At 41.8% G+C, this 144179-nt stretch overlaps 9 protein-coding genes, 2 long non-coding RNA genes and 2 pseudogenes across 21 annotated transcripts in view; 11 read left to right on the top strand and 2 right to left on the bottom strand.

Annotated features, from left to right (window-relative positions):
- Positions 1 to 7654, top strand: part of mtus1b (microtubule associated tumor suppressor 1b) — a 31254-nt gene extending 23600 nt beyond the window's left edge. For all 4 annotated transcript variants that reach the window (XM_081714229.1, XM_081714230.1, XM_035529540.2 and 1 more), the window contains 8 exons: positions 1898 to 1964; positions 3711 to 3925; positions 4318 to 4423; positions 4605 to 4678; positions 4776 to 4871; positions 4982 to 5098; positions 5967 to 6064; positions 6239 to 7654. In XM_081714229.1, the coding sequence (XP_081570355.1) occupies positions 1898 to 1964; positions 3711 to 3925; positions 4318 to 4423; positions 4605 to 4678; positions 4776 to 4871; positions 4982 to 5098; positions 5967 to 6064; positions 6239 to 6446 (981 nt within the window). In that variant the 3' untranslated portion in view covers positions 6447 to 7654. The remainder of the gene's footprint in view (positions 1 to 1897; positions 1965 to 3710; positions 3926 to 4317; positions 4424 to 4604; positions 4679 to 4775; positions 4872 to 4981; positions 5099 to 5966; positions 6065 to 6238) is intronic.
- A 2851-nt stretch (positions 7655 to 10505) lies between these two features.
- pcm1 (pericentriolar material 1) lies at positions 10506 to 38134 on the top strand. Of its 7 annotated transcripts, none has more exons than XM_035529696.2 (40): positions 10506 to 10686; positions 12001 to 12119; positions 12311 to 12556; positions 12901 to 13209; positions 13958 to 14128; positions 20211 to 20336; positions 22353 to 22506; positions 22794 to 22903; positions 23085 to 23316; positions 23473 to 23593; positions 23704 to 23895; positions 24128 to 24291; positions 24526 to 24758; positions 26647 to 26765; positions 26980 to 27109; positions 27216 to 27380; positions 27505 to 27668; positions 27848 to 28051; positions 28164 to 28428; positions 29303 to 29448; positions 29609 to 29805; positions 29968 to 30133; positions 31184 to 31476; positions 31690 to 31860; positions 32368 to 32424; positions 33006 to 33178; positions 33293 to 33424; positions 33805 to 33937; positions 34186 to 34329; positions 34467 to 34564; positions 34742 to 34876; positions 34982 to 35167; positions 35417 to 35476; positions 35807 to 35948; positions 36056 to 36198; positions 36294 to 36351; positions 36467 to 36672; positions 36904 to 36996; positions 37081 to 37207; positions 37386 to 38134. In XM_035529696.2, exons 2-40 carry the CDS (start codon positions 12018 to 12020, stop codon positions 37409 to 37411), a joined length of 6093 nt encoding a protein of 2030 aa, XP_035385589.2. In that variant the 5' UTR covers positions 10506 to 10686; positions 12001 to 12017; the 3' UTR covers positions 37412 to 38134. The 7 variants fall into 7 exon arrangements, with proteins under 7 accessions (XP_035385589.2, XP_035385591.2, XP_035385592.2 ...); XM_035529698.2 differs by having other exon boundaries at positions 31208 to 31476; XM_035529699.2 differs by having other exon boundaries at positions 30007 to 30133.
- Positions 38135 to 38806: 672 nt separating this feature from the next.
- LOC113582838 (CD209 antigen-like protein 2) lies at positions 38807 to 44149 on the top strand. The gene is made up of 6 exons (XM_027018845.3): positions 38807 to 39054; positions 41320 to 41415; positions 41523 to 41732; positions 42212 to 42354; positions 43258 to 43352; positions 43881 to 44149. The coding sequence occupies exons 1-6, from the start codon at positions 38976 to 38978 to the stop codon at positions 44023 to 44025; spliced, it is 768 nt and encodes a 255-aa protein (XP_026874646.2). The 5' UTR covers positions 38807 to 38975; the 3' UTR covers positions 44026 to 44149.
- Positions 44150 to 55072: 10923 nt separating this feature from the next.
- On the top strand, positions 55073 to 56026 carry LOC113582837 (aerolysin-like protein). The gene has a single exon (XM_027018844.3). It carries the CDS (start codon positions 55073 to 55075, stop codon positions 56024 to 56026), a length of 954 nt encoding a protein of 317 aa, XP_026874645.3.
- Positions 56027 to 61207: 5181 nt separating this feature from the next.
- LOC118242021 (aerolysin-like protein) lies at positions 61208 to 63048 on the top strand. Its single transcript, XM_035530158.2, has 2 exons — positions 61208 to 61421; positions 61639 to 63048. Exon 2 carries the CDS (start codon positions 61660 to 61662, stop codon positions 62599 to 62601), a length of 942 nt encoding a protein of 313 aa, XP_035386051.2. The 5' UTR covers positions 61208 to 61421; positions 61639 to 61659; the 3' UTR covers positions 62602 to 63048.
- A 1271-nt stretch (positions 63049 to 64319) lies between these two features.
- Positions 64320 to 68448, top strand: LOC145657942 (uncharacterized). Of its 2 annotated transcripts, XR_014123894.1 has the most exons (3): positions 64320 to 67191; positions 67292 to 68078; positions 68218 to 68448. It is a non-coding gene; the product is annotated as an uncharacterized LOC145657942 (long non-coding RNA). The 2 variants fall into 2 exon arrangements; XR_014123893.1 differs by having other exon boundaries at positions 64320 to 68078.
- Positions 68449 to 69944: 1496 nt separating this feature from the next.
- Positions 69945 to 70898, top strand: LOC118242006 (aerolysin-like protein; annotated as a pseudogene).
- Positions 70899 to 74470: 3572 nt separating this feature from the next.
- Positions 74471 to 76643, top strand: LOC118242004 (aerolysin-like protein). Its single transcript, XM_035530056.2, has 3 exons — positions 74471 to 74507; positions 74988 to 75089; positions 75307 to 76643. Exon 3 carries the CDS (start codon positions 75328 to 75330, stop codon positions 76267 to 76269), a length of 942 nt encoding a protein of 313 aa, XP_035385949.2. The 5' UTR covers positions 74471 to 74507; positions 74988 to 75089; positions 75307 to 75327; the 3' UTR covers positions 76270 to 76643.
- A 3987-nt stretch (positions 76644 to 80630) lies between these two features.
- On the top strand, positions 80631 to 85484 carry LOC145657867 (aerolysin-like protein; annotated as a pseudogene).
- Positions 85056 to 87359, top strand: LOC113582863 (aerolysin-like protein). Its single transcript, XM_027018878.3, has 3 exons — positions 85056 to 85193; positions 85704 to 85805; positions 86023 to 87359. The coding sequence occupies exon 3, from the start codon at positions 86044 to 86046 to the stop codon at positions 86983 to 86985; it is 942 nt and encodes a 313-aa protein (XP_026874679.3). The 5' UTR covers positions 85056 to 85193; positions 85704 to 85805; positions 86023 to 86043; the 3' UTR covers positions 86986 to 87359.
- Positions 87360 to 90983: 3624 nt separating this feature from the next.
- LOC113569163 (aerolysin-like protein) lies at positions 90984 to 94759 on the top strand. Its single transcript, XM_035530088.2, has 2 exons — positions 90984 to 91058; positions 91287 to 94759. Exon 2 carries the CDS (start codon positions 91308 to 91310, stop codon positions 92259 to 92261), a length of 954 nt encoding a protein of 317 aa, XP_035385981.1. The 5' UTR covers positions 90984 to 91058; positions 91287 to 91307; the 3' UTR covers positions 92262 to 94759.
- A 7460-nt stretch (positions 94760 to 102219) lies between these two features.
- On the bottom strand, positions 102220 to 104354 carry LOC145657940 (uncharacterized). Its single transcript, XM_081714821.1, has 5 exons — positions 104301 to 104354; positions 103840 to 104220; positions 103538 to 103669; positions 102521 to 102570; positions 102220 to 102354 (listed from the first exon to the last, which is right to left on the bottom strand). Exons 1-5 carry the CDS (start codon positions 104335 to 104337, stop codon positions 102229 to 102231), a joined length of 726 nt encoding a protein of 241 aa, XP_081570947.1. The 5' UTR covers positions 104338 to 104354; the 3' UTR covers positions 102220 to 102228.
- Positions 104355 to 109208: 4854 nt separating this feature from the next.
- Positions 109209 to 111262, bottom strand: LOC145658003 (uncharacterized). Its single transcript, XR_014123928.1, has 3 exons — positions 110783 to 111262; positions 109987 to 110065; positions 109209 to 109450 (listed from the first exon to the last, which is right to left on the bottom strand). It is a non-coding gene; the product is annotated as an uncharacterized LOC145658003 (long non-coding RNA).
- Positions 111263 to 144179: the final 32917 nt, after the last annotated feature.

The following is a 144179-nucleotide window of genomic DNA, read 5'->3' on the forward strand; positions in this document are numbered from 1 at the left end:
CCTTTTACCCCTCCCTCTCTCTTCCTCCCCCTTTCTCTCTCTCCCTCTCCTTCTCCTTTTCTCTCGCGCTCTCTCACTCTCGTGTCTCTCTACTCATCTTCCTGTTTTCCGTCACTCTCCCTTTCCTAATCTTAAGGCGTGCTCTATTTTGGCTGGGGGCTTTGGCCGCTGTCAGGAGCCCCGTGGGGAGAGAGAGAGAGAGGGAGGGAGGGAGAGAGAGAATGAGAGAGGGGGGGGAGCTTTAATCTGTGTCTCCCCCATGCTGGTCCCACCTTCACTCACCCCTGAGAGATCCAGAACCTTCTGTAGCGGTGTTCCAAGGCTCTGTCACAGCTCACCAAGGCAGACAAAATACATGGTTCTGCTGGTTAGCAGAACCATCTCTCTCTCTCTCTATCTCTCTCGTTTTCCTCCTGCCTCTATTCAGGAGGAATGCGGCTCCTGGGCGGAGTGGGAGGGGCGTGTACTCCAGAGCAGCACGCTTATAGACAGATGCCAACAGACCAGTTTTCAGAGAGCATGTGTGAGGGTGCAGGAGTGTGTGTGTGTGTGGGGGGGTGAGAGAGAGAGAGAGAGCGAGAGAGCGAGCATGGGGACGTCAGAGAGCAAACCCAGCCAGAGGCGTCCACCCTCCGTGAAGAAGGAGAAGAAGGTGCTGTGTCCTTTTTATTCACTTTTTTCTTTCTGTGCGCTTCTCGTTTGTAAGTTGTGGAAAGAATACCTCAGTATACTGATATCATAATCGCACTATCAGCTCTCTCTCTCTCTCTCTCTCTTCCGTCTGTGTTAAGGTAACACGTTTTAGCTGGCTGGGGTGTAAATAACCCATCACTCAGTCAGCATCCTTAATGGAATGTTTAACATCACCGCAGAAAATCTGCTGAAATCTCTGCGTGCGTGCATGCGTGTGTGGTGATGCCTGCCATCTCTTTGTGGTTGATGATATATGACAAATCACCTGGAATTCCTCCATCTTCATTCTCTGAAACTTTATTCAGGAGTTACAAGTTATGCCAGTAAGCTTTGTTTGTGTGTGTATATGTGTGTGTGCGTGTGTCTGTCTCTGTCTGTGCGTGTGTGTGTGTGTGTGTGTGTGTGTGTGTATGTGTGTGTGCGTGTGTGTGTGTGTGCGTGTGCGCGTGCTGCCTGTCTTTGGTTAGTTCCGCGCTGTAAATTCCAGCAGTCTAATATGGGGTCATGACTAGTAAACTTTTATGACTGGGCATGTGTGAGATTGCAGAAACAAATGGGTGTGTGTGTGTTTGTGCGCTTGTGTTTACGCACACATGTCTGTGTGCGTGTGCGCGCATTATGAGAAATTCTACAACAGTGTTTAAGTGCACGCAGTACAATTTGTTTACTGTGAAACGGTGAGACTTTTTCCTGCTTCAGAGTACATTTGGTGATGGACATGAGGTGAGGACGTTTGGTGAGGGACATGAATTGAGGACATTTGGAGGTCCTTCGCCTGTCTGAAGTCCTGTGTGCTGTTACAGAGATCTTTCCCAACAAACTGACTCACGGGTTCAGGCAGTGTAGAGGTTACCGCGAAAATTGTTCAACTACACACACACACAGTCTGACAGTCTGTACTGTCTATGATACCACTCACTGTTGATGGCTTAGTAGGTCAGACCGAACTGGACCATCCATGCCTGAGACTACAGGACCTACAGGATATATAGGACGTGTGTGTGTGTGTGTGTGTTGTGCTGTTTGACACCTTACATCTCTCTTATCTTAAGAGTTTGTTTCTCTGGTTACAAGCACATCTATATGCTGGATTACTCTGCCGATGTTCTGAAAGAGTACATGAATCGCTGTTTCTAAACACACACAACACATACTCCTCTCATTCATCAGTGTAACTAAATGTTATTTCCTTGTTTTCTTCCAGCGAGAAGAAGCAGGAAGACAGAGGAAGGAATTTTCCCTCCAGCTGAAAAACCTGCAAGAAGAACTTAGTAAGAACACATTCATACACACACACACACACACACACACACACACACACACCTGCACGTGTACTCCCATGCATGCCCGCATTCTCTTACGCTAAGTTATTTTCTGACAGTACACTCTGAGCATCAGGATGTGTGTCCTATGTGGTTTAGCCTTTGCCTGCTGTAACACACTGCAGAGTCACTAGCTGGGGGTCCCGCCCTTCCTGAGTGCAGGACGTCTGGGTTAGACGGGTGCAGGATGTCTGGGCTACATCTTCTCTGGATCTGTTACTTATCTAGAGCAAGATCGAGGCTGACTAAATGTGTGTGAGGTGAAGGACTCGGGATTGCGTGTGGATGTGTGTGTGTGTGGGTGTGTGCCTTGCTTAGTTAGCTTTTGAGTTTGTTCTGCCAATGATGTCATGTACGACACTCTTCTCCAATCCGTCTCCAGAACCTTCCACAGAACCCCCCCGACACACACACACACACCCACAAACACATTCTGGAGCTCGTTGGCTTCTGCTTATGAGCAGGACCGTAGGAACGTTACTGGTCTGAAGGCGGCGGCGTTGAGCCTGTGGGTACGTCACCCCCGACTCTGCCTCGCACTCCATAAAGATGGCTGCTCTGTCAGTCACGAAGGCTGCCATGGCAACCGCCCTCTCCTAACGCCCCTGGGACCGGTCACACGCCCCGCACGTGACGCATGCCACATGAGTGATGTCACCGTTACCGAGAGATCTGGGGTTGAAACGCACACCATGAACATGTTAAAAAACAGAAGATCCGTTCTGTATTCATCTTTCTCTCTCTCTCACAACACAAACAACATTCTCTCACCTCTCCCTTATGCCCCCTGTGTACACACACACACTCACTCACTCACGCGCTCTCTCTCTCTCTCTCTCTCTCTCTCTCTCTCTCTCTCTCTCTCTCACAGTTCAATTCAGTTCAACTCATTTTCAACAATGGTTTATTGGCATGGTTGTTATGTTATTTTATCGCCAAAGTAAACGAACATAACCATTAAAAGGGAAAAGGGTCAGAAAATAATAAAAGCTCCTTTACACTTCATTTAGAGTTGTGTGACATCCGAGCCACTTCCTCCTGTGGAACTCACTCTTATACCCAAATATGTGCATGTGTTGCTTAAATATTTGTGGTGTTATAAAATTTTATTTTATAATAAGAGTTTCCTTGATTTTTGGTCTTTTCTGGAATGTTTTTTTTTTTTCTGGAATATAAAGTTTTGTTGTCAATCCGTTCTTGAAGGCGATGATAAAAAATGTGAAAATTGTTCCTTTATATCTTATTCTGGTTTGCGTTTCCCTCTCTTTCTCCCTCCCCCTCCCTCTCTCTTTCCCTCTCTCTCCCTCTTTCTCTCTCTCTCCCTCTTTCTCTCCCTCTCCCTCTGTCTCTCTCTCCCTCCCTCTCCCTCCCTCTCTCCATCTCTCCCTCCTTCTCACTCTCTCTCATTCTCCCTGCCTCTCCCTCCCTTCCTCTCTCCTTTCCTCTCCCTCCATCCCTCCCTCCCTCCCTCTCTCTCCTTCCCTCTCTCTCTCTCTCTCTCTCTCTCCCCCTCTCTCCTTCCTTCTCTTTCTCTCCCTCTGTCTCTCTATCTATCTCTCTCCCTCCCTCTCTCCTTCCCTCCCTCTCTCCTTCCCTCTCTCTCTCCCCCCTCCCTCTCTCTTTCCCTCTCTCCTTCCTTCCCTCTCTCTCTCTCCCTCCCTCTTCCTCTTTCCTTTAACCCCCCCCGTTCTCCAGTAAACTCAGCGTCATGCTGCGAACGTCTGCGGCGGGAGAAGGCGCAGGCCAGCGCGGAGATGGAGGCGGCCATGCGGGACCTGCGGGCGCAGCACAGCGCGGAGCTGGCCCGGCTCCAGGAGGCGCTCGAGGGCTTCTACTCCGCTGAATGGGACAAGGCCCACCGGGCCTACCAGGAGGAGGCAGAGAAGTGTAGGGCCCTGGCGCTGCAGCAGGTAGCACACCAAACGCATGGATCCGGCTATGTTAACCACGTGGGTAATTAGGAAAACCAGGACTGGAACTGAAGACCACCGCTATGCAGTGTGTGTGGTTCCCTAGTGTGAGGTAGATATTATGCAACTAGATCAAGGTGGTGTGTGTGTGGTTCTTCTCTTGGCTGCACATTCTGCTATCATGAAAAGGTAGATGCTCCAGCAATCTCGGAGTTCATTGACACTGCCTCCTGCTGGCTGAGGCGTGAACTGCGTTCCTTTTTGCTGGTGTCTCCTTCTCCGACCAATCCAGGAGGCCACAGATATTCACAAACTCTGCAGACCTCTCACTCACTGGGGTGAAGCAGGCCATGGGGATGATGATACTGATCTCACGTCTTCTATTCTGCCAGGTGGAGGAGGTAAGGAGCAAACAGGAAGCTGTCAGGGGAGAACAGGAAGTGGCACACACTCAGCAGATGGAGGCACTGAAGCAGGAATATGAGATCTCACTGGCAGGTGAGTTTACAACACAGTGCTGTAAGGACCTGTTTCTCTCTCTCTCTCTCTCTCTCTCTCTCTCTCTCTTTCTTTCTTTCCATGTTTAATTTGTGGTGTTTGTGGCGTTTCACCTGCTCTAGTTAAATGGCTTTAGTTACTGAACCAGTGTCCGAATCAGAGGGTTTTTTTCTTTAACCAGAACTGAAGAAGGCACACGAGCAGGACCTGCGCAAGATGGACCACGCGCTCATACAATCAGAGGCCTCTCTGAATGTAACACACACACATGCGCACATAGAGCTAAAAACAGCAGTGAGTCTCATGGTGAAGAGTATTCAATAATAATTGTTCCTTTAATCTGGTTCTTCAGAAGACAATTGTGAGTTTGCAAGCAGAGAACACGGATCTGAACGCCAGACTAAGAGAGGAGGAGGACAGGAGAAAGGCTCTCGCAGACAAGAGCCAGGTAACCCACCACACACACACACACCTGCATCATCTGTCTATCTTTCTCTCTCCCTGTCGCTCTCTGCCTCATCTGTCTATCTCTATCTCTCTCTCCCTCTCTCTCTGCAGAAGGACTCTCGTGTGCTGTATCTTGAGCAGGAGTTGGAAAGTCTGAAGGTCGTGCTGGAGATTAAAACCAACCAGCTGCACCAGCAGGACAAGAAACTGATGCAGATGGACAGACTGGTGAGGCTGCACACACAGATTACGCAGAGATTATAATATGCACACTCACAGAGATTACGCAGAGATTATAATATGCACACTCACAGAGATTACGCAGAGATTAGAATATGCACACTCACAGAGATTATGCAGAGATTAGAATATGCACACTCACAGGGATTACGCAGAGATTAGAATATGCACATTCACAGAGATTACGCAGATTACACAGAGATTAGAATATGCACACTCGCAGAGATTACGCAGAGATTAGAATATGCACACTCACAGAGATTACAGAGATTAGAATATGCACACTCACAGAGATTACAGAGATTAGAATATGACACACTCACAGAAATTACACAGAGATTAGAATATGCACACTCACAGAGATTACACAGAGATTAGAATATGCACACTCACAGAGATTACAGAGATTAGAATATGACACACTCACAGAAATTACACAGAGATTAGAATATGCACACTCACAGAGATTACAGAGATTAGAATATGCACACTCACAGAGATTACAGAGATTAGAATATGCACACTCACAGAGATTACACAAGGATTAGAATATGACACACTCACAGAAATTACACAGAGATTAGAATATGCACACTCACAGAGATTACAGAGATTAGAATATGACACACTCACAGAAATTACACAGAGATTAGAATATGCACACTCACAGAGATTACACAGAGATTAGAATATGCACACTCACAGAGATTACACAGAGATTAGAATATGACACACAGTCACTGCCATGACTTCCCTCCACTGCTGGTCTCTTCATTTGCTCATCAGTGTGTTTGCTCATTTGGCCACTGCGCCGTTGTTTTCCTCGTTTGCTCATCGGTGAGTTCTCATTGGTCAGATCGAGAGCAATGTGAAACTGGAGGAGTGTCTGAATAAGCTGCAGCAGGAGAACGAAGACTACAAAGCCCGCATGGACAAGCACGCAGCGCTCTCCAAGTACGGAGTGTGTGTGCGCACTCGCGCGTGTGTGTGGGTGGGCACAGCCGCACGTATGTGTGTGAGAGAGACATAAATATTTGTGTTACAGGTGATATTCTGTTGCATTTCACATTTGAAAGCTCGACTTGTATCTGCAAGTGTTAAATCTATTCTCTCTCCCCCCCCCTGCAGGCAGCTGTCCTCAGAGCAGGCCATGCTACAGCAGACACTGCAGAACGAGTCAAAGGCCAACAAGAGGTTGTCCATGGAGAACGAGGAGTTGCTATGGAAACTGCACAATGGCGACCTCAGCAGCCCGCGCCGGCTCTCGCCCTCCTCCCCTTTCCACTCGCCCCGAAACTCCGCCTCCTTCCCTGGCACGCCTGTATCTCCCAGATGACCTCTCCAGTTGCCTCCTATATGCACCGCCCCAAACTCCAAATACCCCCCCCCCCACCAAATACACACACACACACACACACACGCCCTTGAGTTCATGGAACACGTCGCTCGTGTACAGTTTATACAGACCCTGTCACCTCGGTGGAAAGTCTGTGATGCACAGATGCACTTCTGGAGTGTGGACCCGCCTTGCTCTGCCATGCATTTATTTATTTCCTTTCTCACTCCCCTCCTGAAGGAGGAAGACACCTCAGGGTTTGTAAATAGACTCTCTCTCACCCACTTCGCCCCACCAGCACGGGTCGGTTCCTGCTTCTGGGAGGGTTTTTTTGTTTTTGTTTGAGGTTTTATTATCGCTATGTCTTTAGGGCAGCGTAAATCCCATCGTATTCCTGATCCGGAAGGAGGGAAGCTTGAACGGACACGGAACGTCTGCCTCGCTGCTTGAAACATAACCAGTATGATTTGAAGTGGGGACATTATCCCACTGATTGCTTCAAACATAACCAGTATGTTTTGAAGTGGGGAAAGTATCCCACTGTGATTGCTTCAAACATAACCAGTATGTTTTGAAGTGGGGAAAGTATCCCACTGTGATTGCTTCAAACATAACCAGTATGTTTTGAAGTGGGGAAAGTATCCCACTGTGATTGCTTCAAACATAACCAGTATGTTTTGAAGTGGGGACAGTATCCCACTGATTGGTTCAAGGATGATTAAAAAATAAAGGCTTGTTTAGTAAGAAAGCTGGTGGACATCCCATTAAAACATGGTATATTACACTTTTATTTTGAAATTCTGCTAATCAGTTCTCAGGTGCTTATCCATGTACCAAAGCATATAATTTGTCACAATAGCATAGAAATTCAAATAACTTTACTAACTGCTTCAGCAACGTCTAATACAGAAGGATTCATATCCGGACCTTGAGTCAAAGGATTTTGTAATCACCGAAAGTCAACCGAACAGTTCATGTGACTGACCACTTGGTCCTGGAACTTGGACAGAAGGAAATCTCTAAAACACGAAGGCTGAGATTAGTCCTCTGTTGTAGCATGTGTTCTACTAAGCCCTAAATCTTTTCCAAGAAGTCTGTGAGAGAACTGGAACAAATGCTTCCCTCATACCAAATACCCTGCCCTTTATTGTTTTTTTTGTTTTGTTTTTTCAATAATACATTAAAAATAATCTGACAGTTCTAGTTTATTTACTATATGCGTCACTCTACTTTGGCCTTTCTTTGCTCTGCAATTTTTCTGAGCAGACCTGACACCTAGTGGTTAAATTGTGTAGCACACCTGAGAAACGTGTTCTCCGTTTTCAAGTTCTAATTTACAGTATCGGGGTCGTTGGGAAAAACCTGCTGAATTAATAAAGTGATGGTGTGAAAGGTTGTTCTTAATATGAGAGCAGAAATGGAGCCATATACAAGCTCACCTGTAGGAGGTAGAATGGTTTCAGTCCAGCTGGGCTTGAGTTCACACAGGTGAGAGCGCAGCATGCATGACAAGTACATGCACTGCTGGCGATCTTAAAGGGACCGCAATACAAATAAAATTCACAGGCAGCACACCGGACCGACCAGCCTCGATGACGACAGTTCCCACGGAGCCGTACGCGGCGTGACGGGGCGTGATGGGGTGATCAAACCCCCTCGGGCTCAGTTCTCCCGTAGCCCAACCCTGCCGGTGTCGGAACTAACGCTAGCCAATTAACTACCTTCCCATATATAGGGCAAAATGAGGGGTAGGAAACACACACACACACACACACACACAGAGACGGTTGAGAGACGCGGGTTTATTGGATATCTCTGCAAATTTACTATGCAAACCTTATTTAAACAGCTGTTTGTAATCATGCATTGCACAAGCTCACTGACAGATATAGTACTGAGAAACCTCTTACCACGCTGCATAGTCCAACGGTCCTGTCACCCAGGACTTTATTATTCACACTGTATCGTAATAAATGTGTGGTAATAAATTATGAGATGTGTCTTAAGAAATTCCGGGTTCTAACAGTTCTTGGGTCTGAGCTAGGTTATGGACACAGAGCATGTTTGAGATGAGGCAAAGTAGTGGATAAATAAATCAAATCTCTTGCTTCAAATAAATTCTAAACTAATAACAGGTTGGATCACCGCACCAACCCAAATCGTTCATAAACGCTCACTTAAATCATTACATCGTGAAATCGTCACCCTCGGTTAACTGCCACCTCGGGTTGTTGTTGCTGCTTGGGGTGTGTTTCTGGGAGTGTGGGTTTGTGGCATTGTGTATATTTTGGGTGTGTGTCTCCCAGACTAAGTGCAGATTGTCAGAGAGCTGCAGATAAAACCATGATGCCACCTCCACAAACTGTACCACTACTCCTAGGGAATGGAGTGGGGGGGTGGAAGGCTTGCTGTCAGCTGTAGTAGGCATTTTGTTTCCAACTGAAGAAGACTACATTTTTTTTTATGGTCAAAACATTCCCAGCTGTTTCTAACTGATACTAAAAGGGGAGTGTATGATAGCTATACCCCACCTACTCAGCTAGCTAGCTGTATTCCTACCAAGACCACTTACAAATGAGGGGGAATACATTCTTACTTAGGATGGTCGGACACACACTCACACACATACACACACACACACACATACTCACTCACACACTCACACATACACACTCACTTCCAGAGAGAGAACTACCTACCTTCACTGCAAAGGGGACGATTCATGTTGTGATCCATCCGACTAGCTCACCTTGCAGGACACACACAGATCCCAAAGGTGTCATGAAGCTATGCCTGTCCTATGAAAAAACTTTATCGGTTATTTGGGCTGAGTTGTTTCTCTGATCTGATTATGGTTCACAGATCTGATTATGGTTTGGCAAGAGATGATAAGGAGATGAGAAATATTGGGTTCAGATAGTGTTCTTCCTTCTGGCTCATTCTCTGTTTGAAAACAATGGTAATAATGGTACAAAAAGGTATTGGTTTTTAATATGTTTATGTGACATTAAAGTGCTGTTCGATCCATCCCATCATAAATCTGTGACCGTAGAGCAGTCACAAGTCAAACATATCAGGTACATCTCTGTGATCTATCTACAGAACTGTACAGTGTCTACACTGTGACAATTTAAATGGCTCAGGGTGATCAGGGTGACCTAATTATATCAAAGAGCACTTTACATGTACAATACAGAAGAGAAATTTACTGATGAAATTTCATCATTGATGAATTTCATCATTGGAAATTCATTTTCATTCATTTAGACTTGGGTTTAACTGTGGTATGGGATACGTACCTTTTATCTTTAGGACAAGGAGAAATATTTCTGACAAAACAAAACCAAAAACAAAACAACAACAACAAAATGTAGGTAAGAGGTCACCATATTTATTTCAGCGGCATCAGGAAAACTGTCCGTATACGGTGGGCAAGAGACTGACGCCAGGAGCACACTTTTGCGTGGTCCTTATATAACCTATTTTTAAAAAGGTTAAAACTAGGTTTAGGTTAGTGAAGTACATTATTTCTTGTCCCACTGTACGCATGTTCTGCGAAGAGGTTCCTCCAAGCCCGTATCAAATGATTTATCAAACGACATTATCCCATTACCGCGTTATTATATTCGGTTGCAAGTCTTTATATCTTGCAGGTGCATTTCTAGTATAGATGGTACTGGGAAGATCATTTGAACACATGGGGGTGTTCTGTTTATTCTCCTTAGAAATATTAGCTAGCATATTCCAACATATATCACATTGTTATAGATGCGCCACGCCGTCATCTCAGACGCAAGATCGTAGTTTCAGTAGTTTCAGCAACTTTGTGCGTCTATTCCATACGGAACTTCACTAATGTAGTCATCTTTTATCCATTCGAGAAACGAACTAGTGCCAATTTCATTGTCCTCTACAAATATATTAGTTGAAATACGTCGTTGAAAACGCTTCATAACGCAACTGAATAAAATCAGTCTTTTTAATTATCAATGTTGATTTACGGTGTTTGCAAACTATTATACAAAGATTACTAATCGCGGCTCAGAATTCAATATTACTCCGCGTTCCCGTATGGATTTGTGGACAAAGATGGCTGCGTATTGAGAAGCGGTCACTCAGTAGATAAAGCCTGTTATTCCAACAGCAATCTGGAATATTATTATCTGAAGTTCTTGTGCAATTGCTCGGTAATGCGCCGTCGTTCACGACATTCAGCCGAAGCACGCACCGAGTATCGAAGGTACTAGCATATATTTCAACGTGTAGCCTGCTAGCTAGCTAACAAACTGTCACAATGACCACCTAAACAAGTAGGCTAGCAAGCTGTGGGATTTCTCCATACACAGAAATGCGTTATACAGTTTACAAAATGTGCTTTCTGGTGGGGAAGCCAGTTGGTTAGCTTGCTAGCTAGTGTTGTGTTATTTGGAGTGATCTGGTTCACAGCACGCTACGACAACTTGTTCATGTTAAAACAAGGAATTGACTCACTATGAAATAGCGAGTTAGCTAAGTAGCTAGCTTGACGCTAAGTTAATAGTCATTAGTTACAAGGCAACAATGTCTCGCTAGCATATCTAACAAATGTAGCTCACTGTGCTGCTTGTAGTGTTTGTGTTTTTATTTAGCCTACTACTTGTTAAGATAACAACCCAATTGGTAGAAAATGGAATAAACATTTGTTTTAACGTAAGTGTGTATGCTATCCACTTAGCATGTAGAGCGAATTGTGACCGTCCTGTATGTTTGCGTAGTCGCTGATGTTTTGGCTATCTTAGCTTAGCGGTAGCGTATCTAGTTAGCCTGCATTTTCCCGGGGAATGCGAGCCCCTTTCGCGCAGGCCACAGGTTACTATGGTGACGGGGTCTCGTACTCGCCTCCTCGAGGTCACCATTAGCTGGCTAGCTGATTAACTAACGTCGCGTTACGTCAAAGCAACAGAAAGTTGTATACGGTACAAAACAAAATATTTGTTTTGCCTTAATATCTACATCGACTAAACAATTTGCAACCCAGTTGAAATTCGATATCCCCTAACCCCTCTGTGGGCCAAGCCAAAACGCTATGCTTGACTGGCTGTAAAGCTAATAACTGTTAGCTTCTGAGCAAAACGAGCGTTGCGATTGTTGACGGTTTGCCGGGAAATCGAGCGGGTCAGGTTTAACAGACGCGGGTCCTCCGCGGTCCTCCCCTTGAACAAACAAAGCTTTGAAAGCGAACTGTGGTTCAGTCTGCTGCTGACTGTGTCGTAGCCATAACTCAAGTTAATTTTCTCAAAGAACACTTAGCTAGCTAGGGTCGCTTGTGGCTTGTGTGGTAAGTATCATTGACCTTGAAGCAAACGACTCTGTATTTCATAGTATAACGATTTTTGCTATTTTTGGAGTTTGACATTTACTTTCACTTTATTTCTTTTTCTTTCGTTTTTTTAAATTGAAGCTGTGGTGACATGCTTTGTTGTGTGTTTGGTGTTTTATGTGATGTTACTTGGCAGCTTAGTCTTTGTTTGCTCAGCGTAAACCCTGTGTGTATGATTGCTGTTGTCTCCTGCAGATACTGAGTGATTTGAGATGGCAACAGGTGGAGCTCCGTTTGATGACACTGCAGATGAGCAGGAATTGCAAAACTGGACCATCACTAACAGCAGCCTGGATGACAGGCTAAATAATATGGTATCTCGTGCGTGCACACACACACACAAAATCAACTTCTCAGCCTTACATGGTCTCTTAGTAATGCCTGTGATTGCTCAACTGTGATTGCAATTGGTTATTTGTGGGAATCAGTGCTATTTGTGCTCAGGCTATTTGTGCTATTGGTTATTTGTGGGTCTCTTGCGATCGTTTTCTGACTTTGTGCTCAGGACTGGGGCATGCAGCAGAAAAAACCCAACCGCTCGTCAGAGAAGAACCGGAAAAAGCTGTCAGCCATGTCAGAGAGCCGGCTGACCAATGACATTTCTCCAGAGTCGACTCCGGGGGCGGGTAGAAGGCGGGGCCGCACGCCCCACTCGTTCCCACACCTCAAGTACACTACGCAGATGTCCGTGCCTGACCAGGCTGAGCTTGACCGTCTGCGCCAGCGAATCAACTTCGCCGACCTGGATGAGGTGTGAGCTGCTGTGGGGGACCGCAGGGTTCACTTGGGGGCAGAGGGTGTGATCTCAGGACATATCGGGCCAGGCAGTGTGCACAACTCCAAACCTCAAAGCCAGTCCTGATCCTGGGCTTTAGTTACTGGTAGTTCATTGGACAGTTAATGTGAGTCACATGACTTCATGATGTCACTGTGGTCACATGACTCCTGGGTGTTGTGGGAGTGGGTCCTCTGTAGGACCTGGATGTTAATGAAGCCTAGTGATGCAGGTCTGGATGAAAACCGTGACCCACATAAACATGCTAAACTGTACATTTATTCAGACCTTAAAACTGAAATGTCACTTTTCTCTTATAGAGAAGCATAGGCAGCGATTCCCACGGCCGCGTCACTGCGGCCAACAACCAGCGACAGCTGTCGTCTGACGCCAAGAAACCCTTCAATCTCCTTCCCCTGCATGTGAACACTAACAAGAGCAAAGAGCCCTTTGGCCCTGCCTCCGCCGCTTCCACCCCTGGTACCAGGGAGACCAAGAAGCAGAGTCCAGCCAAGGATCTCTTCGTCCCGGTGCCAGCCGGTTCTGCCAAGGAGCTGTACGGGCTGGACCGGGCCTTTGGGCCCCCTGCGGACCAAGGGGGAGCAGAGGCCACCATCGATAGCAGTCAGGTGATGAGGCAGTAATTTGTTTCTCACTGTGTTTTTTATTTTAAATTAATAGGTGAATTGAATCACAGCTGCTTGGTTGCTAGACAAGCTCCTATATGCAGAAGTTGGTCAACTAGGATGCTCTGCTGCCTGAGGCGGCAGAGTATCAGTTAAAAAAAAAAAGTACCTAAAATCTAATCTAAAAATTAGATTTCAGTGCCGTTTAGTTTTAACCTCAGCAGTATCCTAAATTGTGGCTGATGAATGTGTGTCATGAAAATGCCCTGTTAGTGAGAGTGCAGTTTCTTGTGTGAGAGGGAGAGGGAGATGGAGGTTTGATCTGATCAGAAACTAGAGCACAGATGCGAGTGAGGTTGGCTATGCCTTTGCTCTGAATTTAGGCCAGTTTAAAAATACGCCACCGTCCATGTGGAGAGCAGGCACAGTTGCTTTCTCCTTCCCCAGCGTGCTCTCACGCTCTTTATCCTCCTGCCTGTCCTCCTCCTCTCACCTTCTCACTCTTCCTTTCACCCCTCTTTCACTCTCCCCATTTCTCATTGTTTCCCTTTCATCTTTGTCTTTGTCCTTTCCTCCCTCTGTTGTGTGTCTCTATTTCTTTCTTGCCCTCCCTCCCTCCCTCCCTCTCTCCCCCTTTCATGTGCTTGCTCTCTCCATTCCTCCTTCCTTCTCTCTCCCTCCCTCCTCTCTCCCGCCCATCAGTGCAGCATGTGTATGTAGGCTGCTCCAGTCTCTGTGTTTCTCCGTGCAGGTGGTGAGCAAACTGGTGCAGATTCGAGAATACATCAGCAAGGCCAGCTCCATGAGGGACGACCTGCTGGAGAAGAATGACGTACCTGCCAACGTTGAGCGTCTCTCCCACCTCATCGCCCACCTGAAGGAGCAGGAGAAATCTTACCTGCGCTTCCTGCAGAAGATGCTGGTGAGTGAACACACACCTTTCCTGTCTCACCTTTAATCTGAACGCGGCATGCTTACAGTTACATGTTTGTGCTTTCAGTACTGTAATGTATTGCCAGTGCACTACATGTTTGTATTGGTTTTTACCTGAAAGTGAGTGTATAGTGTTTTTGTATTGTATTATGAACAGTGGTTTATATTGCTGTTTTTATAGAATTTCCTGTCATTGCTGAATTCCTATTGGAACAAGTCAGTATTCCTCTGTTTAATGCTTTATTAGAATCTGAGGATTGAATCTGATGATAAGTTTGTTTTTTAAAAAACAAACTTATCAGTCATCCAGTAGCAGTTGGCTGATTAGTGATTCTGGTTGTGTGTCTGAAATATCAGTTCTTTTGCTCACTCAGTGTTAATCCTTTGATCTGCTCTATGGGCAGCCTTCATGGTCTGCTGAGAGTTTGCCATGTAATTCCACAGGTTTGTTTGGAAATGTTCTGAAGTAGGTGGTGTTTAGGTGGAGGTTGGTTTGAAGTATTCTGAAGTAGGCGATGTTTAGGTAAAGGTTTGTTCTGGTCTCATTAGCTGCACTTGACTAATGTGGTGGCTTTATCTAGGGCAACACTTTCTCTCGCGCGCTCTCTCTCTCTCGCGCTCTTGCGCTCTCTCTTGCTCTGCTTGTTTTTGGTCTTCACTTTAGTTTTCTTATCCAGAAACAGAGCATCTCCAGAAATGTTGGTCAATAGTTATAAGGTGTGAACTCACAACATATGCCACATTTTAATGTTGTTTCTGTAGGTTTAAGGTCTCAAGTAGGAACTGAAGAGCATTTTAATACTTAATTCACATTCTTGTGTGAATTTTGGATGATTTTGGCCTTTGGGTCCATTTTGCTGCTTCATACAGATTAGAATGGTGTGGTAGTGATTGACAGATCTCCAAATCATCATCGTTGTTGTCAATTGCTGGGTATATGCAGCAAGTCTTTTCAGTCTGCTCTCTTCATAACTCTAAAATCGCATCTCTTCCCCATCAGACATAGAAACGCACATTGGCTAATATAACCGTAATATTAACTGTCCAGCTAAGATATACACATTGCGTTAAACATTTTTAGAAACTACGTTAAGACTTATTTGTAATTAACACAATGTCAAAAAAAATTACATTTGAATATTCATCCAATTTAGAAGAACTCCATACATTCAAACATAAAAATGCACATCCATACATTTAAATACAGTGTGTGCCTGGGGTCGGTGTTGTAGTCTAGACTAGCATGTTTCACTATTCACTAACAGTAAAGCTATCAGATGCTGAAAAAGTATGCTGCCTGCTAACCCAGAAGGGTTTTCTTGAACTAGCTTAAAGCTCATTTTACAAGCCAGATGCTACAACACAAGTTCTTCCAGCTGCAAGATGGGAAGGTATCATTAAAAGTCTAACTTCCTGGAAATGGGTTTTGAAGGTTTGTGCAAGCTCTTATTCCACGGTGTGACATACCAATCTGGGGGACACTTGGAAAACATTTTAGTTTTACTTGAATTCAACGTATATGTTTATCGTTAGTGTACATTCATACTGAGATGGTAAGCGTTAGTAAACATGATTTATGATGACTGCACCACTTAAACTTTCATGTTCATGTTGAAAAGAAAAACCTTAATATGTTACTCTGAGAATGCAGACTTTTCGATTTATCACAGTCTTTGTCCAATCCAACACTCGTCTGGCGGATTCTCGTAATTCTGTATGTTTTATTAGCCAATGTGCTTCACAGAAGAACCACTCGTGTGCATGATTTTATTTAGGGTTTTCTCTTGAGCGTGAACCAAGTGTTTGAGTGGAACACACCTGCCCTGAACAGCTCTTTCCCAAAGAAAAAGACTGCAGGAACTGCATGGCCTGTATCTGTTTTAACTAGCCTTTCTGTTTCAGTAATTTCATTAGATAACCATGTTGCAATTATCCTGTTTGACATTATGTATTATCTTCATTCCCCTGTTGCAGTCTACACTGTAACAATTGCAAGTGTGAGTTTGTTTCCTGTTACTTGGCCTTGGCATCTTCTAATTTACATTCCACTACTGACGTTAAAATTTTAGATTTTGTTTACTCCTCTCTAAAAACAGCAAAACTACCCATGACCTGAGTTCCAGAATGAGGGGGTCAACACACAGCAATGTTTACAAGACAAACATTTTTTTCTTCGTCAGTAGTCCTTCCTTTAGAAAGCTGGAGTGTTGTGGAGAAACTGCTGCATTATTTTTCTTAAATGAAACAAACTATTTTGTCAGGGCCAGAATAAAAAGTTAATTTTAAGAATAAATTTAGTTTGACAATAAACTAAAATCATTTTTGAAATATTTTATAAACTAATCTGTTTTGGCATTAGAAATTCTGTTTGAGACGGAACCATTACTTCATATACCTGACAGGCAAATCAATGTTTTATTGTTATGTTATCAGTGTCATGAGAATCCATGAAAGGTCTCAGCACATTGGTACGCTATCTTACTAGCTAGGTATGTATCTAAATGCATCATCAGAGGTATGAGTGGATTAGATCCAAGAATAATTATTACTTTCATGAACAGTTCATGCTTTTCATCTTGTTAATTGTAGTATCATTGTAGTGAGGATTACTGTTATTAATCTAATGTGTTTCATATTTTCAGCTGTGGGGGACACAACTGATGGTCTATTAAAAAAAAAAAAGTATCTAATTTTATATATGTAAAAAAATTAATAAATATATATATATATATATATATATATATATATATATATATATATATATAATTTGTTTTAATTATATAAAATGTATTTAATTAGTGGTGTGAAAGTGTTTGCCCCCTTCCTGATATATTTTTTATTTATTTATTTTTTTTGCATGTCGCACTTAAATGTTTCAGATCCTCAAACAAATTGAAATATTAGACAAAGATAACAGAAGGAAACACAAAATGCAGTTTTTAAATGAAGGTTTTTATCACAGGGGAAAAATCCAAACCTACATGGCCCTCTGTGAAAGTGATTGACCCCCTCCGCCGGTTAAAACATAAACCACAGTTAATTTATCACATCTTTGAAAAGCTGAGTTCAATTTCTCTAGCCACACCCAGGCATGATTACTGCCACACCTGTTCTCAATCAAGAAATCATTTAAATAGGACCTGCCTGACAAAGTGAAGTAGACCAAAAGATCCTCAAAAGCTAGATGGCATGCTGCGATCCAAAGAAATTCAGGAACAAATGAGATACAAAGTAATTGATATCTATTAGTTTGGAAAAGGTTATAAAGCCATTGCTAAAGCTTTGGGACTCCAGCGACCCACAGTGAGAGCCATTATCCACAAATGGCGAAAACACGGAACAGTGGTGAACCTTCCCAGGAGTGGCCTGCTGACCAAATTTACCCCAAGAGCGCAGCGACGACTCATCCAAGAGATCACAAAAGACCCCACAACAACATCCAAGGAACTGCAGGCCTCAGTTGCCTCAGTTAAGGTCAATGTTCATGACTCCACCATAAGAAATAGACCTGGCAAAAATGACCTGCACGGCAGAGTTCCAAGATGAAAACCGCTACTGAGCAAAAAGAACATAAAGGCTCGTCTTAGTTTTGCCAGAAAACATCTTAATGATCCCAAGACTTTTGGGGAAATTACTCTGTGGAATGACGAGACAAAAGCTGAACTTTTTGGAAGGTGTATGAACCATTACATCTCGCGTAAAAGTAAAACAGCGTTTCAGAAAAGGAACCTCATACCAGCAGTAAAATATGGTGATAGTAGTGCGATTCCTGGGGCTGTTTTGCTGCTTCCGGACCTGGAAGACTTGCTGTGGTAACTGGAACCATGAATTCTGCTGTCTACCAAAAAATCCTGAAGGATTTGTCCAGCCATCTGTTCGTGACCTCAAGCTGAAGCGCACATGGGTTCTGCAGCAGGACAATGATCCAAAACACACCAGCAAGTCCACCTCTGAATGGCTTAAGAAAAACTAAATGAAGGCTGTGGAGTGGCCTAGTCAAAGTCCTGACCTGAATCAGATTGAGATGCTGTGGCATGACCTTAAAATGTGGCCAAATTACAACAATTTTGCAAAGATGAGTGGGCCAAAATTCTTCCACAGCGCTGTAAAAGACTGCCAGTTATTGCAAACGCTTGTTTGCAGTTGTTGCTGCTAAGGGTGGCCCAACCAGTTATTAGGTTTAGGGGGCAATCACTTTTTCACACAGGACCATGTAGGTTTGGATTTTTTTCCCCTTAATAAAAACCTTCATTTATAAACTGCATGTTTACTTATCTTTGTCCAATATCTAAATTTGTTTGATGATCTGAAACATTTAAGTGTGACACATGCAAAAAAAGAAGATATCAGGAAGGGGGCAAACACTTTTTCACACCTGTGTGTGTGTTTTTGATCACATCAATCAACAAATAACAGTCTTAACTTGGTTTGTTAATCTTATTTATGTTTAGTATGATGATGTAAAGCAACGCTTTGTGAAAACCTCGTTACTGTGCTAACATTAGCTCTATTCTTATCTAATGACTACTATTAGTAATGTACTAAACAGTAGCATTAACATAGCTGATGGCTTATTCTGTCAAATTGGCTGCCGACTCTGCTGCGTTAAATGTCCTTATGGATGTGAAGTTATCATGCTACTGCAGAATCTTTACAGTCGACACCTGGGCACTTCCTTTTGAGATGCTCAAACATGCATGTCATACTTCCCAGGAAAGCTGGTTTATTTTGAGCTGTTTTGCATGGAACTTGCTAGAAAAAAGCAAGGTCTGAGTATTTTCTTAAAAGAGGGCATTACAGTTAAGTTGTAAATTCACACTTGCTTTGACAACACTTATAAAGTACACAACAAAAAAATGATCAAAGAAATTTGTTGGTATTGTCGTTAATGGTGAAAAATTGTTTCGGCGTTGTTTGGGTCTGATTATACAACAGATTTGCTTCCCCATTGCTGAAACGCGCATAAACATGACATGAACCTCTGTTGTCTTGTGTGTTATCACATCATACATCATGTAAATCGTTATCATCAGTTGTCATTAATGGAATGTATGTGGAACACACCTGACAAGTATACAGTGTACTATTAACCAAATATTCTTCACAGCAGTTAACTTGGTACTCTCAAAGTTATTACAATATTATTAAATTACAGTCATTAGTTACTGGATTAAATGTTATGGATGGCATTCTGAGTCTGGTTTAACTAGGCTTGCCTAGTTGTCTTTTTTCAGTAACTGTACGTATATATTGTGGAGGATTGGGTAAATTCACATCTGTTTCATTTGCCTGGACATTGTGGGTGTTTTGGAATTGTAACCAGTATTGGATTGGAGAGAGGGAAATTGCCAAATACCAGTATATCTGGATATATGTAGATATTTTTACTAACAATTTTCTATTTCAGTTTTACATTTAATGTATTTTAAAGTCTCTTATGATTTTATTTTCATCAAAAGGGCAATTCTGAATGATGTACATGACGACACTGTGATCTGGACAATTTCTGTAGGAATACATGCACTCAAATTGTCTGTATAAAATGAGGTAATATAAAAATAAATTGTATTTAATAAGTGAACAGTCACTGTTGTCTAAATGGATTGGTCAGCTTCACCCAGTTGTTTATTTTGGAACAACTGATCAGATTCCCCCCCCCCCCCCCCCAAGCTTGATTCAGAGTCAGGCTTGTCATGTCTGATGGCTTGCTTTTTAGCTGTTAGGTAGCTGGAAATAAGCACTGGTGTCAAAATAAAGAATGAGATTTCTGTAAGGGGCTTAGTTTGCTTGGCTGAGTAAACAAAGTTCTGTTCACACATATTAGTCTATTACCAGTAACCTTGTACTGGGGATGGAGCTCCTCTCTGCTCTGCTAACCTAGCTGAAGTGCTGGTGCTGTTAGCGTTAGCCTGTAACCATCATCATGAGCGTCGTGTTTCTGAACTAGCATTCAGTGTTTGTTTACAAGACGGATTGAGCCTAGTGGCACGTCTTCACCTGTCAGGTGCTGGGACAGCCTTAGCTCTAGCCTCTGTCCTTCTGCCCTTCTTTGAACCCACTCCACTTCACAGGCTAGACAGGAAGAGGAGGAGGAGGAGGATGAAGGTGCCACGGTGGACTCGGCAGTGTGCTCTGGCTCCATGGCCGATAGCACGTCTCTGAACTTAGAGCTGCGTTCAGAAGCCTCCAATGCCACCGTGAGTACCCACCATGCCTTCCCCCAAGTAGCACCCATGATGCCCCTCCCTCCCGGCCTGGAGCACTCGCGATGCCCCTCCTGCCCTCCTGGCCTGTCCCGTGCAGCAGGGACCACGTCAGAGAGACTACCCCCTTCCGTGACGTTTACAGCGTGTTTCAGCTCTGCTCAGGGAAACGCTGTCTCCTCACGCCTTTTATTTTTCAGCCTGCCTTCCTGAACCGTCCTTTACAGGGACGCTCTCCTTGCTGTAATATGTGATGTTAGTAGTGCTTGTAGTCTGTGGAGTGACATCAGTTCTGAAGAACAGCCAGGCCTGCACGCGTAGATGGTTCAGATCAAGTGCTGATTTGCGGAGGCGTTTATTAGCTGGGAACTAGGTGTTCAGCAATACCCTGAAATTCGCAGGGGTTACATTCCTAGAACTCCCGGGAATTTTGAAAGTGCGCAGATTTTGGACGGATAACTAACAAAAGCCTATAAAGACCTATCTTCGTATGTTAAACCCTAAATATATCCCCAAAACACTTCAAGTCCATTTAAAAAGTTATAATTTACATCACCCTTTAAAATTGTACAGGTAAAAGTAGATGATTCTTTTGGCTCATCTTCTGGCTCTACTACAGGAGCCGTATCTTCTGGTGGGGTTTCTTTCTGGCTTTTTTTGGCCCTTGTGAGGAACATTGTGGTTCTGTGCTTTCTTCCGTTGGTACACCTAATGGCCGCTTCGTTCTTCTGAATGTAGTGTACCGTACTTTCATTGATGCTGTATTGGCGGGCTACATCCGTGAAGTTGTTCTTTTCACAAAGCATATCCAACAATTCCACCTTCTTCTGGACTGCCATAGTATCCTTTGGCCTCTTAACTTCCTTGCCAGAAGCTTTAGAATGTGCAGGGCATTTGGGAGGCATCTTATGGTTTCCAGAAAATGCAAATAAAATAGCTTTGTGTGTGTAACACGATACATTTGCGATAAACGGCAAATTTTTAATGTCAGGTTCCAAGGAAAAAATGCGCGAATTCATGAAGCCGCAGATTCCGAAGCGCGAATTTTCAGGGTATTGCTGTATGCTTTTCTCAGACACTCGATAAATAAATGTTTTAATATTCCTGAGTGAATATAATACAAGCATCTTGGTGATAACTAAAGGCCCTTCCAAATCATATTCATTTTTGCTCTCTATCAAGTGGCAATTTCCTTTTAAAACTGTTGGCTTGTTTTTGTTTAGCAGTTTTCCGTGTTATACAGCTCATTGCTAATTGAAAGCAGTGTTTGTGTGTCCTGACTCTGTCATGTAATCACACACACGGTGTGTGAGCTGTGATCTGTAGACTCCTCACCTTTTCGAAGTCTGGGTCTCCAGTGATGTCCCCTACATGACCGGCAGAGAATTATTTGACACGGTTTTGTAACACTTAGTTGTGTGGTCGGGGTGCGCGTCCTCTGCTGAGCACAGAGACGGGGGAGGAGCAGAAGCGATGAGCTTTAGGCGTTACGTGACGTTCTGTTAGAGCGCCACTTTGTGGTCAGCCAGCACTAATGTGGTTGAAATTTGGAAGTCTGGTGTGGAATAAATAAAAAAACATTTATGCACACCGACGCCGTAGAGAATGTCAATAAAACACGCCGATCTAAAATAAGTATATCTGTTTTGTGAGCTGCTTGAACACATGTAATAATAGAAATAAACTGACTGAGGGGGGATGAGGGAGGAGCATTTCCCCAGTATAAAGCTTATAATGGCTGTTTTCCATAAACCAGTTTAAGCCCAAGCTTGGACTGAAAGGGCAGTGCAGTTTATTCAAACACTGTGTGTACAACCATAGTCTCAACTATGCCTGTGTGCTGACTGCGTCTGTAAGAGGCGCAACTCCATGTTTGGTTGACATGCATGCTTTTTGTTTGAGCTATAGTAGGAATAGTAGTTTGCAGTCCCTCTTTCTCTCTTTTTTTATCCACCTGTTTCTGTTTGCTCTCTCTCTTTCTCTCTCTCTCTCTTTCTCTCTCTCTCTCAGGGCTGTGAGGTGCCAGTGGGGCAGAAGGAGGAGTTGGAGAACCTGCGGAAGCAGCACGACCTCCTGCAAAAGATGTTGCAGCAGCAAGAACAGCTGAGAGCACTGCAGGGCCGACAGGCTGCACTGCTGGCCATGGCTGCTGTAGATGACACAGGTCTCTCTCTCTCTCACACACACACACACACACACACACACTCTCTCACACACACACACACACACACACACACACACACACACACACACACACACAGAGCTTAGAGCACCGCAGGGCCGACAGGCTGCACTGCTGGCCATGACTGCTGTAGACGACACAGGTCTCACACACATACACTTAAATTTTCATTTATAGCAAGAATGGCCTGGTCTTAGTGATGCAACCCTCTACAACTTCAAACTGTGTGTGCGTGTTTTCATTTATATTTATACTTGTTTGTGTGTCAGTTGTGACAGAGACTACAGGAAGTGTATCAGGCATCAGTATTACTTCTGAACTCAATGACGAACTCAATGACCTAATCCGACGCTTCCACAATCAACTACATGACTCTCAGGTACACACTCATGCGTGCGCGCATATATATATATATATATATATATATATATATATATATATATATATATATATATATATATATATATATATATAAACATTAAAAAAAATGTATTTATTTATTTTTGTGTGTGTGTACACACGAATGCTACTTCCTCATTGTCATATGTCGTCTTGGTCAGTCACAGCCGGTTCCTGATAACAGACGTCAGGCAGAGAGCCTCTCTCTCTCCAGAGAGGTGAGCCGCTCTCGCACTACCCACAATCCCCGGGGGCTCTCTGCTGCTGCTGCTGCGTCCCCTGCTGGTGTCAAGCTCACCAAGCTCCAGGAGCTCCAGGACAAGAAGCAGACCATGGACAAGATCCTGCAGGAGCTGCAGTCACTGCGGGATCAGACCCTCAACAACAGCTCCTGTATGCTGCACGCACTTTAATCTGACTGTAGAGGGACCGCACGCATTTATGCCTAATTCCTGCTACAATGTGGAAAGTAACATTAGGTTTGTTTTTTCCAATTGGTTGTATTTCTTGTTTTCCTTAGATTGTTTGTTTGTGTGTGCGCGTGCACAGGTCGTGGTGCTTCTCGGCGCGGTGCGTGCGCCATGGTCCGTGAGGCGAGCGGTGCATGCGCTGCCAGGCCCGATCCCCCTTCCTCCTGCGACGACGCCGGTCACCCCGCAGACAAACTCAGGTGCTCCAACACGGGCGCGTCTAATGGAACAAAGACCGCCGGACCCGAAACGCCTTGTGCTGCTGTTTTTCCTTCTTTCATTATGTCTCTGTCTCTCCGTCCCCCTGTAGGAAGCTGAAGGAGGTGCACAAGCGTCTGAACGAGCTGAGGGAACTGGTCCAGTACTACGAGCAGACCTCGGACATGATGGTGGATGCCGTCAACGTGAACGAGCACGAGGACGAGGAGACGGAAGACGGCTCGCTCTTCGAGGCCATGTTTGACTCTGAGCAGGAGAACCGGGAACCTGTCAGGAACATCAGGTACAGCAGGAACAGGACATCTGGAGCGCTGTCGAGTAACGATTGCGTTAAAGCTTGTGCGTTCAGGGTTAGAGAGACTTGGTCTCTCCTGGGTCTTGCAAATGTTTTATTTTAATTAAATTTGAATGTCCTGATTTTCTATTTTTGGATAGTTTTTGTGAAATGTTCCTTAAAAGCAGGTAAACTATTGATTCCATGCGCAGATAAAATGACTGAATTGTGTGTGTTTCAGGAACCCGGCTCAGCCCCAGGCCGCGGGGAGTTGGATGGACATGAACACTCTGACCAACACTTGCAGTGGCTCGAACAACAGAGACGGGCGTCTGAACTCCGAGCGCGAGATCAACAACCGCTGTGTGGCCAACCTGCGGAGCCGCAATGCGTCCTCTGCCGTCGGTCAGCTCGCCTACCTTTTTAAGCTCACAGCGTCCTTCGCTCGCTCTCCTTTATTTCTCGTGTGTGTGTGTGTGTGTGTGTGTGTGTGTGTGTCGGTGTCGTGCGTACTGTATGTATTTGCTTGTTTACGTGCTGTGCCTGTGTTGTCATAATCGGTAAAAAAATACTCCTCATAACCATGTCACGTCATCTTGCCCACTGTGCTTCGGTCTCGGCTTTCCTGTCCTTTTACAGAGTGCCAGTATAACCGAGATGGGCCGTACCCCGTCGCCAAGGACGGGAATGACGATGATGAAGGTTTGGAGGAGGAAGAGGCTGGGCGGCGGGGCCGCGGGGACAGCTCGGTCTCGGGTTCCAGCCCCCGATGCAGCATTGCCGAGGACGCCGAGTTTGCCCAGAAAGTGCACCGGCTCCACACCGCCAAACAGAAGCTCCGGCAGCTCCAGGAGCTCGTCGCCATGGTGCAGGTCGGTGGCCGATTGGTTGACACGGCCGGTTGCTTAGCAGCCGCCCTTATTTAGGTGGGGTGAGCGTGGTGAGGGACACGCTGGTGTGTGTGGTCCTGACCTCAGATCAGATCTCGATTACAGTGCCAGTGTGTTTTGTCGAGGTTTTGACCACCGATGGTTTGCGATTTTTATTTAATACAAATGCTTAACGTAATCTCCACAAACACGTGTCCAATCCATACCCCCCCACTCCTCTTTTTTTTGTTTATCTTATCTTTCTTTTTTAATCCTTCCTCCAAATGATTGTTCTTAACTGAATAAATGGAGTGACTTAGCTTTCGTAAAGAAGCCGGTTAGTTTCATGGCCTGTAATTAAAAACCTTTCAAATCCCAGTATCATTTCAAACCAGTAAAAGCCTGCTTTCACAGAGAGGCCGGTCAGCTGGTCGGTAAAACGTCTGCTGAACGGTACTCTGAAATGATGGGTTGAAAATCAGATTTATTCCCTTCCTGGATTCACCCCAATGGGTCACATGTTGGCTGTTACTGTGTGTAATGGTGACATGAGATCACCTCATGCCCTGGTTTCTAACGTTTCTAATGTTGCTCTTCCTGTAATGTCATTTATGTGTGTTTAAATATTGTTCATGTCTGCTAGTTTTTGCCCATGGCAATAGTGATTTTTCATGCATGAGCACGTGCACCAGCACGGTTCGTCCCTGAGGACTGCACAGTGTGTCCCGCTGAGGACCGTACAGTGCGTGTCCCGCGTGACCTACATACATCCTGGAAAGTGGCCAGTGTCTGCAGTTTGCTTCAGGACATGAGAAATGAGAATTTTGAGGTGTCCCAAAACCAGAGGCTGAAGGTGACCTTCTGTTGCTAGCTGTGGTTCAGCTCTGCAGCACTCAGCCATGGTCACTCACACAGTAGATACAGGAGTTGCACTACTAACAGGACTAGCAGCAAATCAACATCCAAGTATACAAATATCGACACTCATAAAGGAGGTTATTAGCAGTGTTTTTCTTAGTAAAGTGAAATACAGATGAGACAGTATTTTAGATATAAAGATTAAAGTTACAAGCCACCATGAAACCAAAAGCACACTTTTTACATTTGAACACACTTAGAAGATCCTACCCCCTCTCCTGAGCAGCTCATTGGCTCAACTGAAATGATCAAGGGTACTTGCTCCTGTTGGAAAATAGTTTCTGTTGAGTGTTTTTGATGTGAGTTTTTGCACAAAGACTCATTACCCCAGCAGTGTGACACATCTCCCAGTGGTGCCGCAACAAACCACTGTGGGGGGTTTGGGCTCAGTGGAGCAAAAAATGTGTGCGAGGGTTAGAGTTAACCCCAAAACATGTTCACATGTCACTGCTGTGGGGGTATATTCATACTCTGAAGACAATATTCCGAAACCGGCTGCCTACGAGCAGTCTTTGGCTCCTTCTCCTCAAAGCCTGGTAGATTAGGACCCCAGGTGACGCTGGCTCTCCACTGCCATCTGGTGGCTGACATGTCATGGCTAGTAAATTTGAGGAACCCTATTGGTGAGCAGCTGGTCATCACATTATTCACTTTAATTTTACTCACACTTGTGTGACTGTTCAAGAATGCAAAACTGAAAAATTAAAAATAAAATTCACTCAGATTGTGCAATGTTGGCATCAGTCCTGAGATTTAAAGCGTCGATGTTGCTTTCCCAGTCATGCCTGGCATGGAGAATAAGGTTCTGGAAGGGTTAATAGGGTTCTGTGTGTGTGTGTGTGTGTGTGTGTGTGTGTGTGTGTGTATGCGCGCGCATGCACGTGCGCACACTGATCTACTGAATTATATACAATGATATTTGATGTTTTGTCATGTTTAATAGCTTTTAATGTGTGGGTGTGTCTTTCTGCAGAGTGATGACACGGATGCTACAGCAGCCAATGAGGATGAAGGATTGCAGCAGCCTCCCAACAACGCCAGAGAAACGGCACCAAAAGCCAAGAGAGAGCTCTCCCTCTCTGATAAGGCCAGGTGTGTGTGTGTGTGTCCTGCATTGTTCTTCCCTCAGTGTTCAGTGTGTGTTCTGCAGTCTCTGTTGCCCTCATTCTGCCTAATCTAAATTTTCTTTGGGAAAAGAACATCTACAGCTGTGGTGGTTCATTATGTTTTAAAGTCAGTCATACCTAGGACATGGGCTAGACTCCACCCTCTCAGCTGTGTGTGTGTGTGTGTGTGTGTGTAACAGGGAGAAGCTATATGAGGAGAGGTTGAGACAGCAACAGGAGGAGCTCAAACAGCTTCATGAGGAGAGACGCAGACTGATGGAGATCCAGGACAAAATACAAGACCTGCAGTGGGCCTGCCCTGACCTACAGGTATCTCTCTCACACTCTCACTCTCACACACACACACACACACACACACACACCTTCCCGATGAGCAGCAATATGACTGCGGCCTGTTGTCCTCCTCTCCCCTCAGTCTTCCGTCTCCAGCAGCGCCAGCGCCCAGGTGCTGAAGCAGCTCCCTGCTGCGGCCTCTACTCCAGCCCCTGCCCCTCTACCATCGTCTTCCTCGGCCAAGGCCGACAGTGCCCTACTCAAGCCCACCACGGAGCCCACGCCCATTGCAGTCACCGACAACGAGGTGCGTCGTGGCAGGTGTCTCTGTGGCTGCTCTCCTTAGGACCTGGAGACTCTGGCCCTCTTTCTCCATCTCTGCTGACCCCTGTATTTTTTTTCTTTTTTTGCTCTCTCTCTCTCTCTCTCAGCTGTGGTCTGAGATGCGGAGGCACCAGGTGTTGCGTGAGGAGCTGAGGCAACGGCGGAAGCACCTGGAGAGTCTCATGGCTGAGCAGCAGAGGAGGAGCACGCTCACCGACACCCCCTACAGGGCAGATATTCACACTGCATGCAGCTTTAACCGTGATGACAGGTACCATGTGCAAATGTACACACACAAGTGCACACATGTGGTTTGAGCAGTTCCTTCTTTTTAAAATCTATATAGAGCTTATGGTTACTGGTTTGACTGATTACTGATTTTCTCTTTTGTTTTTTTGTCATGAAGGTAAAGTGATTATTAATGGATATGTGATTTGTTGATTTCGTCAGAACCATGGCGACTTGGGGCGGATCCACCCAGTGCCCACTGGGGGGTGATGATGATGATGATGATGATGACTCCCCGTCTGAGCTTGGGGCAGAGGAAGAGGAGGAAGCTGAAGATGAGGGAGAAGAGACTACCTCTGGTGATGAGGTCCATGCCTACCCCACCAGGAAATACCCTGTGGCCAGCAACAGGAAAAACACAGACGGGTACTCGTGCCTATATGCGCGCACACACACACACACACACACACACACACACACACACACACACAAAAAAAATGTGAGGGAATCACATTCTTACTCCCCCAAACCCGCCCAGTGTGAAGACAGCAGGAGAGACGGCTGGACGTGCCCCACCCCACGGGGCAAGACCTCGCCCTCGTCCACAGCACCATCAGCCGGGTGAGAGGGAGAGGGTGCCACCTGGGGGTGGGGCCAGGCGGCAGGAGAACCTGCGCTGGCCGGCTGACCTCTCAGCCTCAGAGGGCCCTGCACACACCACCTGGCAGGAGCAGGTCACGCAGCTGCAAAAACAGCTGGACTTCAGCACGGCCATGTGCCAGACGCTGCTGCAGGACCAGCAGGTCAGTACTGAATACACCGTGGTTTTTTTGCTAAATTTCCACAACAATCGTGCCTGTCCTTTTAAAACGTGCTTCCGGTATAAGAGAACCAGATTTTGTCATAGAAAATTCAATTACCATCAAAGCAACTGCGCGACACATTTTAAAAATATATGGAAGCTAGTAAAGCTGTTTATTTGCTCATCTCTCTGCACAAAAACACGTTCCTAACGCACAATAAGCAGGCCTTTACTTATCACAAAATGGACGTTACTCACATAGCTGTCGACCCAGGAATACTTCTAACCTCTTTTAGATTCCGTCGTTTTGTTGGGCCCTAAAGAGCTTTTTTCATTGAGTGACGCTCGTTCACACCTATTAGATAAGAGAGTGCCATCATGGATATTGTGTTTTTAGTGAATAATTTGATCGCCAATACGTTTGGACATCATGGAAAGGAAGGGGCTTATTTTAGCTGACGTTTATGTAGGGTTGTTTGGGTACAGTTATGGGCTGGAAGCTGAGAGGTGGTTTAGTGGCTGCTAGTGTGGACTACTATGTTTGTATCGCAAATCACTGGATGATCACCAAAAATAAAAGCTGTTTTTTTGACATTTTCTTCTGTATTAGATGAGCTGAAATGGAACCTAAATGATGCACAAATAAGCCTGGATGTGAATGGATGTCTTGTTCCAAGTGTCTACTTCAGTCTGAATCCTGAATGATCATTGTGCTGTGTGTACAATTTTGGATAACTAGTGTTGGTGAACAAGTACAAATCCTTCAGAAATGAGCTTGAACCCCTCTGTGCACCTCCAGTTTGATTAAAATCTGAATTTGTCCTCTGATTTCTTAAAATGTTTGTTTTTGTGTGTGTGTGTGTGTGTGTCTGCAGACTCTGTCATGCATGCTACAGTCCGTGTTGACAGGCCCATACAACATGTTGCCGAGTAACCTGGGTGCCCCGCAGGTGCCCCTCATCATGTTCCAGCTCAACCAGTGCTACACACAGCTTGCCTGGCAACAGAACAATGTCCACAGGTACACACACACACACACACACACACACACACACACACACACACACACACACACACACATCCCAGCTCAACCAGCGCTACACACAGCTTGCCTGGCAACAGAACAACGTCCACAGGCACGCGCGCGTGCACACACACACTTTTGTTTTATTTGTGAGCAGGCTAAAGCAAGTCCTCAATGAGCTCCTACGACAGCAGCAGTTGGCAGGGCAGCAACAGCAGTCGTCCTCATCGTCGAGGCAACAGGAGCATCAGAAAGTGGCGGAAGATTCCGTGTCTTCCTCGCTGTTCCTGCCCTTCCCTGCCCTCAACACTCTCGGCATGCCTGGAATCACAAACTTCTCCCCACTCTCCGCTGGTGCGTGTGCGTGCGTGCGCGTGCGTGCGCGTGAGCGTCTCTCTCTCTCTCTCTCTCTCTCTCCCCAGACTCATTTATCTTCTTTTGCTTAAATATGAAATGTCAGGCAGTGTTTCTCTACTGCTTATAACGACAACTTTTTTATTCATTCTCTCTCTCTAGGTTTTAACTTTTCTCCTCTCTTCCCTCCGCTGGGTTCAGAGGTGCAGCAGTCCAGTCCGAATCCGCCTCAGCCTCCCCTGCACGACCCCAACATGTCCCTGAAAACTGAGTACATGAGTTTTCCCCCTCCTATCCAGAGAACGCCGCTCAACAACACCGACCAGCGGTAAAGAACACACACACTGACCAGTGGTAACAAACGCACACAGGCACACACTGCTGAGCCACTTTATCGTGCAGTCTGGAGTCTTGGACTCTCAAGGCTGTGATTTCGTGGCTGCGGTGGGGCAGTAAAGCCACCCAATGCCACTGAGTTTGTGAGGATCACCCGCGTTTATTGCCCTGCGGTAATCTGGGGGACAGAAGTAAACGTCCCCTGAGCAAAAGGCTGTCGTGGTTTTTAAACTCAGTCACTACAGTGGTGCTTTTGAACTCATTTTGGGTTAAACCAGCACATATCCTAGTCCCTCCTTCATTCTGCTGTCATCACACACACACAGACACACTACAGGATTTTGACCACAAACGTTGCCCCACTAAATTCTTTCCCAGTTACTGACTAAACACAAATTATTTCATTACTTATTTGAGAAAAACTGGTGACTAAATGTGAATCAGACAGTTGGTATTCCATTACACATGGGAAATTATGTAACTTAATTATTCCTATATTAATATGTAAACGTGTAACTTTATCATCACTGCCGTAACAGCAGCAGTGCTGTTTTGTTTTGTGAGTTTTGGTTTACGCTGCAGTTCCTGCCTGTCTGCTGCCACGGCGCTGTGTCTCTGGCTCGTACTCCGCATTTAAAGGGGAGTCACTCTGATTGGATATCGCAGCGGCACGCCTAACCCGGCATCTCTGTGTACCTGCTGTGCTCCACTTGCAGTGCCCCTGACGCTGCTCGTAAAAACGCGCCCGCGTCACGCTCTCGTTCCTCGGCCCTGCGCTCGCACTGCCTGACACTAGCTGCCGGTGTGACGCGTGCGGCCCGTCCTCAGGGTGTGTGATGTCGGGAGGCTGGCGGGTCCCTGCACTTGGCAGTAATGTCTCTGGCGTGCTCTCTTGCATGCTTTCCCTCCTTCTCCCTTTTTCTTTTGCTCCCTCTTTTTTCTTTTTTTTCCTTCCCCCTCCCCTGTTCTCTCATGCACACGCTCCCTCTCTCCTTTTCTCTTCGTTCTCTCTCTCATTACCTCCTTCTTCTCATGGCTTCAGCTGGTTGAACTCCTCTCTGAACAGGGCCTGCAACCAGCAGGTTGGTGGCGCCGAGTCTGATCGAGGCAGCGAGTCGCGGCCGGACTCTCCCACCTCGTCTCCGGCCTGCCGACCCCCGTCGTATGTCCCAGACTCCCATGACTCCCTGAGCAGCCTGCCGGACCGCAATGACCCCACCACCATCACCAAGGTCTTCAGACCCGGACAGAAGGCCTCCGCACAGGCCAGCCTGGCCGCCAGGGACAAGACCCCCAAGAGTCGCCGCAGGAGGGGCAGGGGGCACAAGAACACGGGTGAGAGGGCAAACTGCCCCAGACACTGATAAGCTTCACTGGCATGCCAGTTTTTAACTTTGTTTTTTGTTTTTTTTTTGTTGTTTTTTTTAGATTAGCATAACTAATAGAAACAAATACAGTTCAGATTTGTTTGACTGTCCATGTCCCAGGATACTTGATTATTTCAGTGGTGGTTCTGATGGATTTCTCTCCCCCCCCCCCCCCCCCCAGGCCTGGAGAGCGACAGCCTGTCAAGTGCCCCCGAGGTCGCTATGGAAAGAGGCAGGCAGAGGCCGTCCCAGGCCCGACACAGAGAGACAAACCAGAGTCTCCTGGACAAACTCACCCAGGAGAAACTGGACAGCAAAACCAAGAATAGTAACCTCAACGACATCTCTTCAGGTCTGTCTGTGGTCCCAGAACGTGGCGACTTGCCAGCACTTCCATACTGGGACCCTACTGCCTTCCTTATGCACATTAGTCAGCACTTCGTTAACAATCTGCAGTTTTAGAGCAGTGAGTTTTACACTTCACAACCTCACCAGCAGGAGGTGCTTTCCTTGAGACCTACCCTCTTTTTACGGTCACATCCAGTCTAACATGCCTAGAGCGTCTGAATATTAAAGGCAGATTCAGATGCGCCTGCTGAGGGTGGGTGGGTGGGTGGGTGTGGGTGTGTGTGTGTGTGTGGGTGTGTGTGTGTGTCCTACTTGTTGGCATGCTGACCTCACCTTGTACTAACATACATGGGCCACGTTTTGGCTACAGTGAACCAGCCTTGGGGTCCTAGAGCCCTCCTAGTTCCTCTCACGGTGTGGTTATCCATCCTGAGTCTGTGTTTATTTTTGGTCTCTCTTGTTCTGTCTGTCTTTGCCTCATTTGTGTTTTTGGTTTTTGGTCTCCTCACAGCTTATGCATGGAGAACCCCCTTCCTCTCTAACCGAATTGCATGCACAGAAGCGCCAGGTAATATTACACCCAATGACAGTCTGCTAACGGCTTACACACCCCGCCCCACCACTTCATAAACACTTCTTAAACTTATTTGAGTTTGTTTGTTTTGAAACCTGAACACCGTGTGTGTGTTTGGACTTCAAACCTGCCAGTCACCTCACCATGCATGTTGCACAACTAATACTTCCATTCCTGTCCTGTCCTTGGTGTTTTCAACCTACTTTTCAACAAACGCAAACAGTAGTGCATGCAAGAAAATGGTCATATTACGCATGGTGAAACATGCGTAATATGACCATTCGTCGTCTTGTATTCAGTCGTCTTGTACGGCATGCGTGTAAAGTCTGGTGTGAGGTGGAACTGCTTTAGTGTTGTGCTCTGGTGCAGTGTTTTGTTAGTTCACTGTGCTCTTCTGTTGGCCTGTCTCTGTGAAGGGAACACCGTCTCCCTGCCTCTGGGCCCCTAGGCAGGGTAGAGCGGGAAACCCTATGGGTCGTCTTCCTTTGAGGACTGCTCGCTGGTTGATCCTTCCTTCTATTGTAGAACAGCCTCCGTGAAACTGTGTGTGTGTGTGTGTGTGTGTGTATGTGTAGACGCCAGCAGCGACTTCTCCCTGTTCGAGGCTCTGCGGGAGACCATCTACTCGGAGGTGGCCACCCTGATCTCTCAGAACGAGTCTCGTCCGCACTTCCTCATTGAGCTATTCCATGAGCTCCAGTTGCTCAATACCGACTACCTGCGCCAGAGGGCACTCTACTCGCTGCAGGTAATGGCTCGCCAACTCCTGAGAAAACGCGCGTGCGCGTGTGTGTGATGGAGGGGTTGGTGGGTGTGTGATGGAGGGGTGCATGTGAGATTTGGATGATTTCGTGCTGTCCAGGATATCGTCACCAGGCACCTGACAGAGAAGAGTGTTGCCGAGGACCAGGGGTTGTCACTAGGGCCAGCAGTTTGGGCAGCAGGTTCACAGTCTGAACTCACTCCCAGTGAAAGTCTGGCCACTTCAGATAATGTGAGGAACACACACACTTTTTAAAAATATATATATATATATCACACACACACACACACACTTGTTTGTGTCTTTATTTTAAAATACTTGGTCAATAAATACAAGAATCAGAGGTTATGAACTAACACCATTTTATTAAAATGAGTGAAAAAATAGCCAAAGGAAGAAAAAGCTAAACATAAAACAGGAGAATGTGCTCTTTGTTCACTATTACTGTACAATGTGCCGTTTTTCAGTTTTGTTAATAAACCCATTCATATCACATTAATTCATTTCTTAATTTCTAGACCTCTCCTAAACCCCAAACACATTTCAGGCTCAGAAATTCTCCGTGATTGTCCTTCGCTCCTGTGTCTGAGGTCTGTGCTGTGGTTTTGTAGGACGTGTCTGAGAAGGACGTGAGAGTAAAAACGTCTTCGGGCCAGAAGAGAGCTGGAGACGGGGACTCAGTAGACGACGAGTCTCTGATGTCCACCTCCTCCAACCTGGAGCCATTCGCCAGCGACGACCTTGGTAGGTGCACACCCAAGAATTTACGTTCTAGACCTATAGGCCAGGGTGTGAGGGGCGGGGCTTCGGTGGCCAGGGTGTGAGGGGCGGGGCTCGACTGGCTTCAAGCCTGTCATGCTTGCTTGTTCTGGTCTGATGATCTGCAGGGTTTCGTTTGTGGCCTGTCGCTCCTCGGTGAAACGCGGTTCCTCTCATGACCCCTCCCTCCCCCTCTCTCTGCCCCGCCCCCTCACCTCTCCTTTGCTGTCTAGGTAACACTGTGATTCATTTAGATAAAGCCCTGGCCCGTATGCGGGAGTTTGAGCGCATGAAACTAAAGGCGGAGCACGCTGCTGGCCCCCCTGTCTGTAACGCTGAGCTTTCTACAGCTGCTGCTTCTCCAGCTCTCTCACAAGGTACCGCTGCGTTCAGCTTTCATAGGCCAGAGTGCACGCTGCTCCTCACACACTCTGCACACAGAGTCCTGCTGCAGTCACGGGGTGTGTTTGGACAGCTTAAATGTGTGTGTGTGTGTGTGTGTGTGTGTGTGTAGGCCAGTCATCCATGGACGTACGTTGTCCCCAGATTGACACACAGCAACTGGACAGGCAGATCAAATCCATCATGACTGAGGTCATCCCCTTCCTGAAGGTGAGGGGTCTGCCTGGGTGAAGTAACCCTCGCCCGTAACTGTACAGCCGGAAAATGACGCAGCACTGGTGTGCACTGGCTGAACTGGGGTCTGGTTTCTAGACCAGTGCTCACCAGGGGTGATGGGGGTGGTCGCTGAATTCAGAGGGTCTCGTCCTGTCTTGGTGTTTGTCTCAGGAGCACATGGGAGAGGTGTGTTCTCCACAGCTGCTGACAGCGGTTAGACGCATGGTCCTCACGCTGACTCAGCAAAATGACGACAGCAAAGAGTTCATGCGCTTCTTCCACAGACAGCTAGGGGGCATCTTACAGGTATCCTGTATATACTCTCAGGCACACACACACAATTAATGTCTGTGTCTGTATGTGTAAAATACGTGTGTGTGTGTGTGTGTGTGTGTGTGTGTGTGTGTGTAGGACTCTCTGAGTAAGTTTGCAGGCCGTACCCTGCAGGATTGCGGTGAGGACCTACTGGTGGAGATCTCTGAGATCCTCTTCAACGAACTGGCCTTTTTCAGACTCATGCAGGACATTGACCAGAACACACACCGTGCCAAGAAGCGTAGTGACATCACACTGGCTGCACATGTTCCAGCCACAGAGGTACCGCCTCATGGAGGTGGGGGGGCGGGGGGCGTTGTGTGGGTGTGGGTGGGGGTGGTGCATGCAGGGGGGTGGAGTTTAGAGCCTCCACATTTATCTATGAGTGTTAAGAGATTCTAATGCTTTTTCCCATAAAAGTTGCAAAAGTTAGTTTGTTTTCCATTTGGTTTCAAATGAAGAATAGTTAATGATGGTTAAAGTAAGCAGGCCTGTTGAACAGCTTTGTGACCAGAGCTGTTTTTCCATTAGGCGAATAAATCTGAAGATGCAGAAAAGACCTTCTCACCGTCATACTTTGAAGAGGATAAGGTAAGTCGTGTTCGTTTAACAGGTTTAAGTATTTGATGTGCGTCTGTGATCACACACGCCTTCACAGTCTGACCAAATGGGCTGCAGATTGGGTGCGTAAAGTTAGTGGTTACTTAGTAACGCATCAGCCTTGTGATGCAGTTTTGTTTGTGCTGTTATCATGAATATCACCACGGTTATCACACAATTCTTAACCAGTTGGATCAGAACTGTTGAGGTCAGAGCTAATTGTTGTATAAAATCCCCTAACGCACCCTGCTAATGTCACTATAGGAAACCAAAGTGCTGTGTGAATGAGTGCAATTTTGTGTGTGTGCGCGCATGCTGCAGCACTACAACGAGACTGAACAGGGAGGGCTCTCTGCCCGTGTCGAGGTGGAGATGGAGCCAACCGACGAGGAGGCACAGAGCAGCCACGCCTCAGAGGAGGAAGAAGAGGCAGAGGAAGCAGGAAGCCGGCCACTCTCCACAAGTGAGTGGAGCTGTTGTGGTGTATAACACTGAACACCCGTCTGCTGCTCACTCTGCCATACAGGCAGCGATCAACTTTGTGATCACTGACACAGCCGCCTGTCTCAGGTCTGTCCAAAGAGGAGATGCAGCCGTTGAACAATTACAGCAGTGGACAGGATGAGGATGAGGCAGACGAGGAATTTGATGCTGGACCCGTGGGGGTGCAGACTTCCGTGCTGGCTTCCGACTGCCCGGCAGAGCAGGCGCAGGTGAGCCACTCCCGTCTGTCTGAATGGAGAAACAAACGCACCCTCAGCGCTCTGTTCATGCTGTGCGAGTGTTGACATTGTGACTGTTTCTGCAGAGCAGTGTAGCGGACGGGGACCCCGGAACGGACCAGGAGCCCGGAGGGAGCAGTGAGGGTGTGTTGTTGTCGTCCTACAAACCCCCTGCCCATCCCCACATGTTTGCATTGCTTTGACTTCTCTTCACACTGTGTTCAACACACTCTCTCTCTTTCTTTCTCTGACCCTGTAGGCAGAAGCACAAAGTCCGAGTCCATAGAGGTGGTGGAGTCTCCGGAGGAGGAGCAGGAGGTGGCAGGGGCAGAAAAGGAGAATGCGGAGAATTCTACTGTCCCTGATGCCCTGCTGGGCCCAGATGCCCCTGCTACACAGGAGAGTCCTCAGGGTTCAGCTACGGCCAGCCCTCACACAGACTCTCCCGTCATGGTTAATGCTGATGTATGAACACACACACTTTTTTCATTTCTCTCTATCTACATCTCTTACAAATGATTGTTCTGATAATGAATTCCATGGACTGTAGGATTGGTTGTCTAGTGTAGGTGGCACTGACGTGTGTGTGTGTGTGTGTGTGTGTGTGTGTGTGTCTGTGTGTGTGTGTCTGTGTGTGTGTGTGTGTGTGTGTGTCTGTGTGTGTGTGTGTGTGTGTGTGTGTGTTCTGAAATCTAGGATGTTGGGTCTGGAAACACCAGTCAGAAGTCTGATGAGGAGGACTTTGTAAAGGTTGAAAACCTCCCTCTTCAGCTGTCAGTCATGTGTGAGGTCAGTCACACTGTTGCTGTGTGCCTAGTAGACAGTTAAGGTCAGTCAGCTGGAGAAACAGCTTCTCTGTGTGTGTTCCTTCAGGAAGAGCTGTGTAAGCAGATCTCTGCTGAACAGAGGAACAATAATCTAACTGTGGAGATCCTGAATAGAAATGTGGATGATGGACTGTCTGACCTCGTGGGTAGCGCACATGCTCTCAAAGAGCCCGGTAACTACACACCTTCACACAGCAGTCCAGAAACGCTGCACTCTCCTACAGAGAGTAGCTAGAACGCATAACTCTGCCATAACACGGTGTGAAGTGCTGAAACTTTAAAATTATTTGTAGAATGTTATTTTTCATTTACAGTGTATACATGAAATGTTTTCTTTGCATTTGTCTGCAGAAGCCATTGGAGCCCAGAGTGCATGAACGGTGTTGGTGACACTAAAGCTGCAGCACCTTTTGTGTTATGTTGAAACAATGTTATTTAATTCTTCCAGAGTTCACATTAGTCCTTGCTGATGCAGGATGTTTCCATGACGTTTTCTCGGCTTGTTCTAACCATTCACACGACATATACGCCTGAGTTGGGTTTTATGTTGATGTTTTAGAGTGGATACAGGATGCCATGTTTGAAAGAGGAATGGTTTTATCTCTTCTGGAGCCTCTGAACTCTTTGGCTCCACCCCCTCCCCAAGCCATGCCCTACATTGGAAACTACTTCAGACCGCCGCATCTGGTCTTAAACATGGTTTTGGTTTGCTGTAATTCTCTCTGGCCACTTCATTAATTTAGACCTATAAAAACAGACTAGACTCAAGGGTTATGGCCAGACCCCTCTCATCCCAAGTAATTCAGAACATTGATTCAACTAACAGTTAATTTGAAATAAGTGATCTGAAATGTCTGCTGCTCAGCCCTCACACTGGCTGAAGACTAGCTTCTGTGTCCTGTCTAGTCTTTCAGCCGTAATGCGCTGTTTTAAAGGCACGTCTTTACTCTTTTGTTTTTACTTTTCTTATAATTTAATATCAGCTTTTCAGTGATTTGGGTTCTCTCCCCTGGTTCGGTTTTCATGTAATGAATTCAATGTTTCTGCTGAGGGTTTAAGAATAACAAATAAAACACTGATTTTTACTTTTTCCCTCCAAAGCTAGCCCGACTGTTTTGTCTATGGATAGCTCGAGCTTGTCCTGACACTGGTGTTCATGCGCTGTTCATGCAAAGCCAAGTTTTCTGATCACTGTGGAAGGTGCATTGATAAGGACGTAAACCGCTGGCTGTGAGCGCGCCTTCCTCCGTGTCTGTAAATGCGAGTGCGCGTCATCAGCCCCACGAGTCGCAGCAGGACCTTCTGGAGCACGCGCCGCAGTACAAGCGCGCACGTGCAGCCCAAAGGCTTGCGCTTGGACAGTTTGGGAAAATAATGAGCAGAACTGAACGCAGTTTGCGCAGGTGTGTCTTCGCTGGGGATTTAAATTTGGCGCAAGCGAGACGTAGTTCCCGTTTAGAACTGTCAAAACTACATCACTCAAGATAATACTGTCGCGCCTACAAGTTAAATTTCTCAATAGACAAACTCGATTTAGGTGGATAGTAGCTAACCTGTTACCAGCAAGTATCTGTACGATGCACTCATTACGCTCACTTGTAGCTTTTCAGATATTAACTGATAATTTTTCTCCATTTTGCTGTGCAGCTGTTAACGAGAACGGAATGTATAGATACGGATACATGTAGACAGGAAGAGGTAACACGCACGCGGCAAAGGTTTTTGCACAACTTTTGCGGCAGTTTTTGCTGACTCTTAACGTGCACACGCTGCTGGTTAAGAGCGGTCATCGCAACAGCAGCGACAGTAACGACTCCAGCCAGCTCCGTCATCGAAGAGAGAAGTACAGAGTGTCGACGCCGCAAAGTCCTGTTTCCTGTTAAATGCTTAAAGTGTTTTTCCACACAGTCAGTCAATATTACCAGAGAACGGTAGGCGACCATGTATGCTTTACAATCTCCAACAAAGACAAGGAACGATGGAAACGACTCCCCAGAAGACACCGAAATCCGCAGCACAGGTAGGGCTGCAGAAGCGAATAATACAATGACACAAGTGGTGAGCGGAGACCACAGAATACCGAGTAAGAATTAAAATTCAATGGTGTCTCTTAAAATCTCACTCTGTGGTTTCTGTAGACGTGCAATAGTTTTATGTCGTCAAACATTTGGCATAAAAGTAAAACCGAACACGGCGTTATCGATCTAAGCACCGTCAAAAGCACGAAGACATGTTTGTTGCTGTAATGCAAAGGGTCCTAAATTCGGGCTTCCTCTTTCTAACGTGAACCGTGTGTGTGCGCATTCATCCCACCCTGCAAACACTCGTTTCAGTGCAGTAGCATGAAGACCTTGCGCTCCAACGCCCCCGCCCGGCGTCCCAGGCGCAGTTGCTATAGCAACAGTGGAACGGGGCAGGCAGGCGGTACAGCAGGGCTAATGTTTGAATATATGTTTCCAGCACGTGTTGTAAAGGGACTTTATGAACGAATGAACTGCTATTAAATGTAAAGTCATGAATGTAAGTATAGCATAACTGGCTCATTAGACAAGTACATAAATTTAGTAGCTATCTAGCTACTAAATGTACATATCTAGCTATTCATGTACATTTAATTTGCTAGTTAGCTGTGTAATAAGTTTGTTATTAACTAGGTTTAACTTGTTGTACAGCAGCGATAATTCCGTCTTGCTCATGAATATTGTGTAGGGAGCACAGAAAGGCTTAAATTCGCCAGCTCTGTCAGTAACTCCCCCAGTTATCACTCATTCTCTTCACCACACATTTGAACGCCTCAGCCATTCAGACACGGGAATTACGTAGGACGTCACAGTATGACTGTGGTGGACTGTATCATGACGCCACAGTAGACTGTACCATGGAGTGTACCATTACGTACGCCGTCATGTTAAGTGTGAGTCTTTGATGGACTCTACCATTGTGTGCCAGCTGCAGAGTAAGGGACCTCCACACATCGCTGCTGCTAAGGATGCGGCCTACCTAGCAGTGGATCTTTAACTGAGACGCACCCTGTGTGTGTGTCTGTGTCTTTCAGTCGTGCTCTATCTCGCTTGCTCTAAAAAAAAAATTAAAAATATGCCTATAATATGCAGGCGTCAGGGAGCCCCTATTAAAATGCGGGAGACTCTCAGAACTTACAGAAGAGGTGGGATGTCTGGTCTGTGTGTGTGTGTGTGTGTGTGTGTGTGTGTGTGTGTGTGTGTGTGTGTTTGAGACATGAAGATAAAAGGAAATGATGCAGGGAACTGAGAGCGCTATAACCGGTCGGCAAGTAACACTCGTTCCACAGTGCATTAGTATTCAGGGTTACTAGTTCCATAGTAACCAAATAAGTCACCAGATGCCACCAGTTAGAAGGTTGTAAGGCAAAATTCCCTATTTTCCTTAACCTGTACCACTGGTCCCACTAATATCCCACTGGCCAATAACAGAATAGTCACAGAGAAGGATAAGAAAATATAAAAAATGAAATTAATGCTCACTTCCAGGAGACTCTCACACTAGTGACACCCAAAAGGAGAAAATTCCCTATTTTTGGTTTTATTTACAACTGAAACATCACAATTATATGCCGGTGGGGGAGCCAAAGGGGTGGACCTGACACCGTTTTCTAAACTTTCATGTTCAAGTTTGCTTTAACATCCTTGTCCCATTCAAGTTTCGTCTTATGCCTTGTTGCTAGAGCTTTATTCATGTAATCATAATCCCAGCCTGGGTCTCCCTGACCGGCCCTTATACAGGTGGCAGCCAGCTTCGCGAGTTTCCTCAAAAAGACCTGTTTCATGGGTAGGTTCAGCCATAATAAGATCTGGACCCCTCGGACCACCCTGCCAAGTTATCTACCCATGGAACTGTGCATTCAGCTAAATCATTTCTGTCCATCCACGCCCTTGGACTCACTCCTTGGTTAGGTTTTGCAATTTTACTACCCATTTTATTTGTAGATCAACCAGGACGAGGTTAGGACCAGACCAGACCAAGAACGGTTAACCTGAATAAACTAGTATGTCTCCCCGAGACTGGGGGGGGGGACTGACGCTACTGTTTAAATGTGCATGCATGCTATCATCTGTGTTTGGTACTCTACCTTTTAAATGTGCATGCAAGCTAGCATCTGTGTTTGGTGCATGCATGCTGGGGTTGTTTGCTCAAAAGGTTTGGGAATCCCTAGCTTACACGCTACTATACTAAACATGTCCAGTGCATCGGTTTGTTCCCTCTCAGTGAAAAAGTACAGATATGGTTTGTCTGTTTGTGATGGCAGGGAGTGCTAGCTGTGGGTTTTACAGGATGGTGCTGCTGTGTTTGGGAGTGATGTGTTTTGTACAAGGCACCCAGAATGTTGTGCTGCGTCCCCTGTGTAAGTCAAATCTATTAGCAACATTTGACTTTGAGATATTACATGGCCATAATAATTCAGAGATGAAGCACATTTAATAAAAATGTTTACTCAATCCCATGTTTTAGCTAATGGTATAAAAGATAATAGCACTGTTGTGACAAAGAAAGAGGACCAACTCCAGGACTGCTTCAGAAACCTGACCACAGAGGAGGAGTGGTCCCAGACCAGATTCGACCAGCTGCAAAGAGAACTGGACCAGTTACAAACTAGATACAACCAACTCCTCATAGAACGGGACCAGTCCCAAGCACAGTTGAAAAGCTGTGAAGAGAAGGGTATTTACTATTTATTATAACTAAGATGTAATTTAGTGTGAAATGTATTTTTTAAAAAATTTTTTTTTACTCTGTCGTTATTCATTTACCTTTATGACCAGCTTTCCTTTAACCAATGATATGGTTATATTCTAATGAATATTCTAATGAGTATAAATATGAAGTGTACAGTTAGGGTTGGTGTGCTTGTCCTTGCAGTGGCTACAGTCTGTTGCCCTGGATCCTTCTGGTCCAGGAATATCTCAAACACACTGGCACACTCAGTACAGTCACTAACTTTTCTGTAATGTGAGGAAAGATGTGAAATCAGGCTTATGTCTTAGACAGGAAAGTGAGAGAGGTTTGGGAACTGTGTGACCTGCCATAGTATACAGTCAGTGTAAAGCGTATAATAGCTGGAGTATAAAGAGTATAACAGGTGGAAAATCCCACAGCTTCAAGAGTTGGTTATCTCAACAATGTTTGGATTCATGTACCAGACTCCACCTGTCCAGTTGGATGGACAGCGTTGGGCTCCAGTATCTACTACATTTCCAAGGCAACGAACGACTGGAGCCATAGCAGGAAGGACTGCCAAGAGAGAGGAGCAGACCTGGTGGTCATCAACAGCAGAGAGGAACAGGTGGGTGAGTGTGTGTGTGTGTGTGTGTGTGTGTGTGTGTGTGTGTGTGTGAAAGAGAGAGAACAGAGAACAGACCCCATGATTGAAAACATGAAAATTGTAGTACTACTAGCTGTTACTTAATTACAATATCTTTACCCAGACATTTGCATGTGCATGTGTGTCTTAAGTGCACATGTTACATGGGTTTGACACAGAAAAGTAAATATCATCATAAGTGCATTACAGAAATATGATTAGCAAATACTGTTGCCAGAGTTAAATTAAGGGATTTTGGTGAGCTATTCATTGAATTAGCAGATTTTGGTGTGCTACTCATTGGGATTACAGGATTTTGGTGTGCTGTTCATTGGATTAAGGGATTTTGGTGAGCTATTCATTGGATTACAAGATTTTGGTGTGCTGTTCATTGGATTAAGGGATTTTGGTGAGCTATTCATTGAATTACAGGATTTTGGTGTGCTGTTCATTGGATTATAGCATTTTGGTGTGCTATTCATTGGATTACAGCATTTTGGTGTGCTGTTCATTGGTTTAAGGGATTTTGATGTGCTGTTCATGGGTTTAAGGGACTCTGTGCTATTCATTGGATTAAGGCATTTTGTGTGCTATTCATTCTATTCATTGGGTTAAGGGTGTTTGTGTGCTGTTCATTGTGTTAAGGGAAAATCTGCTAATAGTTTCCTTCTTAACAAAACATTTGAGTGAAGTAGTAAATATGAATGAACCCTCATTATCCTCTTTTCTCTGGAATGCAAATTATCTTTTAAGATGATATTTTCTGGCCTTTACAAACTGCACAGACAACAAGCTGGCCCTCAGAGGCAAAAGGCTCATCAGTACGTAAAAATACAATAAATGAAAATGTGAAAATGCGTGTTTACTGTATGATCTGCATGTTAGGACTTTATACGAAGCTTGATGGTGCCCATCTGGATTGGACTGATTGAGACTGACTCGGTGTGGACATGGGTGGATGGAAGCTCCTTGTCCACTCGGTAAGACCTGCTGCTGTTTGTTAAATGCAGAATTTAGTTCAGCTATTGTTTGTTTTGGTTAAGACAAAGCCAACAATGCTCCAGCCATTATGTATATGCAGACTGGACAAGGCCTTCACCAGCTTTTGGGTGAATAATGGAGTTCAACATCCATTATATTGTCATGTCATGTGATTGGTCATGTGACTAAAACTAATCCAAATACAGTGGTGCTTGAAAGTTGGTTAACCCTTTAGAAGTTTCTAGATTTCTGCTTGTTAACTTTGCTACTCACAGATTTAATAGTGGCACCTTCTCCTCGGTAAATAAGTTAGTTTAATATTTTTATCTCATTTGTCTTCATTTGGTACTCTTTATCTACTTCTAGGACTTGTGTGACTTGTGTGGAAAAAAAGGTGAAATTTATGCAGAAATATAGAAATTTCTAACGGGTTCAGAAACATTCAAGCACTGCTGTATAAAGACTGTTCCTGAGGTGAATTATGGAATTAGATCTACAACTTTAATCTCTTTCTGTAACAACCTAAGGTTTTGGTTGGATGGAGAGCCTAACGAATATCGGTATGGAGAGGACTGTGCGCAGAGTAAGCCGAATCCAGAATCCGTCAAGAGCTGGAACGATGAGCGGTGCCAGAAATATCTGAACTGGGTCTGTGAGAGACGGGCCTGTTAATGTAACTGGGTCTGTGACAGATGGGTCTGTTAACGTAACCGGGTCTGTGACATTTATCCTAAACAATTTGAAACAAATGCTGTTAAATGTTGGACAAGTCAGACAAATATAATTTCTGATTTTACATTATTGTTTATTCATTCATTCATTTTATAATTTTTAATTAAGTTTACATTTTCTTTTGAAATCAATTGTGTCTTATACTTTTATTTGAAAAGCACAATCAGCAAACCTTCCTTACAAATAAGGGGAAGAGAGTTTTGAACCCATGATTCTTGGGTATCATGGAGCAGAGAGCTTTGAATTGAGTCTTGTGTGAGTGGTGCTGCTCAGAGCCAGCCTTGCGTTCAGGAAGTGTGTGAGTATAATCATAGTGGGGGGAGGGTGTGTTCTAAGGCCTCAAGGCCTGGGAATATAAAAACAAACAATCTCTGCTTGGGAAACCATCATACTAAACCAAATGAAGCAAGGACTAATTTACATTTACATTCACATTTTAGGAATTTAGCAGACAAATGATCTAGAATGCTGTAGAAATGCAGGCATCACTGCTGATGCTTAGAAGTACAAAATACATAAGTTCTCGCTTAAACAATGATAAATGTAATAAACAATAAGTGCTAGAGTTTGTTAAATAACATCAGTGTAACACCCTACAATAAGTACTTATTTAGTGAGTCAATATGGGAGCAAGGTCAGTTGTCATTTAAATATTCCACAAATAGATGGGTCTTTAATCTGTGATTGAAGACTGTCCGGACAGCAAGTGGGAGTTCATTCCACGATCTTGAAGCCAGGACAGAAAATAGTCTCGATGTTTCAAGCCGAGCCATACTTGAGGTTCTCGAGGTAAGGATTGGGCTTTGATCATTCACCTCATGTATGAAGGAGCTGGTCCATTTTTGGCAAGCATCAAGGTTTTAAATCTGATGTGTGCAGCTACTGGAAGCCAATGAAGGGAGCGCAGCAGCGGAGTAACGTGTGAACTTCTGAAGATTGAAGACCAGTTGTGCTGCTGTATTCTGGACAAGTTGTAGAGGTTTTATGACTCTTAGAGGAAGACCAGCAGGTAGCGAGTTGCAGTAGTCTAGTTTTGAGATCACAAGAGACTGCACAAGCACCTGGGTAACTTCCTGTGAGAGAAAGGGCTGAATCCTTTGTATGTTATAAAGAAGGAATCTGCAAGACCGCGTTAGATTAGAAACATGAGTTGAGAACGACAACTGGTTGTCCAAAGTTCTGCCCAGGCTATGGGCAGCTTCGGATGGTGATACCAGGGAGTTCTTGAAGGAAATTGTGAGATCATGGTAAGGGTTTGGGGTACCTGGGATGTACAGAAGCTTGGTTTTACTGGGGTTGAGCTTCACGTGGTGGTCTGTCATGCATGACACAATGTCAGTCAAGCATGCTGAGATACATCTGGAGACCCGCATGTCAGAGGGTAGAAAAGAAAGAAATAACTGAGTGTCAATGGCATAGCAGTGGTAGCAGGACTAATGAAAGGATCTTCATTTTTCAAACAACTGCACATGCACAACTCTAACACAGCTCTACTATACATGTGTTCTAACTTGCTTCGTACTAGGATACAAGAACAATATAGCATTAATAAAAGACCTGTTCACCACATAAATGAATAAACAAAATCATGTTTGTTTTAAGGTCACATAGAAACAGTTAATCCAAGAATACCTGTGAAAGTATTCACCTTTGTATTCTACATGAACTGCAAAATTAATACAATTAATACAATTAATACAATTAATTTTACTTTAGTACTTTAGTACTATAATTAATATAGTATAAAACTATAAGAAATTATTGTAACTATAATTTAACTATAATTGTAACTATTTTCAGTGTAGGGTCAGTGTACAGCCTACTGGTAATAAAGATTGTCTGGCTTTCATCTCCCAGTACTGTAGTCCGTCTGCTGTCATGCACAGTTATCAGATTCTTTTTCCCATACATATTAAAAAACTCCTGTATCCCCTGGTTAAAATATGAAACCAAACTACACATATATAAGGGGGAAGGAGGAGCGTTCCATTTATTTAGTTTTTTTTTGCATTTTGCACCTAGCACATACAGTACGAGTTCAGGACCGGTCTAAGCACGGAGATATCACACTTTAGCTTTCACGAGGGAGCATGTGGCGCCCTCTTGTGACAGCCAAGAGTAACTGCTCCATAAAAACGTGTTCGACCACCAGCTGTCAGGCTGTTTTCTGTTGGGGATTTTAGCTATGATGTCATACACACTGCAAAATCTCTTCTGCTCAGGAACAAATCCACATACAGTAAGGTTTGGGCTTCCCTGACACTGGTGAATTCTGTATTGTTGTAGTTTGCTCCTACTGTAGTAATAAGAGTAGACAGTACTACTTTTCAAAGGCCTCTGCTATTCTTTGATGTCACAGTAACATGTCATATTAATGTGCACTAACCAGTCACATCATGTGTACAGTTAATCTGACAAACTGCTAAATAACATTCAGAGTGTCTGTTCCATTTTTCCCAACTCATCCCACTTACTCTTCGCTTTAGTTACAGACATTAAACATTAAACCATGCACCAGTCCACCTGCATTCTGTTAGGTAGCAAAGCCCAGACTGGGTCGGAGCACAAGAGCACAACTGATCACGTTTCACAGAATGTTATAGTGTGGCCCAGGCCTTAGCCAATCAGAACAAGGTCTGCGTCGAAAGTGGTTGTGTAGTGAAAATTGATGTGAAGGTTGTTTAGTGTGCTGAACACAATATGAAGGTTGCATTGTGCATTGATCATTAGTGTGCAGATTGTGTAGTGAATATTAATGTGAAGGTTGAGTAGTGTGTAGTGAACATTAATGTGAAGGTTGTATAGTGTGTAGTGAATATTCATGTGAAGGTTGTGTATTGTGTAGTGAATGTTAATGTGAATGTGGTGTAGTGAACATTAACATGAAGGTTGTGTAATGTGTAGTGAATATTAATGTGAAGGTTCATATTAATGTTAATGTCAACATTAATATTGACTACACACTAAACAACCTTCACATTAATGTTCAATACACTACACGACCTTAACATTAGTATTCAACATTAATGTGAAGGTTGTGCATCTGATTATTGCAGAAAGTTTTTTGCTGGAGGTGATCTGTGCTGTGTTCAGATCTGTCTTCACCCCATCCTTCCAACAGCCCTTTGTATTTATGTGGTGTTTCTGTGCACATATTGTGCAGGTTGTGTCCTTTTTGGATTGAACTTTACACTAAAGGAATAAGCCCTGTGTGTTACAACAGTTTTATCACAGGTACGGGTTTTAGGCACAACCCAAAGATAATGAGATAAGATAGCACTATAGAGCCTCAAAGAAAGCGCAGTGACACAGTAGAACAGATATTGCACAAGAACAGAAATAATATAGTCAAAAATAGGGATAAATAAGTTAGTCGGGGTGGGGATTACAGATCTTCCTACAAAAAAAATGACAAGAAGTGGGTGTATCACATGAAAACAAAAGTACAGAATTCTGTGGTTTTATATATCAGGACATAATATTTATCTGGACCTTAGCAAGTCTTAAAATGAGGTACATACCTCAGATCAGCAACACACAGCAGATTCCACCGTGTCAAGATTTAACATAAACAAAGCCAAAATGAATCAAAAGCTTGTAGAACTGCCCTTAGCAGTAATAACTTGAAGTAATCATTTTGTATGACTATCACTCTCTCATTTTCTATGATGATCAGATGCCCAATCAGGACAGTTGTGGATGAAGCCCTTAAGTTCCACACACGGACAGCGGCCAGCCGGTGGAACGAGATGGTGCTGGTGTTTGTGGAGGCTCAAGAAGGAGGTTCATTTGAACTGAAAAAAGTTAAACGTATAACATTTCGAGTTTAAAATAGAGAAACACAAAAGGTGTCACAGTGTAAAATCTCACTGTTAAGGCTCACTGCTATTCCAATGCATTTTCATTTTTAAATTGTACAAGTAGTCAGGCAAGTAAAGTCATTGCTATTTTGACCACAAAACAAAATGTGTAATGCTTAGTCCAGTAACAACTAAACTACTGTTACTGTGAACTAATTTCAAGCATATAAACCTGTCATGGTGTGCCAGGCACCCCCACAGGAGGGACTCTCTCTCTCACACACACACACACACACACACACACACACACACACACACACACACAAAAACTCCAACACACCTGCCATGGTCCCAATCACCCACCTATTAGTCATTATTACACATACATTCTTTGTTTTCCCTCTTTTGTTCTTCGTTATTTAAGCCCACAGGTACCTGCCGTCGGGGCTGCACATTGCCAGTCGTGCTGTGCCTGCTCTCAAGTGCCTTCAAGTACTGCGTTAATTTATGCGTCAAGTTATTACTTCTGTACTGTCACCTCGTTTCTGCTGAGTTCGCTCAAGTTGAGTGTTCTGGTGAATAAACATCCTCTTGATTTTCACTCGCCTCTTGCTTCCTCCCTGCTGCCAAGGTCACAAAACCAACAAACTAATTTCAGCCACATTCAGCAGTATTTCTCTCCGTTCGGCTAATGACAGTGCAAGAGAGGAAGGATTGTTTGTTGCAGTCATGTGCCACAAATGGTCCATAGTTAATATGCACTAATGAAGAAATAAAAGTGCAGAATCCTCACTCGTTTATTTACGACTTTAAATATACAGCTTAAAGGTGGAGTAGGCCGTCTATTGTAGAAGCATTTTTTGTGAAATACTCAATACATTCTGATAGCAATCAATAAATTCAATGCAATGGTATTTATACCGAATGAAACGATTGGACAGCCTGCCTGCCTGTCTGCTTGTCTGCCTGTGCATGCTCTGCAGTCTGCACGTGTGCTCATTTCACATGTTCTTATAAGCAGATCTTTTAAACTGGAAGAAAAGTGCTCTGCCATTCACCTGACGCAGCAGCGTCTTACTAGCGGGACATTTCAGGCCTTTCATTTAAAAATCAAATAATGTGTTATCATTTCTACATCGTAATCTCCCTTCCTCAATTCATAGTAGTTAATGTAGCCAAGTACAGAGTAGCTTGATAAGCCTACTTAGCCTGAATTTGCAAGTGGCAGTTTAACTGTCTTGCACTTACTGAAATATTGTCTTGTATATCAGCATTGACTCCTGTATCTAGCAGTATTTTAGTTCAGTGGTATCTGGTATGATATTGATTGTTTTTTTGTTTGTTTGTTTTTTTTTTACATTTTTTACTCATTTTATGAGTATATGATTGCACTTTTGTGAGTCCCTCTAGATAAGGGCATCTGTAACTGAATAGAAGAGCAATGTTTCCCTTCTGGGTAATAAGCTTTTCTTCTTTAATGCTTTAATAACATAGGACGTGTCCTTCAGGAAAAATAAAGTCTTATCGTATCTTTCCACTGAACCTGATAACAGTCTAGGTGTTGCCAGATGAAAGCATGCTGCTTCATTTTATAGTTAGACTCGATTTCCTCACTTCTCTCTTAGGTGTGTATGATTTACAATTCCCTGGGTGAAATAGGTCATTAAACTCCACAGTGCTGAAACATGCTTAAAGGTGAACATGCTAGACTGGTTGATAACCCTGGTCAACATTAGCTGGCACACTTCAAATGCAAACAAGTCTCCTTAAGTTCTGTGAAAGAAATTGACACATACATAGTGAAAATGGAAATCTGAAGAAAAGTCCAGGGAGTAAGGAAGTATACTGTTAGGTAACATACAAATACCTTTGAATCAAAGAGGCAAATGGGAATCATGAAGAGGCCACAAGGAAAGCAGCTACAGCCAAATACCTACAGAGAGTGAGGCAAGTCCTGGAACAACATCTGGGATATCAACACCTACACTCTATCAGTCATCAGATATATCAACACCTACACTCTACCAGTCATCAGATACATCAACACCTACACTCTACCAGTCATCAGATATATCAACGCCTACTCTCTATCAGTCATCAGATATATCAACGCCTACTCTCTACCAGTCATCAGATACATCAACACCTACACTCTACCAGTCATCAGATATATCAACACCTACTCCCTATCAGTCATCAGATATATCAACACCTACACTCTACCAGTCATCAGATATATCAACACCTACTCTCTACCAGTCATCAGATACATCAACACCTACACTCTACCAGTCATCAGATATATCAACACCTACTCCCTATCAGTCATCAGATATATCAACGCCTACTCTCTATCAGTCATCAGATATATCAACACCTACGCTCTATCAGTCATCAGATATATCAACGCCTACTCTCTATCAGTCATCAGATATATCAACGCCTACTCTCTACCAGTTATCAGATATATCAACACCTACTCTCTATCAGTGATCAGATATATCAACGCCTACTCTCTATCAGTGATCAGATATATCAACGCCTACTCTCTATCAGTCATCAGATATATCAACACCTACTCTCTATCAGTCATCAGATATATCAACACCTACTCTCTATCAGTCATCAGATATATCAACACCTACTCCCTATCAGTCATCAGATATATCAACACCTACACTCTACCAGTCATCAGATATATCAACGCCTACTCTCTATCAGTCATCAGACATATCAACACCTACTCTCTATCAGTCATCAGATATATCAACACCTACTCTCTATCAGTCATCAGATATATCAACGCCTACTCTCTATCAGTCATCAGATACATCAACACCTACTCTCTATCAGTCATCAGATATATCAACGCCTACTCTCTATCAGTCATCAGATACATCAACACCTACACTCTACCAGTCATCAGATATATCAACGCCTACTCTCTATCAGTCATCAGATATATCAACGCCTACTCTCTATCAGTCATCAGATACATCAACACCTACACTCTACCAGTCATCAGATATATCAATGCCTACTCTCTATCAGTGATCAGATATATCAACGCCTACTCTCTATCAGTCATCAGATATATCAACGCCTACTCTCTATCAGTCATCAGATATATCAACGCCTACTCTCTATCAGTCATCAGATATATCAACGCCTACTCTCTATCAGTCATCAGATATATCAACGCCTACTCTCTATCAGTGATCAGATATATCAACAACTACGCTCTACCAGTCATCAGGAACCCTGCTGGCTAAATCAGCTGACCAGGAGGAGACAGAAGCCACTGATATGAAGACATAGAAACTCCTCACAATGCATAGAAGGTTTCATCCCAAATCCAGCATTCTGAGACTACACTAAGTGGAAGGAGGGGGTCCGAGGACTAGTGAGTGTCAGAGCCACTATCCAGGATGAAACAACCAAGATCTATAACAGTATTAGGAAGACTGCTCCAAGTGATGAAGTGTTTATTGAATACCTCAGACAGCAGAAACCCATGGTAATGAGGAGGAACAGGAACTATCATGGGAGGATAAACCCCAACACGGTCCGTACCGCTGACAAATAGTAGAAGTGGCTGATATGGAGAAATCCTACCAATGGCTGGAAAAGGCTGGATTTAATGACAGTACGGAGGCACTAATCATGGCAGCACAGGAATAAGCACTCAATACAAGATGAATAGAGGCTGGGATCTACTACAACAGGCAAGACCCCAGATGCAGGCTGTGTAAAGACACCCCTGAGACAATCCAGCACATAACAGCAGGATGCCAGATGCTAGTAGGCAGAGCATACATGCAACGCCATAACCAAGTGGCTGGCATAGTGTACAGAAATATCTGTGCTGAGTATGGGCTAGGAGTTCCAAGGTCAAAGTGGAATACATCCCTGAAGGTGGTGGAGAATGACGAGTTAAGATACTGTGGGACTTCCCGATACAGACTGACAAAATTGTAATGGCTAACCAACCAGACACAGTAGTAATGGGTAAACAGCAAAAAAGTGCTGTAGTGACTGATGTATCGATAACAACATTAGGAACAAGAAACCCAAGGGCTGTGGTAACCCAGTTGTTAAGGTGTTTGACTGGTAATCGGAAGGTTGCGTTGAATTCAAATCTGTTATAAAGATGTTTTTCTCAGGCATGGTTTTAAAGTGAAATTTACAATAACTATATATTACTTTTTCATAAATAAGGCTGATATTACACATAAAATATGAACAATCCTGCACAGTAGTATGAATTTCACTGATATTTGGTCTCAGGAGTTTCCCTCTTCAGTGTCCAGCAGTAGTCTGCCAACAGAGAGGGGACCCACTTTCCTTGGTACTGATTTTTCATAGGCCTACACTCACATAATCATATGTGAGTGTAATCGGTTGTAAACTATTTGTTTACAGCTGAAAGCACTTTGATAGAAAATGTCTGCTAAATGCCATAAATGTAGATGTAAATATAATGGAAAAAACGTTTCTGACAACATATTTGTATTCAGCGTGCATAAATACATAATCAACAGCTGTTTTTCTTTGCTCTGAGTCTGTCCTACTTAGTTCCTGTATTATATTTAAGATACATGAGGTTATTCATATCAACTGTTGTGCACATAAAATATTGTACATATAACATAAGCCACAAGCATTGCATTGGATTTGCTCACCACTCTGTGATTAGTGCAGCTTGTAAGAATATTTGGAGCTCTTGCCCAAGGTCACTTACTAGACCTTTTACTTTTCATTGTATTTACAGTGCAATTAGGCGACCGATTGGTAAGACTGGCTAGACAATATATATTATATAAGACAATATAAGACAATATATAAAATCAATTACAAATCTTAATTTTTGTAACCATGAAACCTTTATAATTTTGAAAATATGCCTCAAAATGGGGCGTGCACTGCTGCACGCCATGAGTTCAGTTCAGCTGCTGCATTTATTTTTTCTGTTGCTTGTAGTTTAGAGCTACATACCTAGCTAGCCAATTTATTCTTAGAATATCATTTATATCAGACCAAATTTTATTTTTATTATAAGAGAGCAATGATTTCCTACACAGATCTGTGTAGGATATACTGTGAGCTACTTTTCATAAATGTCATTTGAATCTGTTCGTTGCTCATTATGTTGGTCTGTCCAATTGTGTAATGTACTGAAGCAAAGTGGCAGCACTCAGTGATCATCTCTAGGGATTTCACTAACCATCCCACACTTGACAAGTTGTGGAGAAACATACAAAATGTAAAAATTATTTTAAAAGGTAACAGAAGGTAAGGGAAGGAATGTTGATGGATATAACGGTGTAAAAGTATATATTTTATCTCACACATGTACTTCAGTAAAAGTATAAAAAACAACTCTTAAAAGTACAATTTGTTTAAAAAGGCACTTAATTAAATGTCACAGAGTAAACGTAGGGCATTACCACCCACTTCTGACTATTATTGATTAATATATTGATAAATTGAACCCTTTAGGTGTTTACTGTCATTTGGTATTGCACTTGTGTTCATGCTGTAATTCTTTCTAGGTATCAGCACTGACTCTTGTATCTAAAAGTGTCTTAGTTCACTGGTATCTTAGACGCTAACCTATTGTATTGACTACATTCTCTGACAATGCACTTGTTTAAGTCGCTCTAGATAAGAGTGACTGATAAAAAGCTAAAATGTAAATGTAAATGTGAATAGAATAGACATGCAAGTTTTCTTTATGGGGAGGACCAGTATGCTTCTAATAGCAGAGGGCGTGCCTTTCCACTGAACCTGATAACAGTCCAGGTGCTACTGGTTTAAAGCATGCAGCATCTATTTTATAGTTTGACTGGATTTCCTCACTTGCACATTTGCACATCACTGCAACTCATGACAGATGGCACCTGTCAAAACTAGGTACTACAGCAATGCCAAGTTTCTACGGGACCTCCAGATCCAGAAATATAGACAAGTAGTTGCGAACCAACCAGACAATGTATAGTGACCAAGATGCAGAAACCAGCAGTGGTTAAATATTTTTTACAAAGGGGAGAAATGAGGAAAGGGAGAAGGTAGCAATGAATAAATGGGTAATGGTGCATGGGGAAATGGTTGGAAGTGTGATTGGTGGTGCTGGTGTGAGTCCAGTCCTGGCAGGCTGCTGACCGGGCTGTGTCACTCCCAGATAAACTCATACACATGATTTAGATTTGAGGTATAAACCTGCCACAAATGGCCTATTTCATATTTGCCACATTATATATTTAATGGTTTGTTTGTTTATTTTTCTTAGTTGTTAACACATTGTATTCATTTCCTAAATAATACAAATGAGCTAGTTTTTGTTGTAAAAAGCCTTATTTAAATCAACTGGACTTGAAAAGAGCTAGGGGGATAGTGTTCGACGGTCAAAATAAGTAGAAAAATATTGCGCAAGTCTGTGCAATGGATTAAAGTTATGCATCTCGCTAAAATGATGCAGCACAAATGGGGACTCTGAAGCTGATAATTAATGCATTCCATTCATCTCTACCCAGTTACACTTAGATGAACTTGCTTTCTGCACTGAATTTAAAATCACAGAAGTAAATAAATTACAATAATAAAGCTACAATTAAACAAAGCTAGAGAAACAATTAAACAAAAATAAATTCATATATATATATATTTTTATTAAGATAGCAAGAGTCCATGTTGCAAGTCTTTCATTCACTCTGACCATAGTGCTACACTGAAGAACTTTATAATCCTTGATTCATGGAATTCATGGTGTCAAGTCTCTGACCACTTATCATGCGTATTGTGTGGCTTACCAAATATTAACTGTGTCAGGAATAACTGAAGATTTATCACTTGCCAAGCCCATTGCTTCAGTACCAGCATACATTAAACTCCATCCACTTTATCTGTTGTGTTTAAGAGAGCACACAACTTGCAGCTGACACAATACACAATTTGGGAAGGAATCTTTCTAACCCCTACTCAGAACCTTTCTGTAAGTATGACTACTGTGCTTGATGGATTGGTGCATGCGATATAAGATTGATAGTATTTACTTTGTCTGTACCTAAATCAGTGATTATTGTGAGAGGAACTAATCATGCTATCAGCACATATTCCCAGATAATGTGTGCTGAGGCCAAAGTACTATTATCCATTTAGTGTCTTCTCTTTTTAAGGTTCATATTAAGATGTCATTCCTGGCACCAGTGCTCGTGATTGGTGGGCAAAAAGGTAATGCTTTTGATTTCAATGGTACTGGCAGTGGAGCGACACTGAAAAAGATATGGGTGTGGGCAGGAGGCTGGCAGATCAAGTCCATTAAGGTCTGGCTTACTGATGGCCAGTCTATGCACTTCGGAGAGTCTGCCGGGGACTTTAAAGAATTTACATTTGAAGATGGAGAGCACTTCACTTCTCTCTCACTGTGGGGAAATGGAGCTGGAACACGTCTGGGTGCCATCAAGTTCAAGACCAATCGCTCTAGAGAGTTTTTTGCACATATGACAGACTGGGGGCTGAAAACAGAATATCCAATTGATATTGGTTCTGGAATCTGCATGGGAGTCATAGGAAGAGCAGGTTCAGACATTGATAGCTTGGGTTTCAAATTTATAAACACCATCAAGTCTACTGTGTTAAAGAACGTGAATTATCCCACACTTCATAGTGTGATACCCAAGGTGGCTGTTGAGGAAATCAAATCAATGACTTACCACAACAATACTAGTGAGATGCAAGAATACAAAATAGAATCCTCAAAAAAAATAATCAAAACGTCATCCTGGTCTGTGACCAACAAGATTGAATTCAACTTCAGCTTTGAAGTGCAGGCAGGCATTCCTGAGGTTGCTGAAATAAAAACTGGGTTTGGTTTTACTGTGGGTGCTGAAAGCACACGTGGTTTAGAGAACTCTGAAGAAAAAACTGAGCTGTTCTCTTTCCCTGTCAAAGTTCCTCCAGGGAAAGTAGAAGATGTAGATGTCACAATTGGCCGTGTCACCGTAGATCTCCCCTACACTGGCACTGTTCAAATTACCTGCTTTAACAACAGTGTTCTGGAGTTTCCCATCAGTGGCACCTACAAAGGTGTCACTTATACTGAGGCAAAAACCGTTGTTAATGAATCAGCAAAACTGCTGTGAACAGTCTGGATCTTACTGTTGTTCTTGGAGGGGCTTAGTGAGCTTTGCACAAACATAAAAACTAATTTGTTAAAGATTCTTAATAGAAAAAATTGACTGATTATGCTAATGCAATTTGTAATGTTAATGGAGGATGTTGAAAATATGTGACAGTTATTGAACAACACATCTCAAAGGTGTAACTGCACAAATAAGGAATTTGTTATTAAAACAACTGAAATATAAAGTAAATGTCCCCAGGGGTTGATGAGGCCATGTGCATATTCGCCTGGGATAATAATTAATGAGAAACAAACAAACAAACAAACAAAAAACTACATTTTAAAACTGAAATGTCATGTTTCTTTTTCATGCTGGTGTCTTACTATGTGACATTTAATTTTTTAAAAACTGTGTGACTTTGATTCAGTAAAACATATTTTACATTGTGTGAGACACATACATCAATGCATATGTTTCCAAGTCACTAAATGTTATACATCTTGTTTTGTGGTTGAGGGAACTGTACAGGAAAATTTGACATGGATGCTCTTTAGTCAGTAGCAGAGCCTGTTCTAGAAAACCATGTGACCATTTTTGGAAAATGTTTTTTTTTGTGAAATCAGGTGGTTAATCTTGTAAACTGACAGTTTTAAACAGGCAGTCCTTATTTCTGTAATCCCCAGTGTCAAGGGTACTTACGTAGAAATGAGAAAATAGGAAATTTAATAACTGGATGATTATAACTGGGGAAGAAATGGATGACAGCAAAACAACTTAATTATGCTCAAACTTCCACTTCCTCACTGCCGTAAACCTCTAAGAGAACTCTGTAGGTTTAAAGACTGTAGCAGGTAGTGGGATGATGCCTGGTGCATGGCGCCAGGTGTCACCGGTACTGGTATCAGTTAAAACTGATCTGACTGTATATGGCCCCAGATGGGCTTTAGCCTACTGCCCTTAAGGTACAAGGTAGATGTTTATCATAAATACATAATTTTAATCAAAAATCATATATGATTTAATTTTGGTCTGAATCTTGGTTTCTCCCTTAATGAGCATTTTAATTATACTTTATATGATTTATGTAAAAGCAATAGTTTCAGATGACCCCACTTATCCTTCGAGTGGTTCATTGTCTAAAATTGCAGATCTGATTGTGAAGTTATATTTTATCAACATAAGAGAGTATGGTAGCTAAAGCCAGTGGGCAGAATACAACAACTGTAGGTTAAGAAGGAAAGAAGTGGCGATATCAAAATACAAGAGAAAAGATTAGCAAAAAGGAACAGCTGAAACTGGACGATGACACACAAGGACAGGGCAGAGGCAATGCTGCCCAGAGCAAATGGGATGAAAATGTTCAGGTTAATGTCTTAAAGCTCAATGAATCTTTCCGGAGCAGACAACTCCTCTAACCAAGTTCAGTTCATTTAAAGATAAATGAGTTTTTCTGGAGCAGACAACTCCCCTAACCAAGTTCAGTTCATTTAAAGATCAATGGATCTTTCCAGAGGAGACAACTCCCGTAACCAAGTTCAGTTCATTTAAAGATCAATGAATCTTTCCAGAGGAGACAACTCCCCTAACGAAATTCAATTCAGGTATTTTTCCTCCAACTCATTTTATCAATTCTAAAACATACGGATGTAATCAGAAAAGTTCCAAGTCAAAAGGCAGAAAAATCGGGCTACATAATGTAAATACAGTAAACTAAAAGGGAACAAACATAGCTAGCTAGATAGTTTAGCATTAACGTGGTCAGTTAACAATGAAAAAATGGAAGATGTAGCTAGCTAAATGTATTAATGCACTATAAACATTCATTTAAATAATAATCTATAAAAATAATTAGCTAGGTTACCTAACCTAGCTATGTAGCCACATGTTTGGGCTAATCTTAACTAGCGTTAGGTAGTTAATATTAGAAACGAAATCCCTAAACCGTGCCGTTAGTTAACTAGCAAGATAGCGTTGGCATAGTCAACTAGATATCAAGAGCGACGTCCCCTGTGGTTGTTGCTGCACACAAAGTACGGGAGCTGTATTTATCCTACCACTGATAGTTAGCTAGATAGGACCGCTAGAGAGGTTCGCTAATTCATATAAAAGGCTACTCGGGTCTGGACGTCGATATCCTCACTGTACTCACAACGGCTACTCTTTCCTCAAAACCGATTTCGCACAAATCCCATAATTTATAATCTCCCTATTTCATGAAGATGAATGAAGAAAAGCTTATTTGATATTCCGACAAGATGCGGTCAGTGCGTTTCTAAGTCGAAATCAAATATCAGCGATCAAACTGGTTATAACTAACAGAGAAAACTGCGCTGCGCACTAAAATATATAAACTTCTACGCGGTGTGACGCCACAATTACACTTGGTTGCCATACCAACAGCCTTTATAAAGTACACAGCTGGCGGTGCAGTGAAAAATGTATAATATTCATAACTAATGACGGGCAGTTTAGGGTGAAATCAGTGAAACACTTGCACACAACTTGCATACCTATGAAACTCTTGCATATATCTAGGAAAGATTTTTGCATAAACTATCTACTATTTACATTTGCATATGATAACTTACACTTGCATATACACACACATGCACGTTCATTCACTGGTATGTAAACATAGTTTAACTAGGCTTGCGTGTGTGGTCGCGTGAGTCTAAAACAATTTTCAGTGCGCACAGAAGCGTGCAACTCCTCCCATAAAACCAGACCCTCATACCCACTCATTTCAGTTTAGTAGTGCCCACGGTGTATGAGTAGTAATCATCGAAAGAATTCTTTAATATTAATACTATCAAATAATGTCAACAATGCCCGTTTGTCCGTACGCGCCTAAAAAGCGATTCGCTGCTATGGAAAGAATCAAGAAATTGGCGTGGACTGACTCAATTAATTATTGGTTATTGAAAGATAATCGTAATACGGGGTACGTTTTTGATGCGGAAAAAGGCAAAGTAGTTGAGGACCTGTCTTGATTCTTTGGCAAGCACAGAAATATCACACTTTTAACTTTCATGAGTGAGCATTTGGTACCCACCAGCTGTCAGGCTGTTTTCTGTTAGGACTTTAGCTATGATGTCATACACACTGCACAATCGCTTCTGCTCAGGAACAAATAAACATACAGTAAGGTTTGCGCTTCCCTGACACTGGTGAATTCTGTATTGTTGTAGACTGCTCTTACTGTAGTACTTGCAGTTGACAGCAGTACTACATTTCAAAGGCCTCTGCTCCTACAGTTAATTCGCTCAACTGCTAAATAACATTAACCCATGCACTAGTCCACTTCCATTCTCTTAGGTAGCAAAGCCCAGACTGGGTCGGACCACAAGAGCACAACTGATGACGTTTCAGAGAATGTTAAAGTGTGGCCCAAGCCTTACCCAATCAGAACAAGGTTTGTGCTAAGTGTTTGTGTAGTGAACATTAATGTGTAGGTTATGTAATGTGTAGCGGATATTAACGTGAAGACTGTGTAGTATGTTGAGCATTAACTGAACATTACTTTGTCCAGGTATGTTGAAAAAGGCGCTCATGTTCCAGTATTAGACCATCTTGCTACCTGCTTGGAGACACTAACTGCTCCGTCCTGTTCATCCTGACTTTCCACAAACCCCACATTTTTGAAGCTGGTGACAAAGAGACAGAGCAGAAGCACCCTAATCATTGCAAGGTTTTCTTGTGGCTTTGTCATTTATCTTTTTGACGGGTCGGGCAAAGCCCCGGGGGAATTGTTCTCATCACCACCCAATCAGAACAACTGTGGGGGACGCGGTTGAGTTTCTCACACTAACGGCTGCCTGTCAGTGGAATAAGGTGATTCTGTTATTTATGGAGACTCAAGAAGGAGGTTCATGATGAACTGAAAACAAGGCAAAAGTATAACATCTCTGGAGTTAGAGGAACACAAATTGTACAAGTAATCAGGCAAGTCATTGCTATTTGGCCACAAAACAAAATGTGCAATGCTTAGTCACAACTAAACTACTGTTATTGCCTGTAAACTAGTTTCAACCATATAAAACTATAAAGTAGCCTATAAACTAATTTAATTTACATTAAGGATTATTTTTCTGTGTTTAATGACGGAGTACAGTTTAAAGGTGGAGTAGGTCAATTATTGTAGAAACATTTTATATTTTTGTGAAACACTCATTACATTCTGATAGAAATCAATAAATCAAATGCTCGGATATTCAGACCAAACTGAATGACTGGATGACCTGCCTGCCTATGTACCTGCCTACATGTGCTCTGCAGTCTGCATATGTACTCATTTCACAACATCTTCTTACACGCAGGTCATTTCATTTACATGTACAACATTTAACTGACGCTTTTGCCCAAAGCGACATACAATTATGACTGAACACAACTTGAGTAATTGAGAGCTGAGGATCTTGCTCAGGGGCACAACAGAAGCAGTTAATTGGCAACCTTCTCATTACAAGTCGAGTACCTTGACTTCTGAGCTACTACTGACCACAATTTCAGGCCTTTGTATTTAAATTCTGATCTTCTTTTAAGAACCAATTTATGGATTATCATTGATATCATCGAATCTTTTCAGTGTAGCTTCCTAAGACTACTTGGCCTTAATTTGCAAAGAGCAGTTTAACTGTCTTGTAACATCCAGAATTACACTATTATTGATGAATATATTGATTAATTTAAACCTTTTAGTGCTTATAATTGTTTGGTATTGCACTTGTGTTTGTTCTGTAGTTCTTTCTAGGTATCAGCACTGACTCCTGTATCTAACAGTATCTTACTTCAATGGTATCTTGGACTCTAAACTATTGTATTGACTAGGATACAGTCTATGAGTAGATGACAAAGTACTTTTGTAAGACACTTTGGATAAGAGCATGTGATAAATGGCTTAAATGTAACTGAACAGAAGAGGTATGCATGTTTTCTTACTGAGGAGGAAAAGCAAGTTTTCTTACTGAGGAGGACTGGGTGTGCCTTTATTTATACACACACACACACACACACACACACACACACACACACATAAATATATATATATATATATATATATATATATATATATATATATATATATATATATATACATACATACATATTCTTCATATTTCCACAACAAATTAGCCAGAGTCTGTGTTGAAGACTTTCACTCACTCTTGCCAAAACACTACTATAACCCTTGATTCATGGAATTCAAGGTTTGTGACCATTTATAATGTTTAATACCTGACGTTCCCAGTATTCATTGTGTAATGAAAGTCAGATATACCTGAAGACTTCTCACTCACCAAGCCCATTTCTTCAGGCATCCCAGTGTACATCAGACTCCACCCACTTTATCTGCTCTATTTAAGAGAGCACCCAACTTGCAGCTGACACAATACACGAATTGGGAAGGAATCTTTCTGTAAGTATGATTACTGTACTTGGTGGAATGGTGCATGCAATTTAAGATTTATAGTAGTAACTTTATACATAAACCAGTGATTATCGTGAGATGGATTAATCATGCTATCAGCATAAAACCTACCATACCTTAGATATATATACCTACCATATGTTCATAGATAATGTGTTTTGAGGCCAAAGGACCTATTATCCAGTAATTGTCTTGTCTTTTTAAGATTCAGATTAAGAGCAAGACCATGTCATACCTGGCGCCAGTGCTGATGATTGGTGGGCATGGTGGTAGCGAATTTCATTTTGATGGTATTGGCAATGGAGCAACTCTGCGAAAGATATGGGTGTGGGCAGGAGGCTGGCAGATCAAGGGCATAAAGGTGTGGCTTACTGATGGCCAGTGCGGGGAATTTGGACAACTTGCCGGGGACTTTAAAGAATTTACATTTGAAGATGGAGAGCACTTCACTTCTCTCTCACTGTGGGGAAATGGAGCTGGAACACGTCTGGGTGCCATCAAGTTCAAGACCAATCGCTCTAGAGAGTTTTTTGCACATATGACAGACTGGCAGCTGAAAACAGAATATCCAATTGAGATTGGTTCTGGAATCTGCATGGGAGTCTTAGGAGGAGCAGGTTCAGACATTGATAGGTTGGGTTTCAAATTTATAAACACCATCAAGTCTACTGTGTTAAAGAACGTGAATTATCCCACACTTCATAGTGTGATACCCAAGGTGGCTGTTGAGGAAATCAAATCCATGACTTACCACAACAATTCTAGTGAGATGCAAGAATACAAAATAGAATCTTCCAAAAAAATAATCAAAACGTCATCCTGGTCTGTGACCAACAAAATTGAATTCAACTTCAGCTTTGAAGTGCAGGCAGGCATTCCTGAGGTTGCTGAAACAAAAACTGGGTTTGGTTTTACTGTGGGTACTGAAAGCACATGTGGTTTAGAGAACTCTGAAGAGAAAACTGAGCAGTTGTCTTTCCCTGTCAAAGTTCCTCCTGGGAAAACAGTAAATGTAGACGTCACAATTGGCCGTGTCACCGTAGATCTCCCCTACACTGGCACTGCCCAAATTACCTGCCTTAACAACAATGTTCTGGAGTTTCCCATCAGTGGAACCTACAAGGGTGTCACTTACACTGAGGCAAAAGCCACTGTTAATGAAAAATAGTAAGCAAACTTGCTGTGAACAATCTGATTCTTTCTGTTGTCTTTGGAGGGGCTTGGTGAGCTTTGCACAAACATAAACATTGTTAAAAAATTGTTCAAGACCTAAGAAAAAATTAACATTGATTATGCCAAGCCTTTTGTAATGTTAATGGGGGATGGTTTAAATATGTGACAGTTGTTGAGCAACACATCTCAAAGGTGTAACTGCACAAATAAGGAATTCATAAGAAAATAATATAAAATAAAAGTCCCCCAGGGGTTGATGAGGCCATGTGCATATTGGCCCGGAATTATAATTAATGACAAACAAATAAACAGAATACTACATTTTAAAATTCAAACACTGAAATGTCATGCTTGTTTGCCTTTTAATGCTGGTGTCTTACTATGTGACCCTTTAATTTTTAAAACTGTGACTTTGTATCAATAAAACATCTTTTGCATTGTGTGAGACATGTACATCAATGCATGTAGAAATGAGAAAATAGAAAATTTAATAACTGGATGATTATAACTGGGGATGAAATGGATGACAGCAGAACAATTTAATTATGCTCAAACTTCCACTTCCTCACTGCTGTAAGCCTAGAGTTCTCTTAGAGATGTAAAGACTATAGCCCATCAAACACTGTGCACAGTGTGTCATCACTGTTTCTGACCACATGATCAATGCTGCTGGTCACCTTATTGTGGGTGGTGGAACATTTTCAAACATCAGTCACAATAATGTGGTAGTGGGGTGATGCATGGTGTGTGGTGCCAGGTGTCACTGGTACTGGTACTGGTATCAGTTAAAAGTGATTTGACTGTGCATGGCCCCAGATGGGCCTTTAAGGTGCAAAATGTTTATCATAAATACATAGTTTTAATTAAAAATCATATATGGCTGTGAGGGAAAAATGCTTAATGCTTGCTTATAAGAGGAAGTAGGAAATATGTGAGAAAGGGAGAAAGGAGTTCCAGAGGCGGGATCTGGACTGCCGGTGGCTGTTGTAGGGAGGTCTGGGACCTCAAGGGTCTGGGACCCGGTGCAGTGTGACGACACTGGGGCAAAAAAGTGTAGACTCCAAAAGATAAACTGTAAGGAAACACCGGAGTCCCCTCCCGTTGACAGAAGAGAGTGGTAAAGAGTCGACTGCAACGAGCCTCGGATCAGGGCCACTCGGGAAAGTTTGTTTTTAGTATGGAGGACGACAGTGTCAACGTTGTACGGATGACAAAAGCCAACTGACGTAGAGTAAGTAGTAAATAACTTTCCAATATTGGTATGAAACTGATTGTTTGATGCCTCTGATTGTGCAGAGAGAAAAAAAAAGTGAGAGAGTATTATTCTGTAACACTAACGGGTTAATAACGCATTTTATTGATTTCTTTGATTTGATTTTATTATTAATGCAGTAATGGGTAACAGTTAAAGTAAAAAACAAAAAGCTGAAACAGCTGCACCGTCAGGGTGTCAGCCTCAAAAATGGAAGTGGCAGTTATGTACAGACATGGAGAATAAATATAGGCCAGACGTAACAGCTCAAATAACATTATAGAGTAAATGCGGGTTTCCACCGGAAGGTTGTATGGGGATAAATAAACTCCGATGTATACAGTATAATCTGAGGGAGGCGGAAAGAAAGGGACTGATTACCATTGATTGGGGAGCATGGGAGAGTTGGATGGGGGAGGCAGAAGAGAGAGAAAGGAAGAAGAGGGAGGGGGATGTTAACTGCATGCTTCAGATGCTTCAGCCTGTTCAGGTTTCCAAGGTTGACCCCGATACTGACTCCTGCCCACCAATGCCCCGCGCTCCACCGGTAGCAGCGGCACTGCAGTGCCTGCCCCACCAGTTCAACCACTGGCCGAAGAGGAACGAGGGCCTGTGATAGGAGCTGCAGCACCGGGACCAAGCCAAGAGCCAAGGCAACTCATGCCGAGGCCAAAGCAAGACACTCTGGCGACGATGGTGCAAGCCTATTCCAAAGTCTTTCCCCCAGCCTACCCAGAACGACCCGGCCCTTACGACGACGCCATTGCAGCCATGCACGTGGCGGCTCTCGATAGTCAGCCATGGCCATGCAACCATGGCATTCCCAATATGAGTTAGCACTGCCATCATAGCTGGCTGCAGACAAGGGCCGGAGGAGAATGTGGCAGAATACCGTGGCAGACTCATAGAAGTCCACACTACCCACTGTGGAATAGAAAGATAAAAAGGATGGCAGCGGGACCGGCTGAGGGCTCAGCATGGGAAGCCCACCTCCGCAATAGCTTCATGAACGGTCTACGAGACGAAATCAGGAAAGAAGTATGCAAGCTATGAAAATGGCTCCCATGAGCACTATCGAGCAGTATGCCATCCACTCTGATAAACAGCTGAGAACCATATCAGAAAAAAAAAACAAACGAGGAAAGAGAGTGAGGCACATCAAGCAGCCCTCACAATGTATCAAGCTGTCGCAGGACAAAGAGGCAGAGGCCGTGGTCGAGGACGAGGCCGTGGAAGAGGAAGAGGAAGAGGGAGCTAAGAGCAGGATGACGGCGAAAGAGATGACCGATGCTACACATGTGGAAAGAAAGAACACTTTGCAAGAATCTGTAAAACATGGAAGGAGAGGGGCTAAGACGAGGAAGCAGACTGATCGGCAGAGCTGGGGACGGGTCAACCGCAGCTACAGATAAGAGCACACACGCACCACACACTCTCTCTCTCATATCTGAAGTATAACCGCACCTCCTCACTCTTGCTTGCCACAACTGTCCCCAACAGTGCAGGGTATACGTATGTCATTCCTGGTGGACTCAGGTGCTGCAAAATCTGTAATTCAGGTTAGGAAATTAGACATCCCGTTATCTGGAAAAAACATTGACTACGGTAGGGGCCAGCGGACATACTACCCTAGAGCATTACTCACACGCTCTCCCTGTTAGGACGAGATTTGATGCGCAAGCTATGCATCGTAATCTAGTTCAGACCAGAGGGCTTAAAGGTAATCGAGTCAACAGTGCAACAGATGTAGCCTGATAAAATTGAACCACTGTACTCATACCAGTGACGCAGGAACCCACCAGAACTGACTATGTGCAGATGTCGGATATTCTCAAACGAAGAATGTGAAGGTTGTGTTGTGTATTGAATATTACTGTGAAGGTTGTGTAATCAAGTTCAAGTTCAAAGTTCAAACAGGCTTTATTGTCATTTCAGCTATATACAAGTATACAGCAAAAACAAGACAATGTTCCTCCAGGACCATGGTGCAACACAAAACAACAGTGCAACAGACAACACGCTACACAAGTGCAAACAATCCAATACAGTGCAAAAATGTCAAACTATAAATAAATACAGGACAGGACCAATACAAAAATACAAAATGAATAGACAGTGCAATTTTTTAGTCCAGTACACAGTACTTAGAATATGTAAAATGAGTTGTGCATAAAGTGAGTCAGTGACATGCTGTACTGAACATAGCAGTCACCGGTAGCAGCCAGAAAAGTTCAGAGTACAGTGCTGGTTTAGTATAGTACTCTAGCAGCAAGTAGGATAATGTGCAAGACTGCAACAGGAGTGCATATTTTATTTGTGTGAAGTTCGACTTCAGCACTAGTTTGATGCAAAACAATGTGCGAGTGGGTGTATGGATATGTATGTATGTGTGTGTGACTGTGTATAAGCATGTGTGTATGTGTGTGTATAAAAGTGTCCATTTTTGGAACCTGAATTGGGATTGGAGTTAACCAGAGTTCAGGAGTCTAATGGCTTATGAGAAGAAGCTGTTGCACAGTCTGGAGTTGCGGGACCGGATGCTGTGGTACCTTCTTCCGGAGTGAACAGTTCGTGTGAGGGGTGTGTGGGGTCTTTCACAATGTTGGTGACTTTTCAGATGCAGTGTGTTGTGTAGATGTCCGTGATGGAGGGAAGACAGACCCCAATGATCTTCTCAGCTGTTCTCACTGTTCTCTGGAGGGCTTTGCGGTCAAAGACGGTGCAGTTCCCAAACCAGGTAGTGATGCAGCTGCTCAGGATGCTCTTTATAGTACCTCTATAGAAGGTAGTGAGGATGGGTGATGGGAGATGGGCTTTCCTCAGCTTCCGAAGGAAGTAAAGACATTGTTGGGCTCTCTTGGTGATGGAACTGGTGTTCAGGGTCCAGGTGAGGTTCTCCGCTAAGCGAACACCAAGTGATGTTCTTGACAATCTCCACTGAGGAGCCATTGATGGCAAGCAGGGAGTGATCTCGCCTTGCTCTCCTGAAGTCAACAACCATCTCTTTTGTTTTGTCAACATTCAGATACAGGTTGTTGACCTTGCACCAGCTCACCAGTTCCCGCACCTCCTCTCTGTATGCTGATTCATCATCCTTGTTGATGAGACCCACCACAGTCTTGTCATCAGCGAACTTGATGATGTGATTCGAACTGTGCATTGCTGCACAGTCATGAGTCAGCAGTGTGAACAGCAGAGGGCTGAGTATGCTGCCCTGGGGAGCACCAGTACTCAATGTGGTGGTGTTGGAAGTGCTGCTCCTGATCCGGACTGACTGAGGTCTACCAATCAAGAAATCCAGGATCCAGTTGCAGAGGGAGGTGTTCAAACCCAGTAAGCTCAACTTCCCAATCAGATGCTGAGGAACAATGGTGTTGAATGCTTAACTGAAGTCTATGAAAAGCATTCTTATGCAGGTGCCCTTTTTATCCAGATGTATGAGTGCCAGATGAAGTGTGGTGGAGATGGCATCATCCGTAGAGCGGTTGGAGGGGTACGCGAAGTGCAGGGGGTCCAGAGAAGGGGGACGCTGGGTCTTGATGTGTCTCAAGACGAGTCTCTCGAAGCACTTCATGATGATGGATGTGAGTGCGACAGGACGGTAGTCATTGAGACACAACACCGTGGGCTTCTTAGGCACGGGGACGATGGTGGTAAACAAGATCCAGCATGTTCGCTCTTCTTGTTGCAAAGTTCACATGTTGATGGAATTTAGGCAGTACTGACTTGAGATTTGCGTGGTAGAAATCTCCGGGGACAATAAACAGTCCGTCTGCAGTTCAATAATCGCTCCATACAGCTCCTGGAGAGCCTCTCGTGTGTGCGCGCTGGGTAGAATATACAGCGCGATTATAAACAAATACAAACTCCACCAGCGGTGAGCAGTACCAGATGAATAACGGCATCTGGAATACTGTCGCTGAGCCACGTTTCAGTAAAGACTAAAACACAGCAACCTCTGAACTTTCGCTGTGTAGTCTGCAGAAGGTTGATTCAGACCAGTTTATTATCCAAGGAGCAGACATTTGAGAGGAACAGAGATGGTAGAGCTTGCCTGCTAGGATTAGCCTTTAGCCTAGCACGGACCCCAGCTCGCTTCCCCCGCTTCTGCTTCCTTGTCTCCTCCTTCGGCATTCGGACTCAGGCGACGCCGTGGTCTGCAGGCCTGATTCGCATAGCAACCCGCGCTCACAGAGTGTCTGAAGCACGCCGTCGTCCAGGTAAGTTTGTGCATTATGTCTTAAATGTAACAGGTGTGGGGTTGCATAAACTAAATGAATGCTAAGCTTATACTAATAGAGAATAATGCACAGAATGGAATAGGATTAATGCTTGACTTAATAATTGCTGTATGTGCAGACAGAACAGGAAATGCCCTAGACGTGCATATGTGTGATTGTGCAAGAAGATATGTGTACGCGACAGTCAGACAGAGGCGACGGCTGAGATGGAAAAGTACAAAAGCGGAAGTGGCGCAAGGCGAGAAAACTATAAGTCTGTCTGTTGCAAAGTTATGCTTTAGATCTCACTCGCACTGCGCTGTGAAGTGACATCTCCAGAGCTCTGCATTAATAAAAGGCCACAAGATAACGTACTGTTTCCGGTCTCTTCTTTCCTGCATCAACGGACACGACACAGGCTATGGAGGTTGTTTGTTCCCATGTATTTATTGTTTAAGTTGCTGGAAAAATGTGTTGTTGAGATTACAGATAGTGGCACAATAGCACCATTTATCGGACCTGGAGTGGCCGCTGCGTGCTACCGCGCTGCCATCTTGCCATCAACCATTGCCATCAACATTAATGTGAAGGTTATGTAGTGTATTGAACATTAATGTGAAGGTTCATAGTAATGTTCAAACACACTACACAACTTTAACATTAATATTCACTACACGACCGTCACATTAATATTCAACATTAATGTAAAGTTTATGTAGTGTGTTTATCATTAATGTGAAGGTTGTGTATTGAATATTACTGTGAAGGTTGTGTAGTGTGTTGAACATTGATGTTCATTAATCAACATAAAATAGTGTTATTGAGGAGGACAGGGCGTGCCTTTCCACTGAACCTGATGCAATCTAGGTAGTTCCAGTTGAGCTAGTTCTCCTTCTGTTTATTCGACTGGATTTCCCCACTTCTGTTCTGTTTCCGTACATACAATTTAGAGATGAGGTTGTTTTTATGATGAACTTGAGTGAAATTTGGATTTTGCAGAACAAATCGTTACTACAGATAGATAAATAATTGTATTTTTTCAATATTCTTTCATGCTGTACATTTGCTGACTGTCTCTCAGTTTGACTCAGAAGGGCTGATGATACACCCCATTCCTCTCCACCAAGTTAATGCTGGATTAACTTTTTCTGCATTGCATTGAAAATCATAGAAGTAATAAAAACATCAACAAACCTACCATTAAACAAAACTAGTTAGGATTAAAAAGAAAAATGACAAACAAATAGACAAAAGAAATTCATCACATTTCCATAACAAATGAGCAAGAGTGTGTTGAAAGACTTTTCATTCACTCTGACCATAGCACTACTGAAGCACTCTATAATCATTGATTCATGGAATTCAAGGAGTCAAGTCTGTGACCATTTATCCAAATATTAACTGTGATTCATATCAACTAAATTTCCAAGTATATGTTGCGTAATGCAAGTCAGAAAATTGCTCACTCACCAAAGCCATTTCTTCAGAAGTCCCAGCGTACATCAGACTCTGCCCACTTTATCTGCTGTATTTAAGAGAGTGGCCAACCTGCAGCTGACACAATACACAACAATACCCTGGGAAGGAATCTTTCTAACCCCTACTCAGAATCTCTCTGTAAGTATGATTACTGTACTTGATGGAATGGTGCATGCAATTTAAGATTTATAGTAGTAACTTTATAAATAAACCAGTGATTATTGTGAGATGGATTAATCATGCTATCATCATGCTATCAGCACAAAACCTACCATACCTTAGATATATATACCTACCATATGTTCATAGATAATGTGTTTTGAGGCCAAAGGACCTATTATCCAGTAATTGTCTTGTCTTTTTAAGCTTCTGATTAAGAGCAAGACCATGTCATACCTGGCGCCAGTGCTCGTGATTGGTGGGCAAGGTGGTGGCAAATTTGATTTTGATGGTATTGGCAATGGAGCAACTCTGCGAAAGATATGGGTGTGGGCAGGAGGCTGGCAGATCAAGGCCATAAAGGTGTGGCTTACTGATGGCCAGTGCAGGCAATTTGGAAATCCTGCCGGGGACTTTAAAGAATTTACATTTGAAGATGGAGAGCACTTCACTTCTCTCTCACTGTGGGGAAATGGAGCTGGAACACGTCTGGGTGCCATCAAGTTCAAGACCAATCGCTCCCCAGAATTTTTTGCACATATGACAGACTGGGGGCTGAAAACAGAATATCCAATTGATACTAGTTCTTGAATCTGCGTGGGAGTCACAGGAAGAGCAGGTTCAGACATTGATAGCTTGGGTTTCAAATTTATAAACACCATCAAGTCTACTGTGTTAAAGAACGTGAATTATCCCACACTTCATAGTGTGATACCCAAGGTGGCTGTTGAGGAAATCAAATCAATGACTTACCACAACAATACTAGTGAGATGCAAGAATACAAAATAGAATCCTCAAAAACAGTCACCAAAAAGTCATCCTGGTCTGTGACCAACAAGATTGAATTCAACTTCAGCTTTGAAGTGCAGGCAGGCATTCCTGAGGTTGTTGAAATAAAAACTGGGTTTGGTTTTACTGTGGGTACTGAAAGCACATATAGTTTAGAGAACTCTGAAGAAAAAACTGAGCTGTTCTCTTTCCCTGTCAAAGTTCCTCCAGGGAAAGTAGTAGATGTAGATGTCACAATTGGCCGTGTCACCGTAGATCTCCCCTACACTGGCACTGTTCAAATTACCTGCTTTAACAACAGTGTTCTGGAGTTTCCCATCAGTGGCACCTACAAAGGTGTCACTTATACTGAGGCAAAAGCCGTTGTTAATGAATCAGCAAAACTGCTGTGAACAGTCTGGATCTTACTGTTGTCCTTGGAGGGGCTTAGTGAGCTTTGCACAAACAAAAACTAATTTGTTAAAGATTCTTAATATAAAAAATTGACATTGATTATGCTAATGAAATTTGTAATGTTAATGGAGGATGTTGAAAATATGAGTTATTGAACAACACATCTCAAAGGTGTAACTACACAAATAAGGAATTTGTTATTAAAACAACTGAAATATAAAGTAAATGTCCCCAGGGGTTGATGAGGCCATGTGACCATTTTTGGAAAAAATTTTTTTGTTGTGAAATCAGGTGGTTAATCTTGTAAACTAACAGTTTTAAACAGGCAGTCCTTACTTCTGTAATCCCCAGTCTCAAGGGTACTTACGTAGAAATGAGAAAACAGGAAATTTAATAACTGGATGATTATAACTGGGGAAGAAATGGATGACAGCAAAACAACTTAATTATGCTCAAACTTCCACTTCCTCACTGCTGTAAACCTCTAAGAGAACTCTGTAGGTTTAAAGACTGTAGCAGGTAGTGGGATGATGCCTGGTGCATGGCGCCAGGTGTCACCGGTACTGGTATCAGTTAAAACTGATCTGACTGTATATGGCCCCAGATGGGCTTTAGCCTACTGCCCTTAAGGTACAAGGTAGATGTTTATCATAAATACATAATTTTAATCAAAAATCATATATGATTTAATTTTGGTCTGAATCTTGGTTTCTCCCTTAATGAGCATTTTAATTATACTTTATATGATTTATGTAAAAGCAATAGTTTCAGATGACCCCACTTATCCTTCGAGTGGTTCATTGTCTAAAATTGCAGATGATTGTGAAGTTATATTTTATCAACATGAGAGAGTATGGTAGCTAAAGCCAGTGGGCAGAATACAACAACTGTAGGTTAAGAAGGAAAGAAGTGGCGATATCAAAATACAAGAGAAAAGATTAGCGAAAAGGAACAGCTGAAACTTGACGATGACACACAAGGACAGGGCAGAGGCAATGCTGCCCAGAGCAAATGGGATGAAAATGTTCATGTTAATGTCTTAAAGCTCAATGAATCTTTCCGGAGCAGACAACTCCTCTAACCAAGTTCAGTTCATTTAAAGATAAATGAGTTTTTCTGGAGCAGACAACTCCCCTAACCAAGTTCAGTTCATTTAAAGGTCAATGGATCTTTCCAGAGGAGACAACTCCCGTAACCAAGTTCAGTTTATTTAAAGATCAATGAATCTTTCCAGAGGAGACAACTCCCCTAACGAAATTCAATTCAGGTATTTTTCCTCCAACTCATTTTATCAATTCTAAAACATACGGATGTAATCAGAAAAGTTCCAAGTCAAAAGGCAGAAAAATCGGGCTACATAATGTAAATACAGTAAACTAAAAGGGAACAAACATAGCTAGCTAGATAGTTTAGCATTAACGTGGTCAGTTAACAATGAAAAAATGGAAGATGTAGCTAGCTAAATGTATTAATGCACTATAAACATTCATTTAAATAATAATCTATAAAAATCATTAGCTAGGTTATCTAACCTAGCTATGTAGCCACATGTTTGGGCTAATGTTAACTAGCGTTAGGTAGTTAATATTAGAAACGAAATCCCTAAACCGTGCCGTTAGTTAACCAGCAAGATAGCGTTGGCATAGTCAACTAGATATCAAGAGCGACGTCCCCTGTGGTTGTTGCTACACACAAAGTACGGGAGCTGTATTTATCCTACCACTGATAGTTAGCTAGATAGGACCGCTAGATAGGTTCGCTAATTCATATAAAAGGCTACTCGGATCTGGACGTCGATATCCTCACTGTACTCACAACGACTACTCTTTCCTCAAAACCGATTTCGCACAAATCCCATAATTTATAATCTCCCTATTTCATGAAGATGAATGAAGAAAAGCTTATTTGATATTCCGACAAGATGCGGTCAGTGCGTTTCTAAGTCGAAATCAAATATCAGCGATCAAACTGGTTATAACTAACAGAGAAAACTGCGCTGCGCACTAAAATATATAAACTTCTACGCGGTGTGACGCCACAATTACACTTGGTTGCCATACCAACAGCCTTTATAAAGTACACAGCTGGCGGTGCAGTGAAAAATGTATAATATTCATAACTAATGACGGGCAGTTTAGGGTGAAATCAGTGAAACACTTGCACACAACTTGCATACCTATGAAACTCTTGCATATATCTAGGAAAGATTTTTGCATAAACTATCTACTATTTACATTTGCATATGATAACTTACACTTGCATATACACACACATGCACGTTCATTCACTGGTATGTAAACATAGTTTAACTAGGCTTGCGTGTGTGGTCGCGTGAGTCTAAAACAATTTTCAGTGCGCACAGAAGCGTGCAACTCCTCCCATAAAACCAGACCCTCATACCCACTCATTTCAGTTTAGTAGTGCCCACGGTGTATGAGTAGTAATCATCGAAAGAATTCTTTAATATTAATACTATCAAATAATGTCAACAATGCCCGTTTGTCCGTACGCGCCTAAAAAGCGATTCGCTGCTATGGAAAGAATCAAGAAATTGGCGTGGACTGACTCAATTAATTATTGGTTATTGAAAGATAATCGTAATACGGGGTACGTTTTTGATGCGGAAAAAGGCAAAGTAGTTGAGGACCTGTCTTGATTCTTTGGCAAGCAGAGAAATATCACACTTTTAACTTTCATGAGTGAGCATTTGGTACCCACCAGCTGTCAGGCTGTTTTCTGTTAGGACTTTAGCTATGATGTCATACACACTGCACAATCGCTTCTGCTCAGGAACAAATAAACATACAGTAAGGTTTGCGCTTCCCTGACACTGGTGAATTCTGTATTGTTGTAGACTGCTCTTACTGTAGTACTTGCAGTTGACAGCAGTACTACATTTCAAAGGCCTCTGCTCCTACAGTTAATTCGCTCAACTGCTAAATAACATTAACCCATGCACCAGTCCACTTCCATTCTCTTAGGTAGCAAAGCCCAGACTGGGTCGGACCACAAGAGCACAACTGATGACGTTTCAGAGAATGTTAAAGTGTGGCCCAAGCCTTACCCAATCAGAACAAGGTTTGTGCTAAGTGTTTGTGTAGTGAACATTAATGTGTAGGTTATGTAATGTGTAGCGGATATTAACGTGAAGACTGTGTAGTATGTTGAGCATTAACTGAACATTACTTTGTCCAGGTATGTTGAAAAAGGCGCTCATGTTCCAGTATTAGACCATCTTGCTACCTGCTTGGAGACACTAACTGCTCCGTCCTGTTCATCCTGACTTTCCACAAACCCCACATTTTTGAAGCTGGTGACAAAGAGACAGAGCAGAAGCACCCTAATCATTGCAAGGTTTTCTTGTGGCTTTGTCATTTATCTTTTTGACGGGTCGGGCAAAGCCCCGGGGGAATTGTTCTCATCACCACCCAATCAGAACAGCTGTGGGGGACGCGGTTGAGTTTCTCACACTAACGGCTGCCTGTCAGTGGAATAAGGTGATTCTGTTATTTATGGAGACTCAAGAAGGAGGTTCATGATGAACTGAAAACAAGGCAAAAGTATAACATCTCTGGAGTTAGAGGAACACAAATTGTACAAGTAATCAGGCAAGTCATTGCTATTTGGCCACAAAACAAAATGTGCAATGCTTAATCACAACTAAACTACTGTTATTGCCTGTAAGAGCATGTGATAAATGGCTTAAATGTAACTGTGAACAGAAGAGGTATGCATGTTTTCTTACTGAGGAGGAAAAGCAAGTTTTCTTACTGAGGAGGACTGGGTGTGCCTTTACACACACACACACACACACACACACACACACACACACACACACACACACACACACACACATATATATATATATATATATACACATATTCTTCATATTTCCACAACAAATTAGCCAGAGTCTGTGTTGAAGACTTTCACTCACTCTTGCCAAAACACTACTATAATCCTTGATTCATGGAATTCAAGGTTTGTGACCATTTATAATGTTTAATACCTGACGTTCCCAGTATTCATTGTGTAATGAAAGTCAGATATACCTGAAGACTTCTCACTCACCAAGCCCATTTCTTCAGGCATCCCAGTGTACATCAGACTCCACCCACTTTATCTGCTCTATTTAAGAGAGCACCCAACTTGCAGCTGACACAATACACGAATTGGGAAGGAATCTTTCTGTAAGTATGATTACTGTACTTGGTGGAATGGTGCATGCAATTTAAGATTTATAGTAGTAACTTTATACATAAACCAGTGATTATCGTGAGATGCATTAATCATGCTATCAGCATAAAACCTACCATACCTTAGATATATATACCTACCATATGTTCATAGATAATGTGTTTTGAGGCCAAAGGACCTATTATCCAGTAATTGTCTTGTCTTTTTAAGATTCAGATTAAGAGCAAGACCATGTCATACCTGGCGCCAGTGCTGATGATTGGTGGGCATGGTGGTAGCGAATTTCATTTTGATGGTATTGGCAATGGAGCAACTCTGCGAAAGATATGGGTGTGGGCAGGAGGCTGGCAGATCAAGGGCATAAAGGTGTGGCTTACTGATGGCCAGTGCGGGGAATTTGGACAACTTACCGGGGACTTTAAAGAATTTACATTTGAAGATGGAGAGCACTTCACTTCTCTCTCACTGTGGGGAAATGGAGCTGGAACACGTCTGGGTGCCATCAAGTTCAAGACCAATCGCTCTAGAGAGTTTTTTGCACATATGACAGACTGGCAGCTGAAAACAGAATATCCAATTGATATTGGTTCTGGAATCTGCATGGGAGTCTTAGGAGGAGCAGGTTCAGACATTGATAGGTTGGGTTTCAAATTTATAAACACCATCAGGTCTACTGTGTTAAAGAACATGAATTATCCCACACTTCATAGTCTGATACCCAAGGTGGTTGTTGAGGAAATAAAATCCATGACTTACAACAACAATACTAGTGAAATGCAAGAATACACAATGGAATCCTCAAAAACAATCACCAAAAAGTCATCCTGGTCTGTGACCAACAAAATTGAATTCAACTTCAGCTTTGAAGTGCAGGCAGGCATTCCTGAGGTTGTTGATATAAGCACTGGGTTTGGTTTTACAGTGGGATCTGAAAGCACACGTGGTTTAGAGAACTCTGAAGAGAAAACTGAGCAGTTGTCTTTCCCTGTCAAAGTTCCTCCTGGGAAAACAGTAAATGTAGACGTCACAATTGGCCGTGTCACCATAGATCTCCCCTACACTGGCACTGCCCAAATTACCTGCTTTAACAACAATGTTCTGGAGTTTCCCATCAGTGGAACCTACAAGGGTGTCACTTACACTGAGGCAAAAGCCACTGTTAATGAAAAATAGTAAGCAAACTTGCTGTGAACAATCTGATTCTTTCTGTTGTCTTTGGAGGGGCTTGGTGAGCTTTGCACAAACATAAACATTGTTAAAAAATTGTTCAAGACCTAAGAAAAAATTAACATTGATTATGCCAAGCCTTTTGTAATGTTAATGGGGGATGGTTTAAATATGTGACAGTTGTTGAACAACACATCTCAAAGGTGTAACTGCACAAATAAGGAATTCATAAGAAAATAATATAAAAAAAAGTCCCCCAGGGGTTGATGAGGCCATGTGCATATTGGCTTGTTTGCCTTTTAATGCTGGTGTCTTACTATGTGACCCTTTATTTTTAAAACTGTGTGACTTTGTATCAATAAAACATCTTTTGCATTGTGTGAGACATGTACATCAATGCATGTAGAAATGAGAAAATAGAAAATTTAATAACTGGATGATTATAACTGGGGATGAAATGGATGACAGCAGAACAATTTAATTATGCTCAAACTTCCACTTCCTCACTGCTGTAACCCTAGAGTTCTCTTAGAGATGTAAAGACTATAGCCCATCAAACACTGTGCACAGTGTGTCATCACTGTTTCTGACCACATGATCAATGCTGCTGGTCACCTTATTGTGGGTGGTGGAACATTTTCAACACATCAGTCACAATAATGTGGTAGTGGGGTGATGCATGGTGTGTGGTGCCAGGTGTCACTGGTACTGGTACTGGTATCAGTTAAAAGTGATTTGACTGTGCATGGCCCCAGATGGGCCTTTAAGGTGCAAAATGTTTATCATAAATACATAGTTTTAATTAAAAATCATATATGGCTGTGAGGGTACCTTCTTCCAGAGTGAACAGTTCGTGTGAGGGGTGTGTGGGGTCTTTCACAATGTTGGTGACTTTTCAGATGCAGTGTGTTGTGTAGATGTCCGTGATGGAGGGAAGACAGACCCCAATGATCTTCTCAGCTGTTCTCACTGTTCTCTGGAGGGCTTTGCGGTCAAAGACGGTGCAGTTCCCAAACCAGGTAGTGATGCAGCTGCTCAGGATGCTCTTTATAGTACCTCTATAGAAGGTAGTGAGGATGGGTGATGGGAGATGGGCTTTCCTCAGCTTCCGAAGGAAGTAAAGACATTGTTGGGCTCTCTTGGTGATGGAACTGGTGTTCAGGGTCCAGGTGAGGTTCTCCGCTAAGCGAACACCAAGTGATGTTCTTGACAATCTCCACTGAGGAGCCATTGATGGCAAGCAGGGAGTGATCTCGCCTTGCTCTCCTGAAGTCAACAACCATCTCTTTTGTTTTGTCAACATTCAGATACAGGTTGTTGACCTTGCACCAGCTCACCAGTTCTCGCACCTCCTCTCTGTATGCTGATTCATCATCCTTGTTGATGAGACCCACCACAGTCTTGTCATCAGCGAACTTGATGATGTGATTCGAACTGTGCATTGCTGCACAGTCATGAGTCAGCAGTGTGAACAGCAGAGGGCTGAGTATGCTGCCCTGGGGAGCACCAGTACTCAATGTGGTGGTGTTGGAAGTGCTGCTCCTGATCCGGACTGACTGAGGTCTACCAATCAAGAAATCCAGGATCCAGTTGCAGAGGGAGGTGTTCAAACCCAGTAAGCTCAACTTCCCAATCAGATGCTGAGGAACAATGGTGTTGAATGCTTAACTGAAGTCTATGAAAAGCATTCTTATGCAGGTGCCCTTTTTATCCAGATGTATGAGTGCCAGATGAAGTGTGGTGGAGATGGCATCATCCGTAGAGCGGTTGGAGGGGTACGCGAAGTGCAGGGGGTCCAGAGAAGGGGGACGCTGGGTCTTGATGTGTCTCAAGACGAGTCTCTCGAAGCACTTCATGATGATGGATGTGAGTGCGACAGGACGGTAGTCATTGAGACACAACACCATGGGCTTCTTAGGCACGGGGACGATGGTGGTAAACAAGATCCAGCATGTTCGCTCTTCTCGTTGCAAAGTTCACATGTTGATGGAATTTAGGCAGTACTGACTTGAGATTTGCGTGGTAGAAATCTCCGGGGACAATAAACAGTCCGTCTGCAGTTCAATAATCGCTCCATACAGCTCCTGGAGAGCCTCTCGTGTGTGCGCGCTGGGTAGAATATACAGCGCGATTATAAACAAATACAAACTCCACCAGCGGTGAGCAGTACCAGATGAATAACGGCATCTGGAATACTGTCGCTGAGCCACGTTTCAGTAAAGACTAAAACACAGCAACCTCTGAACTTTCGCTGTGTAGTCTGCAGAAGGTTGATTCAGACCAGTTTATTATCCAAGGAGCAGACATTTGAGAGGAACAGAGATGGTAGAGCTTGCCTGCTAGGATTAGCCTTTAGCCTAGCACGGACCCCAGCTCGCTTCCCCCGCTTCTGCTTCCTTGTCTCCTCCTTCGGCATTCGGACTCAGGCGACGCCGTGGTCTGCAGGCCTGATTCGCATAGCAACCCGCGCTCACAGTGTGTGAAGCACGCCGTCGTCCAGGTAAGTTTGTGCATTATGTCTTAAATGTAGCAGGTGTGGGGTTGCATAAACTAAATGAATGCTAAGCTTATACTAATAGAGAATAATGCACAGAATGGAATAGGATTAATGCTTGAATTAATAATTGCTGTATGTGCAGACAGAACAGGAAATGCCCTAGACGTGCATATGTGTGATTGTGCAAGAAGACATGTGTACGCGACAGTCAAGACAGAGGCGACGGCTGAGATGGAAAAGTACAAAAGCGGAAGTGGCGCAAGGCGAGAAAACTATAAGTCTGTCTGTTGCAAAGTTATGCTTTAGATCTCACTCGCACTGCGCTGTGAAGTGACATCTCCAGAGCTCTGCATTAATAAAAGGCCACAAGATAACGTACTGTTTCCGGTCTCTTCTTTCCTGCATCAACGGACACGAAACAGGCTATGGAGGTTGTTTGTTCCCATGTATTTATTGTTTAAGTTGCTGGAAAAATGTGTTGTTGAGATTACAGATAGTGGCACAATAGCACCATTTATCGGACCTGGAGTGGCCGCTGCGTGCTACCGCGCTGCCATCTTGCCATCAACCATTGCCATCAACATTAATGTGAAGGTTATGTAGTGTATTGAACATTAATGTGAAGGTTCATAGTAATGTTCAAACACACTACACAACTTTAACATTAATATTCACTACACGACCGTCACATTAATATTCAACATTAATGTAAAGTTTATGTAGTGTGTTTATCATTAATGTGAAGGTTGTGTATTGAATATTACTGTGAAGGTTGTGTAGTGTGTTGAACATTGATGTTCATTAATCAACATGAAATAGTGTTATTGAGGAGGACAGGGCGTGCCTTTCCACTGAACCTGATGCAATCTAGGTAGTTCCAGTTGAACTAGTTCTCCTTCTGTTTATTCGACTGGATTTCCCCACTTCTGTTCTGTTTCCATACATACAATTTAGAGATGAGGTTGTTTTTATGATGAACTTGAGTGAAATTTGGATTTTGCAGAACAAATCGTTACTACAGATAGATAAATAATTGTATTTTTTCAATATTCTTTCATGCTGTACATTTGCTGACTGTCTCTCAGTTTGACTCAGAAGGGCTGATGATACACCCCATTCCTCTCCACCAAGTTAATGCTGGATTAACTTTTTCTGCATTGCATTGAAAATCATAGAAGTAATAAAAACATCAACAAACCTACCATTAAACAAAACTAGTTAGGATTAAAAAGAAAAATGACAAACAAATAGACAAAAGAAATTCATCACATTTCCATAACAAATGAGCAAGAGTGTGTTGAAAGACTTTTCATTCACTCTGACCATAGCACTACTGAAGCACTCTATAATCATTGATTCATGGAATTCAAGGAGTCAAGTCTGTGACCATTTATCCAAATATTAACTGTGATTCATATCAACTAAATTTCCAAGTATATGTTGCGTAATGCAAGTCAGAAAATTGCTCACTCACCAAAGCCATTTCTTCAGAAGTCCCAGCGTACATCAGACTCTGCCCACTTTATCTGCTGTATTTAAGAGAGTGGCCAACCTGCAGCTGACACAATACACAACAATACCCTGGGAAGGAATCTTTCTAACCCCTACTCAGAATCTCTCTGTAAGTATGATTACTGTACTTGATGGAATGGTGCATGCAATTTAAGATTTATAGTAGTAACTTTATAAATAAACCAGTGATTATTGTGAGATGGATTAATCATGCTATCATCATGCTATCAGCACAAAACCTACCATACCTTAGATATATATACCTACCATATGTTCATAGATAATGTGTTTTGAGGCCAAAGGACCTATTATCCAGTAATTGTCTTGTCTTTTTAAGCTTCTGATTAAGAGCAAGACCATGTCATACCTGGCGCCAGTGCTCGTGATTGGTGGGCAAGGTGGTGGCAAATTTGATTTTGATGGTATTGGCAATGGAGCAACTCTGCGAAAGATATGGGTGTGGGCAGGAGGCTGGCAGATCAAGGCCATAAAGGTGTGGCTTACTGATGGCCAGTGCAGGCAATTTGGAAATCCTGCCGGGGACTTTAAAGAATTTACATTTGAAGATGGAGAGCACTTCACTTCTCTCTCACTGTGGGGAAATGGAGCTGGAACACGTCTGGGTGCCATCAAGTTCAAGACCAATCGCTCCCCAGAATTTTTTGCACATATGACAGACTGGGGGCTGAAAACAGAATATCCAATTGATACTAGTTCTTGAATCTGCGTGGGAGTCACAGGAAGAGCAGGTTCAGACATTGATAGCTTGGGTTTCAAATTTATAAACACCATCAAGTCTACTGTGTTAAAGAACGTGAATTATCCCACACTTCATAGTGTGATACCCAAGGTGGCTGTTGAGGAAATCAAATCAATGACTTACCACAACAATACTAGTGAGATGCAAGAATACAAAATAGAATCCTCAAAAACAGTCACCAAAAAGTCATCCTGGTCTGTGACCAACAAGATTGAATTCAACTTCAGCTTTGAAGTGCAGGCAGGCATTCCTGAGGTTGTTGAAATAAAAACTGGGTTTGGTTTTACTGTGGGTACTGAAAGCACATATAGTTTAGAGAACTCTGAAGAAAAAACTGAGCTGTTCTCTTTCCCTGTCAAAGTTCCTCCAGGGAAAGTAGTAGATGTAGATGTCACAATTGGCCGTGTCACCGTAGATCTCCCCTACACTGGCACTGTTCAAATTACCTGCTTTAACAACAGTGTTCTGGAGTTTCCCATCAGTGGCACCTACAAAGGTGTCACTTATACTGAGGCAAAAGCCGTTGTTAATGAATCAGCAAAACTGCTGTGAACAGTCTGGATCTTACTGTTGTCCTTGGAGGGGCTTAGTGAGCTTTGCACAAACAAAAACTAATTTGTTAAAGATTCTTAATATAAAAAATTGACATTGATTATGCTAATGAAATTTGTAATGTTAATGGAGGATGTTGAAAATATGAGTTATTGAACAACACATCTCAAAGGTGTAACTACACAAATAAGGAATTTGTTATTAAAACAACTGAAATATAAAGTAAATGTCCCCAGGGGTTGATGAGGCCATGTGACCATTTTTGGAAAAAATTTTTTTGTTGTGAAATCAGGTGGTTAATCTTGTAAACTAACAGTTTTAAACAGGCAGTCCTTACTTCTGTAATCCCCAGTCTCAAGGGTACTTACGTAGAAATGAGAAAACAGGAAATTTAATAACTGGATGATTATAACTGGGGAAGAAATGGATGACAGCAAAACAACTTAATTATGCTCAAACTTCCACTTCCTCACTGCTGTAAACCTCTAAGAGAACTCTGTAGGTTTAAAGACTGTAGCAGGTAGTGGGATGATGCCTGGTGCATGGCGCCAGGTGTCACCGGTACTGGTATCAGTTAAAACTGATCTGACTGTATATGGCCCCAGATGGGCTTTAGCCTACTGCCCTTAAGGTACAAGGTAGATGTTTATCATAAATACATAATTTTAATCAAAAATCATATATGATTTAATTTTGGTCTGAATCTTGGTTTCTCCCTTAATGAGCATTTTAATTATACTTTATATGATTTATGTAAAAGCAATAGTTTCAGATGACCCCACTTATCCTTCGAGTGGTTCATTGTCTAAAATTGCAGATGATTGTGAAGTTATATTTTATCAACATGAGAGAGTATGGTAGCTAAAGCCAGTGGGCAGAATACAACAACTGTAGGTTAAGAAGGAAAGAAGTGGCGATATCAAAATACAAGAGAAAAGATTAGCGAAAAGGAACAGCTGAAACTTGACGATGACACACAAGGACAGGGCAGAGGCAATGCTGCCCAGAGCAAATGGGATGAAAATGTTCATGTTAATGTCTTAAAGCTCAATGAATCTTTCCGGAGCAGACAACTCCTCTAACCAAGTTCAGTTCATTTAAAGATAAATGAGTTTTTCTGGAGCAGACAACTCCCCTAACCAAGTTCAGTTCATTTAAAGGTCAATGGATCTTTCCAGAGGAGACAACTCCCGTAACCAAGTTCAGTTTATTTAAAGATCAATGAATCTTTCCAGAGGAGACAACTCCCCTAACGAAATTCAATTCAGGTATTTTTCCTCCAACTCATTTTATCAATTCTAAAACATACGGATGTAATCAGAAAAGTTCCAAGTCAAAAGGCAGAAAAATCGGGCTACATAATGTAAATACAGTAAACTAAAAGGGAACAAACATAGCTAGCTAGATAGTTTAGCATTAACGTGGTCAGTTAACAATGAAAAAATGGAAGATGTAGCTAGCTAAATGTATTAATGCACTATAAACATTCATTTAAATAATAATCTATAAAAATCATTAGCTAGGTTATCTAACCTAGCTATGTAGCCACATGTTTGGGCTAATGTTAACTAGCGTTAGGTAGTTAATATTAGAAACGAAATCCCTAAACCGTGCCGTTAGTTAACCAGCAAGATAGCGTTGGCATAGTCAACTAGATATCAAGAGCGACGTCCCCTGTGGTTGTTGCTACACACAAAGTACGGGAGCTGTATTTATCCTACCACTGATAGTTAGCTAGATAGGACCGCTAGATAGGTTCGCTAATTCATATAAAAGGCTACTCGGATCTGGACGTCGATATCCTCACTGTACTCACAACGACTACTCTTTCCTCAAAACCGATTTCGCACAAATCCCATAATTTATAATCTCCCTATTTCATGAAGATGAATGAAGAAAAGCTTATTTGATATTCCGACAAGATGCGGTCAGTGCGTTTCTAAGTCGAAATCAAATATCAGCGATCAAACTGGTTATAACTAACAGAGAAAACTGCGCTGCGCACTAAAATATATAAACTTCTACGCGGTGTGACGCCACAATTACACTTGGTTGCCATACCAACAGCCTTTATAAAGTACACAGCTGGCGGTGCAGTGAAAAATGTATAATATTCATAACTAATGACGGGCACTTTAGGGTGAAATCAGTGAAACACTTGCACACAACTTGCATACCTATGAAACTCTTGCATATATCTAGGAAAGATTTTTGCATAAACTATCTACTATTTACATTTGCATATGATAACTTACACTTGCATATACACACACATGGATGTTCATTCACTGGTATGTAAACAGAGTTTAACTAGGCTTGCGTGTGTGGTCGCGTGAGTTTAAAACAATTTTCAGTGCGCACAGAAGCGTGCAACTCCTCCCATAAAACCAGACCCTCATACCCACTCATTTCAGTTTAGTAGTGCCCACGGTGTATGAGTAGTAATCATCGAAAGAATTCTTTAATATTAATACTATCAAATAATGTCAACAATGCCCGTTTGTCCGTACGCGCCTAAAAAGCGATTCGCTGCTATGGAAAGAATCAAGAAATTGGCGTGGACTGACTCAATTAATTATTGGTTATTGAAAGATAATCGTAATACGGGGTACGTTTTTGATGCGGAAAAAGGCAAAGTAGTTGAGGACCTGTCTTGATTCTTTGGCAAGCAGAGAAATATCACACTTTTAACTTTCATGAGTGAGCATTTGGTACCCACCAGCTGTCAGGCTGTTTTCTGTTAGGACTTTAGCTATGATGTCATACACACTGCACAATCGCTTCTGCTCAGGAACAAATAAACATACAGTAAGGTTTGCGCTTCCCTGACACTGGTGAATTCTGTATTGTTGTAGACTGCTCTTACTGTAGTACTTGCAGTTGACAGCAGTACTACATTTCAAAGGCCTCTGCTCCTACAGTTAATTCGCTCAACTGCTAAATAACATTAACCCATGCACCAGTCCACTTCCATTCTCTTAGGTAGCAAAGCCCAGACTGGGTCGGACCACAAGAGCACAACTGATGACGTTTCAGAGAATGTTAAAGTGTGGCCCAAGCCTTACCCAATCAGAACAAGGTTTGTGCTAAGTGTTTGTGTAGTGAACATTAATGTGTAGGTTATGTAATGTGTAGCGGATATTAACGTGAAGACTGTGTAGTATGTTGAGCATTAACTGAACATTACTTTGTCCAGGTATGTTGAAAAAGGCGCTCATGTTCCAGTATTAGACCATCTTGCTACCTGCTTGGAGACACTAACTGCTCCGTCCTGTTCATCCTGACTTTCCACAAACCCCACATTTTTGAAGCTGGTGACAAAGAGACAGAGCAGAAGCACCCTAATCATTGCAAGGTTTTCTTGTGGCTTTGTCATTTATCTTTTTGACGGGTCGGGCAAAGCCCCGGGGGAATTGTTCTCATCACCACCCAATCAGAACAGCTGTGGGGGACGCGGTTGAGTTTCTCACACTAACGGCTGCCTGTCAGTGGAATAAGGTGATTCTGTTATTTATGGAGACTCAAGAAGGAGGTTCATGATGAACTGAAAACAAGGCAAAAGTATAACATCTCTGGAGTTAGAGGAACACAAATTGTACAAGTAATCAGGCAAGTCATTGCTATTTGGCCACAAAACAAAATGTGCAATGCTTAATCACAACTAAACTACTGTTATTGCCTGTAAGAGCATGTGATAAATGGCTTAAATGTAACTGTGAACAGAAGAGGTATGCATGTTTTCTTACTGAGGAGGAAAAGCAAGTTTTCTTACTGAGGAGGACTGGGTGTGCCTTTATTTACACACACACACACACACACACACACACACACACACACACACACACACACACACACACACACACACACACATATATATATATATATATATATATATATATATATATACACATATTCTTCATATTTCCACAACAAATTAGCCAGAGTCTGTGTTGAAGACTTTCACTCACTCTTGCCAAAACACTACTATAATCCTTGATTCATGGAATTCAAGGTTTGTGACCATTTATAATGTTTAATACCTGACGTTCCCAGTATTCATTGTGTAATGAAAGTCAGATATACCTGAAGACTTCTCACTCACCAAGCCCATTTCTTCAGGCATCCCAGTGTACATCAGACTCCACCCACTTTATCTGCTCTATTTAAGAGAGCACCCAACTTGCAGCTGACACAATACACGAATTGGGAAGGAATCTTTCTGTAAGTATGATTACTGTACTTGGTGGAATGGTGCATGCAATTTAAGATTTATAGTAGTAACTTTATACATAAACCAGTGATTATCGTGAGATGCATTAATCATGCTATCAGCATAAAACCTACCATACCTTAGATATATATACCTACCATATGTTCATAGATAATGTGTTTTGAGGCCAAAGGACCTATTATCCAGTAATTGTCTTGTCTTTTTAAGATTCAGATTAAGAGCAAGACCATGTCATACCTGGCGCCAGTGCTGATGATTGGTGGGCATGGTGGTAGCGAATTTCATTTTGATGGTATTGGCAATGGAGCAACTCTGCGAAAGATATGGGTGTGGGCAGGAGGCTGGCAGATCAAGGGCATAAAGGTGTGGCTTACTGATGGCCAGTGCGGGGAATTTGGACAACTTACCGGGGACTTTAAAGAATTTACATTTGAAGATGGAGAGCACTTCACTTCTCTCTCACTGTGGGGAAATGGAGCTGGAACACGTCTGGGTGCCATCAAGTTCAAGACCAATCGCTCTAGAGAGTTTTTTGCACATATGACAGACTGGCAGCTGAAAACAGAATATCCAATTGATATTGGTTCTGGAATCTGCATGGGAGTCTTAGGAGGAGCAGGTTCAGACATTGATAGGTTGGGTTTCAAATTTATAAACACCATCAGGTCTACTGTGTTAAAGAACATGAATTATCCCACACTTCATAGTCTGATACCCAAGGTGGTTGTTGAGGAAATAAAATCCATGACTTACAACAACAATACTAGTGAAATGCAAGAATACACAATGGAATCCTCAAAAACAATCACCAAAAAGTCATCCTGGTCTGTGACCAACAAAATTGAATTCAACTTCAGCTTTGAAGTGCAGGCAGGCATTCCTGAGGTTGTTGATATAAGCACTGGGTTTGGTTTTACAGTGGGATCTGAAAGCACACGTGGTTTAGAGAACTCTGAAGAGAAAACTGAGCAGTTGTCTTTCCCTGTCAAAGTTCGTCCTGGGAAAACAGTAAATGTAGACGTCACAATTGGCCGTGTCACCGTAGATCTCCCCTACACTGGCACTGCCCAAATTACCTGCTTTAACAACAATGTTCTGGAGTTTCCCATCAGTGGAACCTACAAGGGTGTCACTTACACTGAGGCAAAAGCCACTGTTAATGAAAAATAGTAAGCAAACTTGCTGTGAACAATCTGATTCTTTCTGTTGTCTTTGGAGGGGCTTGGTGAGCTTTGCACAAACATAAACATTGTTAAAAAATTGTTCAAGACCTAAGAAAAAATTAACATTGATTATGCCAAGCCTTTTGTAATGTTAATGGGGGATGGTTTAAATATGTGACAGTTGTTGAACAACACATCTCAAAGGTGTAACTGCACAAATAAGGAATTCATAAGAAAATAATATAAAAAAAAGTCCCCCAGGGGTTGATGAGGCCATGTGCATATTGGCTTGTTTGCCTTTTAATGCTGGTGTCTTACTATGTGACCCTTTATTTTTAAAACTGTGTGACTTTGTATCAATAAAACATCTTTTGCATTGTGTGAGACATGTACATCAATGCATGTAGAAATGAGAAAATAGAAAATTTAATAACTGGATGATTATAACTGGGGATGAAATGGATGACAGCAGAACAATTTAATTATGCTCAAACTTCCACTTCCTCACTGCTGTAACCCTAGAGTTCTCTTAGAGATGTAAAGACTATAGCCCATCAAACACTGTGCACAGTGTGTCATCACTGTTTCTGACCACATGATCAATGCTGCTGGTCACCTTATTGTGGGTGGTGGAACATTTTCAACACATCAGTCACAATAATGTGGTAGTGGGGTGATGCATGGTGTGTGGTGCCAGGTGTCACTGGTACTGGTACTGGTATCAGTTAAAAGTGATTTGACTGTGCATGGCCCCAGATGGGCCTTTAAGGTGCAAAATGTTTATCATAAATACATAGTTTTAATTAAAAATCATATATGGCTGTGAGGGTACCTTCTTCCAGAGTGAACAGTTCGTGTGAGGGGTGTGTGGGGTCTTTCACAATGTTGGTGACTTTTCAGATGCAGTGTGTTGTGTAGATGTCCGTGATGGAGGGAAGACAGACCCCAATGATCTTCTCAGCTGTTCTCACTGTTCTCTGGAGGGCTTTGCGGTCAAAGACGGTGCAGTTCCCAAACCAGGTAGTGATGCAGCTGCTCAGGATGCTCTTTATAGTACCTCTATAGAAGGTAGTGAGGATGGGTGATGGGAGATGGGCTTTCCTCAGCTTCCGAAGGAAGTAAAGACATTGTTGGGCTCTCTTGGTGATGGAACTGGTGTTCAGGGTCCAGGTGAGGTTCTCCGCTAAGCGAACACCAAGTGATGTTCTTGACAATCTCCACTGAGGAGCCATTGATGGCAAGCAGGGAGTGATCTCGCCTTGCTCTCCTGAAGTCAACAACCATCTCTTTTGTTTTGTCAACATTCAGATACAGGTTGTTGACCTTGCACCAGCTCACCAGTTCTCGCACCTCCTCTCTGTATGCTGATTCATCATCCTTGTTGATGAGACCCACCACAGTCTTGTCATCAGCGAACTTGATGATGTGATTCGAACTGTGCATTGCTGCACAGTCATGAGTCAGCAGTGTGAACAGCAGAGGGCTGAGTATGCTGCCCTGGGGAGCACCAGTACTCAATGTGGTGGTGTTGGAAGTGCTGCTCCTGATCCGGACTGACTGAGGTCTACCAATCAAGAAATCCAGGATCCAGTTGCAGAGGGAGGTGTTCAAACCCAGTAAGCTCAACTTCCCAATCAGATGCTGAGGAACAATGGTGTTGAATGCTTAACTGAAGTCTATGAAAAGCATTCTTATGCAGGTGCCCTTTTTATCCAGATGTATGAGTGCCAGATGAAGTGTGGTGGAGATGGCATCATCCGTAGAGCGGTTGGAGGGGTACGCGAAGTGCAGGGGGTCCAGAGAAGGGGGACGCTGGGTCTTGATGTGTCTCAAGACGAGTCTCTCGAAGCACTTCATGATGATGGATGTGAGTGCGACAGGACGGTAGTCATTGAGACACAACACCATGGGCTTCTTAGGCACGGGGACGATGGTGGTAAACAAGATCCAGCATGTTCGCTCTTCTCGTTGCAAAGTTCACATGTTGATGGAATTTAGGCAGTACTGACTTGAGATTTGCGTGGTAGAAATCTCCGGGGACAATAAACAGTCCGTCTGCAGTTCAATAATCGCTCCATACAGCTCCTGGAGAGCCTCTCGTGTGTGCGCGCTGGGTAGAATATACAGCGCGATTATAAACAAATACAAACTCCACCAGCGGTGAGCAGTACCAGATGAATAACGGCATCTGGAATACTGTCGCTGAGCCACGTTTCAGTAAAGACTAAAACACAGCAACCTCTGAACTTTCGCTGTGTAGTCTGCAGAAGGTTGATTCAGACCAGTTTATTATCCAAGGAGCAGACATTTGAGAGGAACAGAGATGGTAGAGCTTGCCTGCTAGGATTAGCCTTTAGCCTAGCACGGACCCCAGCTCGCTTCCCCCGCTTCTGCTTCCTTGTCTCCTCCTTCGGCATTCGGACTCAGGCGACGCCGTGGTCTGCAGGCCTGATTCGCATAGCAACCCGCGCTCACAGTGTGTGAAGCACGCCGTCGTCCAGGTAAGTTTGTGCATTATGTCTTAAATGTAGCAGGTGTGGGGTTGCATAAACTAAATGAATGCTAAGCTTATACTAATAGAGAATAATGCACAGAATGGAATAGGATTAATGCTTGAATTAATAATTGCTGTATGTGCAGACAGAACAGGAAATGCCCTAGACGTGCATATGTGTGATTGTGCAAGAAGACATGTGTACGCGACAGTCAAGACAGAGGCGACGGCTGAGATGGAAAAGTACAAAAGCGGAAGTGGCGCAAGGCGAGAAAACTATAAGTCTGTCTGTTGCAAAGTTATGCTTTAGATCTCACTCGCACTGCGCTGTGAAGTGACATCTCCAGAGCTCTGCATTAATAAAAGGCCACAAGATAACGTACTGTTTCCGGTCTCTTCTTTCCTGCATCAACGGACACGACACAGGCTATGGAGGTTGTTTGTTCCCATGTATTTATTGTTTAAGTTGCTGGAAAAATGTGTTGTTGAGATTACAGATAGTGGCACAATAGCACCATTTATCGGACCTGGAGTGGCCGCTGCGTGCTACCGCGCTGCCATCTTGCCATCAACCATTGCCATCAACATTAATGTGAAGGTTATGTAGTGTATTGAACATTAATGTGAAGGTTCATAGTAATGTTCAAACACACTACACAACTTTAACATTAATATTCACTACACGACCGTCACATTAATATTCAACATTAATGTAAAGTTTATGTAGTGTGTTTATCATTAATGTGAAGGTTGTGTAGTGTGTTGAACATTGATGTTCATTAATCAACATGAAATAGTGTTATTGAGGAGGACAGGGCGTGCCTTTCCACTGAACCTGATGCAATCTAGGTAGTTCCAGTTGAGCTAGTTCTCCTTCTGTTTATTCGACTGGATTTCCCCACTTCTGTTCTGTTTCCGTACATACAATTTAGAGATGAGGTTGTTTTTATGATGAACTTGAGTGAAATTTGGATTTTGCAGAACAAATCGTTACTACAGATAGATAAATAATTGCATTTTTTCAATATTCTTTCATGCTGTACATTTGCTGACTGTCTCTCAGTTTGACTCAGAAGGGCTGATGATACACCCCATTCCTCTCCACCAAGTTAATGCTGGATTAACTTTTTCTGCATTGCATTGAAAATCATAGAAGTAATAAAAACATCAACAAACCTACCATTAAACAAAACTAGTTAGGATTAAAAAGAAAAATGACAAACAAATTCATCACATTTCCATAACAAATGAGCAAGAGTGTGTTGAAAGACTTTTCATTCACTCTGACCATAGCACTACTGAAGCACTCTATAATCATTGATTCATGGAATTCAAGGAGTCAAGTCTGTGACCATTTATCCAAATATTAACTGTGATTCATATCAACTAAATTTCCAAGTATATGTTGCGTAATGCAAGTCAGAAAATTGCTCACTCACCAAAGCCATTTCTTCAGAAGTCCCAGCGTACATCAGACTCTGCCCACTTTATCTGCTGTATTTAAGAGAGTGGCCAACCTGCAGCTGACACAATACACAACAATACCCTGGGAAGGAATCTTTCTAACCCCTACTCAGAATCTCTCTGTAAGTATGATTACTGTACTTGATGGAATGGTGCATGCAATTTAAGATTTATAGTAGTAACTTTATAAATAAACCAGTGATTATTGTGAGATGGATTAATCATGCTATCATCATGCTATCAGCACAAAACCTACCATACCTTAGATATATATACCTACCATATGTTCATAGATAATGTGTTTTGAGGCCAAAGGACCTATTATCCAGTAATTGTCTTGTCTTTTTAAGCTTCCGATTAAGAGCAAGACCATGTCATACCTGGCGCCAGTGCTCGTGATTGGTGGGCAAGGTGGTGGCAAATTTGATTTTGATGGTATTGGCAATGGAGCAACTCTGCGAAAGATATGGGTGTGGGCAGGAGGCTGGCAGATCAAGGCCATAAAGGTGTGGCTTACTGATGGCCAGTGCAGGCAATTTGGAAATCCTGCCGGGGACTTTAAAGAATTTACATTTGAAGATGGAGAGCACTTCACTTCTCTCTCACTGTGGGGAAATGGAGCTGGAACACGTCTGGGTGCCATCAAGTTCAAGACCAATCGCTCCCCAGAATTTTTTGCACATATGACAGACTGGGGGCTGAAAACAGAATATCCAATTGATACTGGTTCTGGAATCTGCGTGGGAGTCACAGGAAGAGCAGGTTCAGACATTGATAGCTTGGGTTTCAAATTTATAAACACCATCAAGTCTACTGTGTTAAAGAACATGAATTATCCCACACTTCATAGTGTGATACCCAAGGTGGCTGTTGAGGAAATCAAATCAATGACTTACCACAACAATACTAGTGAGATGCAAGAATACAAAATAGAATCCTCAAAAACAGTCACCAAAAAGTCATCCTGGTCTGTGACCAACAAGATTGAATTCAACTTCAGCTTTGAAGTGCAGGCAGGCATTCCTGAGGTTGTTGAAATAAAAACTGGGTTTGGTTTTACTGTGGGTACTGAAAGCACATATAGTTTAGAGAACTCTGAAGAAAAAACTGAGACGTTCTCTTTCTCTTTCAAAGTTCCTCCAGGGAAAGTAGTAGATGTAGACGTCACAATTGGCCGTGTCACCGTAGATCTCCCCTACACTGGCACTGTTCAAATTACCTGCTTTAACAACAGTGTTCTGGAGTTTCCCATCAGTGGCACCTACAAAGGTGTCACTTATACTGAGGCAAAAGCTGTTGTTAATGAATCAGCAAAACTGCTGTGAACAGTCTGGATCTTACTGTTGTCCTTGGAGGGGCTTAGTGAGCTTTGCACAAACAAAAACTAATTTGTTAAAGATTCTTAATAGAAAAAATTGACATTGATTATGCTAATGAAATTTGTAATGTTAATGGAGGATGTTGAAAATATGAGTTATTGAACAACACATCTCAAAGGTGTAACTACACAAATAAGGAATTTGTTATTAAAACAACTGAAATATAAAGTAAATGTCCCCAGGGGTTGATGAGGCCATGTGCATATTCGCCTGGGATAATAATTAATGAGAAACAAACAAAAACAAAAACAAACAAAAAACTACATTTTAAAACTGAAACGTCATGTTTGTTTCTTTTTCATGCTGGTGTCTTACTATGTGACATTTAATTTTTTAAAAACTGTGTGACTGATTCAGTAAAACATATTGTGCATTGTGTGAGACACATACAGCAATGCACATGTTTCCAAGTCACTAAATGTTATACATCTTGTTTTGTGGTTGAGGGAACTGTACAGGAACAGTTGACATGGATGCTCTTTAGTCAGTAGCAGAGCCTGTTCTAGAAAACCATGTGACCATTTTTGGGAAAAATGTTTTTGTTGTGAAATCAGGTGGTTAATCTTGTAAACTAACAGTTTTAAACAGGCAGTCCTTACTTCTGTAATCCCCAGTCTCAAGTGTACTTACGTAGAAATGAGAAAACAGGAAATTTAATAACTGGATGATTATAACTGGGGAAGAAATGGATGACAGCAAAACAACTTAATTATGCTCAAACTTCCACTTCCTCACTGCCGTAAACCTCTAAGAGAACTCTGTAGGTTTAACGACTGTAGCGGGTAGTGGGATGATGCATGGTGCATGGCGCCAGGAGTCACCGGTACTGGTATCAGTTAAAACTGATCTGACTGTATATGGCCCCAGATGGGCTTTAGCCTACTGCCCTTAAGGTACAAGGTAGATGTTTATCATAAATACATAATTTTAATCAAAAATCATATATGATTTAATTTTGGTCTGAATCTTGGTTTCTCCCTTAATGAGCATTTTAATTATACTTTATATGATTTATGTAAAAGCAATAGTTTCAGATGACCCCACTTATCCTTCGAGTGGTTCATTGTCTAAAATTGCAGATCTGATTGTGAAGTTATATTTTATCAACATGAGAGAGTATGGTAGCTAAAGCCAGTGGGCAGAATACAACAACTGTAGGTTAAGAAGGAAAGAAGTGGCGATATCAAAATACAAGAGAAAAGATTAGCAAAAAGGAACAGCTGAAACTGGACGATGACACACAAGGACAGGGCAGAGGCAATGCTGCCCAGAGCAAATGGGATGAAAATGTTCAGGTTAATGTCTTAAAGCTCAATGAATCTTTCCGGAGCAGACAACTCCTCTAACCAAGTTCAGTTCATTTAAAGATAAATGAGTTTTTCTGGAGCAGACAACTCCCCTAACCAAGTTCAGTTCATTTAAAGATCAATGGATCTTTCCAGAGGAGACAACTCCCGTAACCAAGTTCAGTTCATTTAAAGATCAATGAATCTTTCCAGAGGAGACAACTCCCCTAACGAAATTCAATTCAGGTATTTTTCCTCCAACTCATTTTATCAATTCTAAAACATACGGATGTAATCAGAAAAGTTCCAAGTCAAAAGGCAGAAAAATCGGGCTACATAATGTAAATACAGTAAACTAAAAGGGAACAAACATAGCTAGCTAGATAGTTTAGCATTAACGTGGTCAGTTAACAATGAAAAAATGGAAGATGTAGCTAGCTAAATGTATTAATGCACTATAAACATTCATTTAAATAATAATCTATAAAAATCATTAGCTAGGTTATCTAACCTAGCTATGTAGCCACATGTTTGGGCTAATGTTAACTAGCGTTAGGTAGTTAATATTAGAAACGAAATCCCTAAACCGTTACATTAGTTAACTAGCAAGATAGCGTTAGTATAGTCAACTAGATATCAAGAGCGACGTCCCCTGTGGTTGTTGCTACACACAAAGTACGGGAGCTGTATTTATCCTACCACTGATAGTTAGCTAGATAGGACCGCTAGAGAGGTTCACTAATTCATATAAAAGGCTACTCGGGTCTGGACGTCGATATCCTCACTGTACTTACAACGGTTATTCTTTTCCCAAAACCGATTACACACAATTTCCATAATTATTCATCTCTCTGTTTTATGGAGATGAATGAAGAAAAACTTACTTGATATTCCGCCAAGCTGCGGTCAGTGCGTTTATAAGTCGTAATCAAATATCAGCGATCAAACTGGTTATAACTAACAGAAAATTGCGCTGCGCAGTAAAATATATAAACTTCTACGCGGGGTGACGCCACGATTAACCTTGGTTGTCATAACACCCTATATAAAGTACACAGCAGGTGATGCAGTGAAAATGTATAATATTCATAAAACCGTTCTCTCTCTCTCTCTCTCTCTCTCTCTCTCTCTCTCTCTCTCTCTCTCTCTCTCTCTCTCTTTCTCAAAGCAAAGCAAAGCATTTTCAATATGAATACAGGAGGTTCCCGTTCAGAATATTATATCATTCTATGTTTTCTTGGTCTACTGTATAAACAATCAGAATGTTAACACGTTATTCACAATAAGTAATTAAAAAGACAAAAGGAACATCCCTGACTTGGTGTTGTCTTGAAAGTTTCACGGTACCGCCTCCTCTTTGCTGTCGTTTACCGGCGACCGGCGGCGCACGTGGACTTTTGTTTGTGTTATTCCTGCGTGACCTCGTCACATGTCTTATGTTTGTCCACAACTCCCTCAGGTGGTGTGTGTTGGATATTAGTAGTCATACCACCTCGGGGTTATGATGTCATATTTTGTCTTTATTTAAGCCTGTTTAGTTTGTATGACTAATGTCGGTCATTCATGTTTCGTTGGCGCATTTGTTCGCATTAGTGGACTTTTATGTTCGTTCTTGTTCATTTCGTTAAACACTTCAGTTGGAGACTTGAATTTGCTTCTCTTTCTTTTTTTAGTCGTTCTGCGCCCGTGACAGAAAGTCTTGTACAGTCATACGCTTAAAAAGCTATAATAACCACCCTGACTGCGGTACATGTCAGCTATAACATTCTTAAGAATAAATATAGGCTCATCCTTAATCAGTATCATAACTGGCAATGTTTGTCCATGCCACATGAAATGGAAAAATATCATTAATTGATAATAAATTACTTAATTTGATATAAAAACATTTTTACAGTAATCAACAGCTGTTCTAAACTATTTACTTTTAGGGCATTTAGCTGACGCTTTTATCCAAAGCGTCTTACAATTGACTGAGTACAACTTGAGCAATTGAGGGTTAAGACATAAGAGCAGAGTTTACTTGAAGTGTAGACTGGCTTTTAAGAAACTTGGAGCATTCTTGAAATTCAAGCCCTCATGGCACTTGTTTTCAATGTTTTTTTTTGTACAATGTGCATTTCAATGTGCATGCTCTAAAAGATGTGATTGTCCCACAATCACAAACTTAGAGTCTATAAGATAATGATAATGAATTCATGGGTAGTGATATTTCATGGAATGATACATAATAAGATTTACACAACAGATATGTCCAGTAAAATATTCAATATAGCAGTTTATTTCATAGTTTGTCTTTTACAACATATTAATTCATACATTTTCCTTATAACTATCACAGTCATTTAATCTAGAGTTGAAAGACAACATTAACTTTGCAGACAGATCAACACTGAGGACTGTTTCCATGAATGTATATTACCAATAACAGTTGGGAGGGATGCTAGTGGTTACTTCTGTGCCTCGGTTGTTGTGCTGAATTGTATGTGTCTGTGTGTTTGTATGTGGAGATGAGGTGAAATGTATTGAAGTGAAGCTACTGTTTGTGAACTATGTTTTTAATTTTATATATGTAATTTATGTGTTGTCTAGAGACTTGTTATGCTGGAGCTATTTACAATTCTTCCTTTAGCTTTTTGTTCTAAGGGCAGGGCTTAAAAGAGAGGCTCTTCATTTTTCAGCAGATTTGTTAAATGAGCCATTTCCATGGAAGCAGGCTAAACTCTCAACCACTGTCCAACCAGACCACTACATAAGCCAGATCTACCCTAATCTACAAACAAAAAGCTTCAATGGTCAGATCTTTATTTTCTTAACTGCTCTGAACCAAACCGACACCATTGTGTTAAACAACAAATCCCTTGGTATCTCAGAGGTCTCTGTCAAACTGCTTTCTGAACAGCAAGAAATAGTGTTAGAACATGAGCTCTCTGCCCTCCCCCAATTTCACCAGAAACTGCAGGATCCACCAGAACTAACTACATCATATGTAAAACAACTAACTCAACAGCATGTAAAACAACTTTCCTTCAAATTTGAGTAGTGTACAGAATATGTTTGTGCACATTCTAGAGTCTCTTTCTCTGGAACAGTTGGCATTGGCACTGAATTGGACATAAATATCAATTCAGCCTCTATTTTTAACAGAAACTTCTCTCAGGCTTTACTCTTGTGGTTAGATATTTTGTTTCAGTGCACAGTAACAACAACCTAACACTTTACTCTGTAACATTGAAATCATAATTATGCAAATATATGCATAAAATTATTGAGTATATGTGTATAGTAGAGAGTGTGTACACTGTATATGTATATGAACTTTGCTCATCAAAGATGGGAAATGCCTTACGTGTAGAGCTTGTCCAAAATTTGTCACCATTGTCCTGAATATTACACACAGTCTTGAATAATATTTAAACCTTACAAATCCTTCTGTAGCCATCCTCATGTTTTATCAAGTAAAAGGATTCAATTTTATTTCATTGCAACCAGAAAAAAATTACAAATGTAAATATTTTTCAAGGTAATAATTTAAACACAAAGCTCTCACGGGCTGTTTTTGTATGTTTGCCCTTCAGAATTTACCTTTATAGCATTTAGCTGACACTTTTTATCCAAAGTGTCTTACAACTATGACTGAGTATAACTTGAGCAATTGAGGCTCAGGGGCCCAACAGTAGCAACTTAGCAGTGGTAGAGCTTGAACCAGCAACCTTCTGATTACAAATCAAGTACCTTAACCACTGAGCTACCACTGCCTGCAAACAGTTTACTGATATTCTATGCAAGTGTTATAGGGGATGGCCCTTTCAGAGTACCTGGAAGTTGGCTACATGAGCACTGTACCAGTATGTGAAGGAGTTCGGGGCTGGTGAAGGGGTGTTACAGTATGACACAGTAGAAGACAACACTGCACTAGTATGACATAGTGAAGACAGCACTGCACTAATATGACACAGAAAACAACACTGCACTATTATTACTAGAAGTCAACACTGTACTAGTATGATTAGAAGTCAGCACTGCACCAGTATGACACAATAGAAGACTTCCAGTGCTGATGTTCAGCAGCAACCACTGGCTGCAAGATGTCAGGGATTTTTATTCTTTTCAAACAATGATAGGATGCTGCTTACTGGAGTTTACTTTAGATGTTACAGTGGCAATAATGGTGCTATAAATAAATCATTGACTACAGTAAGAATCATCTGCCTTAGGACCTCTCAAGACAAAGGTTCCTTTACACTCCACATCAAGCAGCTATGCAACTAATTGAGAGTGATTCAAGAATTATTTGCAATACCAAACTTATGAGGCAATGCTAAACATTACATTCACATTTATACAGATTACATTTATAGTGTTTGGCAGACACTCTTAGCCAGAGTTGCATACATATATTACTTACATAAGATTAAATAAGATATGAAAATAAATACATAAATGAAAAAATACACAACACCAAATCTCTCCAATTCATTTATCTCCTGACAAAAAAATGCACCCATGTCTCATAATCATTTACATGACCATCAGTTCCTTATTGGAAATCAACTTCAGTGTGCACAGCCCAAAACCTTTATTTTTAAAAACATTTTAAAGTGGGCATGTAAGATGGACCATTTTGAAGCTAATTAAGTGAAATCCCTTTGAGTACATCTGGCAAATAAGATGTGAAGAGTTGTCGGGGAGAGGTGTCTGTGTGTGTGTGTGAGAGAGAGAGAGAGTGTGAGTGAGTGAGTCAATGACCTCTGGCTGTAGACTGCGTGTCAGAGAGGAAACTGAACAGATAGAGACAGTGGAGAAAAACTGGTGTAGTATGAGACTGAAAACTTTAAATTTCTTTAATCACATTATTTTACTATTAAAGAATTATTTCAATGATTCCTACTCAAACATCGGGGGTACAACTAAACTTAAATGAGCAGGTACGAGGGTCTGGTTTTGTGGGAGGAGTTGCATGCTGCACAGGATTAACCAGACCGGGTGGTTTGGTAGAAAATAAGGTGGCAGAATTTGAACTTTCTGGCCTAGTGTATTTCTGACCCTAGGAGGAGTTTGGTTTTAGGGGGAAGGACACCTTATATCAATTTTGTCAGAACGTTTTTTCCTGCATGTGTAGTGGGCAGGACTTGAGGAGGTGTGACTTCTTAGAGAATTGGCCAATGGGAGAGAGTGGGATGGGTGAGTGAGTGAGTGGGTGAGTGAGAGAGAGAGAGACACACAACCGAGACCCATAAGCATGTTTGAGTATCAGTACAAGACCGGCAGCGGAGCAGAGTGGACATTAAAGACTGGGTGGTACGTAATCGTTTAAGACTCGTAACCTTTATTTACTTTAATCACTTGAATATTTGATAATTAAATAATTTTTAAGAAAAAGTCAATAAAACTATTGTGAGGATCCCTCATTGTTTTAATTTGTTTTCATATAAAATTGTCACATCGTAAATCATATAATAATAATAGAAATATATAAATATGTGGGGAAGGGGAGGGGTCGGGTGGTGGAGGTGATTGACAGCTGTCAATTCAATCAATCAGATCAAGCAATAAATCATTTTGACGCTTTGTAAATACCATCTCTCTCTAACAAGCAACAGGTGGTGGCAGCGTGCTCCGAGAAGTGCTTACTGACACATCTGGGACATCATAGACGTACTCCTGGATTTACATGAGGCTCAGTGGAGTGTGACGCTCGACACACAGTTCATTTAAAGATCAATTCATCTTTCTGGCGCAGGTTACTAACCAAGTTCAGTAACAGAATTCAGCACAGTTGTCTTAGACACGTCGGTTATGGCATGTTTTCTTAGCCAAACAGATGGAGATGAGGTGGAGTAATGGAGCAGTATTATTATTATTATTAGTATTTTTATGTAGCGACGTTCTCGAACTCACGGATGCTTTTCAGACAGATACAATCACTCAGAAACACCATGGAGTGAAGAGTGTCTCAAAGACAAAGCAAGGAACATTTATTAGCATAGTATTTTTATATATAGTGGCAATTCAAAGAAGAATAATAAATCTTATTAGATTAGCGTTGTCAGATTGGGAAGGTTTTTGCCAAAGAGAAAGTGAGTGACAGGTCAGTGTAATCATCCATCATAGACTCCATCACAGAAGAGCGAGATTTATTGTGGGCACATCCAGATTCAGAGTCGTCAGAGCAGTCCAGGGTTATTTTAGTGATACGGGGATACATAATAAAGAAACAAAAGCACACGAAGACAAAGAAGGGAAGTAGGCTATAACAGGCTTGGAAACACGAAGGCTAGGATAAACACAACTCTACATACTTAGAATACACACAGCTGATTGGCTTGGATAAGCAATGAACCTACTAAGAAACATTCACTAAACACAATGAACAGCCGAGACCAAGTGCCCAAGGCAGGGTTTCAATACATGAACTAAACAAGGTAGAAACGAAGGACAGGTGTGAGCAATCAAATGAGGGGCAGAAAAAACGAAACTATGGAATGGAACTAAAATATACAAGACAGGAAAAACATGGCACATGGAAGCTGAGAGGGACTAATTGTGACAGTTTTATGTGATCTCTGTGTAAACATTGTTCTTTTAACCAGTTAGGTTACTTACCTGAGTTAAACACATGTTTTATTCTGTGTTTTCTTCTATGTACACTTCAACATGAGCTACCGATAATTTCCTGAGTTGTAGGCTATAGGAGTAGGAAGTGAAGCTAAGCAGAATTCAGTCCGTAACATAAACTTTTACACAAGCGTATCCCAAAAATTTAAACATGCACGGGTGCCCTCTTGTGGTCACTCTAGGAAATGCAGGAGTTTACCATAGACAAGGTGTGACCAGCTGCTTTAGGGCACATACGGAACCATCACTTTCAGAGGGCCACGGTTCACAGTGCGGAGCTTCAAAATCTCAGCCCTGAGACCGCCAACTTCACATTTTTGGATTTTCATTCAGGTTAAACACCTGAGTTAATTCACACCTGTGAACTACATTCTCCAGAATTCTTCTGTTCATTTCCAATACCCTGATTACTAGTTAGACCTGTGTCTAGTTTTTCCCTTTGTCTGCCTATAAATACCCTCTTGTTACTGTTTGTGTAAGTTGTTTAAGCATGTCTTGTGTTTCTGAGCTGTTTCCTTGAATATTTACCTGATCTCGTTTTGACCAAGGCCTGTTCACTCTGTTCTTGCCTTTTACCTGCCCCTAGCCTGACTTGTCTGTATTTTTGTATTCTGTCCTGTCACTAGTCTAAGTCTAGTTTTTGACTTTGTTTTTGGATTGCCCTTCCTGCTTTTGCATTAAAGCCTCTGAACTCTACCTGGAGGCGATTCCAGTTCAGATCCTGACACCCAAGAACATTGTAGCACAAAAATAATCTTTAAATGGTAGAGCAATTATTCCATTGAATACTCTCTCTCTCTCATTTAAGATGAGATCTTAACACTACAAAGCTTTTGAGAAACAGGGCCTAGATTACGTTAGAGAGAGACCCTCATTGTCCTTTATTATCCAAGGTCTAAACAACTTTCAATCCACTTTGTCTGTGACAATACAGTAACAAAACCACCTCCAACCATGACTCCATGAGGACTTGTGTAGGCATCCAGCAGGAATGCCTCTTTCTCCTGAAGCAAGATGCTACTAGTTATGCTTACAGGTGTCACATGCAGTTTAGCCTAAGTGTTGGTGTAGAGCTCATTCTAGACATTTTATTTAGAAATGCTAGGTGATCTACAGCTCTTAATTTTCCTGTGCTTACAAAAAACACCATAGTACAACAAATGATACTTTCCCATTTCCTTTATTGGTTTAGTTTCAGTTTGATCTGTTTGTTAGTCAGTCTGGTTAATTGGTCAGTCAGAGAGGCTGTCTGGTTAAACAGGCTGTTTAATTTGCTACTGCATTCTCTCTCACCACCAGTGGGGGCGATGAAGAGCACATGACTGCAGATCATTATAGAGCAGAAGAAACTGTCTACATGCAGCTGGTAGAGGTTTCAGAAGCAACCAGAGACAAACTATTAGCACATGTGCACACACACACACACACACACCCACCCCAAGAAGGAATGGGACCAAAAACATAATCACATACAACCAACATAAATTCTCTCTCTTGTTCTTTCTTTCTCTAACACACCCACCCACAGGAAACTCAAACCCATAAACATGCTGTGCAGCAGTGACTCTCAGCTATGAGGTTTTCACACCTCATAGAAGAAAGACGTACCAACAACCTCCTTCAGACACTTACACTGCTCTGTCACTGTGGAAACTTTAAATGCAGCACTAACAGACTTAACATGAAACATTAACATAAAAAATCGAAATATAGAACAAAGTCACACAGAAGCTCAATCACAGCGGATGGTGTTTTCTTATCTATACACATTTAAAAGATTCACTTGTTTTGGGTGACAAAAACAGGTTGGGTTTAATACTGGGATGAATGTCTGTGTCCTTGTATGCTATTAGAATGACAAAATCATTGAGTGACCAGAAATTACATACAATCCATTATATTTGTACAGGGAAAAATGTCATCAGTTTATTTACTTTAAATTTCTTATTCTTAAGAACAAATAAAAACCAGAAGAGTCATCCAACTCAAGATGCTTCCTACTGAATCTTCTACACTCTGTCTGTTCTGACCTCAGAATACGTACAGAAATGTGCGTTCTGAACTCTCTTCTTCTTGGGTTGGTTCTCTGCCTTTGAGAAGTCTACCGAGGTGTAAAGAAGCTCATCTCCTCCAACCTACAATGATTTAAAAACACTGCACTTACATTACAACAGATTTACTCCCTTAAAAACTGAACTGGCTTGAAATGATTTCACATTCATTAATTTTATTCCACTTTTACATGGCAATATAAGATAACACATAAGATAACACAGGGAGAGTAACTAAAGAGTTTTGTACCTCCTGCCCTGTCCTCGATTTCACACTCCCCTGCTGATCAACACCAACATCTGCAGTCAGGAGAGAGACGCGCAGTAAATGTTAATGCCCAGACTCTAGGAAACACTGGAGGTCATGTGATACGATGAAGGACATCATGGCAGTATTTAGACCCACGTGTGAGATAGAAAAGAGAGGTGTGGTTCATCATAAGTGTTATTCGCAATAAAAACACCACTAGCAGTGCCACATCACTTTTATACAGTAGTTAAGGTGAAAGAGGTAAAGCAAAAAATCACTGATGTTTCCAACATGTTTTGTTTTTAAAACTTTACTATTTATTTTCTGTCAAAGAAATAGCAGCAACTTAGAATAATGTGTCCATTGTTACTTAGCAACCATGGGTCAGCAGAATGATACAGGTATGGTGACATCACATCCCATTAAAAATGAGAAAACTTTATAGCTAAGATGTCACAGCTGCTGCAGCACCCAGTGTCATGTGATGATGTCAGTATGACATTCCAAAAGTGCTCTTAGACCAGTTGGACTAAACCATTCAACTAACCCACACAGTCAGTCATGAGGAACTGATATCCCCAAGAGTTCCCCAAGCTGATAATACCAAACTGATAAAGCCAAGCTGATATCCCCAAGAGTTCTGGCTGACCATGTAGAAAAAGAAAAAGGCCACTGAGATGTATTTATCACCTGACCTGACCGACATGAACTAAATGACACTAAACTAAACTGTGTACTGTTATGGTGCTCTGTGGGATATAAGGGGTACCTGAAGATGGAACCTTCGGAAATCAACTGACACGTATGAAATTTCATATAGACAAGTGTTAAAGTGTTTAAAGTGTTTAAAGTAGACACCAGCTTTGAACACGTGTGTGTTCTCAATAAGTAGAATGTTTTTTAACTGTTACTGACCTAGCAAGGATAATGTATTTATCTACCAAGGACAACATACTGTATTACTATATCTGGGTAGGAATGGAAGCCATAGAAGATAGTGAGAGAGTGATACAGTACCTGTGGATTTGTTATGACAGAGGCAGTACACACAGGTGGAGGAGACGAGAGAGGAGAGGAGAACACACACAGGACACACAGTGAACAGCAGTGTCCTACACTCTGATACAGGAAGTGTAAGGGTGGTCGTTTCTGAAGAGGAACACATGCATGACATTTCACTTCAAATGTCATATTTTATGCTCCAAAATGTAAAACAAAATTACAAACACAACAAAGCTTTTCTTTTCAGGTTTAGTGGGAGCAGTTTCAAAGTCTTAGTAAGTGAGAAACCAGCAAAAATGATAAAGGTGCATGCTCACCTGCAAGGGAGAGACGTGTAATCAGAGTCCCATAATAAAAAACAGATTCTGAGTCTTCTTTGTCAGCAATGAACTTCTTCTCTTGTTTTGCACAGTAGTACAAGCCCAGGTCCTTTTCCGTGACTTTCTCAACCACAAGATCATGGGACTGACTTGAGAAGTTGTACACAAAATGAAAACGTTGGAATCTTTGATCGTTTTTATTCAACAGCGCTTTCTTTTCTATTATGAGAGGAGGTTGGTGATCATGTGAGCAGTTCCTAAACCATGTTGTATATGATCCACTGGATATGTCACAGTAGAAAGTGGCATTGTCTCCTCGTCTGACTCTCATCTCTACTTCTGTTCCGGAGGTACTCTTCTGACTCGAGAACACCACACCTGCACCAACAATATTGAGAAACAAAAATGGTTGAACCTTCACAAACAAATAAAAACAAACAAATAAACAAACTACTTACACATGAGAGTAGTGAGAGTGATTCTTGATGTCTCCATGTCAGTGACTGGTGCTGAGTGGCTGATGGTGGTGAGGGTCTCTGAAGGTCTTTGAAGCGAATGTTTGCTCTATAAGCTGATAGGACGGTTCCATTGGTGTGGGCCAATCACGTGATGGGGTTAAATTTTGTGGCTCAGATGACTGTGAACAGTCAGCAGGCATCATGGGTTCACGGACTGAGAAGTGTTTTAACTAACACATTATTTTCTTTCAAGCAATACTTACCAACCCAAAGTGTGTGCAGCGTGCAGGTTACTTCTGTTAAATGTGTGGTCTTTGATCTTCTACACATGACATATGAATGTCAGTGCTTATTTTTCACCTTTTAAAATACACTTTAACTGAACTAAGGATGGAGCGCATAAATGTTTTTTTTGTTTTTTAGTTTAAAGTTTATAGTTACTGAAGCATCATGATGTCATAATGAGGGAGGTCAAGGTGCAGCTCTGGTTAAAATCAAGCTAGTAGGGCCCAAATCCTTCCCAGGAGGCCCTACCCACACATCCTGTTTTATCCAATCAAACACAGCACCACTGAGACGTGAGTGTCATATATCGCAGAATGGTTCTTATCAGGGCAAAGAACAGTTTGAGCAGATCTGAAGGATAAATACCTGTTGACCAACTCTGGGTATGCAAAATGTGATTTGTAAAGAAGTTATAAGCTGATCCTAGGTCAGTTTTACTTCTTTGACTTGAAGAGAGACTTATTGTACCGAGATTTGCTTACTGAGCACCAAGCAGCTGTTAAATGTAGTCAGTGTACACCGTTGCCACATTGTGGTTTTCCTGTTTCTCTGATACCTGCAGGTTTGCAGTTTTGTTGTAGGGCACCAGCTATTAGCTGCAATCTTCTGTCTGTTTTTTACTCAATTTTACGAAGACGTCAAACTGTGTTTGAACATGCTTCAGTTTTATAGGTGAGCTGTACATTGCACAGACCTACTAAGGTGCAACTACACTCCGTATCTGATTTAAGATCAGAAGATTTGAAGGTTCTGACAAGAAATGCTCTAACCATGTTTCCATTCACATGTATGAGCACACACACGCACTCACGTACAAGCGCACACACACATTTACATATACATTTACGGCATTTAGCAGACGCTCTTATCCAGAGCGACTTACAAAAGTGCTTTGTCATTTACTCATAGAATATATCCAAGTACAGTACAGTAGGTTAGAATTAAACATACCAATGAACTAAAATACTGTAGAATACAGGGATGAATGCCGATACCTAAAAGTGCAAAATACATAAGGTCTATCTTAAACAATGATAAGTGCTATAAACAATAAGTGCTAGAGTTTGTTAAACAACATAAACAATGCCCTACAATAAGTACTAAATTAGTCAGTCCATATGGGAGCAGTGTCAGTTGTCCTTTAAATATTCTCCAAATAGATGGGTGTTCAGTCTGCAAGGGACTCTGCTGTCCGGGCAGCAAGCGGGAGTTCATTCTACCATCTTGGAGCCAGGACAGAAAATAGTCTTGATGCTCGTCATCCATCAGACCCGAAGCAATGTATTTCAAGCTGAGCCATACTTGAGGTTCGAAGTACTCGAGGTATGGATCGGGCTTTGACTATTGACCTCATGTATGAAGGGGCTGGTCTATTTTTGGCTTTGTAGGCAAGCATCAAGGTTTTAAATCTGATGCGTGCAGCTACAGGGAGCCAATGAAGGAAGGGCAGCAGTGGAGTAACATGTGTGAACTTCGGAAGATTGAAGACCATTCGTGCTGCTGCATTCTGGACAAGTTGCAGAGGTTTGATGGCTCTTAGAGGAAGACCAGCAAGTAGCGAGTTGCAGTAGTCAATGCTGTCAATGGTGGAAGGATGCAGGAGGAATGAAGCTTGTCTGATGGAAGGTTGACACTGTAAAGACACTGTAATGGCATGAAATTCAAAAGAGGAGATGGAAAGTGTAGAGAAGGAAAGTGGAGTGAAACGCTACTCTCGAGACATTAGTAAACCTGTACCACCACCCCTGCCAAGATGCCTCGGAGAATGGGTAAATGAAAAGGCAGAGGACAGGGCAGACGTAGTCGCCGAGTTCTCAGGGGTGATCCATTTTTCTGTTAGAGCCAGGAAGTGTAGGAAGTGGAGGGATGCTAATGCTGAGATGAAGTCAGCCTTCTGGACAGCAGATTGGCAGTTTCAGAGCCCTCCTGCCAACACGATATGTGATGGTGTGAAGCATTGTGAGTCAGTGAGGTTGCTGAGATTGCGACGTCTATGATTGCATCGAAGGTATCTGTGGGATATGTGGACAGGAATTGTGAAGCACATTTCAAATGCTTGATTTGTGGATGTATGAAATAAAGAATTGAGATAATATGAGAAGATACTTAGCTGAGTTTGTGAAATCCTGTAGGTGAGATGAAGATGAACTGATTGAGAACACCACCAAACCTTCTCCAGATGTTGATTACTGCTACAGACACATGTGTCTGTGAGTCGTCCTAATTTAACTCAGTTCAATAAGTGCTGAGCCTGCCCCTCAATTCACACTTAAAGTCAGGGCGAAACTACACCTGTAGTGAGTAATTACTGCTACCAAGCAACTAACAACTAGGTTTAGACAACAATCCTTGAATTTCACAGAATCTAAGACAAAAGTAAATGAACTCATACTTGTATGTGCTGTTGTGGGATCCCACATCCCTTTGTATGTTTTAGCTGCTAATCTTGATAATCCTGAACATGACAATAATCTAACCTCATAAAATATTGGCAGGTATAAATATACTCCCCTTTAAGGTTACCACACTGAAACAGCTGTCAGCCAAACAGTGGTGCAAAGAAAAACAAAACCCTCTGAAAGTAAATTGAATGTTTGACACCATTATATCCCAGAAGAAGTTTTTACCTTAAAAAAAAAGATCCCATTTGCCATCCCCATAACATATAAGAATACTTTATGTATAATTTAGTGCTCAATACAGGAATAAACCAGAATAATCCACTTTTAATCTGCACAGTGCCTTGAAGCGCTCTGCACCATGTTCCCAGATACTTTCATATCGCCCAATTAGTCAACACACTATGATACCCAGCAGGCTGTTTGTCACCCAACCCAGAACTGAACCAATCATGAATGTCACGTCAGATCATCACCACCCGAATATTGAACTCACATGTGTAACATGTAGGAACAGGTATATAAGCTGGTCTAAAACTTCATCACGTATGAAGTATTGCCTCCAGAGGTTTTTGTGCACACAGAGCGTTTTTTTCCTGATTCCTTTCCCTTTTTGGATTTTTGGTTTCTCATTACTGACTATTGCCTGCCCCTTTGGATACTTTGCCTGGATTTTTTGGATTGTCTTTCTGGTTTTGGATATGGACTCTACTCTCTCTACCTGGCCCATCTTGTTGCAACCTTTTCTTTCTTCCACTACATGGAACTACGATAAAACCATATATTTTATCCGCAAGCGTCTGATTTTTTGCCTGGCCTATTACAGATGCCCTAGGGGCATTATTAAATTATTAAAGTATCTGAATGAATACACTGTTGTGCCTACCTTGTTAACCATACAGAGGACTTCAGTGGCCCTTACATTATGATCACAGATCACTTTAATAATGCTTCCATACACAAGCCATAATATGAAACAAGATAATAAAACAATCATTTTATTACTTTGTTACCATACTGAAACAGCTGTCAGCCAAATAGTGTTGGCAAAAGAAAACAAACCCATCTGAAAGTAAACAACTACTAACAAATGTTAACTGGTTTGTACTGAACCACAAAGGTCCCAGGGCCACAAAAACCTGAATTCCAGCAGCATAGTAGTGAGACCAGAGTAAAGTTTTTTTTGGTTTCTCTTGGTTTCTCTCTGTTTTGCCTCATCCTGTTTGGCCCTCTGTCATCCCTCATTCTGCGTCGTTTCCTGTTGTGGCTCCTCATCCTCCTTGTCGGTCTGTTTTTCGTCCTTGGGCTGTTTGTGTGTCTTCTTTTCCTGTGTTTGCTTACTGTTGTTGTTGTTGTTCCTGTTTCGGTTTCTCTTCTGTGTTCTGCTTCTTCATCTGTGTCTCCTGGTTCTGTTCCATGTCCTTCCTTGCCTGTTCCTGCTCTGGTTTTGATTTCTGATCCCGTGTCTTCTCCTCCCTGTTCCATTCCTGTGTCCTCTTCTCTTCCTGTTTCTGGGCTCCTGTCTCGGTTCCGTTTGTCTCTGCCCCTGGATCAGCCTCTTCTCCTGCTCCAGTGCCTCCTCTGCTCCTCCTCAGGTCTCCCTGTGTCATACTCCTGTACCTGCTCCTTCACCATTATGCTTGAAATCCATCATTACTATCATTTGATAGCTCATGATCTATCAGCTTGCTACATAAGTACTATCTTACTCAGCTAATGTTAGCTTGCTTGCTAGCTAGCTAGCCTAGGGGTTATTGCCATCAAAGAAAGACTAAAGATGACTAGCAGGATGAATATTGTTACATTTATTTTAAGGTAAAACAAATTCATATTCAAGCCAAAATTACTAATCACACATAGTGAAACATGCCAAAGTTTTAGCAACCTTAGCTTGTTTCCATCAGAATAATTCAGACAACCATTCCAGGAGAATAGTTAGTCAACTAGAAGTGTGGAGTTGGACACCCAGATGTTTCTTTTTTCTTTACAGTTTCCTCAGTTTGGTGAGGAGCGAAGAAAAGGCAGAATGCAAATGACGTCAGAAAAAGAAGGTTCTACATTATGACAACAATTGTTACAGTTTTACAGAGTCTAAACAATGAACACTATTTGCCTTATAGGACCTTTGTTCATAAAATGGTTAAATATCATTTTTGTTGTTATAGTCCCAAACATAACCCCAAAAGACACATCAAATGAACAAATGAATCTACTTGAAATGGCATTTTTACCATTAAATGTAAATGTGATTTTGGCATTAATTGAATTTGTTTTTTTTTTTAAGTTTAAATATTTAATCACTTTGGTGATTTGACAGTATGAACTCCAGTACATCTACACTGTACCAGTTCGGACCTCAGAATACATACTAAAATCAGTGCTGTCCACTGTCTTCTTCTTCTTGGGGTGTTTCTGATCTCTGCTCCTGAAGTACATTGAGGTGTAACAAACCTCAACTTCTCCAGCCTGCAGTGGTTTTAAACAAATTAAGCAGTTTAAGAACTGGTCCTATAACACTGTAAAGGTTTCATGTATATTACCATTAGATGTCTTTCTACGATCAATATGAAATGATCATCAGACCAAAACATTACAAACATTACAAACATTACAAATACTTGTGTATGTATCATTTTAATGGTCTTTTGCTGCTAGATTTTGTATATAGTCTTTAAATGGTCTATTTTTTGTTGGTCTTGTGGATTAATGTGTGCATGCGTGCGTTTGTATATGTGCACATACACAGTGACACAGTACTTTGTAATTTTTTTACTTCTCTGAGTTTCATTTATGTCACACTCTCCCTGATGAACTTCCTGTACAACTGTCAGTAAAAATAAATCAGAAATACAGGTTCGGTACCTCAGAAAGAATAAAAAAAACAAAACAGAAATCTTCTCAAGAAATAAGATAGTTGTAAAGTTAATGAAGTTAGACTTCGTATATTAAATTTAGACACATAACGCCAACATAATGTTGATATTAATAGTCATGACTCCTACCCTTTAGTCTGGTACTTGTGTTCTTTAGCTCCACTCAGGCCTCGCTCCTGCTCCGCCCAATCGCCCAGGCGAATTGGGTCTGAAATCAAAGAGGAAAAAAAAACATCTCTTTGCTTTCTCCATCACTTTACTCCGACCGAAGCCAATGGGATGACTTTTTACGGCTCTCCAGCACACAGTCATGAGTCAGCGGAGATCAAACACACACAAGAGGAGAGCCCCCCCCCCCCCCACGTCCCAATACACACACACACCCCAGGGCCCATGCAAAGAGTCACATAAACAAGAGCGTTACTTTTTCAAAGTAATTTTTAAAAGACAACCAGTGAAATAATGCAGAAGCACTCCTGGGTAAATATAAAAGAGATGTGCTTTCGTCATTCTGCCTTCCACATATGCGCCACAATCTGTACTCACATGTGTTAAAATGCTTCCACGCATGTGGGAATTAATTCCTCCTGAACCAGTCCAGTTTTTTATTTAGTTCACTAGCCTCTATTTCTTATTTGTACTACAAAACATTTTAGAAAGGACAGGAAACTGCAAAATACTTCAGTTACTATTTACATGTTTGAGTTTTGAATATTGTGTGCTGCACACACACACACAGTTTATAAAGAAATCCTCCCAAGGACAATATAGGTGCATAGACTCACACAACTTTAAGGTTTTCACAGAATTTAATTGGAAAGTACTATGTGCATGTATGTGTGTGCATGTATGTGTGCATGTGTGTGTGTGTGTGTATGTGTGTGTGTGTATGCGTGTGTGTAACTACACTATCCCATGTCCCTACTTTAGAGTCCTCCATGCTGGGCGGGGTCAGATGGGCATGTGGATTGCGCAGGTAACCATCTCTATACGGCTCGTCCGGGAAGTGAAACGCATTGGCGCTCCGGAAACATGGCCTGTCGCTAGGCAACCCATACTTCTTGTGCAGCGCTTGAGTAAAAAACACAGAGAATTCCGATGAGCACCAAAGCTGCAGGGAGCAAACGTATAAGCTACTGTAAGGGAGGAGGTGTGAAAAGAGGGCAGAGCCAGCTCAGGAAACTCATCACTGGATGTGGCTTTCATAGCAACACAGTGGTCTGCCATGATTGGTCTAAAGCTGTTTCCGGATATCCGGCTTTTCCAGGCGTGTGTGAGCCGGATCCCGGAATGACTGTAGAGATTTATGGCTCTTTGACACTCCCTTTTAATAATAAAAAAATGTGTCTTTTCATGTATACATTAGTCATGATGACAACGAGAGCATCTGTGTGTGTGTATTGCCTCTCTTTCGGACAGCAGCTGGCTTTCTGCCACTCCGGCCGGGTAGACGACAGTGATGAGGTTGCCGGGCATCGGCAGCGGGAAGTGGAAGGCCTGAGGCGCCAGCAGAGAGGAGCCCTTCCTGTGCCTCAGCACGGCGTCCTCCATGTCCAACAGCTGTCTGCGCAGCGCCCCCACCAGGCCCCGGCATACACTGCGGGCAAGCGCAAAACAAAAGTGTCCTAGTAGGATGTCACACCACTGCACACTTTGGTGGTTTACCAGTTCAAACGCTTTTTCGGGCTTTCCAGACAATGTGTTGGGACCACGACTGGGGACCAATGCTTTGCAGTGAAGCCTACAAGCATTGGTGCAAGTTTGCGTCGGAAAGTGCTGGGGACAAGAACACGGACCGGGTGTGGCATTCAATTCAGCTTCCCATTAAATTTGTGTTCTCTTTAAGAAATCAGCGCTGGGACTAAAAGGAAGAGGTTCATGAAAGGATTTATGGCTGAGGTTGCTGGCAAAAGTATCAGAACTATAAAATATTAAAATATTTTTGTAGTATGGTTTTCTACCTTGATATAACTGGAAAAGGCTGAAGCTCATGAGAGCAGTTTCTCAATCACACTGTATTAAATCCAGTCGCCCAAGCACAGTCGCTGTAGAGAGTGACACTGTCTCCTCGTCTGAGTCTCCTCTCCACTTCTGCTACATCAATCCTCTCCTGACTAGAGATCATAACATCTGCAAGATGTCTGACTTTAGCTCGGACAACAGATACACAGATCTGACATGTCTAAGCAGGAAGACCTTGTGTAGACGTAAAGCCAAACAACTTCCCAGCATGTTAAAGTAAAGCATGCCATCATAGAAAAAGATCAAATCATTTACTTACACACAAGAGTGAAGAGAATCAATTTTGATCTCTGCATCTCAGAGGCTGGTGCTGAGTGGCTAATGGTCTTGAGGGTATTTGATGCGCATGTGTGCTCTGAAATCTGATTGGTCCACGTCATTTCTAATTTTGATCATGTCTTACACCACAGTGAGTTCTTCATATCTTCTCCATACATGTCACCAATGAGAGACATGCAGTCTGACCACATGGTTCCTGATTACACTAAAGATGGTGTTGTTCAATACAGACAGCTATTGACTGGGTAAGTCTATTTCTCAGGTTTTAACTTTGGGTCCAGTTAACTGGGTGAGAACGTTACCTCTGCATTATAAACACTAAACAAGTACAACTAAAGTTATGCACAAACGTCCTCTTAAATGGAGATCAAGTATTTAGTTTAAAGTAATTTCTTGACCACTCTGGATGTTAATCCGGACAAATACAGTACCACTGAAATAGTAGAATTACAAAACAATACTTGAGTCACAGACATAGATGTGAGACTGTTGTAGGTGATATATGAATACAAATATTTGTATTTGTATACAAAACCAGTGTCAGCTGACTGCAGAGAGCTGATTGGTGAATACAATTATTATAATTACAGTATGTCTTGTGTCAGTGGAGGTTTGAGGTAGTTAGACCGTAGTACTAGACTTATAAAGTAAATAATAGGCTGATCCTGGTTCAGTGTGATTTATTTAAGGAGGTCTGGCAATACTAAAGAAAGTACATCATAGAGGATGTACAACAGATCTAAGATCGGTGATTAAAGGCTGCCTGCTGCACAGTTTCTTTTATCACACTATAGTGGTGCATGAAAGAGAGAAACCACAAGCGTTTCCATTACAATCTAGAGCAAAGAGTGTGTGGGATTTTAAAAGCTGATATCTGTTTGTAAAGTCTCCTTGATTTTTGATAAAGGTGCTATAATATAAATGTAACTAATAATAATGATAATAATAATAAATAATAATAATGGATTCCTGGGCAGTCTCTGTCTGTGACAAAGTGCTCCATTACTCACTGTATCACACATGAGATTTGATGTTCACTCATCTGTAGCAGGATGTATGCACAACCACCTGGGCTACATGACCTTTTACCTGAGCTAATAGGATCAGTCCTGTCTCAGCAATTATTTAAATGCTATTTACTCACAAGCACTAGTTTATGTTTTAAACAGATTCTGGGTCAGTTTTCCAATTTTACAAGGCCTGAAAGATACATATACCTCATGTAAAGCAGAGCTGAGATCAGTGAATAAAGTGTTTGAAGACTAAAGTGATTAAAGTGTGCAGTGCTCTGGAAGTGGCCTGTGCTGCAAGGTCTCATTGTGGGTTTCCTGTTTCTTGTTTTTTTGCAGTCTTGCAGGTTTGGGGCAGGGCAGAAGTGTGAGTTCTCCTTTTCTTTGATCTAGTTACAAACACCCAAGTCTGAGGGCACAGTAGTCCTCACTGACTGACACACATTAGCTTGGGGTCCTGTAGACTTATATAGTGTTGTGTTTGAACTACATCAAAGTGACATAAAATTGCCCTGCAAAGTCCACACACACACACACACACACACACACACACACACACACACACACACACACACACACACACACACACACACACTTGTGTTTGTTCACCTGTGTGAATTACCTGTGATGGTAAGGGAAAGAGGTTCACTCTCAGAAGAGATGTTTCTGATGTAATTTACAAAATTCCATCCCTCCTCTACAAGGAACAATTCACTTTCAAAGATCATTTGTGTCTCACTGTAGTTTCCATGCTGATAATCATCTGCAGTAGGAAAGAGGAAGGAGGCTGAGTGATTGACAGCTGTCTGGGCATAGCTCTGATTGGTCCAGGAGAGTGTGAGGTGGAAGGAGCCTCCTGGGTACTGCGGCTGAGTGGAGCAGGTGATGGTGAAGCTGTGGCCCCTGAACATCTCTGGCCCCTGGAGACCCCTGGATGGTCTTATGGGGGCAGAGAAGGATATGGTGGGCTGCACCAGGCGCTCTGTTACAATACATAAAGATTACCTTAGTATGAAAAGAGTGTGCAGTAAGAGTGCAGAGAGAAAACTAGAATGCATTTCAAGTGTAATTCCTACATAGAGAACCTTCACATGAAGTACCTTCGGTCCAGCCACACTGTAACCCAGAGTCGTGCTGCAAAAATATCAAGTTTCATTTGTTGAATAACCTGAACAGATCATTCCAGCAAGAACTTGGACAAATGCAATGGTCTTGATCACTCAAATCCCAAAACCCCACCCATGCTGATCTCCACCCTGGTGCAGGCATGTAGCTGTGACAGCAGAACCAAACTTTAGCTGTCTGCATGCCACAGCTGGCTCTTGCCAGGACCAGCGGTCCGAGGCCGCTTTCTTCCATTGGCTACTAAAGTACATCTCCACTATAGCAGCACAGTGATTGGTTTCACTCAGTCTCATCATCAGGACCTGAAGAGAGAGAACAGAACCACTCGTTGCATTTGCTACCAATCCCAGAGGAAAAGCTGACACCTCATTGCAAAAGCCTTTAAAATGGAATTCTAAAAATCTTTTTTTTATGTTGACGTTTTCCTTCTTTAATGCCTCTTTTATGTCTTTATTGAACGTGTGGCACATGTTCTTCAGGATTGGTGGGTACAGGTGCAAAAACAACAAAGAAAGACTGGGAAAGAGGAACTGTAAGGAAAATGAGCGGATGATAAAAGAGTGGAAATGGTATAACATGGGAATTCCGGTAGGGACGATGATGATGATGATGATGATGACGACCTTTGTGTGGTGTGATCTTTAACATGAGTGGGAAAGTCTACGTGTTGAATGAGACGGAAATCATCGAGGAGTGAAATAAAGTCATTTGCGAGCTTCCAGACTGGGATGTTGACATGAATGTTAGTCCAACTCCAAGCAGGGGGAAATTGAAGCAGCAAACGTGAACACAAATTATGAGTTTATATAAACATAAATGACAGAAATGATGAGTTTTGGATGATTGTAGAGTAACAATGCAGTTAGATTAAAGGGTAATTTAAGAGTGAGATATCAAAACGATACTGATATAAGGCTGTCCTCTGTGATAATTTTGTTAATTTTTGATAGTTAATTTTGTTGTTGAAAATAACTGCTAGGCTACCACCTCTAAGAGAATGAGGTTTGGAAATAAAATTGAAGTTTGATTGATTCAAGAAGGATGAGCAAGTCGACAGTATTATCTATTCATGCAATAAATATTTGTTAGAAAGTATTCAACATTGCATGAGAAGCAGAGGCTTAATTTACACTGGGGACACTTTGGACATATCCCCATCACTTTCTGAAAAGACTGATTTTGTACCCACTACCTTTTGAAAGTGTATTCAAAAATATTTTAAAATAGTTTAGATAACATTTAATAAACTTGTTTTCATCATTAAAACAAAATGTATTATGTTCCTAATGACATAACCAGAAAACATTCATACTTGTATTTTATGGTCAAACAATGTTGACATAATAAGTGCGGCACAACGGACAGTTTTGAAACTAAAATTATTTTTAATAAAGATTTTTAGAAAAATATATAATCGTACTACAAATAAAGGCCATAAAACCTTTTGTGAAGTTTGTACTTTTAATCCCAGCACTGTTTTCTTTCCAGTGAACGCGCGTACCCGAGGACTTGATTTCTTAAAGGGAATGCAAATTTGAGGGGCAGCTGAACTGAATACAGCATCCGGTCCAAATTCTTGACATTAGAGACAGAGTAAAGGACAGATCTAAGTTGTGACGGACAAGTTGTGTGTTGAGGCTGTAGCGCACAGCTTCCTCCACCTCTGTGTGCTGAGATGGCGTAATGTCTGAAACACTTGATTCTTGCCCATCACAGCTGACATCAATTCTAGTTTCTTCCTTCTTCAACTCGAGTACATCAGTGAGATTTACTGCATCTCCACACTCGAGCTCTCTACATACCACCATAGCATCACTGAAGTCAGAGTTGGAACTGTACACTCTACGCTATTTTCCACCGTAAAAGACCACGTGGCCTCAAACAGGGAAAAAACCCCCACACCTATTGTAATGAAACAGACCCAGACACAGCGGTACCCATGAGCAGGGCAATCTCTACTGAAGAACCAGGCAACAAATCAGACGTCAGCCAAGCCAGGACAAAAACTTCAAAGTTTGACAGAGACAGGTGACAGCACTGAAGGGCAAAGCAGAGATCCAAACTAGACGGCAAAAGCAATAGTTCCAGAGAACAGCTGTTACCAGAGAAGAGCTTGGTGTGCACACTGAGAGTATTGTCAATACTTCACATTGATACTGCGGTTCATGCCGATGAGGAGCAGAGGTGTGTGATTAGTAACTATGGTGACAATTCTGGGGATGGTGGCCAGCTGTGTGTATCGCAGCTTCAACCCTCAAACCTATCATTGTTATATAATGAATATATACTAAAGACAGGAAAACAATGTAGCATCACATCACATCTACAATTAACATGAAATTCTAATACATTAAATTATATTAATTTAAAATAAGTATACATAATAATAATAATAATAATAATAATAATAACAATAATAACAATAATGTTCCACAATATTTAACGGTTTAAAGTCTTGGTATTCCTACAGTTCCTCTACACCATCCATTTATCCTATCAGAATGTTTTACATGCAAAAACACATTTCAGAACACACAAAGGTCTGCTTCATTCAAAAATAAAATAAAAAAACTGCTGTTCTTTTACATGACATATTAAACAATTACATATTATGATGTTTTTTGCTTTAGTTTAGTGTCTTATGCTCTGCTGTGCATGTTGTGGGTTTTGTGTGTGTTCTGTTCAAGTTCTGATGGTCAGAAAGTCGAGGTATGTTTAAAACGTAAAGATATCAGAGCAGTTTCCTGTCTTATTCCATTCCAAACTATTACAAATTCCAAAAGATTTCCTGGGAGGACAAGTGCCAAAGATCATAGTTTGCTGTAGGAGTGGGAGTTCCACATCCAAGTTAAACCCAGTCCATTGAGCCCTGCTGTCTGAGTCCTACCTGCAGTGGAGCAGCTGAGCATCAGAATTACAGCAGTTATGACTGTCCACCGTCCTCTACCAGCTGAGTGTCAGAATTACAGCAGTTATCATGACTGTCCACCGTCCTCTACCAGCTGAGTGTCAGATCTCAGCAGTTATTATGACTGTCCACCGTCCTCTACCAGCTGAGTGTCAGATCTCAGCAGTTATTATGACTGTCCACCGTCCTCTACCAGCTGAGTGTCAGATCTCAGCAGTTATTATGACTGTCCACTGTCCTCTACCAGCTGAGTATCAGATCACGGCAGTTATCATGACTGTCCACCGTCCTCTACCAGCTGTACTCTGAGATAATTATTCTCTGCCGCTATACGAGACAAGACAGTGTGTGTTTCTGTGCATGTGCACAGAATGTGCATATGTGTTTGTGTGTGTGTGTTTTCTGCAAGATGCAGTCACTATTTGATCTTACACACTGCAGAAATGAGGTGAGATCTAATATGATGGAGGAGCATCAAGTTTGGAAACAGGTGTAAACTTAGCATGCAGCACATACACGCACACACATATGCACACACACATCCATGCATACACTCAATCTTGCATTTGTCAGTTTATAGAGAAATCGTAATAAAAAAAGAAACAAGGAAAATTCTTAGTCACAATATTTTGTTACAGTGAGATATGATAAGATTGACTAACTCACTCCTTATGCTTCATCATGGCCTTGATCCTGTATTCACAAAGGAAAACCTCTCACGACCAGTATATAAAAATATCCGATATATAAAAATAATATTCGGAATTAAGGCTTTAAAGATGACCGGAATACTGAGAAGCAGGTACCTAAATTTAGTCTTTTTGTTTATCCAATTGTTTAAAAACAATTTTAGAACAGATACATTTCACACACAGTCAGTCTCTATCAGCTCAAATAGTTATAATATTATAACTCAAATCGATATGTGTTGCCACCAAGATGTAATATTAACTTGCTTTCTGGCCTCTTGGATTTCTCTCATATCTGAGGTTCTTTACTCTGATAGTAGACATGTTTCCTGTGTGCGTGAGAAACTCTCCACTCATGTTAATTATGAAGAAAGTAGAGGATTTGATGATGATGATGATGATGACGATGATGACGGTGAAGAGGATAGAGCATGAGCTCTTAGGGATGGACCTGGTCAGAACTGAGCTGGGATCAGAGCGAGATCTTAGCAGTCTCCAATAAAATATAGACAAATGTAGTAAAACAAATGTTATCTAAGATGGGGCCTCAGCACTGGATTATTGAACTAAATGTTGAATGCACTGCATTTCTTTCTTCTACCAGCAGGGGCGCTGAACAAACATTAGAATTTTACTCTGTGAAAAGGGCTTAATGGCCCCAGGGGGCAGTAGAGAGATTTGGGAGACAAATGCAGTGATAGGCTGGATGTATTGCATTCTTTTTAAATTTATTTGGCCATGCCGTTTAAATTGAATCACTGTAAAAAAAAAAAAAATAGTAACACTGGAAAAATACAGAAAAACTTGTAAAATGGCAAATATTTTTTTAAACAAAATTTTTCTCACAAAAATACCCTGTTTTATATGTGATTGAGTTATGAAGAAGTGCTTGAGTTGTTTGGTAGAGCTGTGTGTTGTGTTGTGTGTTACTAAAAAACCCCACAATAGAACTGCATCATTAGATGTTGTCAGACTACCTCATAGTCACTGTGGTCACAACCCTTATTCTTCACATTATGTTCATCACTCTTCCACCTCAACATAAAAAACGTTGTCAAAGACAAAGTTGTTTTAGAAAAACCTTCATTTTAAAACAGGGATGCAGCACAATTTAACAACAAAAATAAAATTAAAAAATTACAAGTTCCAAATAAAACAAAAATACAAAAAAAACCCAATAAAAATGAAAGAAATCTACAATGAATCAGAATAACACTAATGTTTGCACTATAATCTGGGAGACAAACCAAATGGTGGATGCATGAGAGTTTGGACAAAGTAGACCAGACTCACAGAGAATCTTTTAATAACTATTGCCACCATGTGGAAATACCAGAGAAAACCACAGTCACGCAGTCACAGACATGCCTGTGTTTGGGTAACCTTCACCAAGAGATCAGGGGAATCCCATTAAAAGGTAAAACATTTCCATTACTTCATAATGCAGAACTGCTCTGCTGTGGGAATGAATGTGACAATACCGGAAATTAGATGGTATCAGACGTTTCAACTAAGCAGCTGGAGAAAACTGAGCACAGCATAAAAATGTGAAATACAAATATTACAAATGAAGCCAAATTGCTCAGTCCAAACGAAATCCTGATTATGTAATGACCCAGTCAGTCTGGAAAGTTATATCACTAGATTAAAAATACCATCCAAACCCAGAGCTCTCCATGGGTTTTGTGTGTGTGTGTGTGTGTGTGTGTGTGTGTGTGTGTGTGTACATATCACATGTTGAATGTGTGTGTGCCCATTACATTATTATGTAAGAGATTTTCACACTTCTGTGGCACTTAAAAAAGGACAGAGTACAGCTGGTAGAGGATGATGGACAGTCATGATAACTGCTGTGATCTGACACTCAGCTGGTAGAGGACGGTGGACAGTCATGATAACTGCTGTAATTCTGATACTCATCTGGTAGAGGACGGTGGACAGTCATGATAACTGCTGTAATTCTGACACTCAGCTGGTAGAGGACGGTGGACAGTCATGATAACTGCTGTAATTCTGATACTCAGCTGGTAGAGGACGGTGGACAGTCATGATAACTGCTGTGATCTGACACTCAGCTGGTAGAGGACGGTGGACAGTCATGATAACTGCTGTAATTTTGATACTCAGCTGGTAGAGGACGGTGGACAGTCATGATAACTGCTGTAATTCTGATACTCAGCTGGTAGAGGACAGTGGACAGTCATGATAACTGCTGTAATTCTGTCACTCATCTGGTAGAAGACGGTGGACAGTCATGATAACTGCTGAGATCTGACACTCAGCTGCTCCACTGCAGGTAGGACTCAGACAGATGGCCTGGGCTTAATTTAAGAGGAGGAACTCCCACTCCTACAGCACACTGGGGCAGGGATGTAATGGTAAAGGGAGAGTTAAATGTTACTGCATTCTCTAGCTGATATGATGTACAGTATGCAGAAACATTGTAAAGAGGCTTGGATAATAGCAGTTCAAATGATAGAGAGTACAATTTTTTTTTTGGTCATGTGGTCATCCAGGGTTACTTTGTGACAACTGTATAGTGGTTGTGAAGTAGAAGTGTAGGAATCAATCCAGGGCCTACGTAAGCTGCAAAGGTCCAAAAAGGTTCACAGTTTGTGAACACAGTTTGTGTGTGTGTAGCAGGACGTGACATTGGAGCAGCAGCAGGGCTTCTAGCAGGCAAAATTCCCCTAGAGCCCTGACAAACACAGGGACCTAAATTCTGCACTCCAGCAGAGAGATTTTTCAGTTAGCTATTTAGTAGTCAGTGGTGAGCAGCTGCATACCACTGTGAACCAGAGAACCACACTCATCCTCATCTGCAGAACAGAATGAATCATAAGATCAGACTGTTTCAGAGAGGAGATACAGGAGTCAGCATTATACTGGGGTTACGGGTATTCACTCAGTGTATCACTATGCTACATGCAGCATTCTGGTGAAGGCTGTGGGTACTGGAGAATCTAAATCACTCAATATCTTAGACACACCCACACACACCCACACACACCCACCTACACACACACACACACACACACACACACACACAAGCAGCACAAGCAGCATTCTGGTGAAGGCTGTGGGTACTGGAGAATCTAAATTACTCAACATCTTAGACACGCCCCCCCCCCCCCCCCCCCACACATGCAGCACAAGCAGCATTCAGGTGTTGGCTGTGGGTACTGTGGGAGAATGTACACACACACACACACACACACACACACACACACACACACACACACAAATGTGAGACAAATGTGAGACATTTTCTCATTTTGCTTGATTTATTAAAACTGAAAGAAATCTTTACAATGAATCAGAGTAACACTTATTTATGCACAATAATCTGGGACACAAACCAAATGGTGGAAGCATGAGAGTTTGGACAAACTCATCTTCCTGGTTTAGTGCCATCCAGCGTGTTATATATTGTTTCTGGTCAAACTGTGCTTTGGTTAGTTGCTGGACCGGCTAACTTTGTTTTGGTGATGACAGCAGTTACCCTGTCTGTCATAAAATGATTTGCAGCACTGAATGACATTCCTGTGCTTCTTTATCAACATGTTCTGCAAATGTAGCTAATGGCTTACATTTCTACAGCATATTTACTCTTTGGCAGAGTTCAGGCTCACCTGTTTTCGAAAGAAGAGGTCAGAAGTCGCCTGCCCTCTTTTTGCCATGTCTCTCTCTCTCTGTTTTTCTGCTTTTTATTTCTGAAATCCTGATTTCTATTTCATTTTAACCAGGTCTTAATTGCTAACTGATCTATAATCAACAACAAAAGAAATTACACAATAGAGCTGCATGCAGGAGGATCAAGCGACTTTGGCTTTTGAGGTGGGGGGGAGAGGGGTGAGAAATTAAAGGAAACTACAGCCAGATAAACAAAACCTCTCATGGAAGACAAAATCTGTTGTTATTATAGAGATAAATAATGATCTAGAAACCAAAATCCATGTATTTCTGAGGCTACCGGCAGGTCCACCATCCAAGGAGGGAAACAAGTAGTCAGATCCACCATTACCCACTGTCTGATGCCCATGTCTATGGGCATTATCGGTTTTTTGTGTGAGGCTTTCTTTTACTTTGTCTCCTGCCTGTGCCTACATGCAAAGCAGCAATAGCTGGAGAAGCTGGAATTGTAAATCTTCACCTCATCAAGTTCATTCTTGAGCTCTGACAACCCAGCTTTACTCCAGTTCGGCACTGCAGTAACCGGGACCTGTTTAAAATCTGATCAATCTATGCGTCTATCAGCTGTATGAAGTGAGACCCATACTGAGTCATCAGTGTTGTGATTTACTGAGACCGTTGAAGGCAGAGTGAGGCAGAGTGGATAGCTTCAACTGTTTACAAATATCAGAAGCTGTTTCATCCTTTTTGATTGTACATTTAGTGATCTGCTTCCAGTCTGTAACTTTCTGACATTTGTGACTTATCCAAGTCTGGGAAAAAAAATGGAACAAAGTCAAATACGTCATGGTACCCTAATTGTCTTCAGGTATTCCTTGTTACAGTTCAAACTCATCCTCTCAATCTCTCCATGCTTGAAATTCTATTGTAATTGCTCAGATTTTTCTCTGAGCCTTTTACATTTTTGTGATTTTCTCCAACAACATAAGGCTTTGAGACAAAGTTCAACTTCCAGTGCATTCATTGACTCAAACCAAACAAAAAGGTCCAAGTGCCACCTACTTAATATTTGTTGTTGCTAATTTGCATAATATGCTACTTTTGTGATCTAGTCCTAGGGTTTTCAGAATGTCACCACAATCTTGGTGTCAGAATATTCCCAGGAGTCTGAATATTACATTGTTATTACAATCTTATTATAGTGTAATTACATTATATTGTGTATTACATTACAATGTTATTATATTGTGTTATTACATTGTTAATCTATTGTTTTATTACATTATTAATATTATATTGTTATTACATTGTTATTACAATGTTATTACATTGCTATAGCATTGTTATATTGTTACTACATTATTACAATGTTATTATATTATGTTTTTACATTATTAAATATTGTATGATTTTACATTGTTATTACAATGTTAATATATTGTGTAATACATTGTTATTACAATGTTATTATATTGTCTTATTACATTATGACAATGTTATATTGTTTTATTACATTGTTATTGCAATGTTATTATATTTTATTATTAAATTATTATATTCTATTGGCATACTGACCAAGCTGAAACATTTAATGCTGTGTTACTGAGCTATAATATACAAGGTGAATTAAAGATTAACTGATATGTCAAAAACTGTGATCACCATTGGCCCATCACCTTTCAGAAGGCATATGACAGGCTTACAATTGACTAATCACAATGAAACTCAAATGCTATTCATCCTTAAAGATTCTCTATGGTTCTGTAAAGTTTCTAAACGTTTGGCCACTACTGGGCATTATTCAAGCAACGTGGGAACATAACATTGAATTCAAATTATTCTTTTCGGGAGTCCTAACAATTTTGCAATTACAACTGCTTTTCAAAAATTCATAGTTTTTTTGCATTCATTAATTGCATAAACTTTGCGCTTTTTCAACTAGTCTGAGGATTTTCATTCAGTCACATCAAGTCATAAAACATCAAGGGAGGACAGAGACTGAAACTAGATTATTTAAAAAATCTTGATTTTTTGACTATGTGTCTACAACACATTGATCAAATAGGTTCCAGTATGACTTTTCTGTAGTCACATCACTGAATCTCTACCACAGAGTGTCTACGTTTGACCAAAATAGACAGATTTGTTCAATTTAGCATTCTGAGGAAAACTGAAAAGTTTGAGACAAATTGTGGTTTCTACTTGAGAGTACGCTGTGTGCAAATTGGCTGCCGCTTCCCATTTGTGTGTGAGTGATTATAAAAGCTGATATCTGTTTGTAAAATGTCCTTGAGTTTGAGAAAGGACGTAAATGTAACTAATAATAATATTAAGACATCGGGAGGCTCTATAGCATAATATTAAGTTCTTTGTATACAGTTCAGGCAGAGTAGTTCACATCAACACAGACATTTACAGACATGCATGTAATGATAGAATGATGTTGACTGGCAGGTCTGGTCCAGCTCCCTCATTAGAAGGCTGTACAATTATGTACTGCACCCAAACACAAGCCTTCCATTTTCCTACTTAAAAGACCTATTGGCTACTGGCTATGTTACTAAAAACAAGGAACAAACATATATTTTTCAACAGCAGTTGTATAATTCAAATGAATCTTTACAGCCCTGTACAATTATGCTAAACCAGCATATGAGCTACAATAACATGCAAAATGCCATTTAGCTGACACTTCTTTTATCCAAAGCAACTTACAATTATGACTGAACACCACTTGAACGTTAGGGGTTTTGCTCAGGAGTCCAACAGTGGCAACTTGGCAGTAGTGGGACTTGAACTGGCAACTGTCTGACTACTAATCCAGCAGCTTTAGCACTAGGCTACTCTCTGCATCAGGCTACTGACTGACATGCAGGACTCATGGGGCTCTGCTGTGCAATGGGTCAAAGAGTCTTTACGTGCTTGAACCCAGGCATACCGCTTGTGGCAAAGTTTTCTTCTGTGTCTTTTAACCCTTTGTCTTCTAGTCTGTGTTGCTGGTCATTATAAAGTCTACTGTATTATTGTGATAGTGTGCTGTGTTATTTCTGTTTGCTGTGGCCTTCATTCTGTGTGTCTCCTCATGTTGTTTTGTTTCTCTCATGTCTTGTTCAGTTGTGCACTCAGGTGTAGTTAACAGCTTGCTGGCAAACAAAGCGAGGCGAGTGCAAAGGGATTTTATTAAACGATAAAGCACATAAACATTAAACAGGGAGAAACATACAATGTAATGAGTCAGGCTAACAAAAATAGCGAAGGCTAGGGCACTGAACAGCATGAACCAAACAAACCAAACCTACTAAATGAACCGAAGAACCTAACCAAAACAACCGACAACCAGGGTAACTAAACACAGGACTTAAATACTAAGACGAACAAGATGCTGGTGAACATAATTTAAGGTGGCGATACAAACAAGGGGGCAGAACAGAACAAACCCCAAACAAAGAAGCACATGGAAACAACAAGGAAGGAAATAGAACAGAATGCGTTGCCGAGGGAACCGCGATGTCAGGGAGGGGCGACCGTGACGTCTGGTTTCATCTTGATGTCTTCTGGAATATCGGCCTCGGACCATGGACTATGATTCTGGATTTGCCCTCAATAAGAGTCACTCATTTCTGCATGTCTTCTCCCTTTATCTGACAATACAAATTAAATAGTGAGACAATGTCACTCACTATTTATTCAAAGTGTAATCCAGATGAGGATGAGACAGGATGCATTTGCTAAGGCGGAAACCCAACCGGAATAAATAATGAACTAACAAACAAATGAGAAACAAGAACACAAAGAGAACATAAGGTAGAATGAAATAATAACATATCACAGCCAGAAACCCACAACTACAAACTAGAAACAACAAGAATATGGAATTGTGAGATTTTTAACGCATGTACTAGGAAAACGAAGATTCAGCAACATTGAAAGCCAACAATGACCTATAAGGAAAAGTAAAAATGGGATACAAATACAAGGAGAATCAACCAAAAACAACAGCTGACACAAAGTGGGAATACACGTGACAACAATTGGCAGTTACAAGGAACATGCGATTATTATTATTATTATTATTATTATTATTATTATTATTATTTGCATTTATATAGTGCCTTTCAGATTCAAGGACAATTTACCGACATGTACAAGCTTTTACCCTCACTCACACACCGATGGCAAGGCGGTAACAAAGAAAAAACAATATGGCCTAGGGCCATGGGAACCACAACACCAGAGGGGAATCAGTGACAATAAGATGAAATAAAGCACTGTCTTCATGGACTCAACTAATGACAGCACAAATGCAAAGAACCGGTAGGTTTAATATAGCCCTAATTGACAGGGAACAGGTGTATCTCGTTAGTATATGGGTAAATGTCAGCAGTGACATGACTGGGAAGTGTATAATGAACTCTCACTGTGGGTTTTTGTGGGTGTGTGTGAATGCATGCTTTCTCGTGCTTAGCTGGATGTTAGCTAAGGCTATAATAAGGCAGTAATAAATAAGAAAAGTGAGTAGTGAACAGTATAATAATATTATATAATTAGTACAAATATAATAAATCCAAAATAATGTTGTGTATGTTGTGCAAAGAAAAGGTCAGTGATCTGAGCAAAGCAGAAAATGAAGCTCATTCAAAACAGCAGCAGCAGAATGTTCAGTACTAACATTTTGTCCCGTACAAGCGCTGCTGTACAGCGGGACTTCCATCAGACGCAGCGGTGGTGGGTCTTGCTCAGTCTTCCCTGTTAAATATGATTCCCCAAAAATCTGGTTCAGGCTGTGTGATGCTTCATAAAGCCCCAAGTTGCACACAGCTCACACACTTCATGACAGTCTTCTGAGTCATGAAAAGCTACCAAGACCAATATGGCAGTGATGCTGGACTCGCTCCAGCAACAAATGTGGCATCTACATGTCTGTGATCAGGGCTGTTGCACCTAACTTTGGGCCCCAGGCGCAATACTGTGCTCAGGCTCCTGTCCTTCCGAGGAAAGTAAAGAAACTGAAAAACCTATTTATATAAAGTATTTATAATGTTGCATTTCTTTATGAGGTAGGTTTGATATGCATGTATGGGTTAACTATCAGAAAAGGAAGAGGCGTCTGTTTTTTCCTCTCTCTGTGACAGTGGATGTGTGTGACATGTTGACACAGGAATGAGACGGGAGTGAGGAAAACAAAGAAAAGCGAGACGACGTAAAGTGTAAGACGAGATCGGGGAAGTTCGGCTTCACCGAAGCAGACCAGGCTTGGATTTGGCCTGGTGCAGGCTTAATGTGAACCACTGGAGGGCGCTAAGATTTAACAGGAAGGGATGTGAGGGGCAGCAGGTGAACATGATAATAAATAAGGGGAGCACTGGGATTGGGGAAGCGGTTGGGCATGATGACTGGTGCAGGTGTGCTGGATACATTCTGTTTTGGCTTCTCATCTTTGGTGTAATGTGGCTGCCCTGACTTGCCCAACTTAGCCTCAAGGCATTGCCCGTCTGGCTTGCACACTTTTTGCACATTAGCATACAGCCAAAGAGACAGAGAAGAATTATAGAAGCACTTAACATATACTTTAGCCAGTGAATTAAAATGTCTGATAAATAAAGTGGCAAAGAGTTATTATTTGTTGCTTATTGATCAGACATTTTAATTTACTGGATCTTATTTTTTTTCTTAAGCCACAAGCTTTTTTGTACACACTGAAGGAATTCATATGCCCCTCCTACATAACGTACCACAACATTTATTTATTATTTAAGACTAATAATTTATTATTTAAGACTAATATTCTATTAGTCTTTATAAAACAAATAAAATGTTATGAAAAAATACTTCTCCCAAATGTTTCAACAAAGAAAATGTTATTATGGAAAAATACTTATCCCAAATGTTTCAACACATTAATAAAGTTTAATAAGGTCATTTATAACATTGAAACTCTACCACCTTCACATAACGTGCTGTTAAGTTAAAACATTAAAACAGACATGTCCAAAAATAACATAATAATACATAATGCAACAAGACTGCATGACTCACTTTTCTAGTCTCTGTCTCTACCTTTCTTATGTAGACTAAAAAATAGGCTACAAATTATTCCCCCCATGAAACTTTGACCTGGTCAAGGTGGGCTTTCTCTCCCCCCGTGCCGCAGACAGGATCCAGGACCCCTCTGATGCCTTGATGCTGAGCAGCAAAGCCATAAACAGGCAGGCTTATCATGCTGGCCCAGCTTCTGACCCTTCCCCCTTTACTCGCATGTCATAAAACCCACAGATTCGAAATCAGGAAGCTCTTACCAGCTTGGTTATACTTCAAGGATCTGTGACCATGCATTCTATCAAACCTAAACCCTTAACAGAACTACCAACTTTTCTCATCCCACAGAGATATATTCACAGATATATATGTTTCTCTTGTCTAAAGATTCACAAAATAACAACTTGCCATTTAACCTACTATGATGTCAAATGGTAATCAGCCAGTAAGTTATGACTGTTTTAATATAATCTCCAAATGATGTGATGTTTGCTCCTATTAACTGATAGGTGTCTATTGTTTCATTATTATGTTTATTACCTGTCCCTTATTAATTTATATTATTCACCTAGATCATTTCATTTCATTTATATGTTGCTTACCTCATGCCTATTGTAAACAAACTGTTATTCATCCCTAGTTGTGTTTACTAGAAATCCTATATGAACCAACTGGACAAAATAATAGTTTGTAACTTTAGAAAATAAGAAAGGAATTAAGATGACTATCCAATTGCTTTACCCATCCCAAAACAAATGCTATTTAATATGCATGACCCAGGCATGTCCTGTCTCCCAACATACACCTGGAAAGTTTGAACCCCTCTTCAGTCTGCTATAAGGTGTGAAGATTCACCTTGCAAAGGCAAAGGACCCACTAACACTAATCAGTATGTGTCAATATGTCCAGTCTAACAGTTGTACAGACTGGAAAATAACTGCTTGAATTGATTAATTCTGCACACTTATGACTTAATATAGTATCTGTATACTGACAATGAATTATGTAAATTCATTTATAAAGTAAGGCTCTCTTATAATGTTGGATCAGAATTGCCAAAATAGTAATAGAACTATCAAAAATGTAAGAAACCAACTAAGAAAAAAATTACTTTGGGAAGCCACATGTCCTGCCAGACATACATTCACTCCCTGAAGGAACAAGCCATTAGCATTGTGACAGTATCCATGTGTTCCTTATGTTTTATAGGCCTACACTCATGCCCTGATCCCAAATAAAGAATGATAATTTCCTTCTTTAATAACCGATACATGTGTTATTATTACCTGACACATTGCAAGTGCTTTATGTATTTGTTAGTCATGGCAAGTCTGAATCTCAAAAAGATCTACCTGAAAAGTAAAGAACAGGCAATATGGAGATGATGACGATACATATAAACAATAAAAATTAACAATTGAAAAACATCACTATATATATATATATATATATATATATATATATATATATATATATATATATATATATATATATATATATATATATATATATATATATCCATTATTTTGCTGCTCAAATTTCTAGAATGGCTTGGAATAGTCAAGTCTTATTGTCTCTTTTTAGCTGGGCTGTGCATAAGCAGTCAAGGGGTGTTCTCCAGCCAAACAAACAAATGATTTCCAGCCCCTTGCAATCAATTTAACAATGATAACAAATAATAACACTTTTTTTTTTCTGTTTTCATTTCTGATGTTGGCAGGGAGGAAGTGGGGATGCCAGTGTGGGAGTGTCTTCATTCTCCATAAAGTTAAACAATGGAGCACAGCTGACCAAACAAGAAAAACGAAAAGAAAGGTCAAAAATACCCTAGCAGTAATAACTCACATAGACGCTGAATAGCAGGTGTAACAGTGCAAAACTGATCAGACGCTCGCGGAAATAAACGGGAGCAATTTTAATAACAGGGATGTTCCAAGCTCTTAAGTAGTAAACAGGCAACAGTCAAAGGCAAAAGGTAACATGAAAATATGAAAGGAAGTATACTGACTCTCCAATCACTTCACTCATCCTAGGGCTTGGATACTCTTGTAAGTAAATGTCATTATAGGACCATCATGAAAACAAAGCCAGTTGAATAAGCATGATCTTCAGCATATAACTGATAAACATCAAACTCCTCGACGATGAACATCGAACCCCTCGATGATAAACATCGAACCCCTCCTAGTCATGGCAGAGTGGAACAGGAGAGGAGAAGATGCACAGGAGGTGAGGTTAAACCCCTAGTCTCTTACCTCCAAGAACCTCAGCTAGAAGAAAGCAAGACTTAAACTTTTCTTTTGAAATTAATCCAATATCTTAGTGTTAAAACAGACTCGAGTTTCATGTCTTTATTTTATTATTTTTTATTGTTGTTGTTGTTTGTTTGTTTAATTTCTTAGCTATAGTTTGTGTTCTTCGGAAAAGAATTGTCTATTTTTATGTATGTGAAAGGCTATGTCAAATATGGTTTGAGCTAGCTACAAATGGTCTTTCTTTAGATACTCTACATCCTACCATGTCTGAACTGTCATGGTTAGTCCCTCCCAGCTTCCATGTTCCATGTTTTCCCTTTCTTGTGTATTTTCATTCCATGCCGTAGTTTTGTTTTCTGCGCCCCTCTTTTGATTGTGTTCCCCTGGCCCTCTTTTCTACCTTGTTAAGTTCATGTATTTACACCCTGTCGTGTTCCCGGTGTCTTGGCTGTTTATTGTTCATTTGAATATGTGTTTGTGTTTGAATGTACTGGATGTATGTAAGCCTGTCTTTGTTTCATAGCCTCTGTTTATGTTAGCCTGTTTGATTCTAGCCGTTTTGTTTTTCCTTACCTCCGTATGTTGCTTCTTAGTTTCCGTTATAGCCTGCTTTTGTGCTTCTGGTTTGTCGTTACTTCCCTTCATTTCTCCTATCCCTTGGTTTAGTTATCATGTACTCTCTGACTCTCTGTATTGGTAATATGACCCTGGACTACCCTAACGACTATGACTTTGGATTTTCCTCTAATAAATTTTGCTCTTCTCCACACATGCATCCGCCTCCTTACTGCTCACTGTTACATGAACATCCGGCACCTGCTATGTCATTTTGCCATCTATGTATTCTCATGTATCTCTGAATAAAGCATGCGTGCTTCTCAGCACCTCTGACTCTGTTACACTTATTCTGAGATATGTGCCCCAGGGCCTTGAGGAAGAACATCCAGACAAGGTGAGACAGAAGGTAGGACCAGAGGGACAGGGTTAATGAAAATATGGAATTTTTTCTTACAATTTGGTGTCAGAAGTCCTGGAGGTAAATATTAATTTTTAAAATTTTTATATCATCCTTGGTGACTATTCTTTTAGAGTCACTACCCCATTGGCCATGGTGATATTGGTGAATTTACTAGGTGTAAATTACACATAATTCTGTAATTAGGATCTGCAGTCTTGTGGAGACACATTAGTTTATTTGGATTATCCATTCCTGGTCCATCCAGGCAATGAAGACTGGTATCGACTTCATCCTGGTTGTTCTTAGAACAAAATGGGTGGTAAAGTTGTGAAATCTAATGTACCAAGGGGTCCAGATCTTATTTTGGCCAAACCTATGCATGGGAGAGGTCTTTTGAGGAACTCACGTGAGGTTGGCCGCCGCCTATATAAGGGATGGGATAATGATTATGTGGATAAGTGCCTAGCAACTTGGAGTAAGATGAAAATTCAATGGGACAAATATGTTAAAGAACAGTTTAAAAAGAAATAAAAGTGATGAAAAGTGCACCTGTCGGATCTGTCCTTTCAGTTCCCCCACCAGCATATATTAAGGAGAAAACGTGACATTGCCAATAGTGACTCAATGAGGGCCCTACATGATGAAAAATAAAAACAATGCTTGTAGTTTAGAAATGGATGATCCAGAAAGAATGAACAGTGATTCAGAAGATGATAGACGATGTCAGATACGCAATGTAGCCACACCCTTTACTCATTTTGTTGTGACATCAGCTGCCCCTGTTATCAAACAAATCGTCTGGTTTACCAACCACAAGAATCTAAAAATGATTCAATACTCACCACGGTCAGGACCTGATTATAGAATAATTTTATCACACACATTGGTGCTAAAGATATGATGTTTATAAATTTAAGGTATTTGAAGAAAATGCAGTATTGCAAAAAGCAGTAGTTACATATCTTATGTAACCAACACAAATCAAAGCTCAGACAAGCACCTTAGAGATTTCATTAAGTGATTTTGCAAGGCACGGATGAGACTCAATTAGAATTGAATGCGATGGAGGCTCGAGTCCTTTTTATTGACACCTTTTTTGGAAACATTACGGTAACTAGGGCTGCCCAGAGAATGCACCCCAAAATGCACCAAGCATGTTTTCAGAAACCTTAACAATAGTTGTAGGAAATCTTTCACATATAAATTTATGTGTAGATGGTCATAAATTTAACTTTCTGATTGACACAGGAACAACTTTCTAATCAATTAATGGTAATCACTTTGACAGTCCCATTTTAGGTACTATTGTCAACTATTGTGGGGTACCACTTTTGTACCCAAAAACGCATCAGCTGCCTGTAATCTGCCTGAGTTAAATGTATCAATATACTTTGAAGGGAGAAAAACATTTCAGTTCCCACTGATTGTGTTAATTCCTTCTTTGTTGATTCAGAAAGTAAAAATAACCTTCTACAGATCGGAGAACCATAAAGGGTTATGGGCTGAACATGAAGATCCATTGCGCTTGTTAAACTGTGAACCTTATCAGGCTCAATTATTAATGCAACAGCCAGTATGCTGTAGGCAATATCTTCTGTCCAGTGTAAAGGAGGCAGGCTTAGAAAGCATTATACTAAAATAAGGAGTAATCGTATAGGCTGTCTCACTTCACAGTACACCAGTCAATGCTGTCCATAGCCCACACAAGGACATGGTGAAGGGGTGGGTGATTGCAGCAGTACAGAAGATCTATCCCCTGTCATGTTTATTTATGTTCAAGGCTGTCAAATATGGTTTTTGACCATTTTCCATTACCATTTAGCTGACACTTTTATCCAAAGCAACTTACAATTATGACTGAGTACAACTTGAGGGTTAAAGACTTTGCTCAGGGGCCCAACAGTGGCAATTTGGTAATGATGGGGCTTGAACCAGCAACCTTCCAATTACCTTAACCACTGAGCTACCACTGCCCAACCTACCTCATCCTGTTGATTGAGACTGTAGTTTATCATGCGGCTGGAGATAAAATTCCAGCATCATCATCAAAAGCAAGGATGGACCACATAACCACTGATACCAAGACTCCTCCTTTTGAAACCTCCTTCCCCTCAAGTTGCCTAAAAGCAATCGTCTCCTGTTATGCTTTTAGTCATGTAAGTTAGTAAGTTTGGTTAGTAGGTTTTCCTTTGTTGGTTGTTGTTGGTTTTATAAGTAGTCTGCTCTGCCACTTAATCATTCTCACGGGTTACTTGAATTGTTTTTCTTTTCTTTCTGTTCTTTTTCTTTCTTTTATTAGTTGGCCACCTCAGTCCACCACAAATCTAGTTTGGGTTCATTTGTTTTGGTTATGTGGTTTGTTATGCTTGTTGTACTATAGCAATTTTAATGAACGCAGTACCTCTCATTGTTAGTAATTTTAATAAATTATTTCATGCATGTTTTCCTATGTCTGTTTATTCAATAAACATACTTTAGTTAATACATTTGTGAGTCAAGAGTGTTATTCTAATTTTTGGTAGAGGAGAAATAATCAAATTATTTAACTGGTGACTTTTATGACTTGAGACTAAATTAATAATCATTAACAAATTAACTAAAATAGTTAATTTTCCCTGTTAATCAGGGTGGTGCCCCAGTTAATCTCATCAATTATAATTACCAGTTTATTAAAGTATTAATATCGCTACAGTGGAAAAGTTTTCCTGCAGGGAGCATTTTGGGGGTTTTACTTTCTACACAAACTGAGCATGAAGAAATGAAATTGTGAATATCACTGGCCATAGTCTCCCAACAGTAACAATTGGACAATAGCTGATGTGTCCTTACTTCAACAAAATGCCCTGCACTAAGAGATAAAAGCACCCAGATAAGCAGCCTGCCACTGCAGTTTGGAGGCAAAAGGATCTTAGCCTCAGGGCACTCAACTAGTTTTTCTAGTTTAGTCAATGTCCTCTCAATTTCCTTATCTATCTCCCTCCAGGTAGAAGTCAGCTGTACTTGTACCAGGAGTATAGGCGGGACAGGGCATCGGCCTTAGTGTTACAAATTTTTGGGCAGTAAGAGATCTTGAAATTAAAGTGTAAGAAGAACAGAATTCAATATGCTTGGGGTTAAAGTGTTTAGCAGAATGCAAATATTCCATATTCCTATGAACTAATAATCAAAATAATAATAAAAGGGGAGGGTGGTACCCTCCAGCCAGTGTTTCCACTTCTCCGATGCCTGTTTGATAGCCGGGAGTTCACGCCCCTCTGCCATCTTCAATATAGGACTCCATAAGCCTCTCTTCCATGTGTGTGCATGAGTACATGTATGCTATGGGTGAGGTAACCCCTTCTACCAAAATCATATGGCCAATGTGGGATTGGCCATATGAGTTGAGTTGCCTTCTCTTTACTGAACACAGTGGAGGGATCCTGATAGTCACTGAGGATAAATCATATCAGGTCACCTGCTGGATTTTCTGTGGTGGTTGAGCAAAGATGAGTAGCAGGAAGACTATGGCAGTTCTTAAAACAGTACTGGGACCAGCACGTAATGTCCTGTGCATACCAGGATATGAGAGGACTGTGTAATTCTAGCCATGGCAAACCTAGAACGATGCAGAATCCTTCCATGATTAAGAAGGAGGAGTGAAGAGTCCTTGTAGAGAGTCGCCTAGAGTGATAGCACTAATCCCTATAGGGGCTTCGTCCAGGGCAGCAAGATGGAAAGAATGTCCAAGGGGCTCCACCGGAATTTCTTTGTGGGGTTACTCACTACGTTAGCATGTGGCATGGACACCACGTGCTTTCCCGGGTCTTGATACAGGGTAACTGTGGGGTCCCACATGACACTCTTTTAGAATTTGCTGCTTCAAGATTAACTTCCATCTTAGCCTGGTCTATATTAGGAGGCCTGTTGCTAAAATACAAAGCACACTGTAATATCCCCCCATTTGTGGGGCACTGTTGTATTTGTCTGCCTTACTTACAGGAAACGTTTGAAAGTTTACAGCTGGGAAAGCTGATGGATTGGAAGGGATTTCAGGCCAGGGTTGCTGAGTCATGGTTTGCAGATGTGAGTTCAGTCCTCTGGGTTTGTTGCTCAGCCTATTGTTGAGCAATAGCCTCAGCACAGTGGTTAAATCCCTCCAGCTTTGCTGAATCCCTCCAGCTTTGCTGAACACCTCAGTATCTGCCATCTGCACTGGAGGCGAAGTATTTTGTAATGGCACTAAAGTGATCAGAAGCTCGTGGAAATAAATTGGGGCAGTTTTATTAATGCAAGGACATTCCAAACTCTTAAGTAGTAAACAGGCAAGGATCAAAGCCAAAAGACAATAGTGCAGAAACATAACCAAGGAAAGGGCATTCCAAAATAGATAGCCAGAAAGATATTCTAACTACCTTCTATGAGCACAGTGTTGGTTTCACATACTTCCCAAGTCCTTCCCCCTACCCATACAGGAATACATGTTCTGACAAAAATTGATATAAGGTATCCCATCCCCCCCAAAACCAAAACTCCTCCCATTGGCTGATTCTCTATGGAACTCACACCTCCTCCAAAGTCCTTCCCACTACCCATACAGAAATACACGTTCTGACACTTTTTTCCGAAAACCATCTCTTTCCCCCACAGACCTTTTTTTCTTAAAACCGTGTTTTCTCTTTTCTGAATGACTGAGGTGGCAATGGTGCAGTGGCATCACAAGGACATCAGGTGCTGTAAACCGGGGAACGCTAATGTTTTCATAGGTATTTTTACGACCGCGTATGCTAGGCTCAAGCTGTACAATTTGATAGATTGTTTAGAAGACTGTTGCTTGTACACAGACACAGATAGCATCATCTTCAAAAGTCGTCAAGGTGATTGGATACCGCCTTTGGGTGATTACCTGGGGGGGTCTTATCAGTGAGTTGGACACTGGTGATGAGATTGTAGAATTTGTCAGTTCAGGGCCTAAAACATACGGGTATAGGACTCTCAAAGGTAAAACATCCATTTGAAAGCCAAGGACATAACTTTAAACTATTCAAATGCTAAACTCGTAAACTTAAAATTTGTGACAGAACTGCTTGACGAATGTGTGAAAAACAGTGATCAGAACAGAGTACTTACGACCACTCACAATCAAATCGTGAGAGATAAAAAGGGCTTTCTCTTGAAAAACAAATCACAACTGAAAAGATTCAGGATCGTTTATGACAAATGTATTTTGTTGCCCGATTTCAGGACTCTGCCGTACAAGTATTAAGAATCTGTTTGTATATAGGATTTTTATTCAAAATGTTTTATTATTTTTTTTAGTGTTACTGTAAAATGTCTGTAACTCATTGTTTTGATGCTAGAATGCAGGTACCATTTTCATGTATTGTTTGTGGTCCTAGCAATAGTGGAGAATCTTTCCATTTGTGAATTGGGTTTTAACCTATTCCGCGGTAACATCCCTCGGTAACAGCTCGCCAGTATCGGCTTTTGAAAAGACAGAAAAAGTAGATAAAACTGTTTGCTAATAAAAGAACATCTATAGATACAAAGAGAAAAGCTATTAACCAGTCTGGAGGTTTCCTCTTAACCTTGCTTATTACCCATTATAAGCAGTTTGATAGCATCGTGCAGATTAAAATGGATACTGCAGAGATATATTTGGTACCTCATCATCAGATGGAAAAACTTAAAAACATTGCTTCGGATAAAACAAATTTAAGACAGACCATGGAAAATGACCTAGACGTTGTGATGTGTCACATTTTAACCAGGTTTGACTTGGACCCTTTTGAAAAGGCTAAACTTTATGCTTCAGAATTGCAAAGATTTTTAAACAGTTAAAAGTGGAAGAAATGGCTCAAATAACCCTATCCCTCCCCACTGAACCTGAAAATCAACCAGTGACAGGTAATTGAAGAAGCCGGGCGAATGGATGAGGATGAAATTGTTAAAGAGGTTATAGGCAATGTCCCTACAAGAGCTAGAAAAAATTCTTTCTACATCATGGATAAAATCGCAAAATCCGGTGATGTAGCATCATGGAATAATGAAAGAGACTTTATTTTCAAAGGAATAACCGTTAAAGGATTGCACATGTTGTACTTGATTGAAAACTTAACCGCCATCCAAAAGATATCTGATGACCGGTGACCTTTAGGGTGGTACGAATTGCTGCATGCCGTAGCCAAATCAAATATTCCGTATTCAACCATTCCTAATGACGGTGTTCGTCAAAAACTGTCTGACATTAAAAAATGTAAATCATTGTATTCACCGGTTGTTTCACCCGCTACTCCCTCGTCACCCGATAGCGATGATTCTTCTTCTATTCTCAGACCTTCTGTTTCTAAACCCCTTTCCGTTTGGTTGAAATTTGATTAAATACGAAAAAACGTTAATGAATATTATTGTAACGAAACTCTTTATTAAATAAAATAAAAAAATGTAATTACAAAAGACATTTTGCATATCATGCATTTGTTATTTCACATTACAAATGTAAATTAAACTTTTGACAGGTATTAGCGCATTGCATATAATTAAAGGTACAGTTATTATTTATTCTAGTAAATATGTTTTTCAAATAAGCTACTACTGCTTTATTGTTTCATTTTAAATCATCAGTATACATCGAAATAACCTGATTAACTAACTAGCGTTCCCTAGGCATGTGACTGGGGTGAGTGTTCACTATGTACAGAGCTGGGAACCGTTTCAGCTTAACCCTGGGCAGCTGGTCACACGGAAGCACATCGCATAAGATCCTCTCCAGATCACGACAGGTTCTCATCACATTCGTGATGTCATGGGAGGCCGGTCAACGACCATCGAGAGCCCTCATACAGATAACATAATCCAGGTACCCCGCGAGTATAGGGACCTGCCGCAAGCATTTAGTGTTACAAGGGCCACCCAGCTCCCTCCTCACCAGGAATGGGACTGCGCCATCATGCTCAAGGTGGGTGCTGTTCCACCTTGGTGTAAGATCTACCCTCTGTCATAAGAGGAAGAGGGGATCATGGGTCAATACATCAAGGAATCTTTGCAGCAGGGCTACATCTGTCCCTCCACCTCCCCAGCCTCGGCAAGTGTCTTCTTCATGAAGAAAAGGGATGGGGGACTAAGACTGTATGTGGGCCTTCATGAGTTGTTAGTACCCTATACTTACCCCCTGCCTCTAGTTCTGGCCACAACAGTTAAGGGGAGCTAGTTATTTCACTAGGTTAGACCTAAGGAGCACCTATAACTTGATAAGAATTAGGGAGGGTGATGAGTGGAACACTGCCTTTAGCACAACTTCTGGACATTATGAATATTTGGTTCTGCCATACGGTATCGCCACCGCTCCCTCGATATTCCAGGCCTACTTTAATGAGGTTCTAAGGGAGTTCCTGAACAGATCTGTCATTGCTTATATCGACAACATCTTGATCTATTCCTCTTCCTGGAACCAACATGTGCATGACAGGGCTGTCCTCCACGTTCTTTTGCGTAATCACTTGTTCTGCAAACTAGAGAAGTGTGAGTTCCACAAGCAGGAGGTGAGCTTCCTAGGGTACATTATCCGCAAGGGTAGCGTGCGCATGCAACCTGGTAAGGTGGAGGCTGTAAGGGAATGGCCAAAACCTCAAAGGTGCAGGGAGCTTCAACATTTTCTGGGGTTTGCGAACTTCTATCGGCCGTTTATAAAGTCTTTCAGCACCTTAGCCCAGCTCCTCACTGACTTGCTCAAGGGTCAGGCCAGGAGGTTGAAATGGCACCCCGAGGCTGAGGGTGCATTCGAGGGACTTAAGATTGCTTTTTCCACCGCCTCTGTCCTGCAGCAGCCTGACCCTGAGAAGCCTTTTGTGGTGGATGTGGATGCTTCAGATGTGGGGGTTGGTGCTGTCCTGTCCCAGCACCAAGAAAAGGCAGGATGGCTCAGATCCATCGCTTATTATTACAAGAAACTAAGCCCAGCATAACAGAACTATGGGGTAGGAGAGAGGGAGTTACTGGCCGTGAAATTTGCTCTGGAAGAGTGGAGACACTGGTTAGAGGTGGCAAAACACTCCTTTACAGTGGTGACTGACCACAAAAATTTGGAATATCTACAGACAGCCAAGAGACTGAATGCAAGCAAAACAAACCCGCTGGTCACTCTTCTTTTCAAGATTTCAGTTCCGGGTTATCTATAGACCGGGGGCATGGAATGTCAGAGTGGACGCTCTCTCAAAACAGCATAATGCGGAGGCCCAACCTACCAATCTGGAACCGGTTCTCTCCCCTTCATTTTTCCTGGCCACGCTGCAGTGGGAGAATGATTGGGAGACTGCGGCTGTGAACCCTCACCCACACTGTCCCCCTAATCACCTCTTCATTCCTCCTCGACACAGCAACACCCTCATGACATGGGCTCACTCCTCAGTGGGAACAGGACATCCGGGGTCCACCCGCACAGCTCAACTCCTGAGCTCTCGGTATTGGTTGCCTGCCATGCATAGGGAGATTGTAAAACATGTGGCATCATGTACAGAGTGTGCCCAGAGCAAGATACCGTGCACCCCACCCGCAGGTAAGCTGATGCCCTTACCCACTCCTCTACATCCTTAGTCATCCATTGCTATAGGCTTTGTTACAGATCTACCCATCTCAGAGGAGCACACAGTGATATTGGTGATCACAGACAGATTCTCAAAGATGGTGAGATTTATCCCATTAAAAGGACTACCTATGGCCTGGGAGATGGTTGACCAACTCTTCCGTATTTCGGCAGTTTGGACTGCCGGAGGACATTGTTTCGGACTGTGGCCCGCAGTTCACATCCAGAGTCTGTAGGGAGCTGCTGGAAAGGCTGAACATCACGGTCAGTCTTACATCTGGGTACCACCCCCAGGCCAATGGACAGGTGGATAACTAGGTAAGTTCTTGCGTTTATATAGTGATCAACACCTAGAGACCTGGAGCACCTTTCTCCTGTGGGCAGAATATGCTCAAAATTCACTATGCCATTCTAGCACGAGGATGACGCCATTTGAGTGTGTTTTAGGGTATCAGCCAGAGCCCACATCCGACCAGCAGGCTGTGGAGGAATTGTGCTGATGCTGTGAGCAAGTGTAGGAGGAGGCACATCAGAACCTAAGCAAGGCCATCGCCAATTATAAGAGGAAGGCAGACGTGAAACGCGGGCAGACTCCGCAATATGTGTCAGGACAACAGGTGTGGGTCTCCACAAAAGACGGCCGGTCGGGCCCCTCGGGAAAGCTGGAGGCGAAGTATGAGGGCCCATACACCATACTGTGGTGGATTAATGATGTCACGTATCATGTGGGTTTGCCCAGACACAGGAAAGCATCGCAGGCTTTCCATGTATCTGCCCTGAAGCTGGTGGTGGAGGGTCCCCTCACAGAAGAGGGTCACCCCCTGGGTTCTCCGCCTTCCCCCATTGACATTGTGGGAGGGCGGGCATACAGGGTTAGGGTTCTGCTGGATTCGCATCGGAGGGGCAAAGGACTTCAATACCTGATTGACTGGGAAGGTTTTGGTCCGGAGAAACGATTCTGGATACTGTCCTCCCAGGTATTGGACCCTGACCTCACCACCTCCTTCCACTGGGAACACCGAAAAAAGCCTGCTCCTCGACAACCGGATCAACCACATATCAGTAGGCAGGCGGGGTCTTCGGGGGGGTTCTGTCACAAGCGGCTGGTCCACTCGTAGTGGGAATCACTCCACTTTCCACCCTCGTTCCCAATCCCTGGAGTATGAATTGGGCACACCTGTCCTCACTAATGAAGTGTCTATTTAACACTCACAGGTACCCGAAGACAGCGCTACACATTAGCGGACTAATCCCCAGCATATGCAGGTGATTGTCACTGTGCTGCCTTCAGAACAATGACTACCTTGGATAACATATCTGCGTGTTTCGTGCATCAGCTATCGTATTAACTATGGATAATAAAATGCACTTCCCCGCAACCCTGTCTCTTACTTTCTCCGAGCCGCCGATGTCACACGTGAGCTCTCTGGTGTCCATGTTATTTATTCACTGATAATCTGTGAGTATGTTGCGGCGATTGTTAATTTCCAAAATACTGTTGAAATTGGTGTAGATAATGAAATTTATGGTCCTCGGAAGTGGGTCTTTAAATCTGAGTTCCAGTCTCATGTTACCTTTTTTTTATTAATGCAGTTTTAAGATGATTTTTGAATGATTTGTACTTGTTCACTTTAACACAAGGTATCTGAAATTGTACACATAACTGATAGCTGATCAATGATCATTCAGGATTCAAATTGAAATAGACACTTGGGACAAGACATCCATTCACATCCAGGCTTATTTTTCCATCACTTAGGTTATGTTTGGGCTCATCTAATACAGAAGAAAATATATAAAAAAAAAACATAAAACGCCTTTAATTTTTGGGTATATAATGTGTCTATTGATGCTGGAGATTCAGTTTCCCTCATGCTCTACATTTCCTGATTCATCAGGGTCTTGTCTAATAAATTGAACAGTTTTGAGCATATAAGTGAAATGACTAAGTGGCTACACAATGTTTTCCAGTAGGTGTCCTAGACTTCTCTGAAGTGTCCAAAAACCTCTCCAAATGTACACAAAGTCATCAGTCACTATACATCAAGTCTGCACATTTCTTTTTGCTAAAACATCACAGTAATTTACTTTAGTAAGTTCCACGACAATATTAGCTTAATAGCATCATTGTTAGCATCATTAGAGGAAAATACTGTAGCTAATACTGTAAATGCTGTAATACTGTAAAGAAATAGTATGCTTTCTCATTTATACTTACACTTTGTAGAAGGATTACGAATTTTTCCAGCAGTGAATGGAAACATCCAGTGATTTGCTATGCAAACATCGAAGCTAGTCTATGCTAGCAGCCAAGCTAGTCCATGCTAGCAGCACCCAAACAACTCCACATAAACTTCAGCTAAAATAAGAATCTTCCTTTCCATGATGTCCAAAAGTATTGGCGATCAAATCATTCTTATGGTTGTTTGGCCAAACAGCGTCAAACCCATGCGCTAGGCTATCTGCTAACAACACTGAAGCACTGACAGTACACAGTGCGCAGACCTTTAAAAATTAAAGGGATGACTAAATAAGGCAAGTGAGGAGTCTACATTTTCATGTAAACCTCCTCTATTTGATGAAACAACTCCCAATCATGCTGCTTGCCCTAGAAACACTTGGAAAAATCTGGACGTAAATGCTTGGCAACCCCCCCCCGCCCCGCCCCTTCCCCCTTCACACATAGGTGAGAATTGCTGTCACTCCAAGAGAATTGCTGGCACTGCAATGGCCAATAGAAATCAATATAAAATAGAAAAGGGGGGTCTAATGCTCTATTCAGGAACACTTTTACGTTAGTAACGTGCATTTTCTGTTAACCAAAGGCTTGCGTAGTTTGGGTTTGCTTACGAAGGAACTGAATGTGTGTTTTCACGCAAAGAAGTGAACACGCAATTAAAGAACTTTAGTAATGTTCTGTATACCATTTAAAGATGTCACGCAGTTGTTTTGATGGTAATTGAATTTTTTACGACAAAATCTGAAGTTATCTTATACCGGAAGAATGTTTTAAAAGGCCAGGGCATGATTGTGAGAAATTTATCAGAAAAACATGGTGTATTTAGCGTGGGATTTCTGGCGAATGGATGCATGTAGACGGCTGAAAATCGGTAAGCAGGCACTTGTATTAGTCCTAAGAAATGTTATGTTGATGAATGTACTGCACTTTAAAAATATTTGATGCTATCAAGTCAATTATTTGAGTATGCAAGTTTGGGCCTGCCAGCAGGCCCCCTAGGGGGCATTGGTGCAGTACCTGGTTAACGACAAATGTTGCCTGCAATCATCATCTGGGGATAGATTAAAAGCTATAAGGATATATCCAACACCGTATTCTTGCCGATTGATGGACATAGCCAGATCTTTAAGCTGTTTTCCTGAAGCTAGAATGAATGAATAATATTCATGGACCACGTTCCCAGACTGAAAATTGGGTTGATATGGTTTTGCAGGATGCTGCGTTCTGTCGATGTAGAGAGCGATAAACTCTGTGTCGTAGTGTTTACAATTAAAAGGATTTTTATGGTAGACTCCGCTGTAAGCCTCATTGTCAACCATCCTGATAATGAGAGTTTTAGGTTCATGATTCCCAGTTGGCAAACTGAAGGTTTTCATGCAAACCCTGTCGATGGGGTATTTTGCAGTGGTGCTTAAAAGAGCCTGTGCATGACCTAACTTGACAGCTGGTGAAATGGTTACTTATTATTAGGACGTAATCCCCAGCACCATTTTAATTTTCATATCAACACCATTCAGTAAAAGTTTATCCTGAAAAAAATATATATGTAAATGTGTATGTGACCGATCAAGTCAAAGGTTTTACTTTTGGTGCGGAAAGTGGCTCTGATCCTGAGTCCGAGGTTATGTCCTGCAGCGTCTTTGTAAAACAATCCAGGCTGTCCCTATCATAAATTAAAAAACGTTCGATGATGGCTCTGTAAAGGTATGTGTTACTTGCTTGGCTGCTGAGATGGTCGCCCAACATAACATCCACTTGTGAAATAGAGACACTATAGGATAGTTTACCATGCCAACCTCAGCATCGTTAGCAATGTTGCCCCCGTCAAGGTTTGTGATTTTACATCTTAGATGTAAAACGGTGTTATTGAAGTCCAGATAATCATCTCCATTGCCTGCCACGTAAAATTGGATTAGAGAATTATTGTTAATGGCTAAAAGCGGTGGGATTGCGATGTATATGTACTTTTCGATACGCGTTTGGGTGTAAGGTAATGTGAAAATGTCTAGTTCCAACTTGGTGTATTCGGACGACAGACTATGCAGAAATGCCATAGCATTAGAATATATTCTGCTTTCTTCGTTTCTTAGAGGAAGAGGAAGAGGAGGAAGAACGCTTGTTGCTTCTTCCTCTGTTCTTTTTTACTCTGACCTTACTCTTGGAGATCTTGCATTTTTTATTTACAGATAAAGCACACCTTCCCAGAGGACGTCTAACGTTCTTGAAGGCAATAGCTGCTAGTCCTGACCCTTCGTGCGCATGCATTTTACGTGTGATGATGTTACTTACCACATCATTTACAATTCCTTTAATGAGGTTTTGCTATAGAGGTGCCTCTTTTAATAATGGGTACAGCCATCCTAAATAGCACTTTGAATATACCAATGAGCCCTGAACTATGCATCATCGGGGTTCCTGCAGACCCTGGAAGTCCATTCCCTGCCTAGTGCTTGTAGTAGTCCACATAGAACTGAGGATCTGCGTAACTTGTGGCAGTCATTAAAAAAAAAAAAAAAAAAGTTTTTATTTATTTAATTATTCAGATACGAAACGTGTTTTGTGGGTCTAAAGTGAAGATTTGCCTAAATTTCCCATACAGAAATGGTATTTT

This window comes from Electrophorus electricus, chromosome 5 (genome assembly GCF_041902795.1).
Source record: "Electrophorus electricus isolate QZ-2024a chromosome 5, ASM4190279v1, whole genome shotgun sequence".
Classification (NCBI taxonomy): Eukaryota; Metazoa; Chordata; class Actinopteri; order Gymnotiformes; family Gymnotidae; genus Electrophorus; species Electrophorus electricus.

Coding starts and splice junctions, on each gene's coding strand:
- LOC113582863 (XM_027018878.3), top strand. CDS start 86,044: ATGTCATACCTGGCGCCAGTGCTGATGATTGGTGGGCATGGTGGTAGC.
- LOC118242021 (XM_035530158.2), top strand. CDS start 61,660: ATGTCATACCTGGCGCCAGTGCTGATGATTGGTGGGCATGGTGGTAGC.
- LOC113582837 (XM_027018844.3), top strand. CDS start 55,073: ATGTCATTCCTGGCACCAGTGCTCGTGATTGGTGGGCAAAAAGGTAAT.
- LOC113569163 (XM_035530088.2), top strand. CDS start 91,308: ATGTCATACCTGGCGCCAGTGCTCGTGATTGGTGGGCAAGGTGGTGGC.
- pcm1 (XM_035529696.2), top strand. CDS start 12,018: ATGGCAACAGGTGGAGCTCCGTTTGATGACACTGCAGATGAGCAGGAA. Junction 33,938..34,185: donor ATTCGCCAGCGACGACCTTG/GTAGGTGCACAC, acceptor TTTGCTGTCTAG/GTAACACTGTGATTCATTTA. Junction 37,208..37,385: donor ACATGCTCTCAAAGAGCCCG/GTAACTACACAC, acceptor ATTTGTCTGCAG/AAGCCATTGGAGCCCAGAGT.
- LOC118242004 (XM_035530056.2), top strand. CDS start 75,328: ATGTCATACCTGGCGCCAGTGCTGATGATTGGTGGGCATGGTGGTAGC.
- LOC113582838 (XM_027018845.3), top strand. CDS start 38,976: ATGTATGCTTTACAATCTCCAACAAAGACAAGGAACGATGGAAACGAC. Junction 39,055..41,319: donor CACCGAAATCCGCAGCACAG/GTAGGGCTGCAG, acceptor TTGTGATGGCAG/GGAGTGCTAGCTGTGGGTTT. Junction 42,355..43,257: donor TCAACAGCAGAGAGGAACAG/GTGGGTGAGTGT, acceptor TCTGCATGTTAG/GACTTTATACGAAGCTTGAT.
- LOC145657940 (XM_081714821.1), bottom strand. CDS start 104,337: ATGGAGACATCAAGAATCACTCTCACTACTCTCATGT. Junction 104,221..104,300: donor CACTCTCACTACTCTCATGT/GTAAGTAGTTTG, acceptor TTGTTGGTGCAG/GTGTGGTGTTCTCGAGTCAG. Junction 103,670..103,839: donor TACACGTCTCTCCCTTGCAG/GTGAGCATGCAC, acceptor GTTCCTCTTCAG/AAACGACCACCCTTACACTT.